The sequence below is a fragment of the Hypanus sabinus genome, chromosome 19, assembly GCF_030144855.1.
Source record: "Hypanus sabinus isolate sHypSab1 chromosome 19, sHypSab1.hap1, whole genome shotgun sequence".
Lineage (NCBI taxonomy): Eukaryota > Metazoa > Chordata > Chondrichthyes > Myliobatiformes > Dasyatidae > Hypanus > Hypanus sabinus.
The window spans coordinates 44694-166589 of record NC_082724.1 but is presented as its reverse complement, the minus strand read 5'-3'; the positions used below and the strand labels follow the sequence as shown (position 1 = coordinate 166589).

At 44.5% G+C, this 121896-nt stretch overlaps 2 protein-coding genes and 2 long non-coding RNA genes across 9 annotated transcripts; 2 read left to right on the top strand and 2 right to left on the bottom strand.

Moving 5' to 3' along the window:
* Window positions 1-2342: 2342 nt before the first annotated feature.
* On the bottom strand, window positions 2343-40415 carry LOC132377640 (zinc finger protein 226-like). Of its 3 annotated transcripts, none has more exons than XM_059943826.1 (2): window positions 40342-40415; window positions 2343-5008 (listed from the first exon to the last, which is right to left on the bottom strand). In XM_059943826.1, the coding sequence occupies exon 2, from the start codon at window positions 4021-4023 to the stop codon at window positions 2584-2586; it is 1440 nt and encodes a 479-aa protein (XP_059799809.1). In that variant the 5' UTR covers window positions 4024-5008; window positions 40342-40415; the 3' UTR covers window positions 2343-2583. The 3 variants fall into 3 exon arrangements, with proteins under 3 accessions (XP_059799809.1, XP_059799810.1, XP_059799811.1); XM_059943827.1 differs by lacking the exon at window positions 40342-40415 and adding an exon at window positions 17657-17808; XM_059943828.1 differs by lacking the exon at window positions 40342-40415 and adding an exon at window positions 8589-9038.
* A 20532-nt stretch (window positions 40416-60947) lies between these two features.
* LOC132377638 (gastrula zinc finger protein XlCGF26.1-like) lies at window positions 60948-86846 on the bottom strand. 4 transcript variants are annotated; one of them, XR_009506704.1, is made up of 4 exons: window positions 86808-86846; window positions 83969-84594; window positions 72182-72474; window positions 60948-61712 (listed from the first exon to the last, which is right to left on the bottom strand). XR_009506704.1 is itself a non-coding variant. In XM_059943824.1 (2 exons), exon 2 carries the CDS (start codon window positions 83877-83879, stop codon window positions 81930-81932), a length of 1950 nt encoding a protein of 649 aa, XP_059799807.1. In that variant the 5' UTR covers window positions 83880-84594; window positions 86808-86846; the 3' UTR covers window positions 76638-81929. The 4 variants fall into 4 exon arrangements, 2 of the variants coding, with proteins under 2 accessions (XP_059799807.1, XP_059799808.1); XR_009506703.1 differs by lacking the exon at window positions 60948-61712 and having other exon boundaries at window positions 71958-72474; XM_059943824.1 differs by lacking the exons at window positions 60948-61712; window positions 72182-72474 and having other exon boundaries at window positions 76638-84594.
* On the top strand, window positions 86669-101382 carry LOC132377642 (uncharacterized). The gene is made up of 3 exons (XR_009506707.1): window positions 86669-86695; window positions 100156-100340; window positions 101163-101382. It is a non-coding gene; the product is annotated as an uncharacterized LOC132377642 (long non-coding RNA).
* A 4189-nt stretch (window positions 101383-105571) lies between these two features.
* Window positions 105572-107419, top strand: LOC132377641 (uncharacterized). Its single transcript, XR_009506706.1, has 3 exons — window positions 105572-105820; window positions 106311-106958; window positions 107121-107419. It is a non-coding gene; the product is annotated as an uncharacterized LOC132377641 (long non-coding RNA).
* The last annotated feature ends 14477 nt before the right edge of the window (window positions 107420-121896 follow it).

Sequence of the window (121896 nt, the reverse complement as noted above, 5' to 3'; positions counted from 1 at the left end):
AACTTTTGGTATCCTCTTTAATATTATTGACTAGCTTATCTGCATATTGCATCTTTTTAGTTTACTTCCATTGGTTCTTAAAATTTTCCCAATTCTCTAAATTCCTACTAATTTCTGCTCTATTATATGCCCTCTCTTTGGCTTTAATGCTGGCTTTGACTTCTCTAGTTAGCCACGGTTGTCATCTTTAGAATACTTTTTGCTCTTTGGGATGTATATGTCCTGTGCCTTCCATATTGCTTCCAGAAATTCCAGCCATTGCTGTCCTGCTGTCATCCCTGCCAACATTATTTTTTAATTAATTCTGGCCAGCTCCTCTCTCATGCCTATATAATTCTCTATACTCAATTGTACTACCGACTTTAGCTTCTCCTTCGTAAATCTCAAGGTGAATCCAATCACATTATGATCATTGCCCCTAAAGGTTGCTTTACCCTAAGCTCTCTAATCAATTGTGCAATTTCATTGCACAACACCTGGTGCAGAATGGCTGAACTACAAGCTACTCTCATAAGCGATCTCATAGGCACTCTAGGAATTCCCTCTCCAGCACCATCCTGATTTTCCTAATCTACTTGACTATTGTAACATTGCACTTTTGCCATGTATCTTCTTTCTCCCGTTGTAGTTGGTAGGCCACATCCTTATTACTGTTGCCAGGTCTATATACAACTTCCATTAGGGTCTTTTTACACTTACAGTTCCTTAGCTCTGACCACAATGATTCAACACTTTCTGGCCCTCTGTCAGCTCTAATTATTTAATTTCATATTTAACCAAAAGAGCAACACCACCCTCTCTGCCTTCCTGCCTGTCCTTTTAATACAATGTGTATCCTTGGACATTAAGCTCCCAGATATAACTTTCTTTCAGCCATGATTCAGTAATGCCTACAACATCATTCCTGCCAAGCTGCATAAGGGCTGCAACTTTATCTATCTTATTTCATATACTGCATACATTCAATTATAACACCTCCAGTCCTGTACTCACCCTTCTTGATTTTGTCCACCTTTTATGTTGCAAATTATCCTCTGAGCTGTAATGTTACCCTATTAACAGCCTCTCTTCACTACATATTACCTGTTTGTAAACCAGTTACCTCATCTTCAGCAATATTGTATAGCTGAATGATTTCTCCTTGCTATGAACTTCATTGTGCATCATCAGGTCAGGTAAGGTAGTGAATCCCTCCCACACTTCAAGCAGTTGAGCATCTGATCTCTAGTGATCATTTAATTCACTGAAGGTTGGACTCAATTCTTTCTTTTAGGCCTTGACCTCAACTACTCTCATTAGATACTGAAGAATGGATGGACATCAGCTGGCTCTGGACATCGTATCTGATCTCAATGTTGCACTTCAATTGGTAGAAAATCGCATATCTACTTATCTGAAAGATGCATCAAGTTCTTCAAGTGCGATAAACTTAGAACTATATTTTTCGTACAAGTCCAGTGCAGCCATTTCCAGAGTCTTTTGTCCACTGAACACATGCATGCCTTTCAGCCCAACTTTGGACTGACAGCACCTGCGCACTTGATCTGCAGTGATAATACATCCTGAAGTTTAGAGATTTCTGGATTAGAACAGTGCCACTGAAAGCAATTAGTACAAGCATTGTCTCCCCCTGCCAAATGGTAGCATCCAACCAATATTTTTATGATAACTCAGTAGCTAATTTAACACAGTAAACTCCCACAAACAATTTACTCAATGACACCAGGCATTGTCAAAGTGAATGTAATTTTTTTCTGTTAATCAGCTTCCAAATATTGCTACTATCATTCATTGTCACACCCATGCTCCGATTCCCTACTTATCATATACTCTTACTCCCATCACTCTTGAGAGCCTCAAACTCAAACTCTGCCTCAAAATCCATCTCTGGTTTCTGACCCTACTCCACTGAACATCCAAGTAACGGTTCCCCATTCTGCTTTCAGAGTTTAGAGAACAGTGCGATATTGTAACAACCCGACTGTGAGTGACACAGCCCTTTGGAAGCACTGAAAATAATCCATAACATTTAAATGAGCAGAGAATAAGAATATTAACAATCAATATTATTCTTCTTTGGTCCAGAGATTTGAGAGATGAAGAACACATCAGACACAACTGCAGAAGGCCATGCAGAAAATTCAACGGAAGGCTCTTAACCACAGAATGGCGATTGAAACCAATCACTTCAGCAAGAGTGTAAGGTGAACACGGGGATGGATTTAAAAGGATTGTTGTGGAACAGAAATATTGGCAGGGTCCAGATGGGGGGAGGGGGGGTTGACTTCCTACCGGACACCAGGTGTGTAGTGATTCACGAACTACCTGAGACAAACTTTAAGATGGAACTGATTTATTTGTCACAGATCCCGAATATTAAACACCAGTCCCATTAAAGGTGAACATCAGCACATCAGCATAAGAAACTCATCCCATGCCCAGTGACCGGGGTGCAGAATTGGGTGTGATGAGCAGCAGCAATAATTGCAGAGTTCGACACGAACAGACTTTGGAACTTGCCTTTGGATTCAGCAACCATGATGTTTAATTATATAGCATTAGCATTCTAAGTATAAAGCTTATTTAAGCTTTTTCCCCAGTGTGAACTTGATAGTGTGTCACAAGGTTGGATGACCGAGTGAATCCCTTCCCACATTTAGAACAAGAGAATGGCCTCTCCCCAGTGTGAACTCGTTGATGTAGCTTCAGTTGAAATGACCGAGGAAATCCCTTCCCACAATCTTTGCAAGTGAATGGTCTCTCCCCAGTGTGAACTGACTGGTGTGCCAGTAGGTAAGATGATCGAGTGAATCCCTTCCCACAGTCAGAGCATGTGAATGGCCTCTCCCCAGTGTGAACTCGCTGGTGTACTTTCAGTTGAGATGACTGACTGAATTCCTTCCCACAGTCTAAGCAGGAGAATGGCCTTTCCCCAGTGTGAACTGACTGATGAGCCAGTAGGTGAGATGATCGAGTGAAAGCCTTCCCACAGCGAGAGCAGATGAATGGCCTCTCCCCAGTGTGAACTCGCTGATGAGCCTTCAGTTGAGATGACTGAGTGAAACCCTTCCCGCACTCTGAGCAGGTGAATGGCATCTCCCCAGTGTGAACTGACTGGTGTGCCAGTAGGTGAGATGACCGAGTGAATCCCTTCCCACATTCAGAGCAGGTGAATGGCCTCTCCCCAGTGTGAACTCGCTGATGTACCTTCAGTTGAGATGACCAAGGAAATCCCTTTCCACAGTCTGCACAGATGAATGGCATCTCACCAGTGTGAACTGACTGGTGTGTCTGTAGGTGGGATGTGTGAGTGAATCCCTTCCCACACACAGAACACGTAAATGGTCTCTCTCCTGTGTGAACTCGATGGTGTGTCTGTAGGTGTGATGACTGAGTAAATCCCTTCCCACAATCTGAGCATTTGAATGGCCGCTCTCTAGAGTGAACCCGCTGATGTTCCTTCAGTTGTGATGACTGACGAAATGCCCTACCACAGTCTGAGCAGGTGAATGGCCTCTCCCCAGTGTGAACTCGCTGGTGTGCTTGCAGGTGGGAAGACCGAGTGAATCCTTTCCCACAGTCTGAGCAGGTGAACGGCCTCTCCCCAGTGTGAACTGACTGGTGTGCCAGTAGGTCAGATGACCGAGTGAATTCCTTCCCACAGTCTGAGCAGATGAAAGGTCTCTCCCCAGTGTGAACTCGCTGATGCAACTTCAGTTGAGATGACCGAGTAAATCCCTTCCCACAGTCTGAGCAGGTGAATGGTTTCTCCCCAGTGTGAACTAAATGGTGTGCATGTAGGTTACATAACTGAGTGAATCCCTTCCCACACACAGAACAAGTGTAAGGCCTCTCCCCAGTGTGAACCTGCTGGTGGTGTCTCTGTAGGTGGGATGACTGAGTAAATCCCTTTCCACAGTCTGAACAGGTGAACGGCCTTTCCCCAGTGTGAACTCGCTGATGTACCTTCAGTTGAAATGACCGAGGAAATTCCCTCCCACAGTCTGAACAAGAGAACCGCATTTCCACAGTGTTTACTGACTGGTGTGCCAAAAGATTTGATGACCAAGTGAATCCCCTCTGACACTGAGCAGGTGGTCTTTCTTCAGTGTGAACTGACTGCTGTGCTTGCAACTGGAATGACCAAGTGATTCCCTTCCCACAGTCTGAGCAGGTAAACGGTCTCTCCTTGGTATAAACTGACCGGTATATCTACAGGTGGAATGACTGAGTGAGTCCCTTCCCACATTCAGAGCAGATGTATGGTCTCACCCCAGTGTGAACTCACTCATGTTCTGCAGTTCAGATGACCGAGTGAATCTCTTCCACACATGGAAGAGTTGAACAGTCTGTGGGTGGGATGAGTGAGTGAATCTCTCTCCACACACAGAACAGGTGAACAGTCTCTCAGTGGTGTGAATTTCCTGATGTATCTTTAGCTTGGATGGCAGAATTAATCACTTTCCTCATTCAGAACAGGTGAACGGTCCGTCGCCCTATGTTGATGACCCCTGCTGATATATCTTCACGTTGGATGACTAAGTGGATCCCTCCCAAACACACAGTAAGTGAATGGCCTCTTTCCAGTGTGACCTCTCTGATGTGCCTAGGGGTCAGCTGAGGGAATGAATCCCTTCCCACACTGACAGCAGAAGAATGACATCTCCCTGCTATCTATGCTTTGGCAATTTATCATTCAGATGTCATTCATAGTGAATCCCTTGTACAATCAATGCAGTTGAAAAACTGATCTCCAGTTTTTCTGGTGTGCTCTCAGCACCCCGGTTCCAGTGGATTTCACTGAGTTGCAAAAAAAAGCTTCATCTTAGACACAAAGCACATTTCAAGCTGTGATGGGATACTTCTTCATCTCCAGGGATGAACAACAGATATATTGATGTTGCAAAGGAAATGTCTGATCGCTCCTTAGATAGCTGGACAGGGACAGCAAAACCAACGCGTTGTTACGTTTGAGACTCCTGTACACTAATTCTTTGTCGTTTGTAAACTGTAAAAAAATTTGCAAAAGACATCAATGGGTGAAGGACATAACAACATTTACATTTGACATCTAAGTTTCTATGCTGAGCTCTGACATCACACTGTTATTGCAAGGTTCAACCCAAGTTGGAGGAACAACTTCTCTTCATCTAACTGGGCACAATACAGTCATTCAGGCTGACCGTCAAATTCTCTGACTGTTTTTGTCTGTATCAGAAAGGGCCATTCCTGTCAGTCTTCAATTTGTGACTTAGCTCAGTTTGTCTCTCTCCATTAGTATTATTTCAAGTTCTGGTCACGTCACACGGCGCTACAGAGTTTACACGACTGAACCTGGGGACTTCCTAATTTCTTCGACCAGCTTCCCCCCAAATAACTGATGGTGGTGCACTCATTGATGACAATGCCAATGAATATGAAAGAGAGGGCAGTAGTCTTTCTCATTGGAGTGTGGCTCTTCTGTGGTTTTCAAGTTACAGATCACTTGTTACCCAGGATAAGTTTGCTAGAGCTGTTTGGGAGGGTTTAAACTAATTTGGCAGGGGGATGGGAACCAGGACGATAGGGATGAGGATGGAGAAGTTGGTTTACAAACAGAGGCAGTGTGTAGTGAGACTGTTAGCAAGGATAGGCTGATGATAGGGCAAAATTTGCAATCAATGGGATGTGTTGCAATGTAAAGGTGGATGGAATTGAAAAGGGCGATGAATACAGGACTGAAAGTGTTATATTTGAATGGATAACAGTATACAGAATAACGCCAATGAACTTGTAGCAGTTACTGATTGGCATGTATGAGGTTGAATCAGTAAGTCATGGGTGAGGAATGACAATAGCTAAGAGCTTAACATCCAAGGATACACACAGTATTGAAAAGATAGATAGGTAGACAGAAGGGGTGAGATGGCAGCTGGCAAAAAAATGAAATCAAATCCTCAGAAAGAAGTGACACAGGATGGGAAGGTGTAGAATCAAAAATGGCAAAGGTAAAAAGTCCTTGATGGGAGTTACATACATACTTTCCGAACATCAGCAAAGATGTGGGCTACAAATTACAATGGGAGATAAAAAAGCTTAGAAGCAGGAACTCCAGGATGGTAAATTTCTGGACAACTGCCCGTGCCATGTGCCATTGAGAGCAGAAACAGAAGAGGATATTAATGCGTGCTGAGAAGCTGGTGGAGGGGGCAAAGCTTCAGGTTCTTGGATCATAGGCAGGAGATATGGGGGGAGGTATAACCTGTTCAAGAGTGTCAGTTTGCACCTAAACTCAAGTGGGACCTATATTCTCGCGGGCAGGTTTGCTAGAGCTAATGGGGAGGGCCTAAACTAATTTGACAGGAGATGGGAACTGGAGTGAAGGGAATCAGGACAGGACAGATGGTAAGAAAGCAAAGATGTGGTGCAGTCAGACTTCAGGGAGGACAGGCAGATAATAGGAGAAAATTGCAGCCAGCATGGTGAGCATCAGTGCATTAGGGCAGAATCAAAAAGGGTAGTAAATGTAGTACTCAAAATGTTATATTTCAATGCATGGAATATAAGAAGTAAGGGGGATGATCTTGTTGCGCTATTACAGATTATCAGGTATGATTTATGCTTAACACTGAAACATAGTTGAAGGATGACTGTAGTTGGGAGCTGAATGTCCAAAGTTACAGGTTGTATCAGAGGGATAGGAAGGTAGGCAGAGGGCATGGCGTGGCTCTGCTGGTAGAGAATGGCATCAAATCAGTAGAAAGATGTGACACAGGATTGGAAGATGTTGAATCTTTGTGGGTTGATTTATGAAACAGCAAGGGTAAAAGGACCCTGATGGCAGTTATATACAGGCATCCCAACAATATCCGTGATGTAGACCACAGATTACTATGGGAAATAGAAAAGGTATATCAAACTGGCAATGTTATGATAGTCAAAGGAGATTTCAACATGCAGATCAATTGGGAAAATCAGGTTGGTATGGATCTCAAGAGAGCAAGTTTCTTGAATGCCTACGAGATGGCCTTTTAGAACAGTTTATTGTTGAGCCTACTAGGGGATCAGCTACACTAGATTGCATGTTATATAATGATCTGAAGGCATTTCGGGAGCTTAAGGTAAAAGAACCCTTATGAACCAGTAATCACTATATGTTTGAGTTCACCTTGAAATCTGATAGGGAGAAAGTAAAGTCTGACATAGCAGTATTTCAGTGGAGTAAAGGAAATTGTAGTACTATGAGAGAGGAGTTGGTCATAGTAAATTGGAAGGAGATGCTGGCAGGATGACTGCAGAGCAGCAATGGTGTGAGTTTCTGGGAAAAATGAGGAAGGTGCAGGTAGATGTATTCCAAAAACAAAGAAATACTCAAATGGTAAAGTAGTACAACCGTGGCTGACAAGAGAAGTCCAAGCTAATGTAAAAGCAAAAGAGAGGGCATACAACAAGGCAAGAATTAGTGGGAAGACAGAGGATTGGGAAGTTTTAAAACCCTACAAAGAGCAACTAAAAGAATCATCAGGAGGGAAAAGATGAAACATAAAAGCAAGCTAGTAAACAATAACTAAGTGGAGAGTAAGAGCTTTTTCAAGTATGTAAAAAATAAAAAAGAGATGAGAGTGGATATAGGACTGCTAGAAAATGAGGCCAGAGAAATAATAATGGGGAACAAGGAGATGACAGATGAACTAAATAAGTATTTGGATCAGTCTTCACTGTGGAAGACATTAGCAGTGTGCCAGATATTGAAGGTTGTGAGGGAAGAGAAGTGAGTGCAGTTACTATTACAAGGGAGAAGGTGCTCAAAAAGCTGAAAGACATAAGGGTACATAAGTTGCCCAGACCAGATTAACTGCACCCTAGGGTTCTGAAAGAAATAGCAGTAGAAATTGTGGAGGATTTAGAAATGATCTTTCAAAAATAATTGGACTCTGGAATGGTGCCAGAGGACTGTAAAATTGCAAATGTCACTCCACTCTTCAAGAAAGGAGGAAGGCAGCAGAAGATAAATTATAGACCAGTCACCCTGGCCTCAGTGGTTGGGAAGATGTTGAAGCTAATTGTTAAAGGTCAGGTTATGGAGTACTTGGTAACACAAGACAAGGTAGGACAAAGTCAGCATGACTTCCCTAAGGGAAAATCTTGGCTGATTTCTGGTTGGCTACCAGTGACTAGTAGTGCTCTGTAGGGGTCAGTGTTGGGACGCTTCTTTTTATGCTATGTACCATTGACTTAGATGGCTTTGTTGCCAAGTTTGCAGATGATACGAAGGTTGGTGGAGGGGCAGGTAGTGTTTAGGAAACAGGTAGGATGCAGAAAGACTTAGATTCAGAGAATGAGCAAGAAAATGGCAAATGAAATACAATGTTGGAAAATGTATGGTCATGCACTCTGGTAGTAGAAATAAATGTACAGACTATTTTCTAAACAATGAGAATATCCAAAAACTGAGATGCAAAGGGACTTAGTAGTCTTTGTGCAGAACACCTGAAGGTTAACTTGCAGGCAGAGTTAGTGGTGAGGAAAGAAAATGCAACATTAGCGTTCATTTCAAGAGGTCTAGAGATGTGATGCTGAAGCTTCATAAGGCACTGGTGAGGCCTCACCTTCAGTATTGTGAATAGTTTTGACTCCTCATCTGGCATTGGAAAGGGTTCAAAGGAGGTTCACAAGGATGATTCTGGGAATGAAAAGGTTATCATATGAGGAACGCTTGATATCTCTGGGTCTGTACATGTTGGAATTTATAAGGATGAGTGGGGATCACTTTGAAATCTTTTAAATGTTGAAAGGCCTAGAGATGGTAAGTGTGGCAAGGATGTTTCCTATGGAGGAAGAGTACAGAACAAGAGGGCAGAGCCTCAGGATAGAGGAGCATCTATTTAAAACAGAAATGCAGTGAAATTTCTTTAGCCAGAAGGTGGTGAATTTGTGGAATTTATTACCTCAGGTAGCTGCGGATGCCAGGTTGTTAGGTCCATTCAAGACAGAACTTGATAGGTTCTTGATTGGACATTGCGTGAAAGGTTATGGGGAGAAGGCCTGAGAGTGGCATTTAGGATGGAAAAAAGGATCTCCATAATCGCATGGTGGAACAGACTCGATGGGCTAAATGGACTAATTCTGCTCCAGTGTCTCTGTTTCGGGTGTCAGATGTTGGATTTCCGGGAGACTACCAGCCTCTCCCAATGGCCACATCTACACCAGGTGCATCGAGATGCAGTTCCTTAAGAGACCATGATGAGGAACTGGAGCTGCAGTTTGGCTTAGAAACATAGAATAACTACAGAACAACACAGGCCCTTCGGCCCTCAATGCTGTGCTGAACATGTCTTAGTTAGAAATTTCCTAAGGTTGAGATGTTAAAGGGTTAAAAGGTTGGGAAATGATTTTCGGACTCTTGTAAAACAGGTTAAATTGCTGCAGATTTCTGTTTGTTCTATTCTGAGTAATCTGCCTGTGCTGCTTTTCAGACTGACAACCTTGCACACTATGTTTTGTGGATTGAGTTCTGCTTATCTGTCACACACCTCCTGCTATATGGTTTTCCAAGAATTGAGCAAAGCGCTCTTTGTCTTGTAAGCTATTTCTATAAATTGTAACACGTCTAAGTTAGACAAAGGTTCGATACAAACCCACAATCCTTGTCTCACCTGCAGGTGTCAGGATGTGGTAATCTAATTATAATTTGTCTCCAAATATGCGGAACGATGGTTGTAAAATGAGGAATTATCTCATTGCGCACATGGTCCTGGTTATCTGAACTTGACTGCCTTTTAAGGCGATTCTGCCCCAAAATACCACTGTTGCTGGGCATGTGACTATGGGGGTAGCTAAAAAATTGTTTCCTGCATATGTGACAAAAACGGTAAAAACTCTGAATTGTGCTTTGAGAGAGACCTCTGGTATGGGCCCCCTGTGTGTGCCTAAGGACGGCTCTCCCTAGTAGCGAGCTACTAATAAAAGCTGTTGCTTTATCCTTCTTAGTACTGTGTGTTCTTGCATCGGGTAACGGGTAATAATTAGAAGTAAATTTTAACAATTTGCTGAGCCAGCCAGGAGTCCAAAACGAGGTATCCCTGTGAGACGGTGTCAGCAATCGGCTCCGTGGCAATGACCTGAGATGGATGGGCCCATAAGGTAAGATTTACCTTGATCTCTCATTAATTGTCCACCTTGACGACCCCTTCGTCTGGTGAGAAATCCTCTGACAGACTCCTGAAGAACCATTAAGATTATCCGAGTACTACTGTAAGAACGGTGGGCTTGAGGATGCACCTTGGTATAAGAAGAGTGGGCTTGAGGATTCGCCCTGGTGTAAGAAGAATGGGCTTGAGGATTCACCCTGGTGTAAGAAGAGTTAGAGGATCCACTCTGGTATAAATATGTTTTGTAGAAAGCTTACAATAATTTGCCTGTCTCATACACCCTGCCTTAGACTGATTGTTAAGAGGGGAAATCCCCCACATGAAGGTCAGGACCCTGAAGTGGGTGCAGAGAGATATGGCACTAAATTAGTGGATTACAGGAAAATGGGTCAGACCCTTGATAAGTCAGGACCGGACACCCCCTTGTTCAAAATTTGTAAGGAGAATCCCAGGGATGAGAATGATTTCCATAAGTTATCTGCCTCATTAAATAAGAAACTGGGAAATGGAATGTGGCCATTGGGGGGGGGGGGGGACCTGGGATGTGGAAACAGAAGAGGCAATGTGGAAATGAAAATCAGGGGAAAAATTGAAAATTTTAATGTAAACAAGGAGAAAAATGGCCGAGGAATTAACCAATAAGTCTAGACAAAGTAGTTGGGAACGCAATGCACGTAGAAGGGGGATTCGCCTATGTGACAAGGAAAGCAAACCCAAGCCATGGGAAGTGTTGAAGTATCAGTGTAAAGACCATGATAAAGGACAGAAAAGGAGGGAGAAATCAGGAGAAGGAACTGGACAGGGACATGAGGGTGCTAATTACCAGGGTAAAATGGAGGTACCTCTGGACATGTCTGGATTACCCATGTTGTTCCAAAATGAGACTGATGATACAGATGAAACTGAGGAAGATTGGCTAGTGCGCCCCACGGCCCAAGCTTACCCTCTACTCCCTCAGTCACAAGCATCCCAACCACCACTTCCATACTCACCTCAGAGATCTAATGAACAGGAGCAGGGACAGGGGCCGGAGCAATTTAGTGACCCGATAGCAGCCAGAACTAGAAGCCAAACTAAGCAGCAGTCAAAGGAAAAACCCTTCTGGCTGTCAGTACCTAAAACCCATGCCCGAAAGAGAAACTGCTTGGTAGGGGACGGCCCCTTAATTGACCCAGATGAGGCGTATGATGATGATGACCCCTTTGGACCTGCGGCCCTGGATGCAAGCACTTCACATTTGCTCCCGACCTGAATTGTCCCCAGTCCCCATGGGAATGCCAATGAAACCACTCTGCAAGTTTATACCCCTTGGAAACCTCATGAAATGTGCACGATTATGAGCAAGGCACCTAACTGCAAGATGAATCCTGACGATTTTATAGACTATATAATAGGTACCATTCAAATGTCAGCTATGCTATTGTGAATGACTCGGCTGTGGTTGAGTCAGCATCCTTACAACCTCCTGTTTCAGCACAAAAGGCAGAACTGTTTGCTTTGACGAGAGCCTGTATATTGGCCAAGAATAAAGTGGCCAATATTTTTACTGACTCCCGTTACGCTTTTGGGGGGGGGGGGGGCTCATGACTTCAGCCAACTGTGGGCCCACCGGAGATTCCTCACTTTCACAGGAACCCCTATTCAGAAAGCTTTGTACGTAAAGAACCTCCTCAGTGCCATCCTCCCAAAACAATCAGCTATCATTAAGTGCTCAGCGCATCTCTCCAACACTATAGTCACCCAAGGTAATAATAGGGCAGACAGGGAAGCCAAATTAGCAGCACAGACTGCCATTTATATTGACTCCATGCCAGAGAAATTGGCCTTGGCCTGCAGTCCGACCACAACAACAAAAGGTCTTCCAGGCATGGACACTATACAATAACTACAGGGGGACGCCCTGATTCAGAAAAACTAATCTGGAAGAAGCATGGGTGTTCGCACTCTGCATCCGAGGGCCTCTGGCTCACTTCAGTTGGCCAAGTATGTATACCTGATGCATTGTTACCAATGCTTATTGATTGCCTGCATACTGATACACACCTTGGGAAGGAGTGAATGAGTAACATTTTATTACACACCTGGTGGCACCCTAGATTGGAAGAGGTGGCACAAGAGAAAATAGGATCATGTCTGATATGCCAACAATCGAACGTGGGAAAAGGAGTAAAACGTGCCCCAGGAAAAACCCCCTTGCCAAATGGTCCTTTTGAATGCACTCAGCTTGATTTTATCGAACTACCACATGTACACTGTTATAAGTATTGTTTAGTGATTGTAGATGTGTTTCGTAGATGGATTGAAGCCTTTCTGACCACGGTGGTAAGGTTGTTACAGATATTATACCAAGATTCGGGGTACCCAGACAAATAAGTTTGGACAATGGTCCTCATTTTGTGAGAAAAATAAATAAAGAGCTATGTGAGGTGCTGCACATTGAACAACAGTTCCACTGTGTCTATCAACCAAAGGCTGCAGGAGTAGTGGAATGGGCTTACGGCACCCTGAAAAATAAGCTGGCTAAGTTAATGTCTGAAACCGGACTGAACTGGCTGAAGGTCCTTCCATTAACTTTGTATCATATGAGGATTACTCCCCATTCCACTACTGGAGTATCAGCAGCTGAAATTGTTTATGGACACTCCGGAAGGACTCCATGGGATGCTAACATTCAGCTTCCCACACAAGTTGACCTTAATGTTATGGGGGATGAATTGCAAAAGTATTTCAGGCAGTTAACATCCTCTCTAAAGTTTCTTCATTCTCAGGTGCAAGAGGCATTTAAGCCACAGGAAAAACCAGAGGCAGAGTGGCCAGATTTGAAAATTGGAGATTTGGTACTGATAAGGGATTAGGAGCACCCCAAGCTTGGACCCTGGTGGAAAGGACCTTTTCTCCTTCTCCAAACGCCCACATCAGTAAAAGTACAAGGTCACAACCGTAGGATTCAACTGAGCGATTGTAAATAATCGTCACCAGACGAAAACTGATTGTTGTTGGACTTGGACTCTATGTTTGTATTAACAGATACTTTAGAAAGTAATCTCTTTTATGAAATGCATATGCGATTATATGATAATAGAACTGTATATTACCCCTTAGCTCAATCTGCGGAGGCACTATTTGTGGCTAACCCATCTGAAAGGAGATGAGAGGATTTAGTGGAAGAGGATAGGCCAGACAGAGAGTGTAAAGGTGATAAGGGAAGGTTTACAAGAGGAAGTATGGGACGGTATGTGAAAAGTCTGAATGGTACCTCTGGGTGGACCTCTGAGAATTGGCAATCCAAGTGCTGGGGAACTCGGTCCTGGCTAAAGGCACAAATGCAATGAAATGACGATTGGGAAGAGGGACGTTGGGTCACTAACTCTAGCTGTAGGGGCACCCAAGGCTACCCTTTCTACTTCTGAGGACAAGGATGGGGGTGTGTAATTGCCTAAGAACATGCCCTGCATTGAAAAACGGTGTCTGAATCATGATTGCAGAATAAAACAAGGGAAGTTTTCATGTACCTGTACTCGAGAAAGGTGTACTTCCCTACCCAAAGGGAGTCAGTATGTATGTGGTCATTGTAATGGGACCCACATTTCTAGAGGGACAATGTCACTCGCTTTTAGCCCAATATACCACTCTGAAAATAACTGGTATTCAAAAAATATTTTCTTCTGTTAGTTCCACATGCTACCAGGCAAAGAGCGGATATGTGTTCCTCTTTAACGGAACCTATACTACGGCTACCAATGTTCTGCCTCCACTATTCGCAGTTGGAACGATCAGCCCTCTCACTGTTCCTTGCCCGCAGGAAGCTTACGTTCGACGATGACTGGTGGCTTGATTCATCAGTAAAGAATTTTGTGTGGATTATAAGGACCTGACCAGTCTGGGATCAGCGGTAGGCTATGGCTGGCTCAGCACGTCCTCCCTAGGGGGATCTGCTGGGGCTATAGCTGCCAGGAATCGAAACTACCTCATCTGTGGGCTGACGGCATTGGGGAACAGCACAATGGAGGGCCTGGAAGCAATCAACCAAGAAACTTTGGCTTTAACGCTCTGCAGACCTGGTATGCTGTGGACTACCAGTTAGCTCAGCAAGGAGGGGTATGTGCCATAGTTGGGGATAAGTGCATCACTCATGTCATGGACAAGTCCTATAATGTCTCTCATGCAATTCTGGAGATTCAGGAGCAGTTAGCTAGTTTTAGGCCAGGGTCCGCTGGAGGAGAAGGGTGGCTCAGCTGGTTGCTAGGGGGATCGTGGGGCTGTTACCTCCTGCATGGGTTAATTATTCTTGCCATGATTATCATTGTGTGTTGTGTACTGTTGACCTGTTTAAACACTTGCTGCAGGGCTTTCGCTACCGAATTAGTGGCACCATTTTCAGCCCCAATTTAATTATGTTATCATGGAATGGGATGAGATGTTGAAGGGTTAAAGGATTGGGAAATGATTTTCAGACTCTTGTAAAACAGGTTAAATTGCTGCAGATTCTGTTTGTTCTGTTCTGAGTAATCTGCCTGTGCTGCTTTTCAGACTGACAACCTTGCACATTATGTTTTGTGGATTGGGTTCTGCTTATCTGTCACACACCTCCCGCTACATGGTTTTGCAAGAATTGAGCTAAGCGTTCTTTGTCTCGTAAGCTATTTCTATAAATTGTAATACGTCTAAGTTAGACAAAGGTTTGATATGAACCCACAATCCTTGTCTCACCTGCAGGTGTCAGGATGTGGTAATCTAATTATACTTTGTCTCCAAATATGGGGAACAACGATTGAAAGATGAGGAATTATCTCATTGTGCACATTGTCCTGGTTATCTGAACTTGACTGCCTTTTAAGGTGATTTTGTCTTAAAATACCACTGTTGCTGGGCATGTGACTCTGGGGGTAGCTAAAAAATTGTTTCCTGCATATGTGACAAAAAATAAAAACTCTATCTCTGAGAGAGAGACCTCTGGTACGGGTCCCCTGTGTGTGCCAAAGGAGGCCTCTCTCTAGTAGTGAGCTACTAATAAAAGCTGTTGCTTTATCCTCTGTAGTACTGTGTGTTCTTGCATCAGGTAATGGGTAATAATTAGAAGTAAGGTTGAACAAGGTTACCCATAGACCCTATCGTACCCACCTCCACCACCGTCACTGGGAGCCCATTCCACGCACTCACCACTCTCTGTGTAAGAAACTTATCCTGACATCACCTCTGTACTTACTTCCAAGCACCTTACTCCAATTAAACACTTTCCTAACTTGCCTGTTCAGATCCCTCTCCAACGCTATGGGAAAGGAGATAGTATTGTGATCACGACCTCCAAAATGCTCTCCCACTGAGAGCCCTGACACCTGACCAGGCTCATTTCCCAATACCAGATCAAGTACAGCCTCTCCCTTGTAGGCTTATCTACATATTGTGTCAGGAAACCTTCCTGAACACACCTAACAAACTCCACCCCATCTAAACCTTGTTTGGGAAAGTGAAGCAGTGATAGATAGGAGCTACAGGGAGGTATTCACCCCCAAGGCTACAATAGACAGATAAATGAGTGACTGTTTGAGGAGAGGGAAGAGAAAACATGAGATAGTGGAGAGCACACTCATGGCCATCCTCTTCAACAATAAGTACTCTATTTTGAGTACTGCTGTGGGGGATGACCTACCTGGGAGAAGCAACAACAGCCGTACCTCTGGTACTGAGTCTGGCCCTGTGGCTCAGAAGGGTTGGGTAGTTTGCCTCACAGATGCCAGGGTTGATAATGTCTCTGAACGATTCCACAATAGTTTGAAAAAGGAGGGTGAACAATCACAAGTATTGCTACATATTGGTACCAATGACATAGGTGGAAAAAGGGAGGAGGTCCCAAAAACAGAATGCAGGGACGTAGGAAGGAAGCTGAGGAGCAGGACCTCAAATGTAGTAATCTCGGCATTACTGCCTATGTGACGCAACAGTGAGGATAGGAATAGAATAAGGTCGCAGGTAAATGAGTGGCTGAAGAATTGGAGCATGGGGCAGGGATTAAGATTCCTGGATAATTGGGACTTCTGGGGCAGGTGCGACCTGTACAAAAGGAAATACACTTGAATCCAATGGGGACCAATATTCTTGCAGGGAGATCTACTACAGCTGTGGGGGTGGCTTAAACCAATATGGCAAGGGTATGTGGAACCAGTATGATAGAGCTGAGCATCAGCCAGAAGGTCTACAAGTTGATGATGGGTGTAACATGAATGTAAGGAAGGACAAATCAATGATTGGGTACAAATGCAGACAAAGCAAAGAGTTAAGTTGTTCCACAGAGGCAAAATTCAAAACGGCGAAGAATGAAGGACCAAAGGTGCTGTATTTAAATGCGCATAGCAGTTGGAATAAGGTGGATGAACTAGCGCGATTAAAGATTGGTTGGTATTACACTGTGAGCATCACCGAGCTGAGGCTGAAAGAAGGCAATAGTTGAGAGCTTAACATCAAAGGATATACTTTGTATCGAAAGGTCAGGCAGTAAGGTAAAAGGGGCGGTGTGGCTTTGCTGATATGAAATGGAATTACATCTTTAGAAAGAGGTGACATCAGGTCAGAGAAAGTTAACCCTTTAGGAGTGGAGTTAATAAACTTCAAGAGTGAAAAAAAACATTGTGGGAATCAAATATAGATCTCCAAATAGTAGCTAAGATGTGGGGTTGAGATCGAAAAGGGAGCAGGAAAATGAAATAAGGGTAATGTCACAATTGTAATGGGGGATTTAGGAAAATCTGGTTAGTGTTAGGTCACAAGAGAGTGAATTTGTTGAATGCCAACCCATTAGCTTTTTAGAGCAGCTTGTGCTTGAGCCTGCTTGAGGAAAGGCTATCTTAGATCCAGTGTTGAGTAATAACCCAGATCTTATTTGGGAGTTTAATGTACAGGAACCCTTAGGAGGCAGTGACCATAATATGATTGAATTCATTCTGCAATTTGAGAAGGAGAAGCACAAGTCAGATGTATCAGTATTACAATGGAATAAAGGGAATTACAGAGGTTTGAGAGAGGAGCTTGCCCAGGTGGATTGGAGGAGAATACTGGTGGGGATGACAGCAGAGCAGAGGTGGTTGAAGTTTCTGGGAAAACTTCTCAAGGCGCAGGATAGATATGTCCTACAGATGAAAAGGTTTTCAAATAGCAGGCATAGGAAGTTAAGGACTGTATAAAACCATGAAAAGGACATATAAGGTAGTATAAGTGTGGGAAGTTGTATGATTGGGAGCAACGTTCCCTCTAATTTTTAGTAGTCAGTGTGTGCAAAAATCTTATGTTGTGCAACTTTTTTCCTGTGACAAAAGTATGTGCGCACTGAATGCACACATGGCATGGTTTATGTAGGTTTACAAAATATTTGACATAAAACTGCACAGAATAACAACAAAATAACATACATATTTAAGTCCCGGTTATTTTTTTCTCTCTTCTGTCTTTGGCATTTACCCATTCTTTGTAAACTCTATCTAGACTAACAATAAGTATAATTATTAATTACTACATTATTTAAGGTAACTAACCTTTTGTGTGCACATTAATTTCCTTTGTGCGCTGGTTGAAAATGTGTGCACGCGCACGCACATAGCTTAGAGGGACCATAGATTGGAAGGCTTTTAAAATCCAACAAAAGGCAACTAAAAAAGCTACAAGAAGAGAAAAGATGAAATATGAGGGCAAAGTAGCCAATTACAGAAAGCAGGATACTAAAAGGTTTTTGGTTGTATAAAGAGTTGTTAGATGACCACTGAAAATTGATGCTGGTGAGGCAGCAATGGGGGACAAAGAAATGGAAGATGAACATAATGAGTACTTTGCATCAGTCTTCACAGTGGAAGACACTAGCAGTGTGCCAGAAGTCAAGTGTCAGGGAGCAGGAGTGAGTGCCATTGCTATTACAAAGGAAAAAGTGCTTGGCAAGCTCAAAGGTCTTAAGGTGGATAAGTCACCTGACCAGATCAATTAGAGAGAGGATGCTGAAGAGATAATGAATGCATTGACCATGACCCTTCAAGAATCACTTGATTCTAGCATGGTCCCAGAGGACTGGAAAATTACAAATGTCACTCCACTCTTTCAGAAGGGAGGAAGACAAAAGAAAGTTAATTACTGGCCAGTTAGCCTTTCCTCAGTATAAATAATGATGAGGTTTGGGGGTACTTGGAAACTAATGATAAACTAAGTCAAAGTTAGCATGGTTTCTGTGAAGGGAAATCTTGTCTGACAAATCTGTTAAGAGTTCTTCTACGAAGTAACAAGCAGGGTGGACAAAGAAGAGGCAGTGGATGTCATTTACTTGGATTTTCACACATGAGGCTGCTTAACAAGAATCCTATGGCATTACAGGAAAGATACTGGCATGGATAGGGGAATGGCTGAAAGGCAGGAAGCAGCGAGTGGGAATAAAGAGAACCTCTTCTGGATGGTTGCCAGTGACTTGTGGTGTTCCTCAGGGGTCAGTATTGGGACCGCTACCTTTCACATTGTTTGTCAATGTTTTTGATAATGGAATTGATAGCTTTGAGGGAAAGTTTGCAGATGATACGAAGATAGGTACAGAGGTAGGTTGTGCTGAGGAATTAATGCAATTGTAGCAGGACTTGGACAAATTGGAAGAATAGGCAAAAAAGTGGCAGATGGAATACAGTGTTAGGAAATGTATGATAATGCATTTTGGTAAAAGGAACGAAAGTGCAGATTACTATCTATATGGGGAGAAAATTCAAACATTAGAGGTGCAAAGGGACTTGGGAGTCCTTGTGCAAGGCAGGTGCAAAATTGGCATTTATTTCAAAGGGAATAGAATATAAAAGCAAGGAGACCATGCTGAGGTTTTATAAGACACTAGTCAAGCCACTCTTGGAGTATTGTCAATAGTTTTGGAGCTTTATCTCAGAGAGGATGTGTTGTCAATGGAGAATTCCAGAGAAGGCTCATGAGGATGCTTCTGGGCACGAAGGGGTTAACATTTGAGCATCATTTGGCAGCTTTGAGTCTGTACTCACTTGAATTTAGAAGAATACTGAGGGAAAAATCTCATTGAAACCTACTAAATGTTGAAAGGACTGGAAAATGAGCAGCAACCTTTTAAAACAGAGGTAAGGAGATTTATTTTTAGTCACAGAGTAGTGAATCTGTGGAATGCTCTGCCACAGATTAATTTCAGTGAGTAAAGACTCAGAACAATCAAATGCTCATCAGATGACAAGCCATTCAATTCTGGAATCTCTTTTGTGAACTTCCTTTAAACCCTCTCCAATATCAGCACATCATTTCTTTGATAAATCTTAGATAAGTGAGAGGTACAGAAAGGAGTTTCTGCGGCAACAGGCGGGATTTAAGGATGGTGTGTTTCCTCCCTGGTGCCAGGATCCAGGACTGATTGCAGGGCATCCTCAAGGGTGAAGGTAAACAGCCGGAAGTGATAGTGCACGTCAGCACAAATGACATTGGGAAGGTGAGGATAGAAATTCCGCAGCGTGATTTCAGAGAACTCGGAAGAAGGCTAAAAAGCAGGACCTCCAGGGTGGTTATCTCCAGTTTGCTTCCAGTTCCTCGTGCTGGTGAGGGCAGGAACAGGGAGATCATGGATCTGAATGTGTGGCTGAGGAGCTGGTGTGGCAAGCAAGGTTTTAGATACTTAGACCACTGGAATCTGTTTTGGGGTAAGGATAAATTGTACAAAAGAGACAGGTTGCACCTGAACAGCATTCTGGCAGGCAGGTTTGCCACTGCTACACAGGTGTGTTTAAACTAATAAGTGGGGGGGCGGGGGGGGAGGAGACGAACTGCAGATATAAGGATGGAGTTAAAGGGAAAGACAGAATAAGAAAAATTAAGACAACAGAATTAAAGGGGCAAACAGCTCAGGAAGGGATCAGAGAGTACAGCCAAGTGCAATAGGGATTGGTGTGAGAAGTGAAGGGAGTAATGGATTAAAAGTATTATATATGAATGCACGAAGTATAAGAAATAGAGTGGGTGAGCTTGAGGCTCAGCTGGAAATAGGCAAGTACGATGTTGTAAGCATGACAGAGACATGCTGCAAGAGGACCAGGGCTGGGAAATGAATATTCAAGGATATACATCCTATCAAAAGGACAGACAGGTGGGCAGAGAGGGTGGGGTGGCTCTGTTGGTGAGGAATGAAAATTCAGTCCCTTGCAAGGGGTGACATAGAATCAGGAGATGTAGAGTCAGTATAGATTGAACTGAGAAATTGTAAGAGCAAAAAGACCCTAATGGGAGTTATCTACAGGCCCCCAAATAGTAGCCTGGATATAGGGTGCAAGTTGAATCAAGAGTTAAAAATGGCATGTCACAAAGGTAATGCTACGGTTGTAACGGGGGATTTCAACATGCAGGCAGACTGGGAAAATCAGGTTCGTACTGGACCCCAAGAAAGGGAGTTTGTGGAATGCCTCTGAGATGAATTCTTAGAGCAGCTTGTACTGGAGCCTACCAGGGAGAAGGCAATTCTGGATTTAGTGTTGTGTATTGAACTGGATTTGATAAGGGAAATCGAGGTAAAGGAGCCATTAGGAGGTAGTGACTATAATATGATAAGTTTTAATCTACAATTTGAGAGCGAGAAGTGAAAATCGAAAGTGTCAGTATTACAGTTGAACAAAGGGGACTATGGAGCCATGAGGGAGGAACTGGCCAAAGTTGACTGGAAGGCTACCCTAGCAGGGATGACAGTGGAAAAACAAAGGCAGGTATTTCTGGGAATAATACAGAAGGTGCAGGATCAGATAATTCCAATGAGGAAGAAAGATTCCAAGGGGAGTAGGGGGCGACCATGGCTGACAAGGGAGGTCAAGGACAGTATAAAAATAAAAGAGAAGAAGTATAACATAGCAAAGATGAGTGGGAAGCCAGAGTATTGGGAAACTTTTAAAGAGCAACAGAAGAAAACTAAAAAGGCAATATGGGGAGAAGAGGTATGAAGGTAAGCTAGCCAAGAATATAAAGGAGGATAGTAAATGCTTCATTAGCTATGTGAAGAGGAAAAATTAGTTAAGACCAAACCTGGGCCCTTGAAGGCAGAAATGGGTGAATTTATTATGGGGAACAAGGAAATAGCAAACAAGTTGAACAGGTACTTTGGATCTGTCTTTACTAGGGAAGACACAGACAATCTCCCAGATGTAATAGTGGCCAGAAGACCTAGGGTAATGGAGGAACTGAAGGAAATTCACATTAGGCAGAAAATGGTGTTGGGTAGACTGATGGGACCGAAGGCTGATAAATCTCCAGGGCCTGATGGTCTGCATCCCAGGGTACTTAAGGAGGTGGCTCTAGAAATCGTGGATGCATTGGTAATCATTTTCCAATGTTCTATAGATTCAGGATCAGTTCCTGAGGATTGGAGGGTAGCTAATGTTATCCCGCTTTTTAAGAAAGGAGGGAGAGAGAAAACGGGGAATTATAGACCAGTTAGCCTGACATCAGTGGTGGGAAAGATGCTGGAGTCAATTAAAAGATGAAATAGCGGCACATTTGGATAACAGTAACAGGATCGGTCCAGGTCAGCATGGATTTACGACGGGGAAATCATGCTTGACTAATCTTCTGGAATTTTTTGAGGATGTAATTATGAAAATATACAAGGGAGAACCAGTGGATGTAGTGTACCTGGACTTTCAGAAAGCCTTTGATAAGGTCCCACATAGGACTTTAGTGGGCAAAATTAGAGCACATGGTATTGGGGCTGGTGTACTGACATGGATTGAAAATTGGCTGGCTGACAGGAAACAAAGAGTAGGGATTAATGGGTCCTTTTCAGAACGGCAGACAGTGACTAGTGGGGTACCGCAAGGCTCAGTGCTGGGACTGCAGCCATTTACAATATACATTAATAATTTAGATGAAGGGATTAAAAGTAACATTAGCAAATTTGCAGATGACACAAAGCTGGATGGCAGTGTGACATATGAGGAGGATGACAGGAGAATGCAGGGTGACTTGGACAGGTTGGGTGATTGGGCAGATGCAGTTTAATGTGGATACATGTGAGGTTATCCGCTTTGGTGGCAAGAACAGGAAGGAAAATTACTATCTGAATGGTGTCAAGTTAGAAAAGGGGAAGTACAATGAGATCTAGGTGACCTTGTTCATCAGTTGCTGAAAATAAGCATGCAGGTACAGCAGGCAATGCAGAAAGCTAATGGCGTGTTGGCCTTCATAACAAGGGGAGTTGAATATAGGAGCAAGGAGGTCCTTCTGCAGTTGTACAGGGCCCTGGTGAGACCACACCTGGAGTATTGTGTTCAGTTTTGGTCTCCAAATTTGAGGAAGGATATTCTTGCTATTGAGGGAGTGCAACGTAGGTTCACAAGGTTAATCTTTGGGATGGCGGGACTGTCATATGTTGAAAGATTGGAGCAACTGGGCTTGTATACACTGGAATTTAGAAGGATGAGAGGGGATTGAAACATATAAGATTGAAACATATAAGATTGTTAAGGGAATAAATAAAAACACAGAACTGGCAGAACTCAGCAGGCCAGACAGCATCTATGGGAGGAGGTAGTGACGAAGTTTCAGGCCGAAACCCTTCATCAGGAGTGAAGTAACATGGGATGGTCGAGGGGGGATAAGAAGTTGGGGGAGGGATGAATTAGAGAGCTGGGAAGTGAAAGGCTGAAGGGAAATAGGCTAGGGGGAAGGTGAAGAATAATGGGAAATAAAAGAGAAAGAAAGGTAGGGCTGGGGGAGATTATAGTGAGGGGGGATAAAGAGAGAGAAAGAGAACCAGACTAAAATTATAGATAGGGATGGGGTGGGGGGGGGGCAGGGTTATCCACGGAGGTCTGTGAGTTGAATGTTCATGCCGGCAGGTAGGAGGCTACCTTGGCAGGAGGTAAGGTGTTGCTCCATCAACCTGTGTGTGGCCTTATCTTGACGGTAGAGGAGGCCATGGACAGACATATTGGAGTGGGAGTGGTCTGTGGAATTGAAGTGTGTGGCCACGGGGAGATCCCACCACTGCTGGAGGACTGAGCGCCGGTGTTCGGCGAAACGGTCACTCATTCTGCGGTGGGTCTCCCCAATATATAAATGGCCACATCGGGAGCACCGGATATAGTATATCACCCCAGTTGACTCGCAGGTGAAGTGCTGCCTCACCTGAAAGGACTGTCTGGGGCCTAGGATGGTGGTGAGGGAAGAAGTGTGGGGGCAGGTGTAGCACTTTTTCAGTTTGTAGGGATAAGTGTCCGGACGGAGTTTGGTGGGGAGGGATTGGGGGGATGAATGGACAAGGGAGTCGCGCAGGGAGCGATCCCTGCGGTTTCCCATTATTCTCTACCTTCCCCCTAGCCAATTTCCCTTCAGCCTATCACTTCCCAGCTCTCTATTTCAACCCTCCCCCCACTTCTTATCCCCTCTCAACCATCCCATGTTACTTCACTCCTAATGAAGGGTTTCGGCCCAAAACGTTGTCACTACCTCCTCCCACAGATGCTGTCTGGCCTGCTGAGTTCTGCCAGCATTTTGTGTTTTTATTTATTTCCAGCATCTGCAGATTCATTCGTGTTGCAAGATTATTAAGGGATTGGACACGCTAGAAACAGAAAACATGTTTCCGATGTTGGGGGAGTCCAGAACCAGAGGCTACAGTTTAAGAATAAGGGGTAGACCATTTAGAACAGAGTTGAGGAAAAACTTTTTCACCCAGAGAGTTGTGGATCTGTGGAATGCTCTGCCTCAGAGGGCAGTGGAGGCCAATTCTCTGGGTGCTTTCAAGAAAGAGTTAAATAGAGCTCTTAAAGATAGCGGAATCAAGGGATATGGGGAGAAGGCAGGAACGGGGAATTGATTGTGGATGATCAGCCATGATCACAGGGAATGGTGATGCTGGCTCAAAGGGCCAAATGGCCTACTCCTGCACCTATTGTCTATTGTCTATAAATGTTCAAAATATTTTTCAGTTTGGAACAGAGCACTGTCAGGGATGATAGAAGCAATTCGGAAGGCACGGGATATAAACATCCCAAAGAAGAAGATGTATTCTAAAGGCAAGATGACACAACTGACAAGAGAAGTCACAGCCAACATAAAAGCAAAGAGGGGGCACATAATAGAACAAAAATTAGTAGGAGGTTAAAGGATTGGAACACTTTTAAAAACTAACAGAAGGCAACTAAAAAAGGTAAAGATGGAATATGAAAGTAAGCTAGCCAATAATTTTAAAGAGAATACCAGAAGTTTCTTCAGCTATATTAAGTGTAAAAGAGGGTCAAGAGTGACCATAAGACATAGTAACAGAATTAGCCCATTCAGCCTTTTGAGTCTGCTCCGCCATCACATCATGGCTGATCCTAGATCCCACTCAACCCCATATACCTGACTTTTCGCCATATCCTCTGATACCCTAACCCAAGGGTTGGCAACCCGCGGCTCCGGAGCCGCATGCGGCTCTTTGATCTCTGTGCTGCGGCTCCCCGTAGTTTGTTAGTTTTTGAAATGTAATTCGAAATTTGAAGATTATGGTGATCTTGCACAAACTAAAAACGTTGTGGAGACCCCATTTCCTGGCACATCCGAACCGGCTCACAATTAGCCACCGTTCCGGCTAAGGGAGATAGCCTACGGGGGTTTGTGAGTATGTGTCTTTTGGAGCATCCGCGCCCACGGGGACGGGTTGAGGGAGGCTTTAAATCAAGGCTGTTTAGTTCGAATAAAGTTACCTTTGACTGCAGTGTCTTTATTTTAGCGCTGCGTGTAGCGCTACACCGCTACAACGTGTTTTTTATCGCTATTAATATACATCACCACTGCCAATGCCTGACACCCTCCAGTGCGCGCTTTCTTTTAATTCTTTGATCCAAGGTAGGCTACCTATGGAGTAACCTTCAACCCAACGTCTTTTTTTCGGAGTTCAAAATGTTTTTGTTGCATGCAGAAATGTAATTTCGTTTTCTCTGCAGGAGTTCATCAATTTCATAAATGCAACACATTATAGTTTGTTTATACATAGCATAAAGGCAAAAAAAAACCGTTGCATGCAGTGTTATTTCATTTTAAATGTTAAACGGGTTTTGTGGCTCCCAGTGTTTTCTTTTCTGTGGGAAATGGGTCCATATTGGCTCTTTCAGTGGTAAACGTTGCCGACCCCTGCCCTAACCGATCAGGAAACCATCAATTCCGCCTTAAATATATCCACGGACTTGGCCTCCACCGCAGTCTGTGGCAGAGCATTCCACAGGTTCACTACTCTCTGGCTAAAAAAATACAAACCTCTTTACCTCAATTCTAAAAGGTCACCCCTCAATTTTCAGGCTGTGCCCTTAAGTTCTGGATACCCCACCATAGGAAACATCCTCTCCACAACCACCCAATCTAGTCCTTTCAACATTTGGTAGGTTACAATAAAATCCCCCCGCATTCTTCTAAATTCCAGTGAGTACAGGACCAAAGCTTCCAAATGTTCCTAATATGTTAACCCCTTCATGCACAGAATCATCCCTGTGAACCTCCTCTAGACTCTTTACATTGACAACATATCCTTTTCAAGATTTGGTGCCCAAAACAATACTCCAAGTGCAGTCTAACTAGTGTCTTACAAAGCCTTAGCGTTATCACCTTGCTTTTATATTGTATTCCCTTTGAAATAAATGCCAACATTGCATTTGCCTTCTTCACCACTGACTCAACCTGTAAATTAACCTTCTAGGAGTCTTGCACAAGGACTCCTAAGTTCCTCTGCAACTCTAATGTTTTAACTTTCTCCCTACTTAGATAATAGTCTGCACTTTTGTTCCTTTTATCAAAATGCATTATTATGCATTTCTCAACATTGTCTTCCATTCTGCCACTTTTGTGCCCATTCTTCCAATTTGTCTAAATCCTGCAGCAATCGCCTTGCTTCCATGACACTACCTACTTCCCCACCTATTTTTGTATCATTCGCAAACTTTGCCACAAAGCCATCGATTCCATTCTCCACATCATTGACAAACGTGAAAAGAAGTGGTCCAAATACTAACCCCCAACAAACACCACTAGTTACTAGCTGTCAACCAGAAAAGGTCTCCTATATTCCCACTTACTGCCTCCTGTCTGTCAGCCATTCCTCTGTCCATGTCAGTATCTTTCCTGTAATGCCATAGTCATGCATCTTGTTAAGCAGACTCATGTGTGGCACCTTATCAAACACCTGAAAATCCAGTAAGTGGCATCCACTTCTTTGTCCCTGCTTGTTACTTCCTTGAAGAACTTTAACAAATTTGTCAGGCAAGATTTACCTTCACAGAAACAACGCTGACCTTGACTTATTTTATCGTTAGTTTCCAAGTACCCCAAAATCTCATCCTTAATAATAAACACCAACACGTTCCCAATCACTGAGGCTTGACTAACAGACCTATAATTTCCTTTCTTTTGCCTTCCTCCCTTCTTAACATGTGGAGTGACATTTGCAATCTTCCAGTCCTCTGGGACTATGCCAGAATCAAGTGATTCTTGAAAGATCATGACCAATGCATCCGTTATCTCTTCGGCAACCGCTTTCAGGACCCTGTGATGTAGTCCATCTGGTGCAGCCGACTTAACCACCTTAAGACCTTTGAGTTTGCCAAGCACTTCTTCCTTTGTAAGAGCAACGACACTAACTCCTGCTCCCTGACACTCAGACATCTGGCACACTATTAGCATCTTCCACATTGAAGACTGATGAAAAGTACTTATTAAGTTCAACAGCCATTTCTTTGTCCCCCATTACTTCCTCATCAGCATCATTTTCTAGTGGTCCAATATCAACTCTGACCTCCCTTTTACTCTTTATATAACTGAAAAAAACACCTTTGGTATCCTGCTTTCTATTATTGGCTAGTTTGCCCTCATATTGCATTTTTCCCCACCTTACAGACTTTTTAGTTGCCTTTTGTTCGATTTTAACAGCTTCCTAATTGTCCAACTTCCCACTCACTTTTGCTACCTTTTATGCCCTTTCCTTGGCTTTTAGGCAGTCCTTAACTTCCTTTGTCAGCCACGGTTGCCTACCCATGCTATTTCAGAACAACTCCTTCTGTAAGACATATCTACTATTCTCAGAAACTTCAGCCATCTTTGCTCTGCCATCATCCCCATCTGTATCCTCCTCCAATCCACCTCTCTCATGCCTCTGTAATTCCCTTTATTCATTACAATACTGATACATGTGACTTATGCTTCTCCCTCTTCAACTGCAGTATGAATTCAATAGTTGTATGAACACTGCCTCTTAAGGGTTCCTTTACGTTAAGCTCCCTAATAAGATCTAGGTTATTACACAAGACCCAATCTAAGATAGCTCTTCCCTCGTGAGGCTCAACCACAAGCTGCTCTAAAAAGCCATCTCGTAGGCATTCAACAAAATTTCCTCTGTTACGATCCAAAGACGTTCAACAAATTCCCTCTCTTGTTATCAGACTGCAATCGGACTGCTGAAAAGTTATGCTGGAGAGTATGACGGACAAGGAAATGGTGGATGAACTGAATAAGTATTTTGCATCAGTCTTCACTGTGGAAGATACCAGCAGTATGATGAAAGTTCCAAGTGTCAGATTAAGTGTGTTGAGTTAACATTACTAGAGGGAAGGTTCTTGGGAAACTGAAAGGGCTGAAAGTAGATAAGTCACCAGGACCAGATGATTTACACCCCAGGATTCTGAAAGAGGTAGCTGAAGAGATTGGTGAGGTACGATCTTTCAAGAATCACTAGATTCTGGAAAAGTTCTGGGAGACTGGAAAATTGCAAATGTCACTCCACTCTTCAAGCAGGCAGCAGAAAGGAAACTAAAATTAGCCTGTTAGGCTAGTTAGCCTGATCTTAGTAGTTGGGAAGATGTTGAAGTCGATCATTAAGGATGAGGTCTCAGGGTACTTGGAAGCACATAAAATAGGCTGTATTCAGCATGATTTCCTGAAGGAATAATCTTTCCTGACAAGTCTGTCTGATTTTTTTGAAGAAATAATAAGCTGCATAAACAAAGGAAAATCAGTTAATGTTGTGTACTTGGATTTTCAGAAGGCCTTTGACATGGTGCCACACATGAGGCTGCTTAACAAGCTTTGAGCCCTGGGAAGCGTGGGAGTAAAGGGAGCCTTTTCTGCTTGGCTGCAGTGACTAGTGGTGTTCCACAGGGGTCTATGTTGGGACCAATTCTTTTTATATTATATATTAATGATTTGGATGATGGAATTGATGGCTTTGTTGCAAAGTTTGCATATAATATGAAAATCAGTGGCAGGTAGTTTTGAGGAAGTAGGGAGGCTACAGAAGGACAGATAAGTAATGAGAATGGGCTAAGAAATGGCAGATGGAATATGGTGTCTTAATGTTTAAGCAAAGTTTGGATAGGTACATGATAGTAGGAATACAGGGGGCTTTGGTCCCAGTGCAGGTCAATGGGAGTAGGCAGCTTAAATGGTTTCTGCATGGACTAGATGTGCTGAAGAGCCTGTTTCTTTGCTGCTGTTTTCTATGACTCTAATTATTCTGAAGGCTAGATAATGCAACTCGATGTGGCAAATGACCTATTTCTGCTCCTATTAAGACTTTAAGGTCTTATAAGGGGCCCAAAACTGCTCAAATATGGCTCACAGTGACACAAGGCCTCAACATTATATCCTTGCTTTTATATTCTAGTCCTCTTGAAATGAATGCTAACATCGCACTTGCCTTCCTTGCCACTGCCTCGGCCTGTAAATTAACATTTAAGGAATCCTGTACAAGGACACCCAAGTCCTTTTCACCTCAGATTTTAAATTTTTTCACCATTTAGAGAATAGTCCATACTTTTATTTCTTCTACCAAAGTGCTTGATCATACTATTTCCTGATGCTGTATTCTGTCTGCCACTTCTTTGACGTTATTTTAATCTGAGTCCTTCTGCAGCAATCCTACTTCCTCAACACTACCTGCCCTTCCGCCTATCTAATAAGAGACAAACTTCCAAGAAGAGATAAAAGTCCAAGCATACATAATTGGACACCGACAAAGTCTTGTAGAATTAATTGAAAGCATTCAGATAATTGCAGTTAAACGTTAACTGGAAAAGACCTAACAATAACACATAAAAACCTGAAGCAAAGCAAAACAGATAATTATAATTAATAAAACACAGAGAATACAAAGGAAACCCAACACCAAACAAACTGAAAAACCTCAGAACACTCTACTGACAACCCAAGATCATGATGATTATGTGCCCAGAGATAACAGTACATGATTTCACATGCAGAAGGTCCAGAACAAAAGGAGGACACATGAAGGTGATTTTTTCAAGAACAAAAGCTAATGGAAGGACTTCATTCTTTTTTTCATGCTATAGAACAAAAGGATTTGGGAATACAGGTCTATTACTCATTCAAAGCGTTGTCACAGAATAGATACATGGATTGTAGGGATATGGAGGGCTATGGTCTTAGAGCAGGTCGATGGGGGTAGGTAGTTTAAATGATTTTGGCATGGATTAGATAGGCCGAAGAGCCTGTTTCTGTGCTGTACTTCTCTATGACTCTACGACACAGCAGATATGGTTGTAAAGAAAACTTTTGGCACCTTGACCTTTATAAATCAAAGTATTCAGTACAAGAGATTGGTTGTTATGTTGAAGTTGTATAAGACATTTGTGAGGCCTAATTTGGAGTATCGTGTGCAGATTTGGTCACCTACCTACACGAAAGATGTATACAAGGTTGAAAAAGTACAAAGAAAATTTACAAAGATGTTGCCAGGACAGGAGGACCTGAGTTATAAGGAAAGATTAAATAGGTTAATAGACAATAGACAATAGGTGCAGAAGTATACCATTCGGCCCTTCGAGCCTGCACCGCCATTCTGAGATCTTGGCTGATCATCTACTATCAATACCCGGTTCCTGCCTTGTCCCCATATCCCTTGATTCCCCTATCCATAAGATAACTATCTAGCTCCTTCTTGAAAGCATCCAGAGAATTGGCCTCCACTGCCTTCCGAGGCAGTGCATTCCACACCCCCATAACTCTCTGGGAGAAGAAGTTTTTCCTTAACTCTGTCCTAAATGACCTACCCCTTATTCTCAAACCATGCCCTCTGGTACTGGACTCTCCCAGCATCTGGAACATATTTCCTGCCTCTATCATGTCCAATCCCTTAAAAATCTTATATGTTCCAATCAGATCCCCTCTCAATCTCCTTAATTCCAGCGTGTACAAGCCCAGTCTCTCTAACCTCTCTGCGTAAGACAGTCCGGACATCCCAGGAATTAACCTCGTGAATCTACGCTGCACTTCCTCTACAGCCAGGATGTCCTTCCTTAACCCTGGAGACCAAAACTGTACACAATACTCCAGGTGTGGTCTCACCAGGGCCCTGTACAAATGCAAGAGGATTTCCTTGCTCTTGTACTCAATTCCCTTGGTAATAAAGGCCAACATTCCATTAGCCTTCTTCACTGCCTGCTGCACTTGCTCATTCACCTTCAGTGACTGATGAACAAGTACTCCTAGATCTCTTTGTATTTCTCCCTTGCCTAACTCTACACCGTTCAGATAATCTGCCTTCCTGTTCTTACTCCCAAAGTGGATAACCTCACACTTATTCACATTAAACGTCATCTGCCAAGTATCTGCCCACTCACCCAGCCTATCCAAGTCACCCTGAATTCTCCTAACATCCTCATCATGTCACACTGCCACCCAGCTTAGTATCATCAGCAAACTTGCTGATGTTATTCTCAATGCCTTCATCTAAATCATTGATGTAAATCGTAAACAGCTGTGGTCCCAATACTGAGCCCTGTGGCACCCCACTAGTCACTACCTGCCACTCCCAGAGACACCCATTCACCGTTACCCTTTGCTTTCTATCTGCCAACCAGTTTTCTATCCATGTCAATATCTTCCCCCCAATGCCATGAGCTCTGATTTTACCCACCAATCTCCTATGTGGGACCTTATCAAATGCCTTCTGAAAATCGAGCTACACTACATCCACTGGATCTCCCTTGTCTAACTTCCTGGTTACATCCTCGAAAAACTCCAATAGATTAGTCAAGCATGATTTGCCCTTGGTAAATCCATGCTGGCTTGGCCCAATCCTATCACTGCTATCTACATATGCCACTATTTCATCTTTAATAATGGACTCTAGCATCTTCCCCACTACTGATGTTAGGCTGACAGGAGGATAGTTCTCTGTTTTCTCCCTCCCTCCTTTCTTAAAAAGTGGGATAACATTAGCCATTCTCCAATCCTCAGGAACTGATCCTGAATCTAAGGAACATTGGAAAATGATTACCAATGCATCCGCAATTTCCAGGGCCACCTCCTTTAGTACCCTAGGATGCAGACCACCTGGACCTGGGGATTTGTCAGCCTTCAGTCCCATCAGTCTTCTCATCACCATTTCCTTCCTAATGTCAATCCGATTCATTTCCTCTGTTACCCTATGTCCTTGGCCCATCCATACATCTGGGAGATTGCTTGTGTCTTCCTTAGTGAAAACAGATCTAAAGCACTCATTAAATTCTTCTGCCATTTCTCTGTTTCCCATAACAATTTCACCCAATTCATTCTTCAAGGGCCCAACATTGTTCTTAGCTATTTTCTTTCTCTTCACATACTTAAAAAAGCTTTTGTTACCCTCCTTTATATTCCTGGCTAGCTTGCATTTGTACCTCATTTTTTCTTCCCATATTGCCTTTTTAGTTAAGTTCTGTTGTTCCTTAAAAATTTCTCAATCATCTGTCCTCCCACTCACCTTAGCTTTGTCATATTTCCTTTTTTTTTAATGCTATGCAATCTCTGACTTCCTTTGTCAACCACTGTGGCCCCCCTTTGAATCCTTCCTTCTCCGGGGGATGAACTGATTTTGCACCTTGTGCATTATTCCCATGAATACCTGCCATTGCTGTTCCACTGTCTTGTCTGCTAGGATATCCGTCCAGTTAACTTTGGCCAGCTCCTCCCTCTTGGCTGCATAGTTTCCCCTGTTCAACTGCAACACTGACACCTCAGATCTGCCCTTATCCTTCTCAAATTGCAGATAAAAACTTATCATATTATGGTCACTACCTCCTAATGGCTCCTTTACTTCAAGATTGCTTATCAAATCCTGTTCATTACACAAGACTAAATCCAGAATAGCCTTGTCCCTGGTTGGCTCTTATACAAGCTGTTCCAAGAATGAATCCCGTAGGCATTCTACAAACTCCCTATCCTGGGGTCCAGCACCAATCTGATTCTCCCAGTTCACCTGCATGTTGAAATCCCCCATAACTGCTGTGACATTACCTTTGCCACATGCCAATGTTAACTCCCTATTGAACTTGCACCCAATATCCATGCTACTGTTTGGTGGCCTGTAGACAACACCCATTAGGGTCTTTTTACCCTTACTGTTCCTCAGTTCTATCCACACATACTCTATTTCTCCTGATCCTATGTCCCCCCTTGCAAAGGACTGAATCTCATTCCTCACCAACAGGGCCACTCCACCCATTCTGCCCACATTTCTGTCCCTACGATAGCACGTATACCCTTGTACATTCATTTCAAATAATCAGAATAAAGTTAATACTTTATTCCTTGGAACATAGAAGATTAAAGGAAATTTGATATATAGAATTATGAGGGTTATAAATGGGGTAAAATGCAAGCATTTTCCTCTGAGGTTGGGTGGGACTACAACTGGAGGTCATGGGTTAAGAGTGAAAGGTGAAAGGCACTGTCTGGCATTGTGGTACAGAAGGGAAGAGAGGTGAAGAGGACTGCTGTCGTGATAGGAAATTCCATAGTTAACGGAGACACCCAGATGATACTTTGCCTCACAGGGGTCAGGGTCAGGGATGTCTCGGATCAGATCCACAGCTCTCTAAAGGGGGAGCATAAACAGCCAGAAGTCTTGCTCCAAAGAACATAGATAGAAACATAGAAAACCTACAGCACAATACAGGCCCTTTGGCCCACCAAGTTGTGCCGAACATGTCCCTACCTTAGAAATTACTAGGCTTACCCTCTATTTTTCTAAGCTCCATGTACCTATCCAAAAGTTTCTTAAAAGACCCTATCGTATCTGCCTCCACCAGCATTGCCAGCAGCCCATTCCACACACTCATCACTCTCTGAGTAAAAAACTTACCCCTGATATCTCTTCTGTACCTACTTCCCAGCACCTTAAACCTGTGTCCTCTTGTGCCAACCACTTCAGCCCTGGGAAAAAGCCTCTGACTATCCACATGATCAATGCCTCTCATCATCTTATACACCTCTATCAGGTTACCTCTCATCCTCCGTCGCTCCAAGAAGAAAAGGCTGAGTTCACTCAACCTGCTTTCATAAGGCATGCTCCCAAATCCAGGCAACATCCTTGTAAATCTCCTCTGCACCCTTTCTATGGCTTCCACATCCTTCCTATAGTGAGATGACCAGAACTGAGCGCAGTACTCCAAGTGGGGTCTGACCAGGGACCTATATAGAACACTACCTCTCAGCTCCTCAGTTCAATTCCACAATTTATGAAGGCCAATACACCGTATGCCTTCTTAACCACAGAGGTCAATCTGCGCAGCTGCTTTGAGCGTCCTATGGACTCAGACTCCAAGACCCCTCTGATCCTCCACACTACCAAGAGTCTTACCATTAATACTATATTCTGCCATCATACTTGACCTACCAAAATGAACGTCTTCACACTTGTCTGGGTTGAACTCCGTCTGCTACTTCTCAGACCAGTTTTGCATCCTATCAATGTCCCGCTGTAACATCTGACAGCCCTCCACACTATCCACAACACCTCTAACCTTTGTGTAATCAGCAAACTTACTAACCCATCCCTCCACTTCCTCATCCAGGCCATTTATAAAAATCACGAAGAGTAAGGGTTCCAGAACAGATCCCTGAGGCACACCACTGGTCACCGACCTCCATGCAGAATATGACCCATCTACAATCACACTTTGCCTTCTGTGGGCAAGCCAGTTCTGGATCCACAAAGCAATGTCCCTTTGGATCCCATACATCCTTACTTTCTCAATAAGCCTTGCATGGGATACACTACATCTACTGCCCTTCCTTCATCAATGTGTTTAGTCACATCCTCAAAAAATTCAATTAGGCTCGTAAGGCAAGACCTGCCCTTGACAAAGCCATGCTGACTATTCCTAATCATATTATACCTCTCCAAGTGTTCATAAATCCTGCCTCTCAGGATCTTCTCCATCAACTTACCAACCACTGAGCTAAGACTCAATGGTCTATAGTATCCCGGGCTATCTCTACTCCTTTTCTTGAATAAGGAAACAACATCCGCAACCCTCCAATCCTCCAGAACCTCTCCCGTTCCCATTGATGATGTAGAGAGTCAAATAGAAGAGGTGAGGAGTTCCTGATTTTAAGGAGCTAGGTAGAAAGCTGAAAAGTAGGACCTCCAGGGTAGTAATCTCTCTGCCATACACTAGTGATGGTAAGAATAGAATGATCCAGCAGTTGAATATGTGGCTGAGGATCTGGCACAGGGGGCAGGGGTTCAGATTTCTGGATCTTTGGGATTTCTCTTTGGGAAGGAATGACCTGCACAAAAGGGATGGGATACATCTGAACCGGAGGGGGACCAATATCCTTGTGGGTATGTTTGCTTGAGCTGTTCAGGAGGGTTTAAACTAATTTGGTAGTGCGATAGGAACCAGAGTGATAGAGCTGAGGATGGGGTGCTGATCTACAAACAGAGGCCGTGTGTAGAGAGACTGCTACCAAGGAGGGGTTGTTGACAGGGCAAAATTACAGTCAATGTAAAATGTTGCAATGTAAAAGTGGGGCAAAATCGAAAAGGGTGATGAATACAGGACTGATGGTGTTATATTTGAATGCACAGAGCTTACAGAATAGGCCGAGGAAGTCAAGTGGCCCTGTTGGCAAAAGTGAAATTAAATCCTTAGAAAGAAGTGACCTAGGATCGGAAGGTGTAGAACCCCACATTGGGATCTCAGATCACTCATCTGTAATGTTAACTCCAGCAGACAAACCAGTGATTAAATGGACCAAATCAATTATAAAGGTGGTGAAAACCTGGCCTGAGGTGGCACTCTCAGTTATGCAGGACTGCTTTGAAAACATGAACTGGGGAATGTTCAGGGAGGCAGTTACCTATGGCAACCACACTAATATCGAGGAATATGTGGATTATGTGACCAGCTACATGGAGAAGTGTAGTGAGGATGTTACCATAACAAAAGACATCTGGGCAAGGGCAAATCAGAAGCCATTGCTTACTGCAGAGGTCCATGATTGGCTGAGGGATTATGATGCTGCCCTCAGATTGGGGGATATGACAGACCTCAAGGAAGAAAGAACAGTGCTTTCCTGCTCCAACAGGAAAGCAAAACAGGAGCACTCTTTTTGATACCAGGCACACAAGAATTCTGAGGATTAAGACTACAAGTCTACCCTATGTGTTAGTGACCAGGAAGACTCACTCCCCAACAGGCTGAATATCTTCGATGCCCAGTTTGATCCACAGATGGCAAGAAAGGCACCCCTTCTCCCAGGGCAGCAGACACTTTGTCTGACTGGCGCTGAGGCGAGGGAGACACTGGCCAGATTCAACCTATGCAGTACTAGATGGCCGATAATATACCACATCAGGTTCTGAAAGACTGCACAGCCCAGCTAACTGAGGTGCCAATGGATATATTAAGCATCTCTCTGGAACAGTTCATTGTCCCCTTGGACTTCAAGGTGGCAACCATCATTCCAGTGCTAAAGACAACGACAGCAACCTGGCTAAATCTATCATCCTGTGGCGTTAACATCCACCGTATGAAATGCTTTGAACAGCTGGTCATGGAGCACATTACCTTTCTCCCAGCTTCACAACCCTTTCCAGTTTGCTTATCGCTCAAACCTAATGATGCAATAGCCTTTGCCCTCCTCTCTGTCCTGTCCACCTGGAAAATGGGTTCTCATATTCCAGCCTGCTATTTATAGTCTTCAGTTTGGCGTTCAACACCATCATACCCAGCAAATGATGGGGAAACTCCTCGCTGGGTCTCAATACCTCCCTCTACAATTGGATCCTGGATTTCTTAACAGAATGGACACAGTCAGTTCATGTGGGCAGCAACTCCTCTAGTCCAATTACGCTGAGCACTGGCATTCCCCAGGACTGTGTGCTTCGCCTACTGCTGATGCATGACTAGGTCGCTGGATTCAGTTCAAACCGTGTCATCAAGTTTGCGAAAGATGGTAAGACAGAGTACATCAAGGAAGTGGAGTGGCTCGTGGATTGGTGTGAGAACAACCTAATTCTGAACATGGAGTAGACCTAGAAAATCATTGTGGACTTCAGGAAGGTGCAGATGAACCATCCCGTCTACGAATACGTGGCTCATCCATAGAGACTTAAGTCCTGACAAGTTACATCACCATCTGGTATGGGAGCAGCCGAGCTTCAGACCGAAAGTCCCTACAAAGGACTATGAGAATGGCTGAGAGGATCAGTGGGGTCTCTCTCTACCATCCATCAGGAACACTGCATACACCGGGCCCTTAATATTATTAAGGATCCCACCCATCCATCCAGCATCCTCTTTGATTTCCTACCATTAGGCTTGAGACTCTGATGCATAAAACAAGAAAGGTCAAGAAAGGAAACAGTTTCTTCCCTCAGGCAATTAGGCTCCTAAACTCCCCACTGCATCGCATTTGAAGTGTCAATGATTAAGCTGTTCTGTACCGTACAATATTTAGTTTATGCACTTGAGTTTGTTTACTTCTGCATCATTCGCCTGTAGATTTTATACTTACTTTCATAATTATTATGTGTTTTATGTACTACTGTGCTTTGCACCCTGGTTTGGAGAAACATTTTCTCATTTGATGGTATACATGCATATAGTTAAATGACAATAAATTGATGAATTGTTGTGAGTAGAGCTACAAAACCACAAAGGTAAAAAGACCCTGATGGGAGTTATATACAGACCTCCAAACAGTAGCAAAGATGTGGGCCAAAAATTACGATGGGAGATAGAAAATGCATGCCAGAAGGGCAATGCTCTGATAGGCATGGAGGATTTCAATATGCAGGTAATTTGGGAAAATTGGTTGGTGCTGGGTCCCAAGATGGGGAATTTGTAGAATATCTACATAAATGGATTTTTGGAGCAGCTCACGGTTGAGCCGACTAGGGTAGATTGGGTGTTGTACAATGAAACAGAATTGATTGGAGAAATTAAGGTAAAGGAACCCTTAGGGGCCAGTGATCATAATATGATAGAATTCACCTTGCAATTTGTCAAGGAGAAGCTAAAGTCAGAAGTATTAGTATTGTAGTGGAGTAAAGGGAATTACAGAGGCATTAGCAAGGAGATGGCTAAAGTTGATTGGAAGGGGACAGGTAGCAGGGATGACAACAATGGATGGAGTTTCTGGGAGCAATTCAGAAGGTGTAAGGTAGATACATTCCAAAACAGAATAATTATTCTAAAGGCAGGATGTTGCAATCTTTGCCAACAGGTGAGAATAGATATTGGACTGCTAGAAAATGATGCTGGAGGTAGTAGTGGGGGACAAGGAAGAAGTGGGTGAACAGAGTATTTTGCATCTGTCTTCAGCTTAGAAAACACTAGAAGTATGTTGGATGTTCAAAAGTGTCAAGGGGCAGAAGTATGTGAAGTTGCCATTACTAAGGAGAAGGTGCTTAGGAAACTGAAAGGTCTGAAGGTAGATATGTCACTTGGACCAAATGGTCTACACCCCAGTGTTCTGAAAGGATTGATTCTGGCATGGGTCCAGAGGACTGAAAAATTGCAAATGTCACTCCAGACTTCAAGAAAGGAAGAGGCAGAAGAAAGTTAGTCTGACCTCAGTGGTTGGGAAGATGTTGCAGTTGATTGTTAAGAATCATAGAACATTACAGCACAGAAACAGGCCATTTGGCCCTTCTTGGCTGTGCCGAATCACTTTTCTGCCTAGTCCCACTGACTTGCACCCAGCCCATATCCCTCCATACACCTCTCATCCATGTACCTGTCCAAGTTTTTCTTAAATGTTAAAAGTGAGCCTGCATTTACCACTTCATCTGGCAGCTCATTCCACACTCCCACCACTCTCTGTGTGAAGAAGCACCCCCCCAATGTTCCCTTTAAACTTTTCCCCCTTCACCCTTAACCCATATCCTCTGATTTTTTTCTCCCCTAGCATCAGTGGAAAAACATTCACTCTATTTATACCCATCATAATTTTATACACCTCCATCAAATCTCCCCTCATTCTTCTACGCTCCAAGGAATAAAGTCCTAACCTAGTCAACCTTTCTCTGTAACTCAGTTTCTCAAGTCCCAGCAAAATCCTTGTAAACCTTCTCTGCACTCTTTCAACCTTATTAACAACCTTCCTGTAATTCAGTGACCGAAGGAAGTGGTTTTATGGTACTTGGAGGCACGTGATAAAACAGGCCTAAATCAGCATGGATTTTTTAAGGGAAAATCTTGTCTGACAAATCTGTTGGATTTCTTTGAAGAAACAAGCAGTATAGACAAAAGATAATCCGTGGATGTTGTCTACTTGGATTTTCAAAAGGTCTTTGTCAAGGTGCTACACATGAATGAAGCTGCTAAACAAGTTAAGAGGCCATGAATAGAGCATTGGCTGACTGGCAGGAAGCAGAGAGTGGAAATAAAGGGAGCCTTTCCTGAATAGCTGCCAGTAAAAAAGTGCTGTTCCCCAGGGGTCTGTGTTGGGACCACTTCTTTTAATATGACAGTAATTTGAATGATGGAATTGATGGCTTTGTGGTCAAGTTTGTGGACAATATTCTGTGTTGTAACATTCTATGATTTTGTGCAGCACTAATTGACATTTTCATTGAATGGAAGAAAAGGCTCTTCATCTGAGATTAACCTGGAAAAATATTTTTTGCTTTGAGGCTAATCTTTGGATTTAGATAGCTGGAGCTTTAAGTGTTTGGGAAATCTAAGCACGCAAATTTCCTATGCCTGGTCTGACGAGAAGTGCATCAATGACTAACTATATATAGAAAACTCAGTGAACGAGAGACCCAATCACAAACAAGAGAAAATCTGCAGTTGCTGAAAATCCAAGCAATACATACAAAATGCCAGAGGAACTCAGCAGCCTAGGCAGCATTGATGGAAAAGATGCTGGAGATAGCAGAAGTTATGGAGAATTACGTGTGTGCTGGGATCCCACCACCAAGCATGTCTTCTCCCACCCCCCAATTCCTACTTTCTGCAAGGATCACTTCCTACTTAACTCCCTTATCCATTCGTCCCTCCCCTCTGAACTCCTGGCACTTACCCTTGCGAGTGGAACAATTGCTACACCTGCCCCTGCACCTCATCCCACACTAAAATTCAGGGCCCTAAACAGTCCTTCCTGATAAGGCAACACTTCACCTGTGAGTTTATTGCTGTCTTCTACTGTACCCAGTGCTCCTGGTGTAGCCTCCTGTATAGCAGTGAAACCCAACACAGATTGGGAGACTGCTTTGCCGAACACCTATGCTCCATCTGTCAGAAAAAGAAGAATCTCCCAGTGGGCACCTGTTTTAATTCCACTTCCCATCCTATTCCAACATGTCAGTCCACGAGGCCACAATCAGGTTGGAGGAGCAACACCTTATATTCCATCTGGGTAGCCTCCAATCTGATAGCATAAACGTCGATTTCTTAAACTTCTGGTAATGCCCCCCACCTCCTTCATCATTCCCTATTCCCATTTCCCTTTCTCACCTATCTCCTTACCTGCCTATCACCTCCCTCTGGTGCTCCTCCTTTCCTTTTTTCCAGTATCAGATACCCCTTTCTCCAGTCCTGGATCTCTTTCACCAATCAACTTCCCAGCTTTTTACTTCACCCTCCCCCCACCTCTCATTTTCACCCATCACCTTGTGGGTCTTCCTTCCCTCCCCCACTTTCTCACTCTGACTCATCTTTTCTCTCAGTCTTGATGAAGAAGGGCCTCGGCCCAAAACGTCGACTGTACTCTTTTCCATAGATGCTGCCTGACCTGCTGAGTTCGTCCAGCATTGTGTGTGAACGAGAGACCCATCTATCTGTCAGTTTGCCAGCGCTGGGGCCCCGGTACGGATCGAAAGAGAAAAGGCTGGGACTGTCTAAGGGTGCGGGGCCATATTTATCCGAAGCATCCAGCAATTGTTCCTCAGTCAGGGGGCGGTCGCACTTGCTGATTAAACACCCAACTAGAACCGCATTCCTACCTGCTTTCGATCCACTAATGCCTTTTGTTCACTGAGCGCATGCGCGATTTTCAGACCCTTCCGAGGCGCCTGCGCCTGCGCATTTGATCACTGAGTCGCTGACAGCAAGTTTTGGGTGCGGAGTTTCTTTCTAGGTAGCTAAGATGCTATTAGCAGTATCTGGAAGCATTGGTTCAGGACCACAGGCCTCAAAAAAACATTAATGATTCATGTAAAAAAAATTCTCAGCAGCTACTTTAACACAGTAAGCGCACACAAACCATACACCCAATGTCAACCGGCATTCCCAGTGTCAAAGTCCAACCACTTACGAATGCACGTAGCTTGGTGGTTTGCACGACGCTTTACAGTACCAGTGACTCGGGTCAAATTCCCGCCACCTCCCGTAAGTTCTCCCCGTGACGGGTGGATTTGGTGGATTTCCTCCAGGGGCTCTGATTTCCTCCCACAGTCCAAAGACTTAACAGATTGGTAAGTTAACACACACAAAATGCTGGAGGAACTCAGCAGTCCAGGCAACATCCAGGAAAAGAGTACAGTCAACGTTTCAAGTCAAAACCCTTTGCCAGTCCTGAACTGCTAACTTCCTCCAGCACTTTATACAGTATGTGTTGTTGAAATTTCCAGCACCTGTAGATTTCTCTAGTTTGTGATCAGATTGGTGGGTTAATTGCTCTTTGTAAATTGTCCCATATTAGGCTAGGGTTAAATAGACAGTTGCTGGGTGGCGCAGAAGGACCACAATGCTGTATCACAATAAGTAAAACAATAAATAAATAAATAGATAACTAACTGACCCAGGGCCTAATGAGGGAGGGCCAGAATTACTTTGTGTAGGGTAGGCCATGTCTTTTCAACATGATTGATATTATTGACAAGGTGACAAGAGATTGATGAAGGTAAGGAAGTGGATGTTGTTTGCATTGATTTTACGGAGGCTCTTGACAGAGTCCCTCATGGGAGGCTAATCCAGAAGATTGATGCATGGGATTCAAGTTGTTTGGATTCAAAAATGGCTTGTGCATAGAAGACAAAAGGTAGTGTTCGAAAGGACTTACTCGAGCTGGAGGTCTGTAATTAGTGGTGTTTCACAGGGATCTGTGCTGGGACCTATACTATTTATGATCTATATAGATAACCTAGATGAGAATGTGGATGAATGGGTCCATAAGTTTGTGGATGATACCAAGATTGGTAGAGTTGTGGATAGTGTAAAAGGCTGACAAAGAATACAGCATGATATAGATCAGTTGCAGATATAGACAGAGAAATTGCATATGGAGTTTAATCCAGATAAATGTGCGATACTGCACATTGGTAGGGCAAATGCAAGGAGACAGTACACTGCTATGACCAAGATCTTTAACAGTATGGCTAAACAGAGAGACCTTGGGATCCAAGTTTATATCTCCTTCTGTCACCTCACTATATTAATGCGTGGCTGGCAGACTGGTGTAGGGGGCAGGGCTTCAGGTTCCTGGGTCATTGGGGCCTACTCTGGGTGTAAAGGGTTTCTTATGTTACTGCGTATGTTAATCAAAATGGCTTCTTTGTTAAGTAAAAGTAGGGATGCTTCTTTGTTATGATAACTGGTGAGAGAGTGCTTTCTTTAGCAGCTTGTTTGGGTTATAATTACTGATAATGAGAATTGTATTCATTTGTTAACCAATTGGGATAGATGTTATTCTTTCTTGTGGGTCTGTAAGCTGTGGTTTCGCAGACTTTTGGGGAGTTGGAGAGGAGATCGTGAGGAAAGTGGACAGTGCTGGAGGCGCTCTGGTCGATCACCGAGGGTGGTCCCAGGCGCGCGGGTAGTGGAGGTCGGAGAAGATCGAATAGTAGACCAAAGACTTCGCTGGTTGAGCTCCAACGATTGTGCACTAATTGACTGAATCCTGATAAGTTCTGGCGCCTTTTCTTCCCTTTCTTTTCTTTCATATATATTGTATCGTTATTAATCACTTAGTTCTAGTAAGATTTATAAAGTGTATTCATCAAACGTACATGGTGTGTGGTTTGATATTGTGTGTGCAAGTTTGTATTAGTGTGCATTTCACAGCATCCATGTATACGGGAGGCGCGGTTTGGCAGGTGGACGAATTTTCCCCTAGACATGCACCAGCCGATTGTGGGGTGCTCGTCCCGGATTAAATTTTCAGTAAGCTGTGTAAATCGCCACTTCAGTAGTGTGGAGATGGATTGAGATAATATTGTAAACTGGTGTGAGTTAGAGGACGTACCGGTGAATTATGCGTGTGTGTTAAGCAGGGTGGATTTCCGCATTTTGGAAGGTGCATTAGTGCGGGGATTGAGTTTGGTCAAAGGTATGGAGCAGATAGAACTGGTGGCTAGAAGGTGCAGTAAAGAGGTGGAGGCTAGCTGGGTATTGGTTCGTACGAGTGCTGATGTATTGATGTTGAAACTGCCAGCGACGGTCAGAGTCCTGGGGGAGGTGGGGCCGTGGGGCCTCCACACCCTCCCGGAGGACGAAGCTGAGGAGACACAGGAGGAGGAGCTAGATGTGACCCCAGGGGAGGTGCCAGTAACCAGTAAGTCGGGGTTGGAGTGGGAAGGCTTGGCCAAGCCCCGCTCCCCAGCTAGGGGGGAGGCCCCCAAGCTGGCAGCTGCCCTTAACTCCCTGGTGGGAGTGGCTGAGAGGCCACGGCCGAAGCTGGGGGTTTTCTCAGGAGCCACGCCTACTCCAGACGGGGAGGTTGGCTATGATACTGGATCGAAAACATGTCCCTGTTGTTAAAGGCGTGGCCAGGCTCGGATAAGGAAAAGAGACAGCGATTGATGGGAAGTTTGAGGGGCGCGGCGGCCAGAGTAGTCCGGGAGCTGAAAGCTGAACAGCCCTCAGCTTCATTGGCGGAGTATTTAGCTTTGGAGGGAGTGTTTGGGATGTCAAGGGATCCCTGGCTGCTTTTAGCAGAGTTTCACCACATGGAGCAAGGGAGGGGGGAGAAGCTCGCAGAATACATACTTTGGCTGGAGAGAATGCTTACTGGGTTGTGGCGTGGGGGGGTAGTGAAGGCAGAAGAAGTGGCAAAAGTGAGGATGAGTCAGATATTTAGTGGTTCCCTGGAGGAGGACAAGGTGGTGTGGAGTCTCCGGCAGTCCTATAAAAAGAGCCCCCCTCCATCATTCGAGCAGCTGATTAGAGAGGTGCGGGAGGAAGAGAGCGCGTTGGGCTGAAAAAGGGGCTCTTGCCACCGGAAGTGATCCTCAGCAGTACAGAAAGTGGTGGCCAGGTTGAGGACCGAGAAACCCAGGGAGAGTCCCGGGGGGAAGGGACTCCCCGTTTGAGGGGATGGACAGGGAGAGTACTCCCTTTCGGGGACAACCCGCGCAGTGGTCCGGGAGTGGCGGGCGTCCCAGGAGAGGAGGGGCGGCAGGTAGTGTGTGCTACTACTGTGGGAAAGAGGGGCATTTGTGGCAGGAATGTGAGCAGCCAGGGGTGTGCTACAGCTGCAGGGAAGAGGGACATTTTTGGTGGGATTGTGAGAGACAAGGCGTCCCGTGGAGGGCAAGCCCCCGGGCAACTAAGAAAGGAGAGGTGTCAAGAAACTTAGGGGAGACTCAGTGAGGGAACGGACTGGAGTCTGTAGGGGAACACGTTCCCAGAAATCAGGCAGGGGACCATGGAAAGCCCAAGCCTTTATTCCGGCTGAACTGGTGGGACCCCGTTCCAGCGTGTGCCTACGGATAGAGGGAATTTATGCAAAAGCCATCTTCAACACAGGATCACAGGTTACCTTATTGTACCAGTCGTTCTACAACGAATATCTAAAGCACTTGCCAGTAACCCCATTTAATGTACTGGAGATTTGGGGTATAAGTGATGGCGATTATCCATCCATACGATGGGTACCTGTCAGTGAGATTGGAATTCTCGGAGGGCGATGTGGGAGTGTCTGAAGCTCTTGAGATATTGGTGTTGGTTTGTCCGGAAACAGGTGGCATTGCCCTTCTGGTGGGGACTAACTCCCCTCTTGTGCGACAGCTCCTGGGAGCCTGTAAGGAGAGGTAGGGGAGAACTTTCTGGAGACCGTCTCGGTACACTCAAGGGCTGGATCCTGAGTGCAAATGAGGGACGGTGTGGTGTATGCAGGTGAGGTCTAAAGTGATATGGCCAGGGGAGGTGGCACTAGTGATGAGGACCCCCAGATTCCCCGGAGTGCCGGCGGGTGAAGCCCTGCTAGTAGATGCCCCAAAAGATCTCGAGGGGGAGACACAATATCTGGCGGGGGTGCTGATGAGGCCCAAAGTGCAGAGGCCAGCGGTGGTACATGCGAGGCGGATAGCCATGAGTGTCAGGAACACGACGGGGAGAGAAGTCACCTTTAAGAGGGGGATGTGGGGCACATTTGTTCCCGGTGACAGTAATGTCCAGCACCGCTGTGAGGCCCACTAAGGGGGAAGGATTGGAAAACAGAGGAAAGCTGACCGTTGAGGTCTTTAACTTTGGGGATTCTCCTGTGCTGCCAGAGTGGAAACGCAGGCTGGTGGAGAAGATGTTGAAGCTGGAAGATGTTTTTTCTCTTGGCAAGTTTGTGTGGGTTGCTCCAAGAGCACTTGCCATACCATCCGAGTGACTGAGGACACCCCGTTCAGAAAGAGGTCACAGCGACTGGCCCCTGCAGATGTGGAAGACGTGCAGCAGCACTTGTGCAAGTTGAAGGAAGCTGGAGTCATCACTGAGTCCTGAAGCCCCTATGCGTCCCCAATAGTAGTGACCCGGAAGAAGAACGGAAGGATACCCATGTGTGTGGACTATAGGACTTTGAACCAGCGAACTGTCCCTGACCAGTATACCGTCCCAAAGGTCGAAGACACGCTGGCCTGCCAGAGTGGAGCGAAGTGGTTCAGTGTGCTGGACTTGAGGAGTGGATATTACCAGATCCCGATGTGTGAGGCCAATAAAGAGAAGACGGCCTTTATCTGCCCAGTGGGGTTCTTCCAGTTTGAATGAATACCCCAAGGCATATCAGGGGCCCTAGCCACCTTCCAGAGGTTCATGGAGAGGACTGTGGGGGATATGAACCTGCTCAAGGTGCTGGTGTATCTGGATGATCTGATAGTGTTTGTATCTACTTTGGAGAAACATGAGGAGAGGCTGCTGAAGGTGTTAAGCTGGCTTAAGGAGGAAGGATTGAAACTTTCCCTGGACAAATGCCAGTTCTGTAAGTCGTCGGTCGGCTATGTTGGCCACATAATTTTGCGAGAAGGAATGGCTACTGATCCGGCTAAGATAGACGCAGTGACCACCTGGCGGAGACCCCAGAAGGTGAGCACCCTATGCTCGTTTTTGGGGTTCTGTGGGTATTACCAGCGATTCGTGAAAGGATACACTAAAATGAGTCACCCGTTGACCCAGCTATTGTGTGGCTATCCACCTGTGGGGAAGAAAAGGAAGGGGGACCGAGAACAGGAACCAGGAGGTTACTGGAACCCGGCGGAGCCTTTTGGATCAAAATGGGATGATAAACATGAGGAAGCATTCCAATCTCTGAAAAAGGCACTGACCCAGGCCCCGGTGTTGGCTTTTGCCAATCCTCAGAAGCCTTATGTGCTGCACATTGATGCTAGCCGAGAGGGTCTTGGGGCTGTCCTGTACCAGGAACAGGGCAACGCATTGAGATTGATGGCGTTTGTGAGCCGAAGTTTGTCGCCATCTGAGAGAAACTATCCCACTCACAAGTTGGAGTTCCTGGTGCTAAAATGGGCGGTGGTGGACAAGTTGAGCAACTATCTATATGGGGCCAAGTTTGAGGTGAGAACGGATAACAATCCTCTCACTTATATCTTGACTTCGGCGAAACTGGATGCCATCACAGGCCATCGGTGGTTGGCAGCTTTGTCGGTACATGATTTCAGCCTGAAGTACCGGCCGGGAAGCAGGAATGTCGAAACGGATGCTTTGTAACGGTGGGAGCATGGGGAACTGGAGACAGATGAGGAGTGGGAGAGCATTCCTGCCCCTGGAGTGAAAACCATGTGTCAGTTTGCTATCACCGTGAAGGCCGAGGAAAAGGGGAGGCTGGAGCGAGCAGTGGACCCATTGGGGGCTTCTGATGATGCCCTGCCCCCAGTTTATTGTGACCTGACTGCACTGAAGACGAAACAGTTGCCGGAACTAAGTCCGGGGGAAGTGGCAGCTGCTCAGTGAAATGACCCAGGCATTGGCACTGTTTGGAGCGTGGTGAAGAAGGGGAATGTGGTGTGGGCAGAGAAGACGAAACACATTTCAGTGCCTCCGTTATTGAAGGAATGGCCTCGGTTATTGAAGAACCAAGCCTTGTACCGGGTCACGTTGCCTCCGGACCACCCCCGGTGTTGGCAGCCGGTCATGCCTGTGAAATGTGGGAAGACTGTGGTCCAGGCACTGCATGATGATTCCAGGCACTTAGGGGTGGAAAAGAACTATGAATTACTCAAGGACCTGTTTTACTGGCCCTGGATGAGGGGGGAGGTTGAAGAATACTGTAAGAAGTGCAGTCATTGCAACAGGAGGAAGACTCTCCCTGCGCAGGCAGCTCCTTTATCACACCTGCAGAGTGCGGGACCCCTGGACCTGGTGTGTATGGATTTCCTGTCCATTGAGCCAGACACCAGCAACACCGCAAATGTCTTAGTCATCACGGATCACTACACTCGATATGCTCAGGTGTTTCTCACTAAGGATCATCTACATCAACGATTTAGATGAAGGCATTGAGAATAACATCAGCAAGTTTGCTGATGATACTAAGCTGGGTGGCAGTGTGACATGTGATGAGGATGTTTGGAGAATTCAGGGTGACTTGGATAGGCTGGGTGAGTGGGCAGATACTTGGCAGATGACGTTTAATGTGAATAAGTGTGAGGTTATCCACTTTGGGAGTAAGAACAGGAAGGCAGGTTATTATCTGAACGGTGTAGAGTTAGGTAAGGGAGTAATACAAAGAGATCTAGGAGTCCTTGTTCATCAGTCACTGAAGGTGAATGAGCAAGTGCAGCAGGCAGTGAAGAAGGCTAATGGAACGTTGGCCTTTATTACAAAGGGAATTGAGTACAAGAGCAAGGAAATCCTCTTGCATTTGTACAGGGCCCTGGTGAGACCACACCTGGAGTATTGTGTACAGTTTTGGTCTCCAGGGTTAAGGAAGGACATCCTGGCTATAGAGGAAGTGCAGCGTAGATTCACGAGGTTAATTCCTGGGATGTCCGGACTGTCTTACGCAGAGAGGTTAGAGAGACTGGGCTTGTACACGCTGGAATTAAGGAGATTGAGAGGGGATCTGATTGCAACATATAAGATTTTTAAGGGATTGGACATGATAGAGGCAGGAAATATGTTCCAGATGCTGGGAGAGTCCAGTACCAGAGGGCATGGTTTGAGAATAAGGGGCAGGTCATTTAGGACAGAGTTAAGGAAAAACTTCTTCTCCCAGAGAGTTGTGGGGGTGTGGAATGCACTGCCTCGGAAGGCAGTGGAGGCCAATTCTCTGGATGCTTTCAAGAAGGAGCTAGATAGTTATGGATAGGGGAATCAAGGGATATGGGGTCAAGGCAGGAACCGGGTATTGATAGTAGATGATCAGCCATGATCTCAGAATGGCGGTGCAGGCTCGAAGGGCCGAATGGTCTACTTCTGCACTTATTGTCTATAGAAAGCGACTACAGTGGCGAAGGTGTTACGGGAGAAGTACTTTGTTCATTATGGCCTTCCCATGCGGATCCATAGTGATCAGGGACGGGACTGTGAGGGCCGCCTTATCCATGAATTACTGGGTATGCTTGGGGTTGAGAAATCCAGGACCACACCCTATCACCCGCAGGGTGATCCTCAGCCTGAGAGGTTTAACTGGACCCTGTTGGATATGCTCGGGACTCTGGAGATTGGTCAGAAAAGTAAGTGGAATCGGCACATCAGGCAATGATGCTACAGGGTACTTGCCTTATTATCTGATGTTCGGGCGGGAAGCGAGGTTGCCTATTGACATGTTTTGGGACAGAGGTGGGTGAATTACTTTTGAAGCCATATCTGAAGTATGTGTCCCATATGAGGAGAGAGTTGAAAAGGGTGTACGAGTTGGCTGAGGCAGTGGCCACCAAGCAGAATCAGAAGAATAAGAGGAGGTATGATCAAAAAGTGAAGTTCGCCCAACTATTGCTGGGAGACCAGGTCCTTATACAGAATTTAGGACTGCCTGGTAAGCACAAGTTGGCAGATCGCTGGTGGACACCCTCTATGTGGTAGAGAGCCAGATGCCAAATCTACCTGTTTACCGGGTGAAACCCGAGGATGGGAAGGGGCCTGTCAAGTTACTCCGTCGGAACCACCTGTTGCCCCTGGGTCAAGAAGTGCAGATGGATCAAGAGCCTGAGTGGGAAGTTACGCCTAGAACGAGGACTCTGTGAGGGCACGGGGCGATGGAAGAGCCTGCTGCAGAAGAGACAGGACCGATCCTCACCCCGGAAAGTGATACTGCTTCGGAAGACGCCAATTCAGATGTGTGGCACCTGTTTACGTTTGCTAATTCCCCAGTACCGGAAGAAGAGGCTCCTGGCCCTTCACCAGCTGAGTTAGGTGAGAGGAGGGAGAGTGTTGAGGGGCAGACTGAGATACAGCCGGCATTGGGGGAAGTGAGGGTGGAACCAGAACACGAGACAGAGGGCTCTCAGGTGAAGTGGGATCCCAGTGAGGGAGAGGTTGAGGGTCCAACAGGTAGATCTGGTGTGTCCCCTGTGGTGTCTGAGCCGGAAGGGTCGGCAGAGGAGGTACGGAGGTCTCAGAGAAGTAGGCACCCCCTGGAGCGATTGACAAATGCAGCGCCGGGAGAACCGAGTGTGATCTCTATCGCCCTGGGAAGTTATATCACTGCTTTCTGCGCCTGGGTTGGGTTTTATGTTTTGCAAGATCCTGCTTTCTCTGGCGAACCGAGCGTAGGTGTTCAGCGAAATGGTCTCCCAGTCTGCATCGGGTCTCACCAAGTCCCTACGTGACTCCCTTGTCCACTCGTCCCCCCATCCCTTCCCACCAATCTCCCTCATGGCACTTATCCTTGTAAGCGGAGCAAGTACTACACCTGCCCTTACACTTCCTCCCTCACCACCACTCAGGGCCCCAGACAGTCCTTCCAGGTCCGCCAAAGAAAGCAGGATCTCCCAGTGGCCACACATTTTAATTCCACGTCCCATTCCCATTCTGATATGTCTATCCATGGCCTCCTCTACTGTCAAAGTGAATCCAAACTCAGGTTGGAGGAACAACACCTTATATACCGGCTGGGTAGCCTCCAACCTGATGGCATGAACTTTGACTTTTCTAACTTCGTTAATGCCCCTCCTCCCCTTCTTACCCCATCCCTGACATATTTAGTTGTTTGCCTGTTCTCCATCTCCTTCTGGTGCTTCCCCTCCCCCTCCTTCCTTTCTCCCAAGGCTTCCCGTCCCATGATTCTTTCCCTTCCCCAGCTCTGTATCACTTTTGTCAATCACCTTTCCAGCTCTTAGCTTCATCCCACCCCCTCCGGTCTTCTCCTATCATTTTGCATTTCCCCCTCCCCCCACTACTTTCAAATCTCTTACTATCTTTCCTTTCAGTTAGTCCTGATGAAGGGTCTCGGCCCAAAACATCAACAGTGCTTCTCCTTATAGATGCTGCCTGGCCTGCTGTGTTCCACCAGCATTTCGTGTGTGTTGTTTGAATTTCCAGCAGCTGCAGATTTCCTTGTGAAAGGAAACTATAGTCCTGTTAGCCTGACATCAGTGATTGTGGAGCTGCTGGAATCAATTGTTAGGGATGAGATTATGCAGTACTTGAGGGCACATGACAAGATGGGCCAAAGCCAGTATGGTTTCCTGAAAGGAAAATCCTGCCTGACTAACCTACTGCAATTAGGGTTAGGGTTAGGATTGAAGGACTTCCATTTAGAACAGAGGTGCAGAGAAATTACTTTAGTTGGAGGGTGGTAAATCTGAGGAATTTGATGCCATGAGTGGCTGTGGAGGTCAAGTCATTAGGTGTATTTAGGGCAGAAATTGATAGGTTCTTGATTAGTCAGGGCATCAAGGGTATGAGGAGAAGTGGGGATGACTGGAAGAATTGGATCAGCCCATGATTGAATGACAGAGCAGACTTGTTGGGCTGAATGGCCTACTTCTGCTCCAATATTTTATGGTCTTATGGTCTTATCCTGAATTCCAGTGAGTACAGACCCAGAGCCATCAAACGTTCCTCGTCCTTGGTATGATAAACCTTTCATTCCTGGAATCATCCTTGTGAACCTCCTCTGGACCCTCTCCAATGCCAGCACATCTTTTCTAAGATGAGGGGCCCACAGGGCTCACCAGTGTCTTATCAAACCTCAGCTTCACATCCTTGCTCTTGAAAGACCTCTTGAAATGAATGCTAACATGGCATTTGCCTTCCTCACTGGTTTCAATGAGATCCCACTCCCCACCACATTCTTCTATATTCCAGTGAGTACAGGCCCAAAGCTGCCAAACACTTCTCATAGGTTAATCCCTTAATTCCCAGAATCATCCTTGTGAATATCCTCTGGACTCTCTCCAACGACAACACATCCTTTCTGAGATATGGGGCCAAAAACTGTTGACAATACTCCAAATGCAGCCTGAACAGTGTCTTCAAAGCCTCAGCATAATCTCCTTGCTTTTATATTCTATTTGCCTTGAAATAAATGCCAAAATTGCATTTGCCTTCTTCACCACTGACTCAACCTTAACCTTCTGGGAGTCTTGCATGAGGACTCCTAAGTCCCTTTGCACCTCTGATGTTTGATATTTCTCCCCTTTTAGATAATAGTCCACACTGTTGTTCCTTTCACTAGAATGCATTTCCATACATTTCCCAACATTGTATTCCATCTGCCACTTTTTTGCCCATTCTTCCAATTTGTCTAAGTCCTGCTGCAATTGCATTGCTTCCTCAGTATCACCGTACCTACCCCTCCATCTATCTTCGTATCATCCGCAAACTTTCCTACAAAACTATCAATTTCATTATCCAAATCACTGACAAACAATATGAAATGCAGTGATCCCAATACTGACCCCTGAGGAACACCACTAGACACCAGCAACCAATCAGAAAAGGCCCATTTATTTCCACTGCTGCCTCCTGCCTGCTAGCCATTTCTCTATCCAGTATCTTTCCTGTAACACCATAGGATTTTATCTTGTTAAGCAGCCTCATTGAATTAAATTTAATTGACTTTATTACTTACATCCTTCATATACATGAGGAGTAAATATTTTTATGTTACATCTCTGTCTAAATGTGCAATGTGCAATTTATAGTAATTTGTAATAAATAGTTTGTACAACAGGACAGTCAATATAACAGAAATACAATTGTTTCAGCATTAATTAATCAGTCTGCTGGCCTGATGGAAGAAGCTGTCCGGAAGCCTGTTGGTCCTGGCGTTTATGCTGTGATACCGTTTCCTGATGGTAGCAGCTGGAACAGTTTGTGGTTGGGGTCTCTTGGATCTCCAATGATCCTTCAGGCCTTTTTTACACACCTGTCTTTGTAAATGTCCTGAATAGTGGAAAGTTCACATCTACAGTTGCACTGGGCTGCGCGCACCACTCTCAGCAGAGTCCTGCGATTGAGGGAAGTACATTTCCCATACCAGACAGTGATGCAGCCAGTCAGGATGCTGTCAATTGTGCCTCTGTTGAAAATTCTTAAGGATTTGGGGGCCACACCAAACTTCTTCAACCGTCTGAGGTGAAAGACGCTGTTGTGCTTTTTTTCACCACATAGACTGTATGTATATGTGAGGTCCTTGCTGATGTGTATGCCAAGGAACTTAAAGCTGTTCATCCTCTCAACCCCAGATCTGTTGATGTCAATAGGGATTAGCCCATCTTCATTTTTCCTATGGTCCACAACCAGCTCCTTTGCTTTTGTGACGTTGAGGGAGAGGTTGTTTTCTTGACACCACTGTGTCAAGGTGATGATTTCTTCTCTGTAGGCTGCCTCATTGTCGCACTTTATCAAATGCCTTCTGAAAATCCAAGTAAATGACATCAACTGCCTCTCCTTTGCCCACCCTGCTTGTTACTTCTTCAAAGAACTCTAACAGATTTGTCAGGCAAGATTTCCCTTTACAGAAATCATGCTGACTTGGCTTAGTTTATCATTAGTCCCCAAGTACCCTGAAACCTCATCCATAATAATAGACTCCAAAACTTTCCCAATCACTGAGCTTGAGCTAACTAGCCTAAAATTTCCTTTCTTTTGCATTTATCCTTCTGAGGGAGTGGAGTGACATTTTCAATATTCCAGTTCTCCGGGACCATGCCAGAATCAAGTGATTCTTGAAAGATCATAACCAATGCACCTGCTATCACCTCAGCAACCTCTCTCAAGACTCTGTGATGTAATCCATCTGGTCCAGCTGACTTATAGAACATAGAATATAGAATAATACAGCATAGTACAGGCCCTTCAGCCCACAATGTTGTGCCAACCCTTAAACCCTGCTTCCCATATATCCCCCCCCCACCTTAAATTCTCTTATTGTCTTGTATTCTCTTAAATTTCACTAGTGTATCTGCCTCCACCATAGACTCAGGCAATGCATTCCACGCACTAACCACTCTCTGAGTAAAAAACTTTCCTCTAATATTCCCCTTGAACTTCCCACCCCTTACCTTAAAGCCATGTCTTCTTGTATTGAGCAGTGGTGCCCTGGGGAAGAGGCGCTGGCTGTCCACTCTATCTATTCCTTTTAATATCTTGTATACCTCTATCATGTCTCCTCTCATCCTCCTTCTCTCCAAAGAGTAAAGCCCTAGCTCCCTTAATCTCTGATCATAATGCATACTCTCTAAACCAGACAGAAACCTGGTAAATCTCCTCTGTACCCTTTCCAATGCTTCCACATCCTTCCTATAGTGAGGCCACCAGAACTGGACACAGTACTCCAAGTGTGACCTAACCAGAGTTTTATAGAGCTGCATCATTACCTCGCGACTCTTAAACTCTATCCCTCAACTTATGAAAGCTAACACCCCGTAAGCTTTCTTAACTACCCTACCTACATGTGAGGCAACTTTCAGGGATCTGTGGACATGTACCCCCAGATCCCTCTGCTCCTCCACACTACCAAGTATACTGCTATTTACTTTGTACTCTGCCTTGGAGTTTGCCCTTCCAAAGTGTTCCACCTCACACTTGTCCAGGTTGAACTCCACCTGCCACTTCTCAGCCCACTCCTGCATCCTATCAATGTATCTCTGCAAACTTTGACAATCCTCTACACTATCCACATCACCACCAACCTTTGTGTCATCTGCAAACTTGACAACCCACCCTTCTACCCCCACATCCAGGTCGTTAATAAAAATCACGTAAAGTAGGGGTGCCAGAACCGATCCTTGTGGGACACCACTAGTCACAACCCTCCAATCCGAATGTACTCCCTTCACCATGACCCTCTGCTTTCTGCAGGCAAGCCAATTCTGAATCCACCTGGCCAAACTTCCCTGGATCCCATGCCTTCTGACTTTCTGAATAAACCTACCGTGTGGTACCTTGTGAAATGCCTTACTAAAATCCATGCAGATCACATCCACTGCACTACCCTCATCTATATGCCTGGTCACCTCTTCGAAGAAGTCTAACAGGCTTGTTAGACATGATCTACTCTTCACAAAGCCATGCTGACTGTCCCTGATCAGACCATGATTCTCTAAATGCCCATAGATCCTATCTCTAAGAATCTTTTCCAACAGCTTTCCCACCACAGACATAAGGTTCACTGGTCTATAATTACCATTCAATAATGGCTGATCCTTTTTACCCTTCCTCAGCCCCATTCCACACACATTCCTGCCCATCAGACTGGTGGGTGATGTGTCTCCTTTATGGCATATTGGAGCTGTTTTGTCACACATAATGAAAGATGCGTTTGGTTCATTATCACTGACGAGTGCCAAATACAATGACACACAGATTGACCAAGAGGTCCTTAGTCTAGTACAGGAAATAAAGAAGTTTCACCACTTCCTCTACATCAAAAGTTTATGCTAGTGGCAGATCACCAGCCCCTTGTATCCATTTTTAATTCCAATAATGACTGCTACCCTGTTACAACATTGAGCACTATATTCTACCTCCCTCTACAATTGGATCCTCGACTTCCTAACCGGGGCCACAATTTGTGCAGATTGGTGATAACATCTCCTCCTTGCTGATGATCAACACTGGTGCACCTCAGGGGTGTCTGCTTAGCCCACTGCTGTACTCTCACTTTCTTTCTCAATCTTTTTTATTAAGTTTCGAATTGATAAACATAACAATGATAATGATACAAAGAGATCAGGATTAATGGTTAACGTATACAGACATAGACTCCTAGTAACGTATGTAATCTAAGCCTCCCAATCTCTTAATTGAACATGAAAAAGATTCAAAAAATGTTTATACAGAAAAATGTCCCCCTAAACTAAAAAAAACAAAACAGAAACAAGACAAAACAAAAGCTGGGCTGCCATGTTTCATCAGTTAAAATCATTATTTGTCATTAACTCCGCTCCTCTATACACAAACAAAAAGTTATTGAGAAGGATTCGGAAAAGGTCAGCCTACATCATATGAAAATGTTGAATAAATGGCCTCCAGGTTTCTTCAAATTTAACCGAAGGGTCAATAGTGCCACTCCTAATTTTTTCTAAGTTTAAACATGTTATAGTCTGGGAAAACCATTGAAATGTAGTAAGGGGATTAGAATCTTGCTATTTAAATATAATTGATCTTCTGGCTATTAATGTAACAAATGCAATCAAATGGCAAGGTGAAGGGGATAATTGACTAGAGTCCATCACTGGTAATCCAAAAATCGCAGTAATAGGATGAGGTTGTAAATCAATACGCAAAACTACCGAAATAATATCAAAAATGTCTTTCCAATATTTTTCTAAAAGAGGGCAAGACCAGAATATATGTGTTAAGGGAGCTACCTTATATGGGCAAAAACTTATCCTTAGACATACATGCCCTATGAACCACCTTAAATTGTATCAAAGCGTGTCTAGCACACATTGAAGAAGTGTTAACTAGTTGGAGAATTTTCTCCCATTTCTCTATAGGTAAAGATACCTGAAGTTCTCTTTCCTATTCATTCTTAATTTTATCAGATGTACCTAGGCGTATTTTTGTAATCAGATCATAAATAATTGCTATTAAACTCTGATAATAGCAAAGTTTTTTCTGTAATTTCAGTTGGATGTGGTATCAGAAAAGTAGGTAAAATAACATTCAACAAGTTTCTAATCTGTAAATATCTGAAGAAATGTGATCTAGGGAAATTATATTTATTAGACAACTGTTCAAAAGACATGAGACAGTTATCCATGAATAAATCATGAAACCATGTTATTCCCTTTGTTTTCCATAAAAGAAAAGCTTGATCAGTTCTGGATGGTTGGAAGAAAAATTAGATATAATAGAACTTGATAGGATAAATTTATTCAATCCAAAAAATTTATGAAATTGAAACCATATTTGTATTATATGTTTAGTTATTAGTCATTTATTTATTCAGTTTAGTAAGTGCAAAGGGAAATGAGGCCCTTAAAATAGAAGCCAATGAGAACCCCCGTACAGACACACACTCAAGGTTTACCCATCGTGGACATTGAATTTCATCCAGATCTTGTGTCCAGAACATTAAATATCGAATATTAATTGCCCAATAATAGAATCTTAAGTTCATCATTGCCAAACCACCATGCTTTTTTGATTTTTGTAAATATTTCCTACTTAACCTAGGATTTTTATTCTGCCATATATATGAAGAAACTTTAGAATCAATAATATCAAAAAAAGATTTAAAAATGAAGATTGGTACTGCCTGAAATAGATACAGAAATTTAGGTAAAATAATCATCTTATTAGCATTAATTCTACCAATCTCTCTGCCCATCACTCTGCCTGTTCTCTATCTCCCTCTGGTGCTCCCCTCCCCCTTTCTTTCTCCCTAAGCCTCCCGTCCCATGATCCTTTCCCTTCCCTAGCTCTGTATCCCTTTTGCCAATCACTTTTCTGGCTCTAGCTTCACCCCAACCCCTCCGGTCTTCTCCTATCATTTCACATTTCCCCTCCCCCTCCTACTTCCAAATCTCTTACTATCTTTCCTTTCAGTTAGTTCTGACGAAGGGTCTCAGCCCAAAACGTCAACAGTGCTTCTCCCTATAGATGCTGCCTGACCTGCTGCATTCCACCAGCATTTTGTGTGTGTTGCTTGAATTTCCAGCATCCGCAGATTTCCTCGTGTTTGCCTTGGAAATAGCAGAGCTGATTGAAACTTTCTCTGATAAAGCTCAGACATCACTAACCCGCCTCTGACTGGCAATTCAAATTAAATGCTCCATGGTATACACATAATGGTATAACAGAGTATAACAGGTTGAGGCTTCAACTCTTTAGGAGGTTTTGCTCTTAAAGCATGGTGAACACGATCAAGTACAGGGGGAGGAGAGGGAGCTTCAGAGCCAAACACGTCCGTTAAAAATTGAGAAAAGAATTTAGTAAGGTCACCACTCTCAACGTCTTCACGGAGTCCTATTATTCGCAGGTTCTGTCTACAGTTGCGACTTTCCAGGTCAATAATCTTGAATTTATACTGTTCCAGTGTTTGAGTGGTCGAAGTTAATTTCTTTTCCAACGTGTCCAACCTACGATCTCTGACGTAGTCCTGACGAAGGGTCTCGGCCCAAAACATTGACTGTTTGTTTCCACAGATGTTGCCCGACCTGCTGAGTTCCTCCAGCGTGTTGTACGTGTTGATTTGACCACAGCATCTGCAGAGTACTTTGTGCTTACTACGATCTCTCTGTCTTCCAGCTTCAGCGAGTTCAGAAATTTGCTGCTGTTGTTTTTCATTCACCCACTTAAGTGCTCCCAGTCTACTTTCGATCTCCTTTAACAATACTTCCAAAGTAGAATTTTTCTAATCAAATTTATCATCCAGGAGCTTCAACATAGCCTCCAAAGTGAGTTGAGACTGTTCACTTCTTTGACAAGAACTCTCCTACCCCAACTGATGGCCCCTTCTCCCGTCTTCAACCTTCCTCCTCTTCATGGACACCCCGCTCTGGTCTTCTGCCTGCTCTGGATCTCTTTATTGCTAATTGCAAATGGGACATCAACCGTCTTGACTTCACTATACACTGTTCCAATTCCAACCTAACTCCTTCCGAACGCTCTGCTCTCCACTCCCTCCGCACCAATCCCAACTTCACTATAAAACCTGCTGATAAGGGGGGGAGCTGTTGTTGTCTGGCGTACTGACCTCTACCTGGCCGAGGCACGACAACTCTCTGATACCTCCTCTTAATTACCCATTGATCATGACCTCACTAAGAAGCACCAGGCCATTGTCTTATATACCATCACCAACCTTATCAGCTCTAGGGATCTCCCATCCACTGCCACCAACCTCATAGTTCCCACACCCCGCAATTCCCGTTTCTACCTCCTACCCAAGATCCACAAAACTGCCTGTCCAGGTAGACCTATTGTCTCAGCTTGCTCCTGCCCCACCAAACTCATTTCTGCATACCTTGACACTGTGTTATCCCCCCTTGTTCAATCTCTTCCCACCTATGTTCATGACACTTCTCACGCTTTGAATTTTTTCAATGATTTTAAGTTCCCTGGCCCCCACCGCCTTATTTTCATCATGGACATCCAGTCCCTATATACCTCCATCCCCCACCTGGACAGTCTCAAAGCTCTTCGCTTCTTTTTGGATTCCAGACCTAACCAATTCCCCTCTACCACCACTCTCTTCCGTCTAGTGGAATTAGTTCTTACTCTCAATAATTTCTCCTTTGGCTCCTCCCACTTCTTCCAAACCATGGGCACCCGTATGGGTCCCAGTTATGCCTGCCTTTTTGTTGGCTTTGTGGAACAGTCCATGTTCTAAGTCTATACAGGTATCCGTCCCCCTCTTTTCCTTCGCTACATTGATGACTGCATTGGCACTGCCTCCTGCACGCATGCTGAGCTCATTGGCTTCATTAACTTTGCCTCCAACTTTCACCCTGCCCTCAAATTTACCTGGTCCATTTCCGACACCTCCCTCCACTTTCTTGATCTTTCTGTCTCCATCTCTGGAGATGGCTTATCTACTGATATCTACTATAAGCTTACAGACTCTCACAGCTACCTGGACTATTCCTCTTCCCACCCTCTCTCTTGCAAAAATGCTATCCCCTTCTCACAATTTCTCTGTCTCCACCGCATCTGCTCTCAGGATGAGGCTTTTCATTCCAGGACGAAGGAGATGTTTTCCTTTTTTAAACAAAGGGGCTTCCCTTCTTCCACCATCAACTCTGCTCTCAAACGCAACTCTCCCATTTCCTGCACATCTGCCCTCACGTCATCCACCCGCCACCCCACTCGGGATAGGGTTCCCCTTGTCCTCACCTACCACCCCACCAGCCTCCAGGTCTAATGTATAATTCTCCCTAACTTACGCCACCTCCAATGGGATCCCACTACCAAGCACATCTTTCCCTCCCCCCTCTTCTGCTTTCCGCAGGGATTGTTCCCTACGTGACTCCCTTTTCCATTCGTCCCCCCCCAATCCCTTCCCACTGATCTCCCTCCTGGCACTTATCCCTGTAAGCGGAACAAGTGCTACACCTGCCCTTACACTTCCTCCCTTACCACTATTCAGGGCCCCAGACAGTCCTTCCAGGTGAGGTTGGAAGGTGTGGTATACTGCATCCGGTGTGCATCTGGTGTGGCCTTTTATATATTGGTGAGACCCGACGCAGACTGGGAGACCGTTTCACTGAACACCTACGTTCGGTCCGCCAGAGAAAGCAGGATCTCCCAGTGGCCACACATTTTAATTCCACGTCCCATTCCCATTCTGATATGTCTATCCATGGCCTCCTCTACTGTCAAAATGAATCCAAACTCAGGTTGGAGGAACAACACCTTATATACCGGCTGGGTAGCCTCCAACCTGATGGCATGAACTTTGACTTCTCTAACTTCATTAATGCCCCTCCTCCCCTTCTTGCCTCATCCCTGACATATTTAGTTGTTTTTTTGTTTGGTTTTTTTTTCTCTCTCTGCCCATCACTCTGCCTGTTCTCCATCTCCCTCTCGTGCTTCCCCCCCTCCCCCTTTCTTTCTCCCGAGGCCTCCTGTCCCATGATCCTTTCCCTTCTCCAGCTCTGTATCACTTTCGCCAATCACCTTTCCAGCTCTTAGCTTCATCCCACCCCCTCCAGTCTTCTCCTATCATTTCACATTTCCCCCTCCCCCCACTACTTTCAAATCTCTTACTATCTTTCCTTTCAGTTAGTCCTGACGAAGGGTCTTGGCCTGAAACGTCGACAGTGCTTCTCCTTATAGATGCTGCCTGGCCTGCTGTGTTCCACCAGCACTTTGTGTGTGTTGTGAGACTGTTTAGGCTGTTTAGAATCATCTTCTCTCCTTGCACTTCCATTACCGGCTTCCTTGCCTTTGGCTGATGCCTTTTGCTCATTAACAGCGAGTAAAAATCAAAGTTCAGGCATATAAAAGTGTTATAAACACTTTAATATAGATAGGGTAAGAGTGGTAAAAAATTGAAAAATGAATGGAGCAAAGCCAAAATGCAACTTACTCCATCTAGTACCACAAGAGAACTCTGTTCTACTCTCTCTATGCCCATGACTGAGTGGCTAGACACAGCTCAAATACCATCTATAAATTTGCTGATGATACAACCATTGTTGGTAGAATCTCAGATGGTGACAAGAGGGCATACAGGAGTGAGATATGCCAAATAGTGGAGTGGTGCCACAGCAACAACCTGGCACTCAATGTCAGTAAGACAAAGGAGCTGATTGTGAATTTCTGGAAAGGTAAGACAAAGGAACACATACCAATCCTCATAGAGGGATCAGAAGTGGAGAGAATGAGCAGTTTCAAGTTCCTGGGTGTCAAGATCTCTGAGGAGCCAACCTGGTCCTAACATATTGATACAGGGTTATAAAAATCCAAGACTGAGGCAAAACTTTATTAGGAGTTTGAAAAGATTTGGTATGTCAACAAATACACTCAAAAATTTCTATACATGTTCCGTGGAGAGCATTCTGACAGGCTGCATCACTGTCTGGTATGGAGGGGCTACTGCAGAAGGTTGTAAATTTATCCAGCTCCATCTTGGGTACTAGCCTACAAAGTACCCAGGTCATTTTCAGGGAGCAGTGTCTCAGAAAGGCAGCGCCCATTATTGAGGACCTCCAGCACCCAGGGCATGCCCTTTTTTAACTATTACCATCAGGATGGAGGTACAGAAGCCTGAAGGTACACACTCAGCGATTCAGGAACAGCTTCTTCCTGTCTACCATCCGATTCCTAAATGAACATTGAACCCTTGGACACTACCTCACTTTTTTAAATATATCTGTAAACCTCAGATTCAGCCGGTGGCGTTAGTCTAGGGGAAGACAGCTTCCGGCCCTGCCAAACTTTTGTGTTGATGCTGCGTGATATTTTCCCCTGTTACAAATCAGTACCATGAAATAACAAACAGTATACCGTATGCAATTAAATGATTGAGCTTTATAATTCTAAATTTTTCCCCTGTTACAAATCAGTACCATGAAATAACAAACAGTATACCGTATGCAATTAAATGATTGAGCTTTATAATTCTAAATTTGACTACAGGGTTAGTAAAGAAAACAAAAAGAAATAGGGCCCATTTTAAGGAAACAGTCTAATGCGCACGTTGGAGCTCACGATTTTTTTGTCCATTTATTCTCCATTGATTTCCCCCAGCCGTTGTTGTCTCCCGGCCTCATTCCAAGTCCAGTCTGTAATGCAGACTCCAAACTCTCCATTGGGCTTCTTCTCTCTCCATCTTCTGCTGAACAAAAGCCCACAAATCCCTTGCTCCAGGGTACATAATGTACCAATGAAGTCAACCACAACAACAAAGTCTGTCTCCGTTCTGAGGACTTTATTCACCAGAAATTGCTTACCCAAACAAATTGTGAGTGACAACTAACCACAATACAGGGCATTGTATTGAGAAGGTAGGGGAGTGAGTATGACTGGAAAAATTGGATCAGCCCATGATTGAATGGCAGAGCAGACTTGATGGGCCAAATGGCCTACTTCCGCTCCTGTATCTTATGGTCTTATGATCTAATACACATCAGAAGAATTCTGGCTGTTCGTGAAGAAAAGTAGCATCAGACACTTCAAATCAGCTACTCAACAATGGATGGGTTAGCTGAAAAGTTTATTCAAACCTTCAAGAAGTCTATTAAAGTGATGGAGAAGGAGGACATTTCTCTACAGCACAAGGTGGACCACTTTCTTTTTGTCGATTGGAACTCTGTTTATGCGATGGAAAAATCAAACATTTGCAATGCTGTTCATGAGCAGGAATCTGAGATCTTGTATAGACCTCTGTTATGTACACACAACCCTGTAAAAGTATCAGCAACAATAGAACACACCTGGAGTCGGGTTTTGCTGTTAACAAAATACTATTTTATTAGTGACTACGTCATATAGTAACTTAAACCAGGTAAATCAAGAGTTAATGGTGTAATGCATATATAGGTGTAAATATATAAATCCCCAAACTTATTCAAGCTCAGGTGGCAAGAGTTACAGTTTTACGATGGTGTGTAAGAAAGTTCAGTTCAGATGCACATGATGTCTTTGTTGCGATGTTTGTAGATGATATGAAGATAGGTGGTGGACCATGTAGTTTCGAGGAAGTAGAGGGGCTACAGAGGGACTTAGATAGATTAGGAGAATGGGCAAAGAAATGGTAGATGAAATATATTGTCGGGAAATGTATGGTCATGCACTTTGATAGAAGAAATTAAGTGGTTGATCATTCTAAATGGAGAGAAAATACAAAAAAACTGAGATGCAAAAGGACTTTGTAATCCTTGTACAGGATTCTCTAAAGGTTAATTTGCATGTTGAGTCTGTCGTGAAGAAGACAAATCCAATGTCAGTATTCATTTCAAGCAGACTAGACTATAGAAGTAGGGCTGTAATATTGAAACTTTATAAAGCACTGGTGAAGCCTCACTTGGAGTATTGTGAGCAGGTTTGGGCCCCTTATCTTAGAAAAGATGTGCTGACATTGGAGTGGGTTTAAAGAAGATTCATGAAACTGATCTTGGGATTAAAAGGCTTAACATATGAGGAACATTTGATGGCTCTGGGCCTCTACACACTGGAATTTAGAAGGATGAGGAACTTCCAGGAATCAATTGATTCTGACATGATTCTGGAGGATTGGAAGATTGAAAATGTCACTTCACTCTTCAAGAAGAGGCAGAAGAAAGGAAGTTACAGGCCAGTTAATTCTACCTCTGTGGCTGTGAAGATGTTGATTGTTAAGGTTCAGGATGTGGTTTTGAAGTATTTGGAGGCACATGATGAAACAGGTTGTAGTCAGTGTGGAACTCAAGGGAAGATCCTGCCTGACAAGTCTTTTGGAATTCTTTGAAGAAATAACAATCAGGATAGACAAGGGGAGTTGGTGGATGTTGTGTACTTGGATTTTTCAGAGGGCGTTTGACAAGGTGCTACACATAAGGCTGCTTAACAAGTTAAGAACCCATGGTAATACAGTAAAGATATTAACATGGATAAAGCATTACTTTGTTGGCAGGAGGCAAAGAGTGGGAATAAAAGGAGCCTTTTCTGGTTGGCTGCTGGTGACTAGCAATGCTCCACAGGTCTGTGCAGGGACAGCTTCTTTTTACATTATACATCAATGACTTAGTTTTATTGCCAGGTTTGCAAACAATATGAAGATAGGTTGAAGGTCAGGTAAGTTTGAGGAAGTAGAAAGGCGACAGAAGGACTTAGATAGATAAGAAGAATGGGCAAAGAAGTGGGAGATGAAATACGGTGTTGGGAAGTGTATGGTCATGTACTTTGCTAGAAGAAATAAAAGGGTTAACTATTTTCTAAGTAGAGAGAACATTCAAAAATCTGAGGTGCAAAGAATCTTGGGAGTCCTCATGCAGGATTCTCTAAAGGTATATTTGCAGATTGAGTTGGTGGTGAGGAAGGCAGGTGAAGATAGCATTTATTTCAAGAGGACTAAAATATAAAAGCAAGGATGTAACGCTGAGGTTTTATAAAGCACTGGTGAGGCCTCATGGAATATTGAGAGGAGATACTGGCCCCTTATCTAAGAAAAGATGTGCTGACATTGGAGAGGGTTTAAAGGAGGTTCATGAAATCGATCCTGGGATTAAAAGGCTTAACATATGAGGAGCATTTGATGGGTCTGGGCCTCTACACACTGGAATTCAGAAGGATGTGACCTCATTGAAATTTGTTGAAAGGCCTAGACAGAGTGGATGTGGCGAGGATGTTTCTGATGGTGGGAAGTTTAAGACCAGTGGACATAGCCTTAGAAGAGAGGGGTGTCCTTTTAGAATAGAGATGAGGACAAATTTCTTTAGCTAGATAGTGGTGAATTTGTAGATTTTGTTGCCACCAGTGGCTGTCATTGAGCATAAGTCCATGGTGCAGAAGGGAAAGAAGGAAAGAAGGGAGCGGTAATGATAGGGGACTCAATAGTCAGGAGAACAGACAGGAGATTCTGTGGCCATGAATGGGACATCTGAATGGTATGTTGCCTCCCAGGTACCAGGGTCAAAGATGTCTCTATTTAGAAAAACAGAGGGCGATACGCTACGGAAATTCTAGGCTGTGTCTAGAGTAGGTTATATGGTTGGCACAACATTGTGGGCTGAAGGACCTCTAATGTGCAGCAGATTTCTATGTTCTATGTCTTGGATCTCATCCACAACATTTTGGAGAGGGAGGGAGAGCAGCCAGATGTCTTGGTACATATTGGTACCGAAGACATAAGAAGGAAAAGCAAAGAGGTCCTGAAAAGGGAATTTGGAGACTTAGGTAGAAAGATAAGAAGCAGGACCTCCCAGGTAGTAATTTCTGGATTGCTGCCTGTGCCATGTACCAGTGAGGGTAGAAACTGGATGATTTGGCAGATTAATGCATGGCTCAGAAGCTGATGCAAGGGGCAGTGCTTCAGGTTCTTGGATCATTGGGATCTCTTCTGGGGAAGTGTGACCTGTTCAAAAGTGACAGGTTGCACCAGAACCTGAGGGGAACAATATTCTTGTGGACAGGTTTATTAAGAGTTGTTGGGAAGGGTTTAAACTAATTTGACAGAGGCTGGAAACCAGAATGAAGGGACTCAGGATAGGACAGATGGTAAAAAAGCAAAGATAATGTGCATCAGGACTGTCAGGAAGGGCAGGCAGATAATAGGACATAATTGCAGTCAGCAGAGTGAGTATCACTGCATGAAGGATGCAAAATCAAAAAGGATATCAAATACAATACCTGAAGTGTTATATATCAATGCATGGAATATAAGAAATAAGGTGGATGATCTTGTTGCACTATTACAGATTGTCAGGTATGATGTTGTGGCCATCACTGAATTTTTGGCTGAAGGGTGGTTGTAGTTGAGAGCTATATATCCAAGGTTATATGTTGTATCGGAGGGATGTGAAGGTAGGCAGAGAGGGTAGTGTGGCTCTACTAGTAAAGAATGGCATCAAATCAGTACAAAGATGCGACATAAAATCAGAAGATGTTAAATCCTTGTGGATTGAGTTAAGAAAATGCCAGGGTAAAAAGACGTTGATGCCAGTTATATACAGGCCTCCCACTAGTAGCTGGGATGTGGAACACAGATTACATAGAAACATAAGTAACACTCCATAATGTTTCACTGCTAATGTAATGGTTTCTCTGTAGCAGCAATATTTGGGTTATGACTAGAGATAATGGGGCTTTGGAATGTGGGGCTATCCAATGAAACATAGAAACATGGAAAACCTACAGCACAATACGAGCCCTTCGGCCCACAAAGTTGTGCCGAACATGTCCCTACCTTAGAAATTACTAGGCTTACCTATAGCGCTCTATTTTACTAAGCTCCATGTACCTATCTAAAAGTCTCTTAAAAGACCCTATCATATCTGCCTCCACCACTGTTGCCAGCAGCCCATTCCACACACTCACCATTTTCTGAGTAAAAAACTTACCCCCGACATCTCCTCTGTACCTACTCCCCAGCACCTTAAACCTGTGTCCTCTTGTGCAACCATTTCAACCCTGGGAAAAAGCCTCTGACTATCCACACGATCAATGCTTCTCATCATTTTATACACCTCTATCAGGTCACCTCTCATCCTCCGTCGCTCCAAAGAGAAAAGGCCGAGTTCACTCAACCTATTCTCATAAGGCATGCTCACCAATCCAGGAAACATCCTTGTAAGTCTCCTCTGCACCCTTTCTATGGCTTCCACATCCTTCCTGTAGTGAGGTGACCAGAAATGAGCACAGTACTCCAAGTGGGGTCTGACCAGGGTCCTATATAGCTGCAACATTACCTCTCAGCTCCCAAATTCAATTCCATGACTGATAAAGGCCAATACACCATACACCTTCTTAACCACAGAGTCAACCTGCGCAGCTGCTTTGACCATCCTATGGACTCGGACCCTAAGATTCCTCTGATCCTCCACACCGCCAAGAGTCTTACCATTAATACTATATTTTGTCATCATATTTGACTTACCAAGATGAACCACCTCACACTTATCTGGGTTGAACTCCATCCGGCACTTCTCAGACCAGTTTTGCATCCTATCAATGTCCCATTGTAACCTCTGACTGCCCTCCACACTATCCACAACATCCTCAACCTTTGTGTCATCAGAAAATTTACTAACCCATCTCTCCACTTCCTCATCTAGGTCATTTATAAAAATCACAAAGAGTAGGGATGCTAGAATAGATTCCTGAGGCACACTGCTGGTCACCGACCTCCATGCAGAAAATGACCCATCTAAAACCACTATTTTTCCTTCTGTGGGCAAGCCAGTTCTCGATTCACAAAGCAATGTACCCTTGGATCCCATGCCTCCTTACTTTCTCAATAAGCCTTGCATGGAGTACCTTATCAAATGCATTGCTGAAATCCATATGCACTACATCTACTGCTCTACCTTCATCAATGTGTTTAATCACATCATCAAAAATTCTGTCAGACTAGTGTTATGAGTGATGAACAGACCTGATGGACAATGGGGTGCAGAGTTAACCATTCCCAACCCCTCTCCTGAGAACTACGAACTATTGCTGTTGTTATGCCGCTATTGAGAGAGAGAGATAAAGCCCAGGCAAGAACATTTGCTACAGATAAGAGGGGGAGAGAGACTGTTGATTTACTGTATTATGACTCTTCCTGAATTATTTACCTTCCACTACAAGGACTTTACTTTGCTCATTAACATTCCTCAGGAGATAGCAGGAGTAGCCTAATTTGATGGACACGGTCATTCAGAGTTGATGGATAGCTGAGACCCCGTGAGTGGGGATAAAAGACGGGTCTGGAGAGACACCCTTCAGACACACCAGTGGACACCGACTGAGTGTTGGGAACCCACAGAAAGGTGGGGGCTTCGGAGACCAAACCAGGAGATCGGTCAGTAAAGCTCACAGTGTTACAGCAGGGCTGGTGGGGACTTGCGTGTGTGTCCACTCATGCCAGAGTGACGAGTCCACCACAGAAGAATGGTCTAGCTGAAGACCAGAGGGGTCATAACTGAATGGCTACAACGACACGACAGATTAAGAAAGCCACAAAAGGTTTGCCTGCCGCAACTGTTGCTGTTACATCTCGCTCTCTCTCTCTCTCTCTCTCTCTCCAACGATTTCAATACAACAACCATAACTACCTCAGCATTTATGAACTGAACTCTATACTTTCCTATGACAACTCATTTACCCCTAGGCATCGATAGAGCTTGTTTATCATTGATTATTATTATTCCTACTGTTACGTACTCGTGACACATGACAGTGGTACTCTTGTCACGTGACTGGGGTTGAAGCTATACTGGACTTGAGGTAATGGTCTTGTGATGGTGGAGTGACGTCATTTTCCCGCCAGTAGAGATCATGTGACAGGTTTTTTTTTCAGGTTATATAAGGAAGACCCCACCCTGTGAGGAGGGGCAGTTCGTGGCTGGATTTGCCAAGTTGACTTCATGCCGCTGCGTGATTTAATGTGATGACGCAGTTTAGTTGAAAGATTAAGTTTTATCTGATGCCTAAAGTTTAAAAGGTCATTGCCAGCAGGTTCTTTACAATTCTGCTAGTTTGAGAATTAGTGGAGAGTGAAGATCGGAGTTCGGGAGTTAAAGATCGAGGAGAATCGATTTCTACGGTGAAACGGGTTCGGCCTTTGTTTGATCCTTATTCGGAAGGATTTTGTTGACTATTCTCGTGTTAATCCCTGGGATTACCAGAAAGGATTGAGGATAGTGTGAAAGGAAAGGTCAGTGCCTTTAAGCCGTTCCGTTTCGTAAATTCTTCGTGGGAAAAGTTCGACGTCGGGGATCGAAGCAAAACGACGTGAAAGAGAATTTAAATTGTCTTAGAAAGACTCTCCTTTTAAATGGACTGTGAGCATATCGAACTTTTGGCAATACCACTTTAAAGAACTGTTTTTGCAATATCGCTTTAAGAACTGTTTGAGCTGCCGCACAGCAGTTGATTTCCGGTTACGTTAGTGTTTGTTTACTTTTGGGGGGTTTGTTTTCTGTGTTTAATAAATGTGTTGTTTGTTATAAAAAACCCTTGCCGAACACATATATTTATTGTTGTGTTGCCTGAATACGTAACACTACACTTTTAGGTTTGTAACTGCTAACTTGTTTTATATGTATATTTGCATTTTTGATATTGTATTGTGTAGTTTACTAATAAATACCTTTAGCTTGGTACCACCAACGGATTCTTCTTTCTCTGCTGGTCAGACACCCAGTTACGGGGTACGTAACACTAGTAAGGCACAACCTGCCTTTGGCAAAGCCATGCTGACTATTCCTTATCATATTATGCCTCTCCAAATGTTCATAAATCCTGCCTCTCAGGATCTTCATCAATTTACCAACCACTGAAGTAAGACTGACTGGCCTATAATTTCCTGGACTATCTCTACTCCCTTTCTTGAATAAGGGAACAACATCTGCAACCCTCCAATCCTCCAGAACCTCTCCCATCCCCATTGAGATGCAAAGACCATCGCCAGAGGCTCAGCAATCGCCTCCCTCACTTCTCACAGTAGCCTGGGGTATATCCACTCAGTCCCAGTGACTTATCCAACTTGATGCTTCCAGCAAATCCTCTTTCTTAGTATCTACATGATCAAGCTTTTCATTCCACTGCAAGTCATCCCTACAATTGCTGTGATCTTTTTCCATACTGAATACTGAAGCAAAGTACTCATTAAGTACTTCTGCTATCTCCTCCGGTTCCATACGCACTTTTCCACTGTTACACTTCATTGGTCCTATTCTCTCATGTCTTATCCTCTTGCTCTTCACATACTTGTAGAATGCCTTGGGGTTTTTCTTAATCCTATCCGCCAATGCCTTCTCATGGCCCCTTTTGGCTCTCCTAATTTCATTCTTAAGCTCCTTCCTGCTAACCTTACAATCTTCTAGATTCCTATCATTACCTAGTTTTTTTTTACCTTTTTTTTAAACTTTAACCTTTTTTTAACCTCTTCCTTTCTTCTTGACTAGATTTACAACAGCCTTTGTACACCACGGATCTTGTACCCTACCATCCTTTCCACGTCTCATTGGAACGTACCTACTCGGATCCCCACGCAAATATCCCCTGATCATTTACCACATTTCTTCTGTACATTTCCCTGAGAACATCTGTTTCCAATTTATGCTTCCAACTTCCTGCCTGATAGCCTCATATTTCCCCTTACTCCAATTAAACATTTCCCTAACTTGTCCATTCCTATCCCTCTCCATGCTATGGTAAGGAGACAGAATTGTGATCACTATCTCCAAAATGCTCTCCCACTGAGAGACCTGACACCTGACCAGGTTCATTTCCCAACACCAGATCAAGTACAGCCTCTCCTCTTGTAGGCTTATCTGCATATTGCTTCAGGAAACCTTCCTGAACACACCTAACAAACTCCACCAATTCTAAATCCCTCAGAGATGCCTATCAACATTTGGGAAATTAAAAATCTCCCACCACAACAATCCTGTTATTATTACTCCTTTCCAGAATCTGTCCCCGATCTTGATGTCCCTCTTACTATTGGGTGGTCTATAAAAAACACCCAGTAGAGTTATTGACCCGTTCCTATTCCTAACGTCCACCCACAGAGACTCCATAGATGACCCCACCATGACTTCCTCCTTTTCTGCAGTCGTGAAACTATCCCTGATCTACAGTGCCACGCCCCCACCTCTTTTGCCTCCCTCCCTGTCCTTTCTGAAACAACTAAAGCCTGGCACTTGTAGTAGCCATTCCTGCCCCTGCACCATCCAAGTCTCTGTAATGGCCACAACATCATAGTTCCAAGCTCTCATCCACATTATTCATGATATTCCTCGCATTAAAACAGACACATTTCAAACCATCGGACTGAGCGTGTCCCTCCCCTATCACCTGTCTCCAAACTTTCTCTATTTGTGAGCCAACCTCCCTTTCCTCTGTCACTTCGGATCAGTTCCCACCCCACCCCCCAGCAATTCTAGTTTAAATGCTCTCCAATAGCCTTAGCAAACCTTCCCGCCAGGATATTGGTCCCCCTCGGATTCAAGTGCAACCCATCCTTTTTGTACAGGTCACACCTGCCCCAGAAGAGGTCCCAATAATCCAGAAATCTGAATCCCTGCCCCATTCCCTCAGCCACACATTTATCCTCCACCTCATTCTATTTTTATACTCACTGTCAAGTGGCACAGGCAGTAATCCCAAGATTACTACCTTTGAGGTTCTGCTTCTCAATTTCTTTCCTAACTCCCTGCAGTCTGTTTTAAGGACCGCCTCCCTTTTCCTACCAATGTCGTTAGTACCAATATGTACCACGACCTCTGGCTGTTCTCCTTCCCACTTCAAGATATTGTGGTCACAATCAGAAACATTACGGACCCTGGCATCTGGGAGGCAAGCTACCATCTGTGTTTCTTTCCTGTGTCCACAGATATCACCTATCTGACCCCCTAATTATAGAGTCTTCTATCACTTCTGCTATCCTCTTCTTTTCCCAACCCTTCTGAGCCACAGGGCCAGACTTTGTAAAAGCAATGGCACTAACTCCTGCTCTCTGACACACTGCTAGTGTCTTCCACAGGAAAGACTGATGCAAAGTACTTATTAAGTTCATCAGTTATTTCTTTGTCCCCCATTTCTTCCTCATCAGCATCATTTTCCAGTGGTCCAATATCAACTCTCACCTCCCTTTTATTCTTTATATAACTGAACATATTTTTGGTATCCTGCTTTATATTATTGGTTAATCTGCCCTCATATTTAATCTTTTCCCTTCTTAGCATTTTTAGTTGCCTTTTGTTGGATTCTAAAAGTTTCCCACTCACTTTTGCTACCTTATATGCCCTTTCCTTGGCTTTTATGCAATCCTTAACTAACCTTGTCAGGCATGGTTCCTTATCCCTGCCATTTGAGAACTTCTTCCTCTGTGGGACATATCTATTCTGCACCTTGTGAACTGTTCCCAGAAACTTCAGCCATTTCTGCTCTGCCCATCATCCCTGCCAAGATCCTCCTCCAATCCACCTGGGCAAGCTCCTCTCTAATGTCTCTGGAATTCCCTTTATTTCATTGCGATACTGATACATGTGAGTTATGCTTCTCTCAAATTGCAGTACGAATTCAATCATATTGTGATCACTGCTTCCTAATTATGTTAAGCTCCCTAATAAGATCTGGGTATTACACAACACCCAATCTGAGATAGCCTTTCCTCGAGTAGACTCAAGCACAAGCTGCTCTACAAAGCCAATGGATTGGCATTCAACGAATTCCCTCTCTTGTGATCTGACACCAACCTGATTTTCCCAATCCCTTTCATATTGAAGTCTCCCATTACAATTGTGTCATTACCCTTATTACATACATTTTCCAGTTCTCTTTGCAATTTCAACTCCATATATTGGCTACTATTTGGAGTTTGGAGGCCTATATATGATTCCCATAATGGTTTTTTACCCTTACAATTTCTTAACCCCACCTACAAAGATTCAACATTTTCTTACCCTATGTCACCTCTTTCTAAAGAGTTATGTCCATCTCTTACAGAGCCACACCACCACCTATGCCTTCCTGCCTGGTCTTTCGATACAAAATATATCCTTTGATGTTAAGCTCGTAACTATGGCCTTCTTTCAGCCACAACTCAGTGATGTCCACGATGTCATACTGACCCATCTCTAATTGTGCCAAGAGTTCATCTACCTTATTCTGAATGCTACGTGCATTTAAATACTGCACTTTCAGTCCTGCATTCTTCATCCTTTTGTATTTTGCCTCTGTAGTACAATTTAGCTTTTTGCTCTCAAAGGTTTCAACAGTACATTGAATGTCAGATAAATGTATATAATATACATCCTGAAATACTTTTTCTTTGCAACCATCCACAAAAACAAAGAATGAATGACGGTTAAATGTTAGAACCCCAAAGCCCCTCCCAACTCCCCCTCCCACGTGTAATCAGCAACAAAGCAACGATCCCTCATCTCCCACCAGCAAAAAAAGCATCAGCACCCTCCATCGAGCACTCAGGTGTGTAGCAAAGCATTAGTAAAGGCACAGACCTGCAGTACCCCTAATGACTACTCATTCACCTGGTAATTCAATGTACTACTGGCTCTCTCTCTCTCCCTAAGAGAAAAAGAGGTGTCTCCGTTTTACAGCGAGAGGGGAACATAACAAACAACTCACTGATTTATGATGTTAAAAGTCTGTTGCATCACTTTTTTCGAGCTCTGTGCCCAAAGAACAGGTCTCTGGGCACACAGCCAGCAACCAGCTTGCTTCTTTCAATCTTCCATCTCCCACGGCACACTGAATTTCTGCAGAGGCATTGACCTTCGGTCCACCCATCTCCTGAGCCACAAAATCCTGGAATTCCAAAAGTGAGCTAAACTCCTAGGTTGCATCCTTGGCATATCGAATAACGGCCAGTTGTGAAACTCCTAGAGCCTGTCGCATTCCCGCAAAGAACTGAAAGAACCCTGAAAAGGAAAAATAGAGATATTAAAGATAGAAATAGGGTTAGGGTTAGGGTTAATAACATAATAACATAACCCTAACCCTTACTCTGGATCCAATGCCACATAAAAAACACAATAAGCATATTGAAAACAACAAAAACACAATTCATACAAATGCATAAGATTAACTTGTATACACAGACTGATTGGTGGTATATAAGTAGACACAAATGTAATAGGAGCAGTCATTTCAATAGGACTAGAATATAAAACAAAGCATGTAATGCTGACACTTTATAAAGTATGGATCAGACTGCACTTGGGAGTATAAAGAGCAGTTTTGAGCCTCTTATCTAATAGATGTTCTGGCATTGGAGAAGGTCCAGAGAAGGTTTACTAAGAATTATTCCAGAAAATGAAAGGGTTAATGTGTGAGGAGTGTTACATGACTCTAGAACTGTACTCCCTGGAGTTCAGAAGAATGAAGGAGGGAACTCACATATTGAAAGGCTTAGATAGCTTGGATGAGGAGACTATGTTTCCAAGTGTGGAGGAATCTAGGACCAGAGAGCATGCCCTCAGAATTACAGGATGTAACTTTAGAACAGATATGAAGATGAATGTTATTAGCCAGATGTTATGTGTCTGTGGAATTCATTGCCACAGACTGTGGTGAACTACGTGTGCCTGTCTGGACACGCCCCCTACTGACTGCTCCTGTGGCTCCTCCCACAGGCCCCTGTATAAAGGCGATCTGAGGCCTATGCTCGGCCTCAGTATCCAGGACGTAGTATGATGGTCACTCACTTCTGGTTCCTTCTTCCAGTCAATAAAAGCCGATATCTCGCCTTACGTCTCAGAGTGAGTTATTGATGGTGCATCACAGACTGCTATAGAAACCAAGTCATTGGGTATATTTAAAGCAGAGGTTGATAGGTTATTGATTAAGGCCATCAAAGTTCACAGGGAGACTTCCTCACCAGAAGACTACACTCTGTGCAGATCGGAAATAACATCTCCATCTCGCTGATAACCAACAGTGGCACACCTCAAATTGTGTGCTTAGGCCACTGCTCTACTCTTGCTACACCCACGACTGTGTGGCTAGGCACAGTTCAAATGTCATCTACAAATTTGCTGATGACACTATTGTTGGCAGAATTTCAGATGGTAACGAGAAAGCATAGAGGAGTGAGGTATAATAGCTAGTTGAGTGATGTCACAGCAGTAATCTTGGGCTCAACATTGAAGACAGCATAAAAAACTAAGGAGAGGGCATACAATGTAGCAAAAATGATTATGAATCTAGAGGATTGGGAAGTTTTTCAAAACCAACTGAAGACAACAAAAAAGCAATAAGGAGAGAATTTAAAATATGAGGTAAAATAGCCAAAAATATGGAAAAACTACCAAAATATTTTCTTGATATATAGTGAGTAAAAGAGAAGCAAGAGTAGACATTAGTGGACTATTACACTGAAGAGAAAGTAATAGAGGACAAAGAAATGGCGGTGAAACTGAATTAAGTATTTTGCATCAGTCAATGGTGTCACGTACCCCGTGACGGGTTAAAGAACCAGCAGAAATAGAAAACACCATGGAGTCTGGTATTGCTATAACCTAATGCTATTTATTAGTAACTACGCAATACAGTCATATAAATGCAGATATATCATACAGGTTAGCAATGATTATATATGTGTGGAAACAGGAAAACCAAGCTTCTTCAAGTCTAGGGGTAAATTGATACAGTCTTAGGATTGATGAGTAAAGTTCAGTTCAGTCCAGTAGTGATAGGGGGGAAAGAGAGGGGGGGGAAAGAGAGGGGGGGAAAGAGAGGGGGGGAAAGAGAGGGGGAAAGAGAGGGGGGGAAAGAGGGGGGGGAAAGAGAGGGGGGGAAAGAGAGGGGGGAAAGAGAGGGGGGAAAGAGGGGGGGAAGAGAGGGGGGAAGAGAGGGGGGAAAGAGAGGGGGGAAAGAGAGGGGGGGAAAGAGAGGGGGGAAAGAGAGGGGGGAAAGAGAGGGGGGAAAGAGAGGGGGGAAAGAGAGGGGGGGAAAGAGAGGGGGGAAAGAGAGGGGGGGAAAGAGAGGGGGGGAAAGAGAGGGGGGGAAGAGAGGGGGGGAAGAGAGGGGGGGGGGAAGAGAGGGGGGGGAAGAGAGGGGGGGAAAGAGAGGGGGGGGAGAGGGGGGGAAAGAGAGGGGGGGAAAGAGAGGGGGGGGAAGAGGGGGAAAGAGAGGGGGGGAAAGAGAGGGGGGAAAGAGAGGGGGGGAAAGAGAGGGGGGAAAGAGAGGGGGGGAAGAGAGGGGGGGAAGAGAGAGGGGGGAAGAGAGAGGGGGAAAGAGAGAGGGGGGAAGAGAGAGGGGGGGAAAGAGAGAGGGGGGGGAGAGAGTTTTGAGTCTTCAGGTAAGCTGACGCCGTCGATCGTCCCGTTGTCCTCCGAAATCCTTTGGAAGTCACCGACTGTGACCATAATAAAGGGGACTGTTCTTCTGTGGTGGAATTATTAACCCAGGCAAGGGTTGGACACATGAATAACCCCACCGGTCACACCCTTTTCACACTGCGAGAGCCACTGATCGATCCTCCAAAACTCACCTTTTCTGTGGGCACAACAAAGCTCTTTCAGTGTCCAAAACCATGAGTCTGTAGGTTTATCAGTTGACCCACTATTTATCTCAGCATGCTGAACACCAGACGTCTATCAAATAACACAGCCCTCGGTCACCATGGCGACCCATGAGCTGCACGTTGCTCTTTCTCTGCAAAAACTCTCAAGCAGGTAGTGTCCTTGTATATTCAAAACAAGCTTGCAGAGAAACCACGACACCATCTCCGAGCAGTCCTTCTCTCTCTCTCTCTCTCTCTCTCTCTCTCTAAGAACAACAACTCTCTGTCTTTTCAAAAACACAGTTCATAGGGGTAATTCAGAACCCTGTCACAATGGAAACAATTGTAGCATACTGGAAATTGGGGAGAGTCAGGGAGCAGAGTGTTGAGTATAGTTATTCTTACTGAGGAGAAGGTGCTTCAGAAGCTGGAAGTTCTGAAGTCACCTGCACCAGATGTACTACACTCCAGGGTTCTAAAAGAGGTAGCTGAAGAGATTGTGAAGACATTAGCATTGTTTTTTCAATAATCAGTTGATTTTTAAATGGTTCCAGAAGACTGGAAACTCAAAGTGTCATACTGTGGCGACCCATTTCCTGGCACATCCGAACCGACTCACAATTAGATAGCCTACGGGGGTTTGCGAGCACAGAGCTTTGGAGCCTCTGCGCCATGGGGAGGGGCAGGTTGAGGGAGGCTTAAAAGTGAGGCTGAAGATTTCGAATAAAGTTTTTTCCTTCGACTGCAGTTACCGACTCTGTGTCGTAATTTTAGCGCTGCGTGTAGCACACCGCTACAATACAACACTTTAAAAAGATTGGGGGGGGGGGTGGTGATCGAAGGCAAAATACAGGAAAGTACAGGCCAGTTTGCCTGGTATTACTGGCTGGCAAGATTTTAGAATCCATTATTAATGATGTGGCTTTGGGCTGCTTGGAGGCAAATTATAAAATAGACTTAAGTCAACAGGGTTTCCTTCAGGAGAAATCTCACAACACAATTTTGTTTGAATTCTTTGAGGAAATAACAGGCAGAATAAACAATGGAGAGTCAGTAGATCCTGTTTACTTGGGGTGACACAGTGGCATAGTGGTTAGTGTAACACTATAACAGCACAATGACAGGGTCTGGGTTCAATTCCACTGCCATCTTTAAGGAGTTTGTGTGTTTTCCCTGTGACTACATGGGTTGCCTCACAGTTAAAAGACATGAGTTAGTAGGTTAATTAGTCACATTGGTGTAATAGGTGGCATAGGCTTCATGGGCAGGAAAATCCTATTACATGGTGTACCTCTAAATAAAAATAACAGATATTTTCAGAAACATATGAGGTGCTTTACACAAATCTGCTAAACAAGATAAGGGTCCATGGCCTTATAGGAAAGATACTAGCATGGACAGAAGATTAGTTGACTGGTAGAAGGAAAAGAGCGGGAATAAAGTGGGTCTTTTCTGGTTGGCTGCCATTGACTAGTCATGTTCTGCAGTGGTCTGTGTTGTGACGGGTACTCCGTGACGGGTTAAAGATCTAGCAGAAATGGAAAACACAGTAGAGTCTGGTATTGCTATTAACTAATAGTGTTTATTAGTAACTACGCAATATAATAACATAAATGAGGGTATATCAAACAGGTTAGCAATGATCATATATATATATATATACACACACATATGTGCGGAAATAGAAAAACCAAGCTTTTTCAAGTCTAAGGGTAAATGGATAGTCTTACGATGATGAAGAAAGCTCAGTTCAGTTTGTGGTAGTTAGTTGAGTAACGTTGGAGAGAGAGAGAGGTGAGAAGTGAGCTGATGCCGTCGATCTTTCCATTGTCTTCCGAAATCCTGCTGAAGTCACCGACTGTGACCATAACAGAATGCAACTGTTTTTCAGTGATGAAATTATCACCCAGGCAAGGGCGGACACACAAATAATTCCTCACCAGTCACACCTTTTTACACTGCGAGAGCCACTGATCGATTTCCCCGAATCAATCCTCCAAAAACCCCACCTTTCTGTGGGTACAACAAAGCTCATCCAGTGTCCAAAACCGTGTGTCCGGCTGTGTATCAGCATACCTGGTATTTATCCCCACATGCTGGACAACAGCTGTCCATCAACCTCCTCCGCCCTCCTCTCCCTGTAAGAGTTTTACAAGCAGGCAAGTGTCCTTGTGGAGAGGTAAACAAGTTTGTAGAGAAACTATAACATCAATCTTTCGAGTATTCTCTGTCTCTCCCTCTCTCTCTCTTAATAGCAACTCAAACAGTGTCCAAAAGCCAGTCTCATTCTCCCGACATTTTAAAGTGATAGTCCACAGAAAATATAAACCCTAGGGGTACATAACAGTTGGGACTGCTTCTTTTCACTTTATACATTAATGATGTGGATGACTGAATTCATGCCTTTTTTGGCCAGTTTTGTAGATGATACAAAGGTAAGTGGAGGAGCAGGTAAAGATGAGGAAGCAGGGGGAATGCAGAAGGAGTTGGACAGATTGTGAGAGATGGAATACAGTGTAAGGAAATTTGGTGGAAGGAATGAAGGAGTAGACTATTTTCTAAAAGGGAAGCAAATTCTGAAATCAGAGGTCCAATGTGTCTAGGAATCCTACTGCAAGATTACTTTAATGTTAACTTTCATAGTTAGTCAGAGGTAAAGAAGATAAATGCAATGCAATATTATGCTTCTCCAAATTCATCAACTTACCAACCACTGAATTAATACTCACTGGTCTATAATTTCCTGGGCTATCTCTACTCCCTTTCTTGAATAAGGGAACATCTGCAACCCTCCAATCTTCTGAAACCTCTACCATCCCCATTCATGATGCAAAGATCATTGCCAGAGGCTCAACAATCTCCTCCCTTGACTCCCACAGTAGCCTGAGGTACATCTTCTCTGGTCCCAGTGACTTATCCAACTTGATGCTTTCCAAAAGCTCCAGCACATCAACTTTCTTAATGTCTATATGCTCAAGCTTTTCAATCTGCTGGAAATCATCCCTATAATCACAAAGATCCTTTTCTGTGGTGAATACTGAAGCAAAGTATTCACTAAGTACCTTTGCTACCTCCTCCAGTTCCATACACACTTTTCCACTGTCTCACTTGATTGTTCCTATTTTCTGACGTTTTATCCTCTTGCTCGTCACATACTTGTAGAATGCCTTGGGGTTTTCCTTAATCCTGTCTGCCAAGGCCTTCTCACGGCCCCTTCTGTCTCTCCTAATTTCATTCTTAAGCTCCTTCCTGCTAGCCTCATAATCTTCTAGATCTCTATCATTACCTAGTTTTTTTAAGCTCTTCTTAACTAGATTTACAACAACCTTTGTACATCATGATTCCTGTGCCCCACCATTTTTTCCATCTCATTGGAACGTACCTACGCAGAATACCACGCAAATATCCCATGAACATTTGCCGCATTCCTGCTGTGCATTCCCTGAGAACATGTTCCCAATTTATGCTTCCAAAGTTCCTACCTGATAGCTTCATATTTCCCTTTACTCCAATTAAATGCTTTCCTAACTTGACTGTTCTTATCCCTCTCCAATGCTATGATAAAGGAGATAGAATTGTGATCACTATCACCAAAATGCTCTCCCACTGAGAGACCTGACACCTGACCAGGTTCATTTGCCAATACCAGATCAAGTACAGCCTCTCTTCTTGTATGGTGAAGAAGAATTAACTAATTAATGAGCTGGGACGTAATGTTGCACTTCCAAGTTTCAGCTACACTTAGATGAGTGTGTTCAGTTCTGGTCATTTCATTATAGAGAGAATGTGGATGTTTTACAGTGTGCAGAAGAGATTTACCAAGATGCTGACTGAATATGTATAAGTGTATTTGTGTAAAAGATGTTGCAAGGCATTGATCGTGTGGATAGACAGGCGCATTTTCCCAGGGCTGGAATGGCTAGCGTGAGAGGGCACAGTTTTAAGGTGCTTGGAAGTAGACACAAAGATGTCAGGGGTAATTTCTTTATGCAGAAAGGAGTGAGTGTGTGGAATGAGCTGCCAGTGACAGTGGTGGAGGCAGATACAATACGGTCTTTTAACAGACTCCTGGACAGGTACAGCTTAGAAAAATAGAGGGCTATGGGTAACCCTAGGTGGTTTCTAAGATAAGGACATGTTCAGCACAGCTTTGTGGGCTGAAGGGCCTGTATTGTGCTGTAGGTTTTCTATGAATCTTCTATAGAAGCTAGACCTTTCTTCTTTGAATTGGAGTATGAGTTGATTTCATAGCATTGTACAAGATAATAAGAGGTATGGATTGAGTGGATAACCAGAGACTTTTCTTCATAGGGTGGAAATGGTTCACACAAATGAGCATTACTTTAAAGTAATTGGAGGAAGGTATAGGGTCCAATGTCAGAGATATTTTTGACATAGAGTATGGCATGTAGGTGGAATGCCCTGCCATGCTTTATAGTAAAGGCAGATACATTAGTGTATTTAGGAACTTTTTGGTGATTGTTAAAAAAAAATAGAGGGCTGTGTAGGAGGGGAATGATAGATTGATCAGTTTAAAAGACTGGCCCAATGTTGTGAGCCGAAGTGCCTGGAATGTGATGTAGTGTTCTATGGTGAATTTATTTGAAGTATAATCATGTAGATGGTACGTAATATTTGTTGAGAATTAGTGTGTAAGTACAATGGATCCAGTAAATTGGGGCAGCCACATATTTAAGAAAACTTAGAGAAAAAAGATCATCGAGAAAATAGATAGGTATTCCTTCCTTTATTTGGGGCAGTCTCCACTTAACTAGGACAGGAAACTGTTACTGAACATTTTCTAATTAGCTTCAGTCGCAATCACTTGTGTGGCAGAAGACACTACACCATGCTCAGAGCAAACAGTTTTTAAATAGCGTCAATTGCTTGTGTTTGTGTTGAAAAAGCAGTGATTTATGTCACTGATAGTTGGCGAGAAATAAGTAGTAAGACAATTCAAAACTGTTCTGCTCACTGCGATTTTAAGCATTCAGGCTTGGAAATGTCAGAAATGGCCGGGAGTGAAAATGAAACAATTTCATTCCTTCAACATTCAGGAACCATGATGAATTTGAATCATCTTAAATGTTACAATGAAAATTAAGGTTTGGAGGATGTAATTGTCAAAAGCATTGGATTAAGGCAGACAATATTCTGCACAAGGTGCCTACACTGATTGTTGACTTACAGTCAATCAAAAGGACATGGCCACAGACATTGGATTAATTACCCATTCAAAAAATATTAGAAACTGATACAGTTTTATGGTACTGTCATAGTATTGGTAGTGTTCTTCTTTGTTTTGTATTTCATTTAAGTACATAATGTTAGTTAAATGGTACACTGACTTTTTTTTATATCTTTTTAACAATTTCCATGAAACTTTGGCTAATTGGGATAGCCTCCTAACTGGGCGAAATGGTGCACCAATTAACCAGGATCTGCTGGACACTGCAAATACTAAACACCAATTTGCTCGTGATATCATTCTGATTTTATTAATTCCACGGGATAGCTCACTGCATTCTTCAGCTCTTCGCAGAATATTTTCTGTGTTGGCACATAAATCAATGTGTTGGTGGATAGATTTATTAAGACAAATCCACAATATTTAACTGAAGTCCAATGAAAGACTAATATTACTAGAGCAAACCCCTCCTGTGTCCAGTTCCAGGTGTGATGAACAGCAGCAATAACTGCAGAATCTGACACCAACTGTCACTCTTGAACTTGCAACTAGATTCACCAATTTTGATAGTTCAAAATTCAACAGTTATTTAAACTGCATCCCATGAAGTCACTGGTGTTTCTGTATAGAGCAGGTGAATAATGTACCCCCACTGTGCACTTACCAGTGCAGAAATACACTTTTTGTCTGACTCACAAATCCTTAGCTTTAGATAGCAGCATCTCAGCTGTGCTTGGGTGGTCCAGTGCACCGATTTCTGGAACACTTTATCCTCTGAACGCATGCGCATCTTTTGGCACAACTTTTGGACTGTTGACAGCTCCGCATTTGATTCACAATGATAGTATATTTTTAAGCTCACAGACTTCTGGGTAAGAACAGTTTTCAAGCATTGTCACCCCTTACCAAATGACACCAATCCAGCCACTCCTTTTGTAAGAATTCAGTGGCTTGTTCAACACAACAAGCTACCACAAGCAATATACTTTCTGTCAACAGTCTAAGTAACCCTAATTTATTTTCTCAATCAACTTCCAAACATTGCTACACTGTCATTCGATGCCATGACACCCCTCCCCTCCCACTCTGTTTCCTTCATCATATGCTCTTAGCTGTCCAGAAGTTGAAACTCAGGTGCAGAACTGGGCGTGAAGAGCAGCAGCAATAATTGCAGAATTCAACACCAAGTCACTTTTGAACTTGCCTCTGTATTCAGCAAGTCAAGTCAAGTCTGCAGGTGATATGACTGAGTCAAAGCCTTCCTTCAGTCTGAGCAGATAACTGCATCTCCCCAGTGTGAATTGGCTAGCGTGCCAATAGGTCAGATGACCAAGTGAATCCCTTCCCACAGTCAAAGCCGGTGAACAAACCTTCCCCACTGTGAACTCCGATGTACTTTCAGTTTAGCTGCCTTAGCAAATCCCTTCCCAAAGTCTGAGCATGCGTTAAGCCACTTCCCAGTGTGAAATGACTGATGTTCCTGTAGATCATGTTAGAATAAGTCTCTTCACACAGTGAGAACTGGTGAATGGCCTCTCCCCAGTGTGAACTAGTTGATGTGCCAGTAGGTCAAATGATTGGGTGAATCCCTTTTCACAATCTGAGCAGGTGAATTGCCTCTCCCCAGTGTGAACAGACTGCTGTGTCAAGTCAAATGACCAAGGGAATCCCTTCCCACATTCTTAGTGAGTAGTTGGCCTCTCCCCAGTGTGAACTCGCTGATGTACCTTCAGATTAGATGCTCGAATGAATCCCTTCCCACACACGGAACATGTGAAAGGCCTTTCCCCAGTGTGAACTCGCTGGTGTGTCTGCAGGTCATGCGATCGAGTGAATCCCTTCCCACACACTGAACAGGTGAATGGCTTCTCCCCAGTGTGAACTCGCTGATGTGTCTTTAGGGAATACAATTGAGTGAATCCTTTCCCACATACTGAACAGGTGAACGGTCGCTCCCCAGTGTGAACTCGCTGGTGTGCCTGTAGGGAAGATAATTGAGTGAATCCCTTTCCACACACTGAACAGGTGAAAGGCCTCTCTCCAGTGTGAACTCGTCGGTGGGCCTGCAAGGAAGATGACTGCGTGAACCCCTTCCCACAAACTGAACAGGTGAATGGCCTTGCCCCAGTGTGAATTCGCTGGTGTGTCTGTAGGTCATGTGATCGAGTAAATCCCTTCCCACACACTGAACAGGTAAATGGCCTCTCCCCAGTGTGAACTCCCTGGTGTGCTTGTAGGCCACATAATCGACTGAATCGCTTCTCACACACCGAACAGGTGAATGGCCTCTCCCCAGTGTGAAGTCGCTGATGTGCCAATAACACAGAGGATCGAGTGAATCCCTTCCCACATACTGAACACGTGAACGGCCTCTCCCCAGTGTGAATACGCTGGTGTGCCTGCAGGGAAGATAACTGAGTAAATCCCTTCCCACACACTGAACAGGTGAATGGCCTCTCACCAGTGTGAACTTGCTGGTGTGCTTGTAGGTCCCATGATCGAGTGAATCGCTTCTCACAGACTGAACAGATGAACGGCCTCTCTCCAGTATGAAGTCGCTGGTGTGCCAATAACACAGATGATCGAGTGAATCCCTTCCCACACACTGAACAGGTGAAAGGCCTCTCCCCAGTGTGAACTCGCTGGTGTCCCTGTAGGTGACGAGATCGAGTGAATCCCTTCCCACACACCGAACAGGTGAATGGCCTCTCCCCAGTATGAACTCGCTGGTGTGTCTTTAGGTGGGATGACTGAGAGAATGCCTTCCCACACTCTGAGCAGGTGAACGGCGTCTCTACCATGTGAACTCGCTGGTGTGTCTGTAGGTGGGAGAACTGAGTGAATGCCTTCCCACAGTCCAAACAGGTGAAAGGTCTCTCCCCAGTGTGAACTGACTGGTGTGCCAATAGGTCAGATGACCATGTAAATTGCTTCCCACAGTCTGAACAGGTGAAAGGCTTCTCCCCAGTGTGAACTCGCTGATGGATCTTTAGCTTAGATGGTGTAATGAATCCCTTCCCACAGTCTGAACAGGTGTATGGCCACTCCCCAGTGTGAACTGACTGGTGTGCCTGTAGGTCAAATGATTGAGTGAATCCCTTCCCACAGTCTGAACAGGTGAACGGCTTCTCCCCAGTGTGAACCCGCAGGTGTACCAATAGGGGAAATGATTGAGTGAATCCCTTCCCACACACTGAACAGGTGTACGGCCTCTCCCCACTGTGAACTCGCTGATGTACCAATAGAGCAGATGATCGACTGAATCCCTTCCCACACACTGAACAGGTGAATGGCCTCTCACCAGTGTGAACTCGCTGATGAGCTTGTAGGTGAGATAACTGAGTGAATCCTTTCCCACAGTCTGAACAAGTGAATGGCCTCTCCCCAGTGTGAACTCGCTGGTGTACTAATAGGGCAGATGATCGAGTGAACCCCTTTCCGCACACTGAACAAGTGAATGGCCTTTCACGAGTATGAACTCGCTGATGTGCTAATAGGTTAGATGACAGAGCGAATCCCTTCCCACACACTGAACAGGTGAATGGCTTCTCCCCAGTGTGAACTCGCTGGTGTACCAATAGGGCAGAAGATCGATTGAACCTCTTCCCGCAGTCTGAGCAGGTGAACAACATCTCCCCAGTGTGAAGTGACAGGTGTGCTAATAGATCAGATGAGAAAATCAAAGCCACCCTATAGTCTAAGCAGGTGAACAGTCTCTCACCAATGCGATCACATCGCCGAGTGAATCTCTTTCCACACACGGAATCGTTGAAGTCTCTGTCCTTTCTGAACTCAATGGTGTGTGTCAGGGTTGGCAGAGTGAGTAAATCTCTTCCTATACATGGAGCAAGTATGTCCCCTCACTGACGTGAATTTTCTAATGTATCGTCAGCTTGGTGACTGAATGAATTGCTTCCTGCAGACAGAACAGATGAACCATCTCACTGTAATATGAACTTGCTGATGTATCTTCAGCTGAGTGACTGAGCAGATCCTGTCCAACACAAACATCAGGTGAATGGCCTCTCTTCTCTGTGAATTCCCTTATGTTTCTGTGGCTCGCTGAGTGAGAGAATCCCACACTGAAGAAATCTCAAGTGATCAAATGCTGGTGTTTTCTCAGGGTCCTACTTCCAGTGGATTTTACAGTTACAACATAAAACTTCACTTCAGGCACAAATCATGTTTCCACCAGGGATGGGATACTTCTTCATCTCCTAGGATCAACAACAGATATATTGGTATCTGATCACTCCATAAATATCTGGACAGAGGCATTAAAACTCACAACCCTAATGCTGCTTGTTGTATAAGACTCCTGCACAAAAATTCTTTGTCATTTCCAACCTGTAAAAAGATTTACAAAAGGCATCAATGGGTGAAGGACAGCAGTTCAGATTAGATAATTTTAGTCTCTATGGTGATGTCTGAATTCACATTGTTACAGCAACGTTTAATCCAAGTTTGAGAAACCACTCTTGATCTTCTAACTGGGACAGATCAGGGATCTGAACTGACCATCCAGTTCTCCAACTGTTTTCCTGTCCATATCAGAATGGGCCATTTTTGCCCATCTTCAATCTGTGAAGTAGCTCAGGCTCGCTCCCTCCATTTGTATTATTCAAGTCCTGTTCATGTTCCACATAATCCTGACAATTCTGGACAATGTTTCTCACCCTCTGCATGCCACCTTGGCTGAGCAGAGGAGCACTTTTAGTGATAGACTGAGACAAATGCGCTGCTCCAAGGAGTGCTATATGAGGTCATTCTTACCCTTGACCATTAGGCTCAATAATGAGTCAACTAATAGCCAGGGATGTGATGCCCCCTCCTATTACAGGTAACTTAAATTTTATTCTTTCTTACTTCTCTTCTAATATTTGTATTCTTGTATATCTGTGCACTTGTAATGTTACTGTGGCATTTTAATTTGGGATGAATAAATTATCTGTCTATCCACAAAAAGCACATGATATTACATTGTGGAACCTGTGCGCTCTCCCCCACTGATGGTACTGGATGCATCAATTATGGCAAAGCTAATGAATATGAAGTGGAGAACAGTAGTATTTCCATGTGGAGTGTGGTATTTTTGTGATGTGAAAGCTACAGGTGACTTGTTATCCACAATAAAGCTGTTTATATTGTTATGTATCCAAAGAGAATAAAGTAGTAGAAAATATGTTCTGAACGAGATGAGGTAGAAAAAAATTGATTTTCTCAAGAACTAAGTCTGATTTAAATATTTTGTTGTTTTTTTCCCCCCATGCAACTCTAATACACATTTTCATTGACTGAAAAACTCTTCATCTGAGATTAACTCAGAAATATATTCTTGTAACACACACAAAATGCTATAGGAACTCAGCAGGGCGGGTAGCATCTATATAAGAGAGTACAGCTGACATTTCAGGCCAAGTCCCTTTGGCAAGACTGGAGGAAAAAAAGCTGAGGAGTAGATTTAGAAGGTGGGGGAAGGGGAGAGAGAAACACAAGGTGAAAGGTGAAGCCTGAAGGGGAGGGATAAAGTAAAGAGCTGGGAAGTCAATTGGTGAATGAGATACAGGGCTGGAGAAGGGGGTGACTGATAGAAGAGGACGGAAAGCCATGGAAGAAAGAAAAGGAGGGAGGAGCACCAGAAGGAGGCGATGGGCAGGCAATGAGATGAGAGAGGGAAAAGGGAATGGGGAATGGTGAAGGGAGGGGGAGGCATTACTAAAAGTTTGAAAATTTGATGTTTATGCCATCAGGTTGGAGGCTCCCAGATGTTCCCAGGTGTTGTTCATCCAATTGAGTGTGGCCTCATCACAATAGTGGAGAAGGCCATGGACAGACATATTGGAATGTGAAGTGGAATTAAAATGGGTGGCCATTGGGATATCCCACTTTTTCTGGCACTGGTGAAGTGGTCTCCCAATCTACCTCAGGTCTCACTGCCACACCAGGAGCACCACACACAGTATATGACCCCAAAAGACTCACTGGTGAAATGTCATCTCACCTGGAAGGACGGCTTGGGGCCCTGAATGATAGTAAGGGAGAAAGTGAAGGGGCAGGTGTAGCGCCTGTTCGTCGACTGCACTCGTTTCTATAGATGCTGCCTAGCCTGCTGAGTTCCTTCAGCATTTTGTGTGTGTTGCATGGATTTATCTGCAGATTTTTTATTTGTTAATATATTCTTGTATCAACTTCCTAATCGTAGGATGTGTCTGAGAGACCCAACCGCTCCCCATTCCAATCATTTCACCTCCGTTATCAAGCACGAATACAAGGGATTGTCACCCATGGGTGCCTCTCTACCCAGAAACCCCTCGATCGAGAGACCTGTCTACCGGACGGGTCCAGAGATACGCATGCGCCTCAGAAATAGCGCCAGCTCCTTCCCTCATCAGCATAGCTCCCCCAGGCCCGGGTACGGCTCGTGGGGCTGAGAGAAGGAAAGGACCAGGTACATCCCGGGGTGTGGGGCCACGATGTGTCCGTAGCTCGTAACATTTGTCCCTCAGTCGCGGTTCGGATGTCTGTGCAGATGAAAAACCCGACCGGAGACGCGTTCTTACCTGCCACCGATCCTTCAGAGCCGATCGCCTACTGAGCGCATGCGCGAGAATAGGAAAACAAAAAGTGATGTGCACAATAGCCCGGAACTCGCCGTGATGCTCACGCATGCGCACTTGATCGCGAGGTCTTGGGTCACGGTCGCCGTATTCTGAACCACCACAGTGCGCTTCGCAGCTCTGGCAATGAGTAAACAGAATTAGAATTCGGATATTTAGTTAAATCTTACATCCATCCCACAACGCAAGGAAGTGAAAATCTGTGCTATGACTCCATTGCAATGTACAGACATGGTAATTTATAAGTCTAATTGCTTGTAGAAAGAAGCTGTCCCGTAGCCTATTGGCCATGGCTTTAATGCTGCGGTACTGTTTGCCAGACGAAAGCAGATGAAACAGTTTATAGTTGGGGTGACCAATGTCCCCGATTATCTTCCAGGCCTTCTTTCTGCACCTGCTGTTATAGATGTCCTCAGTGGAGGGAAATTCACATCCACAGATGCGCTGGGCTGTTTGTTTCACTCTCTGCAGTGGCCAGCGATCAAGGTCGGTGCAGTTCCCATACCAGGCAGTGATACAGCTAGTCAGTATACTCTCAATGGTGCCTTTGTAGAAGGTCTTGAGGATTTGGGGGTCCATGCCAAACTTCTTCAGTCACTGAGGTGAAAGAGAAGCTGCTGTGCTTTTTTGTCACAAAGCCAGTGGTGTGTACAGTCCTGGTGAGATCATCGGTGATGTGTATACCGAGGAACTTGAAACTACTCACCCTCTCAATTGCAGACCCATTGCTGTTGATTGGGGCAAGCCTGTCTCCTTTCCTCTTGTAATCCACGATCAGCTCTTTTTGTTTTTTTGGACATTGTTATCTTGGCACCACTGTGTCAGGGTGTTAACCTCTCCTCTGTAGGCTGTCTCATCACTGCTAGGAATAAGGCCCATCAAAGTTGTGTCATCTGTGAATTTTAACAGCAGATTGGAGCTATATGTGGCAATACAGCCGTGGGTGTAAAGGGAGTAAACCTGTGTAGAGGGGCAGAGGTGGAGGAGCCCATCCTGACCACCTGTTGGCATCCAATAGGAAATCTAGGATCCAGCTGCACAAGGTGTGCAGGGTGAAGTCTCTAAGCTTCCTGTAAAGTCCAGAGGGCATTATGGTGTTGAATGCTGAACTGTAGTCTAGGAACAGCATTCTAACATATGCATCCCTCTTCTCCAGCTGAGTGAGGACAGTGTGTAGAGCTGTGGCTATGGTGTCATCGGTAGACTGGTTCCTTCGGTAGGTGAATTGTAAGGGGTCCAGTGTGGGTGCTAGCATGCTGTAGATGTAATCTTTAAGCTGCCTCTCAAAACATTTGCTTATAATTGAGGTGAGTGTGACAGGATGCCAATTGTTCAGGCATGCTACCTTGGTTTTCTTACATACAGGAACAATGATAGACAATTGGAAATAGGGGAGCACTACACTCTGGGAGAGGGAGAGATTAAAAATATCCATAAACACGCCAGCCAGCTGTCAGCACTGAGGACATGCCCTGGGATGTGGCTGTTGACACGTTGGTATGTTGTACATGTCAGCCTTGAAGATGACCAAGATCCAAGTCTCTTTGGCAGCACTCAGGGGTTCAGTCCTATCAACCTTGAATCAAGTGTAAAAAACATTTAGCTCATCTGGGAGCAAGGCATAAATATTGGCTGTATTGCTGCATTTCCTCTTGAAGTCCACGCTTGTGTGCAGTCCTTGCCATACACTGTTGTATGTTATTGTCGCAGAGTTGTGACTGGATTTTGTCCTTGTGTTGCCATTTTGCCACCTTGATGGCTGTAGGTAAATCATAGTGGCAACCTTTGAGCTCCTGTTGTTCTCTGGAGGTGGAGGCTTTATCCTTGTGCTGAGAGCAACAACACACTTAACTATTTATCCAAGGCTTCTGGTTCAGATCGACCCAGACCGATTTTTGGGGAACAATGGCTTCAGTGCACTTCTGAATGAAGCTTGTGACCACCTCCGTGTACTTGGAGATGTTCTCAACCCGAAATACCTCCCAAGTGACGCTATCAAAGCAGTCTTGTAACGTTGAGTCTGATTGGCTGGACCATCAGTAAATGGTTTTCTCTATGGCTGCTTCCTGTTTGAGTTTCTTCCTGTAGGTGGGCAGGAACAACATGGAGGAATGGTCAGACTTTCCAAACGGAGGGCAGAGAAGTGCTTTGTAAGTGTTATGGGAGGGAGAGTAGCAGTGGTCGAGTATGCTTCTCCTCCCCATGTGCTCACCTCGATGTGTCAGCATAACTTCAGGTAAGCTCTGGTCAGCGACACTTGTTTAAAGTCTCCAGTGATGATGAAAGCAGCCTCTGGGTGTGTGGCCTCACGGAACTTGATAGTTTTGCAAAGTTCATTGAGAGCCAGGGTGGTATTGGCCTGTGGTGGGATATACACAGCTGTAATGATAACAGATTGTAGCGATGTGCTACACACAGCGCTGAAATAACGACACGCAGTCAGTCGGTAAGTCGTTTCGAGTCTAGTTTATTCAAACTTCGCGGTGCTGGTATTTAAATCCCTAGCGCCCGCCCTCTCCGGGCGGAAATTACGTCAGAGATGCATACCAAAGTCTACCTCCGCGCGCTGGTTAGTTGTGAGCCGGTTCGCCTGCGCAGAAAATGGGTTGCTACAAGATATAAATTCTCTAGGCAGCCAGAAAGGTCGATATTGCAGCATAAGGCACTCCAGATCCATGAAGCAAAAGGTTTTGAGGGTGTGCATGCTAACTGGGTCACACCAAACGCCTTTACATTTCGAACAGTGACTTTTCTTTGGATTGAAAGTGAAGGGAGAAGACGCCGGGGGTTGGGGAAGAAGGATAGCTAAAATAAGTGAAGCCAGATGGGTGAAAAGGGCTGGAGATGAATAAATGCAATGGCAGAGGAGAGTAGGCCATGGGAGAAAGGAAAGAAGGAAGGAACTCAGGGGGGCGTGATAGGCAGGTGAGGATAGATAGGAGAGATTGAAAGAGTTAGATAGAGCTCTTAAAGATAGCAGAGTCCAGGGACATGGGGAGAAGGCAGGAACAGGGTACTGATTGTGGATGATCAGCCATGATCACATTGAATGGCGGTGCGGGCTCAAAGGGCCTACTCCTGCACCTATTGTCTATCAAGGCCAGAGAGATTTGTAAACCACAGTGTAACATTTACATGGATTTCTGCCACTGTACTCTTACTGCTGCACTCCAAGTGGCCAGGAGGTCCAAACAGATCTTGATGCTTACATCTGCTTATTCCTCCCCTAAAGTGCAGTGATTTACTTTAGAAGTACAAATTTGAAGGCAGGGTACTCTTGAGGCTGCTCAACAAGCAGGAAGGATTCCAGCATGGATAGAGCAATGGCTGATGGGCAGGAGGCAAAGAGTGAGAATAAAGGGAGCCTTTTCTGATTGGCTGCCAGTAACTAGTGGTATTCCACAGGGGTCTGTATTAGGACTGATTATTTTTACCTTATACATCAATGATTTGGATGATGGAATTGATGAGTTTGTTGCAAAGTTTGCAGATGATACAAAGATAGATGAAAGGACAGGTAGTTTTAGGATTAGGGTTAATTTGCTAAGATAAGAGCCCAGAACTGCTCACAATACTTCAAGTGCTTTATAAATTCTCAACATTACATTCTTGCTTTTATATTCTAGTCCTCTTGAAATGTATGCTAACATCGAATGCTCAACTTCCTAACTGGAAGACCATAGTCTGTGCAGATTAGTGATAATATCTCCTCTTCCTTGCTGACGGTCAACACTAGTGCACCTCAGGGGTGTGTGGTTAGCACACTGCTCTACTCTCTTTACACCCATGGCTCAAATACTATCTATAAATTTGCTGACGATACAACCATTGTTGGTAGACTCTCAGGTGGAGATGAGAGGGCGCACAGGATTGAGATATACCAACTAGTGGAGTGGTGCCGCAGCAACAACCTGGCACACATCATCAGTAAGACGAAAGAGCTGGTTATGGACTTCCAGAAGGGTAAGACGAAGGAGCACATTCTAATCCTCGTAGAGGGATCAGTCGTGGAGAGAGTGAGCAATTTCAAGTTCCTGGGTGTCAAGATCTCTGAGGTCCCAACATATTAATGCAGTTATAAAGAAGACAAGACAGTGGCTGTACTTTATTAGGAGCTTGAAGAGATTTGGTAAGTCAACAAATACATTCAAAAACTTCTTTCGATGTACCATGGAGAACTTTCTGACATGCTGTATCACTGTCTGGCATGGCGGGGGGGGATGGGCGGGCTACTGCACAGGACCGAAATAAGCTGCAGAGGGTTGTCAGTTCCATCTTGGGTACTAACCTACAAAGTACCCAGGACATCTTCAAGGAGTGGTGTCTCAGAAAGGCAGCATCCATTATTAATTCCTCCACCAACCAGGGCATGCCTTTTTCTTACTGTAACCATCAGGTAGGAGGTACAGAAGCCTGAAGGCACACACTCAGCAATTCAGGAACAGCTTCTTCCCCTCTGCCATCCGGTTCCTGAATGGAGATTGAACCCTTGGACACTACCTCACTTTTAAAATATATTATTTCTGTTTTTTGCACGATTTTTAATCTAATCGATATACGTATACTGTAATTGCACTTTTATTTCTTCTGCCAAAGAGCATGACCATACATTTCCCCACACTACATTCCACCTGCTACTTTTTTGCTGATTCTCCCAATTTGTTTAATTCCTTCTGTACCTGCTCTACTTCCTCAAAACTCTATCAGAAACTCCAAGAACACAATATCAACTGATTTTCCTTTGTCTATCCTGCTTGTTATTTCTTCAATCCCTGAGTAATGAAAGCCAACACCCCATATGCCTTCATTTCAACCCTATCAACTTGCATAGAAATTTATAGGGATCTATGGATCTGGACCCTAATATCCCTCTGTTCACACTACTAAAAACCATGTCATTAATTCTTTACTGTACCTTCGAATTTACATTGGATTTACTTCCAATGTAAATCATTGCACTTTTCTGGAGAGAGAAATATTATGTAAACTTCACAAAGTGTTTGCACCTCCTGGCCACTTGAGGCACAACCATGGGAGTACTGCTACATTAGCAAAAACCCAGTGTAAAACATTATACAGTACTGTGGTTTACAAATGCCTCTGGCCTTTTGCCTCTCCTCACCCACCTATCACCTCCCACTGGGTCCCCTCCTTCTTCCCTTTCTCCCATGATCTACTCCTATCACATTCGTTTTTCTCCAGCCCTTTACCTTTCTCACCCACTTGAATTAATTTATCATCTCAGCTATCCTCCTTCCCCCACCCCCTTATTCTGATGTCTTCTCTCTTCCTTTTCAATCCTGCAGAAGGATCATTCCCTGAAGTGTCCAGTGTTTATTCATTTCCACAAATGCTGCCTGATCTGCTGAGCTCCTGAACCATTTTGTGTGGTGCTTCAGAATTCGGCAATCGTGATACATGACCTTGCGATCAAATGCGCGTGCATAAGGATCACAGCCAATTCCCGACAAATACGCATGCCACATTTTTTTTCTGATTCTAGCTCATCCGCTCAGTAGGTGGTAGGCTGTGGAGGATCAACAACGCACACACAATCTTGGAGGAACTCTGCAGGCCAGGTTCTATGTAAGAGAGTAGAGTTGATGTTTCAAGCTGAGACCCTTCATCAGGGCTGGAAAAAAAAGAGGAAGATACAGAGTATGAAGGTGGGGGAGGGGAGGAAGAAGCACAAAGTGATAGGTGAAACCAGGAGTGGGAAAGGGTTTAAATAAAAAGCTGGGAAGTTGATTGGTGAAAGAAATACAGGGCTGGAGAAGGGGGAATCTGACAGGGTAGGGTAGAAGGCCATGGAAGAAATAAAAGTGGGTGGAGCACTGGAGGGAGGTAATGGGCAGGAAAGGAGATAAAGTGAGAGAGGGAAATGGGAATGGGCAATAGTGAAGGGAAGGATCATTACCAGAAGCTCAAGAAATCGATGTTCATCCCATCAGTTCGGAGGCTACTCAGGCAGAATATAAGGTGTTTTTCCCCCAACCTGAGTGTAGCCTCATTGCAAAAGCAGAGGCAGCCATGACCTGACATGTCAGAATGGGAATGGGAAGTAGAATTGAAATGGGTAGCTACCAGTTCACACTTTTTCTGGCAGACAGGACGTAGGTGCTCGGTGAAATGGTCTTCAAATTTACATCGGGTCTCACCGATATACAGGAGGCCACACTGGGAGCACCGGATACAGTAGATGACCCCAACAGACTGACAGGTGAAGTGTCGCCCCACCTGTAGGGATGTTTGGAGCCCTGAATTGTAGTGAGGGGGTAGGTGTAAGGGCAGGTGTAGCACTTGTTCTACTTGCAAGGATAAGTGCCAGGAGGGAGTTCAGTGGGGAGGATGAATGATTAGGGACTTCTTTTCTACCTCATCTTGTTCAGGATCTTTCTATCCATGAAAACATGTTTTCTACCATTTTCTTTGGATACATTATAATATAAATACTTTTATCGTGGACAACAAATCACCTGTAGCTTTCACATCACAAATGTGCCACACTCCAAATATAAATATTACTGTTCTCCACTTCATATTCATTGGTATTGCCATAATTGATGCATTCACTACCATTAATCACCTGGGGGGGGGGGGTGCAGGAGAATGGACAGAGAAATCATACACACTCCACGTTCCGCCATGTAATACTATGTGTTCTTTGTAGATAGATAATTTATTGATCCCAGACGAAACTACAAGTGCACAGATGTACAAGTATACAAATATTAGAAGAGAATTGAATTGACTTTATTTCTTACATCTTTCACACACATGAACAGTAAAAACCTTTACGTTACGTCTCCATCTAATTGTGCAATGTACAATCAGAGTAATTTATAATAAATAGAACAGTCAATGTAACATACAAATACACTCAAATCAACGTGAGTTAATCAGTCTGATGGCCTGGTGGAAGAAGCTGTCCTGGAGCCTGTTGGTCCTGGCTTTTATGATTCCCACATGGTAGCAGCTGGAACAGACTGTGGTTGGGGTGACTCAGATGTTGTCAGTACCTCCAGCTGAACTTTGTCTATTTGTGTGTTTTCCCCCTAGCTGTCAGTCTGTGGCTTTGTATTGCCATGTGCTCCTGTTTGTTTTTGTGCACCATGTGCTCCTATTCCTGCTCATCTACTCTGGCCCCTGTATTACTGAATACTCCATTTCTCACCTGTTTCTCATTATTACCTGTTTTGCTGCCACTTCTGTCTCATTGTACTCCACCTATCATCTGCCTCTCTGTTTATTGCTCAGTGTATTTTAGTCCTGTGTTTTCACCTGTTTGTTGCCAGATTGTGTCAGTGGGTTTTCCTGAGCTTTTCCAGCATTCGTATCTGGACTCTATCCATCTGAATATAGACTCTGCCTGTTTCCCAATCCTGATTTTTGTATTTGTCTGGAATTTTTTATCTCTGTCTGAACTTTGATGCTGACTTTGTTACCCCTCTGGATTTGCTACTCAGTAAATATCACAGTGTGCACAGTACTTTGTCTGCGATTGGGCCCCTGCTTCAGTGCCCTGACAGGTCCCCAATGACCCATCAGGCCCTTTTTTCACGCCTGTCTTTGTAAATGTCCTGAATCACGGGAGGTTTACAACTACAGATGCGTTGGGCTGTCCACCCCACTCTGCAGAATCCTGCAATTAAGAGAGGTACAGTTCCCATAGCAGGCAGTGATGCAGCCAGTCAGAATGCTTTCAATTGTCCTCCTGTACAAAGTTCTTACTATTTTGGGGGCCTGTTCCAAACTTCCTCAACCGTCTGGGGTGAAAGAGGCTCTGCTGTGCCATTTTCTCCACACAGCTGGTTTGTACAGACCATGTGAGGTCCTTGGTGATGTGGATCCTGAGGAGCTTGAAGCTGTTCACCCTCTCAACTCCAGATCCACTGATGTCAGTAGGGGCTAGCCCATCTCCATTCCTTCTGTAATCCACAAACAGCGCCTTTGTTTTTGTAACACTGAGGGAGAGGTCGTTTTCTTGACACCAGTGTGTCAGAAAGATGACTTCTTCCCTGTAGGCCACCTCGTTACTGTTTGAGATTAGGCCAACCAATGTAGTGTTGTTTGCAAATTTAATTAGCAGACCAGAGCTGTGTGTGGCGACACAGTCATGGATATACAAGGAATAGAGGAGGGAACTTAGTACACTGCCCTGAGGGGCTCCTGTGTTGAGAGTCAGAGGGGTGGAGGTAAGGGAGCCCACTCTTACCACCTGCCAGCGATCTGACAGGAAGTCCAGGATCCAGCTACACATGGCAGGGTCAAGGCTGAGGTCTCTGAGCTTTCTGTCAAGCCTGGATGGATTTAAGGTGTTGAATGCTGAACTGTAGTCCAAGAACAGCATTCTCACGTAAGCATCCTTTTCCTCCAGATGTGTAAGGACAGTGTGTAGAGCAGTGGCTATTGTGTTAACTGTCAATCAGTTGTGTCGGTAGGCGAATTGTAGGGGGTCCAGTTTGGGTGGTAGCACGCTGCAGATGTAGTTCTTGACCAGCCTCTCAAAGCATTTTCTTATTATTGAGGTTAGTGCGACAGGATGCCAGTTGTTCAGGCATGCTACCTTGGTCTTTTTTAGTACAGGGACAATGGTGGCAGTCTGCACTGGGAGAGGGAGAGATTAAAAATGTCTGTAAACACACCTGCCAGTTGTGCTACGCATATTCTGAGTACTCGCCCTGGGATGCTGTCCGGTCCCACAGCCTTGCATCTGTCCACTTGTTGGAAACATCTGCATACCTCAACCTCAGAGATGACCAAGTTGCAGGTTGTAGCGGTGGCTTTCCTCGGACGCTCAGAGTTAGTGACATCACAGCAAGTGTAAAAGCAATTGAGCTCATCTGGGAGAGAGGCTGCAATGTTGGCACTATGTTTGGCTTTGAAGGGTGCAATGGTATGCAACCCTTGCCACAAGTCACATGTGCTATTCATTGTGTATCTTGACTCAATCTTGTCCCTGTATTGTTGTTTCGCAGCCTTGATAGCTTTGCGCAGATTGTAGCTGCTTTTCTTGAGCTCTTGCTGATTGCCAGCATTGTATTGCATGGTAAGTGCTGCTCACACTGAACTATTGATCTAGCGTTTCTGGTTTGAGAAGACCCTGACCAACTTCTGATGGACAACATTGTCAATGCACTTCCAGATGAACCATATGACTTCATCAATGAACTCGGAGACATCCTCATCACAGAAGACATTCCAGTTGACGACATCGAAGCAGTCCTGCAGCATGGAGACTGTTTGGTCGGACCAACAATGAACGGTTTTAACTATGGCCACCTCTTGTTTCACTTCTGCCTTAACGTCGGCAAAAGCAGGATCAAACAGTGATCTGATTTTCCAAGAGCTGGGTGGACAGCTTTGTAAGTGTTGCGGAAGGGAGTGTAGCAATGGTCAAATAACTTAATCTCCACAAGTGCTCACAAAACTTCAGAGAGACTTCCGTCAGCAACACTAGATTAAGTCACCAGTGAGAATGAAGGCACCCTCTGGGTGTTCAGTCTCTAGCGTGTTGATGGTCTTGTACAGTTTCTTGAGAGCCAGGTCAGTATCAGCCTGTGGCAGAATGTACATCGCTGTGATGATAACAGCCGTGACCTTCCTCGGCAGCCAGTAGAGTGAGCACAGCAGCACCAGGTATTCCAGGTCTGAGGAACACAAGGATTTGAGGGCATGCACATTCTGGGGGTTGTACCAAGCATTGTTGACCATGAAGCATACCCCTCCTCATTTACTCTTCCCAGATAAGTTTTTAGATCTGTCTGCCCGGAACAGGGAGACCTAGAGGGTTCAATAGTGAGATCTGGTATTTCCTCCATCAGCCAGGTCTCCACGAAGCACAAAACGTTACATTCCTTTGTTTCCTGCTGACAGGAGATTCTGGCTGTTGGTTCACAAAGCTTGTTATCCAGGGAGTGAACATTAGTCAGGAATATGCAAGGGAGTGGCGGCTGATTTGTACGTCGTCGCAGCCACGCCAGGATGCTGGCCCTTCTCCCTTGCCTCCGACGCTTCTTCCAAGGTTGTGGTGGTGTAAGAGATGAGTCTCCCACGGATCACCCAAGCAGGGATTCCCAGAGTAGAAAAGGCGGCACATTGTGGGTAAATGCCGTCTTTCTGATGTTCAGAAGGGTCAGTCTAAGTAAGAGACAATAAAAATTAAATTACCTCTAATAGGAGGAGGGCATCACATCCCCGGCTATTGGTTGACTCATTATTGAGCATAATGGTCAAGGGTAATAATGACCTCATATAGCATTCTTTGGAGCAGCGCATTTGTCTCAATCTATCACTAAAAGTGATCCTCTGCTCAGCCAAGGTGGCATGCAGAGGGTGAGAAACATTGTCCAGAATTGTTAGGATTATGTGGAACATGAACAGAACTTGAATAATACAAATGGAGAGAGCCAGCCTAAGCTACTTCACAGATTGAAGATGGGCAGAAATGGCCCATTCTGATATGGACAGGAAAACAGTTGGAGAACTGGATGGTCAGTCCAGATCCCTGATCTGTCCCAGTTAGATCAGGAGTGGTTTCTTGAACTTGGATTAAACCTTGCTGTAACAGTGTGAATTCAGACGTCACCACAGAAACTAAAATTACCTCATCTGAAATGCTGTCCTTCACCCATTGATGCCTTTTGTAAATCTTTTTACAGGTTGGAAATGACAAAGAATTTTTGTGCAGAAATCACACATAACAACAGCAGCATTAGGGTTGTTAGTTTTAATCTCTCTGTCCAGATATTTATGGAGTGATCAGATACCAATATATCCGTTGTTGATCCTAGGAGATGAAGAAGTATCCCATCCCTGTTGTAAACATGATTTGTGCCTGAAGTGAGGTTTTATGTTGTAACTGTGAAATCCACTGGAAGTAGGTTGCTGAGAACACAGCAGCATTTGATCACTTGAGATTTTCCTCAGTGTGGGATTCTCTCACTCAGCGAGCCACAGAAACACAAGGGAATTCACAGAGAAGAGAGGCCATTCACCTGCTGCTTGTGGTGGACAGGATCTGCTCAGTCACTCATCAGCATGTTCATATTACAGTGAGATGGTTCATCTGTTCTGTTTGCAGGAAGTGATTCATTCAGTCACCCAAGCTGTCACCCATACATTTGAAAATTCACGTTAGTGAGGGGCCATATACTCTCCCACTCTATTATGTCATCCAGTGTGCTCTCAAATTCTAGAACCGCATCTGACCTGTACTTCCTCTATGGGCATCCAGTCTGAGGGAGGGTGAAAGGGGTCTTTCTAAGTTCTGACTCACCAAAATAGTCGACGAGTACCAATCTCCTATAGAACTTATCCATGTCTTTCTCAATCTGCTCCTTATGGAGTTTTGCAGTCGGTACAAAAGTGAAGCCCCTGTTCAGAACCTTTTGCTGGGTTTCTGTAGGGGTGAATGTACGGGAGAGGTTCACGATGGTCTCTCCCAGTTGTGGACCCTGCCTCTCTTGGCTTTTTCTCCACTCTTGTTTAAAGACTGCTTCCACCTCTTGACTATTGTCTGGGCTGTGCTGTCTGTCCAATGGATCTGGTCTGTGTCTACCTTAAACTGCCTTGACGGGATTGCAGGGATAATAACCTCATTTCGTTGGCCCAGGGTTGCTCATTCTGCCTCTGTCAATCTGTGGTAATAGTTTAATTCTGGCACGCAGATACCAGCATGGGGAAATTTAATACTGCCCATTCTTAGTAGTTGAAGCTGTTGGGTCGCTGTTGTTGGTTTATGTGACCTGTTGTTTATTCCAAAGGAAAGGATAACCTTCTTAGTTTCTAGCTGTAGTTCTAACATTTCCAGGATAGCCATGGCATGGATGAATTTGGCTCCCGTAAAGCTGTCCAATTGAACATCTTTATTAGGGCATCTTTTAATCCTGGAAATGTTAGAGTCCCCTATAATTAGTATTGGTTTAAGGGGCCTTAGTTCCCAAGTTACATTTTTCTGTTTAGAGTTAGGATGCCTAGTTATTTGACCCTCCTGGCTGTTGCAAATGGGGCTTACCTGTCTTGTCTGTCCCCTGCCCTACACCTCTCACGCTGTGTGGTTCCTGGGGGTGGAAGACTTGCTCAGTCCTTGTGTACTGGCTCTCCCTGTCTGTCTGCCCATCCCCACTGGTATCCTTTAAATTTCGTTTGTTCCAGATTACAGCTTTCGCGACTGCTTCTTATAAATGATCAGTCAGATTTGATTCAATGAATTTTAATGAATTCTTGCAGCCTACTTTGGTGATGTAACCGGGTGTCCATTGTAGTTGTTGTCCTGAGTGTGTACTTTTCCCCAGGCTACAACAGTAATGTTCAATTAAAATTTGTCTTGTTTCTTTAGCCCAGGCGTCCGCACTCGCAGCAATTTTAGGAAGCGTTTCTTGGGAGGGGTTCGCTGGCTTCATAAATTTGGTCAGTCTTTGCGCCTGGCTGGTGATCCCCTTTGGTGGCCTGTTCAGTTGTTCCAAAACTCTCAGCTGGTGCAGAGTCTGGATTATTTTATATATTGATCTGACAGTGGTGGAAAAGGAATCCCTAGGGATACAGGGGTTCCTGCGGTTATCAGCGTAGTTTGGTCTGTCACATGGGAGACCTCTCCTCTCTCTCCAGTTAGTCCTCCACATCGTTAAAGTAAGACAATAATCAGCAAACTACAAATGAAGTACACTTAATTAATGTTCTTACTGCTTGTTCTGCGTCTGGGGTTCAATGATTTCGACTCCAGCGAATTGCCTTTAATAAAGCATATTTCCTGACTGGGAGTGCCTCCAGTTTCGAATTTTCCTATGGCTTCATCGAGGGAATTCTATAAAAACTCAGGTGATTTCTGTTTAAAATGTTCCACCCACCCCCTACCTATCCTGGGCATTGTTTTACGAAACCCGTTTGTTCATTTCCGCTGCAGCCTCTGGCTATTGCTAGGATACCAGCCTGCCTTGTTTGTTAAAACTCTTAAAGGTAAATTGTCCGCTAATCTTGTTTCTCCTTTTTATTTCTTGTGTTACATCCCCCATGGGTGTTAGGGTTAGGGTTAGTAATGTTCCCGCCAGTGTGAAGACATGTGATGGCCTGTTCCAACAAGTATAAGATGGGGAAAGCCTACTGTGATGCAGGAGTTTTGTGTTGAGACATTGTTTAAGTTGTTGATTACTCCATAATGCTGTGTATTTGGTTTCATGACGCAGTTTTGTTTTAAAGTGGAGTTTTACTTTATATCTTAAGTCTCAAAGATTATAACCGACAGTTTCACCAAATGCTGCCTGTTTTGGTTTGATCTACCTTTGCAATTCAGTTGGAGAGTGAAGAATTTATCAAAGTGTGGAAACCCGAAGGATCGAGTAAAGTCGGTGGTGTTGGCGGTTTAATACAGGATCGACCTTATTGGATCTTCATTCAGGAAATAGTAACCTGCATCCGAGATAAACCCTGCCTTGAAGAGCAGAAAGGGTTGGGACAGTGTTATTCGCCAAGGAAAAGGTCAGTTCCTTTAAGCCATTTTTATTTTCTTCATTGTGAGTCTTTCAGGTGGGATCAGCAATAATGTCATGTTGTTGAGGAATTTGTTACTTCAGGAAAGTCCTAATTGACTATAAATCATTTGGACATTTGCATTTATCACTTTTAAGAACTGTTCGAGTTGCCTTATAGCAGTTAACTTCCGGTTAAGTTAGTCATTTGTTTATTTTTCATTTTTGTTGAGCAGAGTTAAAAATAAATGTTTACTTGTGTATTAAAAAACCTGCCTCAACTCTATATTCATTGTTGCCAGAGACGTACCGTAACACTTGACACTCTCCATTCTTTTACACCCTAATTTTTCATTTCAGTTCAGTTCAATTTCAGTTTATTGTCATTTAGAAACCACAAATGCAATGCAGTTAAAAAATGACAGAATGTTCTCCAGAATGATATCACAAAAGCTCACGACAAAACAGACTACACCAGAAAATCCACATAACGTTTGGTAATCCCCAATCCAGAGCCCGGAGAGGCTGCTGCAATACCTAGTTGGAGTTAAGATTAGATTTCATCCTATTTCTCCTTTTAGGATTACATTGTTTTATTGTGATTGTAGTGTACAACCTGTTAGTTCACTGCTCTGTGGATATAATCGGGAGCAAGTTACATTTGAATCGGGAGCAAGTTACAGCTTGTGATTCAGCTGGGAGCTCAGAGAATTCAACCGTGTAGGTAGGATTTAAACCTACCTGGTCAATACCTGTGGAGGAGGGGGAACTGCGCAGGCGCAAGTGATGTCAGCGTCGAGCGCGCACTTTAAAAGGCAGGACTTCTTTTCAGAGCGGGCAGCGGAGTCCGTGGGAGCAGAGTCCTGGGCTTTGGCTAAGTGGGCTTCGGCGTAAGGGGACTTCGGTAAGCCTGTGTGATTGCTCGCTGAGGGGAAGAAGGTAAGGTCGCTTTTTAGACTTATTCTATTAATCCAGTTCAGGTATGGGGGAGACAGTCAGAGCAGTGGTGTGCTCCGTATGCAGTATGTGGGAAGTCAGGGTCAACACAATTGTCCCTGATGACCACACCTGCAAAAGGTGCGTCCAGCTGCAGCTCCTATCAGCCCGAGTTAGGGAGTTGGAGCTGGAGCTGGAGCTGGATGAACTACGGATCATTCGGGAGGCAGAGGCAGAGATAGATAGGAGTTATCAGGAGGTAGTCACACCAAAAAACCAAGAAGTAGGCAGATGGGTGACGGTCCAGAGAGGCAGGGGGAGCAGGCAGAGAGAGCAGAGCACCCCTGCGGCCATTCCCATTAACAATAAGTATACCGTACTGGATTCTGTTGGAATGAGTTGTAGTGGTCCTGCCTCTGGCACAGAGGTTGAACCCTCAACTAGAAAGGGGAGGAGGGAAGAGAAGAGAGCGATAGTTTTAGGGGATTCTATAGTCAGGGGGGTAGATCAGATCGGGAGTCTCGGATGATATGTTGCCTCCCTGGTGCCAGGGTCCGGGACATCTCAGATCGGGTGCAGGCTATTCTTGAGAACGAGGGCATGAACCCAGATGTAGTGGTCCATGTAGGGACCAACGATGTAGGTAAGGTGAGTGAGGGGGTCCTGCTTAGAGAGTTCAGGGAGTTAGGAGTGAAGCTGAAAGGCAGGACATCTAGGGTGACAATCTCGGGATTGCTACCTGTGCCACGTGCGAGTGAGGTGAAGAATAGAATGATTATGCACATCAATACGAGGCTGAGAGCATGGTGCAGGAAGGAAGGGTTCAGGTTTTTGGATAATTGGTCTTTGTTCCAGGGACATTGGAATCTGTTTTAAAGGGACGGTCTACATCTGAACCGGAGGGGTACTAACATTCTTGCAGGAGTGTTTGCCAGTGCTGCTCGGGGGGGTTTAAACTAGATGTGCAGGGGGCAGGGATCCAGATCCAGAGGGTTGGTCAGAAGGAGCATGGGGTTAAGTGTGTAGAAGGTTTGGGTGATCTTGAGAAGGTCATCAAAATTCAGGGGGCAATTAGCCCAATGGAAGTTCAAGGAGCTGGGTTAGGTACAGTAGACAGTGTTTTAAGCAAAGAGAGGAGGAATGGGCTCGGAATTCTATACTTGAATGCGCGTAGTGTCAGAAATAAGACAGATGAGCTTGAAGCTCAGATGAAAATGGGGAACTACGATATTGTTGGGATAACGGAGACATGGCTGCAAGGGGATCAGGCCTGGGAATTGAGTGTACCAGGGTATACGTGCTATCGTAGAGACAGAAATATGGGAAGAGGGGGTGGGGTGGCCCTGTTGGTGAGGAATGAGATTCAGTCCTTAGCAAGAGGTGACTTGGGAACAGGGGAAGTAGAGTCTGTGTGGATTGAGCTGAGGAACAGTAAGGGTAAAAAGACCCTAATGGGTGTTGTGTACAGGCCCCCAAACAGTAGCGTGGATATTGGGTACAAGTTGATTAGGGAGTTAACATTGGCATGTGCTAAAGGTAATGGGAGATTTCAACATGCAGGTGAACTGGGAGAATCAGGTAGGTGCTGGAACCCAGGATAGGGAGTTTGTGGAGTGTCTAAGGGATGTACTTTTGGAACAGCTTGTGCTTGAGCCAACCAGGAACGAGGCTATTTTGGACTTGGTGATGTGTAATGAACAGGAATTGATAAGTGATCTTGAAGTAAAGGAGCCATTAGGAAGTAGTGATCATAACATGATAATTTTTTATCTACAATTTGAGAGGGATAAGGGCAGATCAGAGGTGTCAGTGTTGCAATTAAATAAAGGAGACTACGGAGCCATGAGGGAAGAGCTGGCCAAAGTTAAATGGGTGGATGCCCTGGCAGGAAAGACAGTGGATCAGCAGTGGCAGATATTCTTGGGGATAATACAAAAGATGCAAAAGCAGTTCATTCCAATGAGAAGGAAGGATTCAAAGAGGGGGAAGGGGCCACAGTGGTTGACAAAGGAAGTCAGAGATTGTATAGCATTTAAGAAAAAGAAGTATGACAGGGCTAAGATGAGTGGGAATACAGATGATTGGGAAAGTTTTAAGGAACAGCAGATCTTAACTAAAAAAGCAATACGGAGAGAAAAAATCAGGTATGAGCTCAGTCTAACCAGGAATATAAAAGGGGATAGCAAAAGCTTTTTTAGGTGAAGAGAAAGAAGATAGTTAAGAACAATGTTGGCCCCTTGAAGAATGAATTGGGAGAAATTGTTATGGGAAACAGGGAAATGGCAACAGAATTTAATGCGTACTTTAGATCTGTCTTCACCAGGGAGGACACAAGCAATCTCCCAGATGTAAGGATGGGCCAGGGTCATAAGATATCAGAGGAATTGAGACAGATTGACATTAGGAAAGAAACTGTGATGAGTAGACTGGCAGGACTGAAGGCTAATAAATCCCCGGGTCCAGATGGTCTGCATCCGAGGGTTCTAAAAGAGGTGGCTCAGGAAATCGCGGATGCATTGGTAATCATTTTCCAATGTTCCTTAGATTCAGAATCAGTTCCTGAAGATTGGAGAGTGGCTAATGTTATCCCACTTTTCAAGAAGGGAGGGAAGGAGAAAACAGAGAACTATCGCCCTGTTAGCCTAACGTCAGTCGTGGGGAAGATGCTTGAGTCCATTATTAAGGACGAAATAGTGGCACATCTTGATGGCAGAAATAGGATTAGGCCGACCCAGCATGGATTTACCAAGGGCAAATCATGCTTGACTAATCTTTTGGAGTATTTTGAGGGTGTAACAAGGATGTTAGACGAGGGTAAGCCAGTGGATATTGTGTACCTAGATTTTCAGAAGACATTCGATAAGGTGCCACATAGGAGATTGGTGAGTAAAATCAGAGCTCATGGCATTGGGGGCAGGGTTTCAACATGGATAGAAAACTGGTTGGCAGATAGAAAGCAAAGGGTAGCAGTGAATGGGTGTTTCTTGGACTGGCTGGAGGTGACTAGTGGGGTACCGCAGGGCTCTGTATTGGGACCACAGCTCTTTACGATTTATGTCAACGATTTAGATGAGGGCATTGAAAACTATATCAGCAAGTTTGCTGACGATACTAAACTGGGTGGCAGTGTAACATGCGAAGAGGACGTTAGGAGAATACAGGGAGACTTGGATAGGCTGGGTGAGTGGGCAGATACTTGGCAGATGTCATTCAATGTGAATAAATGTGAAGTTATTCACTTTGGAAGCAGGAACAAGAGGGCAGAGTATTGTCTGAACAGTGTAGAGTTAGGTAAGGGGGAAATGCAAAGAGACCTAGGAGTCCTAGTTCACCAGTCAATGAAGGTGAATGAGCAAGTGCAACAGGCAATGAAGAGGGCAAATGGAATGTTGGCCTTTGTTACAAGGGGAATTGAGTACAAGAGCAAGGATGTCCTTTTGCATTTGTACAGGGCCCTGGTGAGACCACACCTGGAATATTGTGTACAGTTTTGGTCTCCAGGTTTAAGGAAGGACATTCTGGCAATTGAGGAAGTGCAGCGTAGATTCACTAGGTTGATTCCTGGGATGGCAGGGCTGTCTTACGCAGAGAGTTTGGAGAGATTGGGCTTGTACACACTGGAATTGAGGAGATTGAGAGGGGATCTGATTGAAACGTTTAAGATAATTAAAGGATTTGATAGGATTGAGGCAGGAAATATGTTCCAGGTGTTGGGAGAGTCCAGTACCAGAGGGCATGGATTAAGAATAAGAGGCCAGTTATTTAAAACAGAGTTGAGGAAGAGCTTTTTCTCCCAGAGAGTTGTGGAGGTGTGGAATGCACTGCCTCGGAAGACGGTGGAGGCCAATTCTCTGGATGCTTTCAAGAAGGAGCTAGATAGATATCTGATGGATAGGGGAATCAAGGGATATGGGGACAAGCAGGGACTGGGTATTGATAGTGAATGATCAGCCATGATCTCAGAATGGCGGTGCAGACTCGAGAGGCCGAATGGTCTACTTCTGCACCTATTGTCTATTGTCTATAATGTGGTAGAGGTTTGTGGTTAATTTATGTTGGAGTTGGGGCCTAACTGCAGTAGTCTGTGCTGGTTTTCCGAGCTTCTTGGACTTCTTGGCTTTTGAGGACCAGGATGATGAGAGACGTGTCACTTCTGGTTATCATATGAGTATGTGGACAGTGGGCAAAATTTCCCTCTAGTGTTTGTGGATCTCATACTAGAGATGCAGTATAGCTTCACCCTGCCACTTTGTTTTTGGCCCACATTGGCATCATCTCGGTCTCCGACTTGCCATTATTGGGATGTTCCTCCTCGTTAACCTCCATTCTGGAGTTTTGGTTAAAATGGTGGAGTTATTGCTTATGGTATTGTGACTTTAGTGTTTAACCTGTTAGTTGACTGCTCTGTGGGTATAATGTGGTAGAGGTTTGTGGTTAATGTATGTTGGGATTTGGGCTTAACTGCATAAATCTGTACTGGTTTTCCTAGCTTCTTGGATTTACTAGGCTTTTGAGGACCAGGATGATGAGAGACGTGCCACTTCTGGTTAGGATGTGAGTATGCAGACAGAGGGCAAAATATGGATTTCGTACTGGAGATGTAGTATCAGTTCACCCTGCCACTTTGTTTTTGGCCCACGTTGTCATCATCTCAGTCCCTGACTTATCTTTACTGATAAGTAAAGATCTTACTCCTCGTTTACCTCCATTCTGGAGTTTAAGTTAAAATAGTGGAGTTATTGCTTATGGCAGAGAACCCCAATAGGCGGACTGTGGGCCAAGTCCAGACCGCAAGGACCAAATATCTGGACCCCGCTGATACATTGGCACTTATGTGAACGCACCTGTCATAACATGTAAATAAAGTGCATGCTGCTCTAATTTATTTTAACCTCATCCCACACCGTACACTTGACCTACACCCCCGTAGAGCATGCAACCTTCTGCGTTCTAAGGTTTTTAAGTGAGAACAAGGTGATGGCACATGTTCTTTTTTTCCCGTGACATCATCTCTCATCTAAATCAACTTAATCTGCAATTTCAGGGCAACAACCACACTGTTGCGGTCATGTACGAGGCAATTGCAGCTTTCCGCTCAAAGCTAAACCATTTGGAGAGAGACATCCACGGGAGAAAGTTGCACTTTCCACGTCTGCAGGAACATTGCGAGAAGAACGAAATGCGGGAGGATCCAGTGATGAAGGATTTCATGGTAAGCCTGGCAGAAAATTTCAGGGAACGATTTGAAAGGTCCACTGAACTCTCAGGTGGCATCCTCCTCTTCCTGAGACAGCCGTTCTCCGTTTCGGCTGACGGCCAGTGGACTGCAGAGGCCAAAAGGCTGGTGCCTTCCATGGATGAGGCAACTCTTCAGATGGAGGTCTTGGGAATGGGAAGATCTGATTTGCTCAAAGCACAACACAAGGACGTTGGGGTGAGTGACTATTGGATCAACGTGGTTCCCCCTCAATTCAAAAACACAAGAGCTATTGCAGCACTCCTACTCACACTGTTTGCCTACACGTACATATGTGAGTCATCATTTTCTTCAATTAACTCTATCAAGAACCAGGACAGAAACAGACTCTCCAATGCACATCTCGGCCAGTGCCTCAGGATTGCCACAATAGAATACAGGCCCGACATCAGAAAGATTGCCTCATTCCATTGCTGTCACTTCTCTCACTGATTGGTGAGTGAATCAATTTATTTTTGTCCATTTGTCAATCTTATTGTGGTATAATAATATTACAACAACAATAATACTGATAATTCCATTTATAGCTATACTTCATACTTCAAATGCTACATAGCTTAATTAAAAAGAACAAATAAATTTGTTCTTTTTGAACAGAAACAGTGGAAAAGGCAGTACTGTGGGGACCCACTTTCCTGCTCACTCGAACTGGTTCACAAAATGGAGCGCACCGACAGAGAGGCCGGCCTCAAAAAAGGCACCAGGATTTCTTCACCAGCGAGGGGAAAAGCCCGCGCGTGGGAAGGGACTGTGAATATGCGCCCCTTACAGCATATCCGCCCGGGGAGGGCGGAAACGGGAAGGCTTAAAAGCGAGGCCGTGAATTTTGAATAAATCTATTTTACGCAACTGCAACTCACCGTCTGCGTGTCATTATTCCAGCGCTGTGTGTAGCACACTGCTACAATTAGTGACCCCGACGGCCCAAATGATATTTGGATCGAAGATGAACAACACCGCATCTGTTCATGCAATTTTGTTAAAACTCCTGAGCTTCTGGATGCTGCGACCTCACCTATGGTTCCAACAGGCAGAAGCCCAATTCCACATTCGGTAGATAACCTCGGATTCCACACGCTACTACTATGTGGTGAGCTCCCTCGACCAGGAGACAGCCGCCCAGGTTGAGGAGTTCATACAGTCGCTCCCGGAGGACGGCAAACACACAGCATTCAAAGCCCTGCTCATAAGGACTTTTGGACTCCCACAGCTGCCCACTTACTGCACCTGGATGGTTTGGGAGACAGGCTGCCATCGGCATTAATGAACGAGATGCTGGCCCTGGTTGAAGGACACAAGCCCTGCCTCATGCTTGAGCAGGCGTTCCTAGAGCAGCTGCCCGAGGACATATGCCTGCTGGTGTCCGATGTGGATTTCAGCGACCCCCAGGAGGTGGCAGCCCAGGCAGATGTGCTGTGGAAAGCCAAGAAGAAGAGTGGGGCATCCGTCACACAGATCACCAAGCCACGCGCCCAACAGCAGACCAGACCAGGCCCTCAAAACCCAGAGGCAGGAGTGCGGAGGCCAATAAACAATGGTGCTTCTACCACCAGCGGGGGGGGGGCACAGAAGCCCGCAGCTGTAGCCCACCCTGCAACTTCCCGGGAAATGCCAGGGCCAGCCGCCACTGATGGCTACGGCGGCTGGCCATCAGGATAACCTCCTATATGTCTGGGACAAACAGTCGGGATGCTGCTTTTTGGTCAACACCGGAGCCAAGATCAGCGTCTTATCTCCGACGAGTTACGACACCCACAACAGAGAACCGGGACCCACCCTGAGGGCTGCAAATGGCAACACAATACGGACCTATGGCACCCATATGGTGCAGCTACAGCCCGACTCCAGCCGGTTCACGTCGGGCTTCACACTGGCCGCTGTGGCCCAACCACTCCTGGGGGCAGATTATTTGTGAGCTCACAGCCTGCTGGTCGACCTGCAAGGGAAGAGACTAGTCCATGCCAAGATTTCTCAAACGTTCTCCCTGGGTGAAGCCAAGTTGCCAGCCCCACACCTGGACTCCATCACGCTGTCGGACAACGAATTCACCAGAGTCCTGGTGGACTTCCCATCAGTTCTGGCACTGCAGTTCACAGCAGCCATGCCCAGACACGGAGTACAGCACCACATCCTGACCCAGGGACCACCCCTCCACGCCTGTGCTCGAAGGCTTCCCCCGGACAAGCTCCGGCTGGCGAAGGAGGAGTTCAAGAGGATGGAGGAATTGGGGATCATACGGCAGTCCAACAGCCCATGGGCCTCCCCCCTGCACATGGTGCCCAAACCAACAGGGGGTTGGAGACCATGCAGCGACTACCACAGACTGAACGAGGCTACAACACCGGACCGCTACCCTGTGCTGCACATTCAGGACTTTGCAGCAAACCTGCACAGCGCAAGGATCTTTTCCAAGGTAGACCTCATCCGGGGATACTATCAAATCCCGATGCATCCGGACGACATCCCCAAAACAGCACTTAACACTCCATTTGGCCTTTTCGAATTCCTCCGAATGCCGTTCGGCCTAAAGAATGCCACATGGATATTCCAGCGGCTCATGGACGCAGTGGGACACGACCTGGACTTTGCATTCATCTATTTAGATGACATCCTCATAGCCAGCAGTAGTCGTCAGGAGCATCTGTCCCACTTCCGTAAATTCTACGCCCGACTGAGTGAATACAGCCTAACAATCAACTCGGCCAAATGCCAGTTCAGACTCGACACCATCAACTTCCTGGGCCACAGGATTACTAAAGACAGGGCAACCCCTCTGCCCACCAAGGTAGATGCGGTCCGCCACTTCCACCAACCCAACACATTCAAAGGCCTTGGCAACACATTCAAAACACATTCGTGGGTATGGTGAATTTCTACCTCCGCTTCCTCCCCTCAGCAGCCCCCTGTTCAGCCTCCCCTCAGCGCCCCCTGTTCACCCTAATGTCGGGTCCGGGCAAGGACATTACCTGGAAAGAAGAGGCCGCAGCCGCTTTCATTAAAACCAAAGAAGCCTTGGCAAACACCGCGATGCTAGTGTACCCCAGAACAGACATCCCTACCGCCCTCACAGTGGACGCATCCAACACAGCAGTCGGTGGAGTGCTGGAACAACTCATCAAGGGTCGCTGGCAACCCCTGACATTCTTCAGCAAACACCTATGAGCACCTGAACTCAAATACAGTGCTTTCAACTGGGAGCTGTTGGCACTATACCTGGCAATCCGGCATTTTAGGTACTTCTTAGAGGGTAGGCCCTTCACCGTGTTCACCGCTTACCTTTGCGTTCACGAAGACGTCTGATCCCTGGTCATCCCGCCAGCAGAGACATCTGTCCTACATCTCCGAATACACGACAGACATCCGGCATGTCTCGGGAAAGGACAATGTCGTGGCAGATGCACTATCCAGACCCACCATCTAGGCCTTGTCCCAGGGGCTGGACTATGCAGCGCTGGTGGAGGCACAGCAGGCAGATGATGAGATCCCTAGTTACTGAACTGCAGTCTCCGGTTTGCAGCTCCACGACTTCCCCGTAGGCCCAGGTGAGAGGACCCTACTGTGTGACGTAGCTACCGGCCAACCTCGCCCCATCGTCCCGGCAGCCTGGCGGCGGCGTTTTCAACTCGATTCACATCTTAGCGCACCCCTGCATCAGGACAACCATCCAGATGGCCTCCAACAGGTTCGTTTGGCATGGACTCCGCAAGCAGGTTAGTGAATGGGCCAAAACATGCATGCAGTGCCGAACAGCCAAGGTGCAGTGGCACACCAAAGCCCTGCCGCAGCAGTTCCACCCCACCCGCTGGCGTTTCGACCACATTCATGTGGATATCGTGGGGCCCCTGCCAGTGTCGCGAGGAGCGCGGCACCTCCTAACTATCATAGACCAGTTCACAAGATGGCCAGAGGCAGTCCTGCTCACCAACACCACCTCCGAATCCTGCACCCGAGCACTGATTGCAACCTAGGTATCTTGCTTTGGTGTACCAGCCCACATTACCTCCGACAGAGGCTCCCAGTTCACCTCCAGCCTGTGGTCAGCTATGGTCAGCCTTTTGGGAACACAGCTACACCACACAACTGCCTACCACCCACAATCAAACGGACTAATGGAGCATTTCCACCGTCACCTGAAGTCAGCTGTCATGGCCCATCTGAAAGGGCCTAACTGGGCGGACAAACTTCCCTGGGTTCTGCTTGGAATCCACACGGTGCCCAAACAGGATCTGCACACCTCGTCGGCCGAGTTGGTTTAGGGCATACCCCTGGTCATCCCAGGAGAGTTCATACCAGCCCCAAGGGGGCAAGAGGAAGAACCCACAGCAGTCCTGGACAGACTACGTGAGAGGCTCGGTAACCCGGCCCCCATACCCACTTCACAGCATGGACAGATCCTGACCTGTGTACCCAAAGACCTGCAGCACTAAGTTTGTTTTTGTACGACAGGGCGGACATTGGGCATCGCTACAGTGGCCGTTTAAGGTGATCAGGAACAACAGGTCCACGTTCGTGCTGGACATTGGGGGGGAAAGAGGAGGTTTTCACAGTGGACCAACTCAAACTGGCCCATGTGGACTTGGCACAGCCGGTTGGAGCTCAGGCACAGCAGTGCAGAGGCAGACCTTCCAAACAGAGGCTGACTCAGACTGTGGACATTGGGGGGTGTATCGCCGGTTCTGGGGGGGGGGGGTTATGTGCGGACCCACTTTCCAGTGCACTTGAACCTGCTTACAAAATGGTGTGCGCCAACAGAGAGACCGGCCCCAAAAAGGGCACCAGGTCTTCTTCACCAGCAAGGGGAAAAGCCCGCTCGCGGGAAGGGACTGTGAATATGCGCCCCTTACAGCATTCGCGCCCGGGGAGGACGGAAACGGGAAGGCTTAAAAGCAAGGCCGCAACGTTTAAAAAAATCTTTTTTACACAACTGCAACTCACCGTCTGCGTGTCGTTATTCCAGCGCTGTGTGTAGCACACCACTGCAGTACTACTAAAACTCTTTGTGTGGAAGAGAAGTGGTGAAGACTACCATATTTACTGTGTGTGTGTGTATTTTAAGTCCCAGATGAGTTCTCAGTGTGACAGCTGACAGTTGTGATAGCTAGAATCATAATTAAATGGTTGGCTTTGGACTTATTTTGTTTCAAGAGTGATATCCAGGCACTCTTTCTTTCTTTCTTTTTTTCTATAGTGATGTTAGGGGGGAGGGGGGAAGGGTATATATTTTTTCTCTTTCTGTAATTATTTGAAAACTCAATAAAAAAAAGTTTAAAAAAAGAGTGCATTTTTTTCTTGTGTGATCCGCAACACAGGCTTTGAGAATCCCAAGGTTAGGGTTAGAAACCCAAACCCTAACCCTAATCAACAACAACAACAACAACAACTACTACTATTACTACTATTACTACTACTGTTACGTACTCGTGACACATGACAGTGGTGCCCTTGTCATGTGACTGGGGTTGAAGCTGTACTGGACTTGAGGTGATGGTCTTGTGATGGTGGAATGATGTCATTTTCCCGCCAGTAGAGATCATGTGATGGGTTTTTTACAGGTTATAAAAGGTAGACCCCACCCTGTGAGGAGGGGCAGTTCGTGGCTGGATTTGCCAAGTTGACTTCATGCCACTGCGTGTTTGAAGTGATGACGCAGTTTAGCTGAAGGATGAAGTTTTTATTTAATGCCTAAAGTTTAAAAGGTTAATGCCAACAGGTTCTTTATGATTCTGTTAGTTCGAGGGAATTAGAGGAGAGTGAAGATTCAAGGTTGGAAGTAAAGATCGAGGAGAATCGCTTTCTACGGTGAAACGGGGGCGACCTTTGTTTGATCCTTATTTGGAAGGATTTCGTTGACTATCTTCGTGTTAATCCCTAGGTTTACCTAGAAAGGATTGAAGGTAGTGGAGAAGGAAAGGTCAGTGCCTTTAAGCCGTTCTGTTTCGTAAATTCTTCGGGGGAAGTTCGACGTTGGGGATCGAAGCAAGCGACGTGAAAGAGAATTTAAATCGTCCTGTAAAGTCTCTCCTTTTAAATGGACTGTGAGCATATCGAACTTTTGGCAATATCACTTTAAGAACTGTTTTGGAATATCACTTTAAGAACTGTTTTGGAATATCACTTCAAAGAACTGTTTTGGGAATATCACTTTACGAACTGTTTGAACAGCCGCTCAGCAGCTGTTTCCGGTTACGGTAGTGTTTGTTTACTTTTGGGGGGTTTGTGTTCTGTGTTTAATAAACGTGTTGTTTTATTATAAGAAACCCTTGCCGAACTCATATATTTATTGTTGCCTGAATACGTAACATTAAATATGGGGGCTGCGTCGGGATTGAAACTTTTGAGTTTGAATGCTTGCTGACTTTTGAATCGGTGTTTTGGAAACGGGGATTACTCGGTTCTTTTGTTTGGCTTGTTGTGGTATTCGGCAGCAATGAATATTGATGAGTTTCTGACTTCGCCAGCTGCAGAGGTGTTGGCGAAGGCGAAAAAAACTGAGGTGTTTGAGATAGCTAGTAGATTGCGACTTAAAGGTATTTTGCAGACGACTTCTAAGGCTGTAATACAGAGGAAAATCGCGTCACACTATGTGGATTCGGGTGTTTTTGATGAATCGATTTTAGAGTCGTTTCAAATAAGTAATCTGGAGATGCAGTTGCAAATCGAACAAATGAAATTGGAGAGGCGTAAATTGGAGGCGGAACAAAAGCAGAGAGAATTTGCATATGCAATGGAGGAATTAAGGACTGGAAATCAGTCTTCTGGTTCTAAAAAAACGTTTGTTGCTAGTCAAGAAATTAAATTGGTCCCTCCATTTAGTGAAACAGAAGTGGAAAGGTATTTTCAACATTTTGAAACTATTGCTCTGATGTCAGAGTGGCCGAAAGATAAATGGTCAGTGTTGTTACAAAGTGTAATTAAAGGCAAAGCACAACAAGTTTACACAGCTTTAACAGCTGCACAAGCTCTTGATTATGATATTGTAAAGAGTCATATTTTAAACGCATATGAGTTAGTCCCAGAAGCATATAGGGAAAGATTCAGAAGTTTGAAAAAGTCTGTGGAAAAAACTTATGTGGAATTTGCCTATGATAAAGCTATGTGTTTTGAGAGATGGGTTTCTTCTAAAAATGTAAATGGGGACTATGATACATTGAGAGAGCTGATTTTAATGGAGGAATTTAAAAGAAGCATTCCTGTTGAAGTAAGGACCTACTTAAATGAGAAGGATACTGATAAATTGCAGGACTGTGCTAGATTAGCTGATGAGTATGTTTTGATCCATAAGAACAAATTTCCTCAAGGCAGAATTTTTAAGAGGAAAAATAACACGGAGACTCCAGATAAATTTGAAATTAAATCGGAGGTTAATGAGAAAGTTAATGAGAAAGGAAAGCCTGTAAAGGAAAGACAGTTTGGTCTTACTTGTAACTATTGTAAGAAGCCTGGCCATGTAATAGCTAACTGTTTCAAATTGAAAAAGAAAGAGAAGGAAGCAGTTCCAGATGCTTGTGTGCAACATACTGAAGCACATGTAAAGTTACAGGGTTTGATAAACATAAATGAGGCTTTGTTAGAGTCTGACCAAGTTAGAAACGGATATGATCATTTTATAACTGAAGGGTTTGTATCCTTGAAGGAAGGATCTACTTTGGTGCCAATAAAAATCCTTAGGGATACTGGTGCTTCTCAGTCATTGATGTTAGACAGTGTGTTGAAGTTTAATGAAGAGTCTGATACTGGTGAGGTAAATTACATAAGAGGTGTTGGAAGTGATTTTATGCCTGTACATTTACATAAAGTAAATTTAAAGTAAATTTAACAGGATTTGTTAAAATAGGATTACAGCATAGCTTACCTGTGAATGGTATTTCTTTATTGTTAGGTAATGACTTGGCAGGTGGACAAGTTTTTCCTGAAGTGCATTTGACAATGGAGTCAGAGGAACCAGAGATGAATTCTAACACAGATTCTTCCTGTGTTGTGACTAGAGCTATGGCTAAAAAGATTGATGCGCAGAATGAGGTTGTTATTCAGGACTGTTCAACTCAGGATTCGAGTTTTGAGGATGTGTCAGAGACTTTCTTATCTTCGTTGTTTGAACAAGATTCTGGGAGTAAGTCTGACTATAAAGATTTATCTTTGTCTAGGAAGGAGATGATAGCAGAGCAGAATAGAGATTCTGAGATTATAAAATTAAAAGAGCAGGTTTTACTAGATAGTGAAATTAATAAAGACGCTAGGATGAGGATGTTTAAGCCTGGAGATAAGGTGTTGGTTCTTTTCCCAGTGCAGACAAATCTTTTACAAGCTAGATTTCATGGTCCTTATGAAATTGTGTCTAAAATTAATGATGTGGATTACGTGGTAAAAACTCCAGATCGTAGAAGGTCAACACAACTTTGCCATATAAATATGTTGAAACCATATTTTGAGAAACAATCTGATACTGTGACTGTTGTGGTTAGTGAGAATGAGTTTGATTTAACTAGGAACATGATAGATGATTCATCTGACTTTCATTCTAAATCCAACATTGTTTCTGTTAGGTTACCAAATTCAACCATTCTGGAAAATATTGATGAAAAATTAGCACATTTACAGTTAGATCAGAGACAACAGATGAAGGAGTTGATTTTTAAATATAGGGAGTTGTTTCCAGATGTTCCGAGAAGGACTACTATAGCTTCACATGATGTAGATGTTGGGGATGCCAAACCTATTAAACAACATCCATATAGGATGAACATGGAAAAATGTGAACTTGCTGAGAAAGAAATTGAATATATGTTAGAGAATAATATCATTAGACATTCTAACTCGAATTGGAGTTCGCCATGTGTTATGGTGCCAAAGCCAGATGGTAGTATTAGGTTTTGTACGGATTATAGGAAGGTGAATGCTGTAACGAAAACAGATGCATATCCAATTCCTAGAGTAGATGATTGTGTAGATAAAGTTGGAAAGGCAAAGTTCCTTACAAAGATTGATTTATTGAAAGGGTATTGGTGTGTTCCATTAACGGACAGAGGTAGAGAGATTTCTGCATTTGTAACTCCATCTGGGTTATATGAGTATAATGTTCTTCCATTTGGGATGAAGAATGCCCCAGGTACTTTCCAGAGGATGATTAACTTTGTGATTCAGGGATTGAAAGATACTGATGCTTATATTGATGATTTAGTGACAGGAAATGATACTTGGGAAGCACACATTATTGCGATGGAGAAATTGTTTGAAAAGCTTTCAAAAGCTAACTTAACTATTAATTTAGCTAAGAGTGAATTTGGACATGCCACTGTGACTTACCTTGGTTATGTTGTGGGTCAAGGTAAGGTAGCTCCTGTTCAGGCAAAAGTTCAGGCAATTTTAGAGATTCCCACTCCAACGGGGAAAAAGACTCTCAGAAGGTTTTTGGGAATGGTAGGATATTATCGGAAATTTTGTAAGAATTTTGCTAATGTTGCCCTTCCATTAACTAACCTTCTGCGGAAGAATGAGAAGTTTGTATGGACGGTGCCTTGTCAAGAAGCATTTGAAAAATTGAAAACAATGATATGTCAACAACCTGTGCTTAAGGCACCTGACTTTGGAAAACCTTTTTCATTGGCTGTGGATGCTAGTGATGAGGCTGCAGGAGCAGTATTAATGCAAAGGAATGAGGGGAATGAGCTTGATCATCCAGTAGCTTACTTTTCTAAGAAATTTAATAAGCATCAAAGAAATTATTCGACAATAGAGAAAGAATTGTTATCTCTTGTTTTAGCTTTGGAATATTTTGAGGTCTATGTTAGTACAACTCAGAAACCACTTATTGTTTACACTGATCATAATCCGTTAGTTTTTCTGAGTAAGATGAAAAACAAAAACAGAAGGTTATTAAATTGGAGTTTGATGTTACAAGAGTACAATATTGTGATAACTCATATTAAAGGTAAAGATAATGTGGTTGCTGATTGTCTATCTCGATGTTGAATGTACATTGTAATTTTTTTTTTGGATTGGTTTTTTTTTCAATTGTAACACTCCTACTGTATTGTGAGTTATAAGCTGTTATATGATGGTGTTGTGTATTGTGTATGTTATAAAATTTATACCTTTGTTTTTCTTGTAAGCAATTGTTAAAAATTTTTGTTCTTGTCAGACCAAAAATGTTTTTTTTGGAGGGAGGTGTTACGTACTCGTGACACATGACAGTGGTGCCCTTGTCATGTGACTGGGGTTGAAGCTGTACTGGACTTGAGGTGATGGTCTTGTGATGGTGGAATGATGTCATTTTCCCGCCAGTAGAGATCATGTGATGGGTTTTTTACAGGTTATAAAAGGTAGACCCCACCCTGTGAGGAGGGGCAGTTCGTGGCTGGATTTGCCAAGTTGACTTCATGCCACTGCGTGTTTGAAGTGATGACGCAGTTTAGTTGAAGGGTGAAGTTTTTATTTAATGCCTAAAGTTTAAAAGGTTAATGCCAACAGGTTCTTTATGATTCTGTTAGTTTGAGAATTAGAGGAGAGTGAAGATTCAAGGTTGGAAGTAAAGATCGAGGAGAATCGCTTTCTACGGTGAAACGGGGGCGACCTTTGTTTGATCCTTATTTGGAAGGATTTCGTTGACTATCTTCGTGTTAATCCCTAGGTTTACCTAGAAAGGATTGAAGGTAGTGGAGAAGGAAAGGTCAGTGCCTTTAAGCCGTTCTGTTTCGTAAATTCTTCGGGGGAAGTTCGACGTTGGGGATCGAAGCAAGCGACGTGAAAGAGAATTTAAATCGTCCTGTAAAGTCTCTCCTTTTAAATGGACTGTGAGCATATCGAACTTTTGGCAATATCACTTTAAGAACTGTTTTGGAATATCACTTTAAGAACTGTTTTGGAATATCACTTTAAGAACTGTTTTGGAATATCACTTCAAAGAACTGTTTTGGGAATATCACTTTACGAACTGTTTGAACAGCCGCTCAGCAGCTGTTTCCGGTTACGGTAGTGTTTGTTTACTTTTGGGGGGTTTGTGTTCTGTGTTTAATAAACGTGTTGTTTTATTATAAGAAACCCTTGCCGAACTCATATATTTATTGTTGCCTGAATACGTAACACTACTACTACTACTGGTAATAACAGCAACAACAACATCTGCCCATAAAACAACTTACTGGCGCAATGAAGATAAAACCCTGGACATTTTGGCCCTTGGCTTGGCATGCTTGACATAATTTGGCCCTCGTGTAAAACTAATTGGGGAACTCTGGCTTATGCAATTCTGAGTTTAGTGTTTGACCTGTTAGCTCACTGCTCTGTGGGTATAATGTGGTAGAAGTTTGTGATTAATTTATGTTGAGGTTGGGGCTTAATCGCAGTAGTCTGTGCTAGTTTTCCAAGCTTCTTGGATTTATTTTGGCTTTTGAGGACCAGGATGATGAGAGATGTGTCACTTCTGATAAGGATGTGTAATCCCCTGGGTCGCCTCAGGCTGGCTCAGCTCGTTTCGTCTAGGGGGGAGCAGCCTTCGGCCCCGCTAAACTGGGTAATCAGCTGGTGTGGATGCTGTGTGATGTCCCCGCCTCGCCCAAAAACAGACAGTACACTATATGCGATTAAATGAGTACAATTTATAAAGGTTACTATAACTAAGTGATTAATAACGATACAGTATATATTGTTACGTATTCAGGCAACAATAAATATATGAGTTCGGCAAGGGTTTCTTATAATAAAACAACACGTTTATTAAACACAGAAAACAAACCCCCCAAAAGTAAACAAACACTACCGTAACCGGAAACAGCTGCTGAGCGGCTGTTCAAACAGTTCGTAAAGTGATATTCCAAAACAGTTCTTAAAGTGATATTGCCAAAAGTTCGATATGCTCACAGTCCATTTAAAAGGAGAGACTTTACAGGACGATTTAAGTTCTCTTTCACGTCGCTTGCTTCAATTCCCGACGTCGAAATTCCCACGAAGAATTTACGAAACAGAACGGCTTAAAGGCACTGACCTTTCCTTCTCCACTACCTTCAATCCTTTCTAGGTAAACCTAGGGATTAACACGAAGATAGTCAACGAAATCCTTCCAAATAAGGATCAAACAAAGGTCGCCCCCGTTTCACCGTAGAAAGCGATTCTCCTCGATCTTTACTTCCAACCTTGAATCTTCACTCTCCTCTAATTCCCTCGAACTAACAGAATCATAAAGAACCTGTTGGCATTAACCTTTTAAACTTTAGGCATTAAATAAAAACTTCACCCTTCAACTAAACTGCGTCATCACTTCAAACACGCAGTGGCATGAAGTCAACTTGGCAAATCCAGCCACGAACTGCCCCTCCTCACAGGGTGGGGTCTACCTTTTATACTGTAAAAAAAACCTGTCACATGATCTCTACTGGCGGGAAAATGACGTCATTCCACCATCACAAGACCATCACCTCAAGTCCAGTACAGCTTCAACCCCAGTCACATGACAAGGGCTCCACTGTCATGTGTCACGAGTACGTAACAATATGAAGAGAAAAAAATAAAGAAAAGGCGCCAAACTTATCAAAGTCCAAACCACTTCGTGCACAACCGTTGGAGCTCAATTTCTGAAGTCTTCTGGCCACCATTCGATCCCCTCCAAACTCCTCGACTCGCAGCTCAGGACCCTCCGAGTGGTCAACTAAGCACATCTAACTTCATCCCCCCTCCTCGGAGTACCTCCCGGCCTCGCGATCCTCGCCCAACTTACAGCATTGCGTCCTCTCTTCAGAAGAAAGAACATTAATCTTCATTTGGTTTACAAAGGAATACCATTCTCGTTATCAGTAAATTGTAACAAACAAGCTTTTGTTACAATTGCACTCTTGTTGCACTCTCCCGCAACAAAGAAACATTCCTGTAAACAAGCTTCCAGCACTCTCTCGCAACAAAGAAACATTCCTGCTTTTAACAAAGAAACTCTTTTACCAAAGAAAAAAAGAAACCCCCTTTACAGATGCAAGCATGCAGACAGTGGGCAAAATATCACACTAGTGCTTGTGGATCTTGTACTGCAGATGCAGTATCACTTCACCCTGCCAGTTTGTTTTTGGCCCACGTTGTCATCATCACAATCCCTGATTTTCCATTATTGGGATGTTCATGCTCGTTAAGCTCCATTCTGGAGTTTTGGTTAAAATGGTGGAGTTATTGCTTACCGTATTGTGATCTTAGTGTTAATCTTGTTAGTTCACTGCTCTGTGGTTAATTTATGTTGGGGTTGGTGTTCAACCGCAGTAGTCTGTGCTAGTTTTTCTAGCTACTTGGATTTATTTTGGCTTTTGAGGACCAGGATGATGAGATTTGAGTCACTTCTGGTTAGGATGCAAGTATGCGGACAGTGGGCAAAATATCCAACTGGTGTTTGTGGATCTTGAACTGGAGATGCAGTATCACTTCACCCTGCCACTTCCTTTTTGGCCCACGTTGTTATCATCTCGGTCCCCAACTTGACTTTGTTAGGATCTTCCGCCTCATTAGCCTCCAATCTGGAGTTTAAGTTAAAATGGTGGAGTTATTACTTACGAATAGTGTTTTGGATTTGGGGCTTTTCTTAAGAGGGACTGGCTGCTGTGATTTGGGGGTTGTGAAGCAGCTAATTGAGGGGTGTTGTGGGGAGGGACAGACCCGGGGGTAGAGTTAGGTAATGGGGATTGAGGGTGTGACGGCGAAGGGTTAGGGTTAGATTGAGAGTATTTGGGCAGTGGGCGAATCCGCCTTCTTGATCTTTTGAGATTCAGTGTCACGCAACCCTGCCACTTTGATTTGGCCCAGGCCTTCATTAGCCAGATCCTACACTTGCCTTTGTTGGATCTTGCCCTTTCTGATGCAGGTGATCAGGTTTGTGGGGATTTGGCCAGAGTTAATCGGGGTGTGCCTAGGGCTTGTGGCGGTGGTCAAGGTTAATTGGGGTGTGCATTCGGTTTGTGGGGGTGTAGCCAGGGTTAATCGGGATGTGCCAAGGGTTTTTGGGGGTGTGTGCCCTATTGGATCTTAGGATTAGATTTGATTGTTGGGCTGGTGGATGTAATGTGTTGCTGGGAGAGGTAAGGCTGCAGAGTTTTGAGTGGTGAGGTATGAAGTGCTATGGCGGATAGGGTGATGTGGTGAAGCCAGGTTAACCCGGCCCATGCCTTTCATTATCGTGGTCTGATACCACTTGGTTCAAAGAACCGGGTGTGCACTGGGACACATCATCAGTAATGCATCCTTGGTTCATTGGGTGTTTCAGGTCTTTAATCATTAGGAATTGTCCCCGAGGTGACCCAGCCAGTGTTGATCAGGCCCAGTTTGTGTTTTTCCCATGAACCAGGATAATGAGAGGCATGTAATTCTGAGGGTAATGATATTTTCAAAATCATTATCTGGCATCTGACTGCCTGGGATTGAATGGGTTAAATTGACAGTGTTTACAGGGTATTCAGTATCGCTCCACCTGAGCTTAGTAGTGACTTGTTTTCTGTGGACACAGTTTGGGTTAACCCACTGGTTCTCTCCCACCTTTTGGTTATCTGGGCTTTTTTTAATTGGCATTTCATGGGCCAGGAGAATGAAGAGCATGTCACTGTAAGGTTAGGTTTAGAGTATTCAGGCAGTTGGTGAATCTCCCCTTTTGTGCTTTTTGATCTCGTCACTTGAGATACGGTGTCACGCAACCCTGTCACATTGATCTGGCCCACGCCTTCATTAACCAGGTCCAACACTTGCCATTCTTGGATCTTGCCCCTCCAGACACAGGCCATCGGGTCTGTGGGGCTTTGGCCAGGGTCATTCGGGGTGTGCCTAGGGTTGTGGTGGTGTAGCCAAGGTTAATTGGAATGTGCCGAGGGTTTTTGGGGGTGTGTGTTCCCTTGACAGGATTAGGTTTGAGTGTTGGGCTGGTGGATGTTTATAGAACATAGAATGGTACAGCACATTACAGACCCTTTGGCCCACAATGTTGTGCCGACCCTCAAACCCTGCCGCCCATATAACCCCCCACCACCTTAAATTCCTCCATATACCTGTCTCGTAGTCTCTTAAACTTCACTAGTATATCTGCCTCCACCACTGACCCAGGCAGTGCATTTCATGCACCAACCACTCTCTGAGTTAAAAAACCTTCCTCTAATATCTCCCTTGAACTTCCCTCCCCTTACCTTAAAGCCATGTCCTCTTATATTGAGCAGTGGTGCCCTGGGGAAGAAAGCGCTGGCTGTCCACTCTATTTATTCCTCTTAATATCTTGTATACCTCTGTCATGTCTCCTCTCATCCTCCTTCTCTCCAAAGAGTAAAGCCCTACCTCCCTTAATCTTTGATCATAATCCATACTCTCTAAACCAGGCAGCATCCTGGTAAATCCCCTCTGTACCCTTTCCAATGCTTCCACATCC

What these genes read in the sequence shown, in the direction of transcription:
- LOC132377640 (XM_059943826.1), bottom strand. Translation starts at nt 4,023, where the DNA reads ATGCGGTTCTCTTGTTCAGACTGTGGGAGGGAATTTCCTCGGTCATTT.
- LOC132377638 (XM_059943824.1), bottom strand. Translation starts at nt 83,879, where the DNA reads ATGTTGTTCACCTGCTCAGACTGCGGGAAGAGGTTCAATCGATCTTCT.